This window comes from Sander vitreus, chromosome 18 (genome assembly GCF_031162955.1).
Source record: "Sander vitreus isolate 19-12246 chromosome 18, sanVit1, whole genome shotgun sequence".
NCBI classification, from domain to species: Eukaryota; Metazoa; Chordata; class Actinopteri; order Perciformes; family Percidae; genus Sander; species Sander vitreus.
The window spans coordinates 10131100-10273940 of NC_135872.1; the positions used below are offsets into that span (position 1 = coordinate 10131100).

The window sequence follows — 142841 nt, forward strand, 5'->3', positions numbered from 1 at the left end:
GTTTAAAACTATTTTGACTGCTATATCCTGAAGTTTTAATTGTGTTCCCTCTAGGCTGGAGCTGACATTTCCATGATTGGTCAGTTTGGTGTGGGTTTCTACTCCGCCTACCTTACTGCCGAGAAGGTGGTTGTCATCACCAAACACAATGATGATGAGCAGTACGTGTGGGAGTCCTCTGCCGGAGGTTCTTTCACAGTCAAGGTCGACAGCGGTACGTGTCCTGGCAGTTACACAATCAAAGCGCTTGATTGGCAACATTTGCATAATCTAAAATGTTTGCAAATAAGCTGTGCTATACACCTGGCACATTGTTTGCATCATTTGCTAGTTGCTGACACTGACATCGGGCCCTATGCACACTTGTTTTGGCGTGACGTTATTTATCTAGTTCCATAAGTTAACTTTTGGCATTCGGTAATTGCAGAAGTGTTATTTACAGTGACATTACGATACTTAAAATTTTGCATCTGACACCATTATCGCTTAACGTTAGATTTACTTTGTATGGTTGTACAATTCTGTTCACAGGCGAGCCCATTGGTCGTGGAACCAAGATCATCCTGCACCTGAAGGATGACCAGACAGAGTACATTGAGGAGAAGAGGATCAAGGAAATTGTCAAGAAGCACTCTCAGTTCATTGGCTACCCCATCACCCTGTTTGTAAGTATTACATTTTGACTTTATTTCAATCTAGTTAAAACTGTTTTGCCTATCAGTGAAGTTAAACTTTTTGATTCACAGGTGGAGAAGGAGCGTGACAAGGAGATCAGTGATGATGAGGCAGAGGAGGAAAAGGCAGAGAAGGAGGAGAAAGAGGAGGGTGAGGACAAGCCAAAGATTGAGGACGTGGGCTCAGATGATGAGGAGGACTCCAAAGACAAGGACAAGAAGAAGAAAAAGAAGATCAAGGAGAAGTACATTGACGAGGAGGAGCTGAACAAGACCAAGCCCATCTGGACTAGGAACCCCGATGACATCACAAATGAGGAGTATGGAGAGTTCTACAAGAGTCTGACCAACGACTGGGAGGATCACCTGGCTGTCAAGGTAAATGCTACAATACAATTTCAGCTGTTGACTGAGTCATATGTGCCAGCACTGTGGCTGAAAATAAGTCAAACTAAGGTGAATTTTCCTCTTTTATAGCACTTCTCTGTGGAGGGCCAGCTGGAGTTCCGGGCCCTGCTCTTTGTTCCCCGCCGTGCACCTTTTGATCTCTTTGAGAACAAGAAAAAGAAGAATAACATCAAGCTGTACGTTAGGCGAGTCTTTATCATGGACAACTGTGAAGAGCTCATCCCAGAGTACCTGAGTAAGTTCACTTGGCTTTTTTTCCATCTCGGACAATAAAGTGTGTTCTACATCACTGCACTGACTCTTACCTCCCCTACACAAAGCTGTTTTGCTGGAGGGGATACAAAGGCTGAATGAATGCTCAGATGGTTCCGATAAGCCATGTTTTGTGTTAATCTCCAGACTTTGTCCGTGGTGTGGTCGACTCCGAGGACCTGCCTCTCAACATCTCCCGAGAAATGCTGCAGCAGAGCAAGATCCTCAAAGTCATTCGCAAGAACATCGTCAAGAAGTGTCTGGAGCTCTTTGCTGAACTGGCTGAGGACAAGGAGAACTACAAGAAGTTATACGAAGGTTTCTCCAAGAACATCAAGGTAAAATAAATGTTAAGTGCTACATTGATTTATTTTTTTATCTCCTTTTTCATGAAGTTAATGGAAGTTCCTCTTTCATAATGCACTCCTCGTCTTCAGTGCACCTCCATGGATTCATAAGGTTTACCTTTTTTAATCTAGCTTTACCCTCTAGCTTTCTGAGGCATTCTAGTCATAGCGTTATTGGCCAGACATCTTAAAGGCACTACATAGCTGGCGCAACTAGTTGTAGTATATTCTCAACTAGTTCATAATCTCATGGAGTTGTGCTAAGTGTACATAACTCTTGGTACAGTCACTTAATGCTGTAGTCATGATTAGTAACTTGTAACCAGATTGTGTTGTACTAGAAGTGTATTCATTTGAAAAAGATGGTGTTTGTATTTACAATGCAACATGATCAGTTAATCAGGATATCTAATAACTCAAGTCTAAAATTTTGCTGGGTAATCAATCTTGCATTGTGATAAAGGCTACTGGTGTGTGAAATTGTTTTTGAATGGACATGTAATCACAATTTATCTGTAGCTGGGCATCCATGAGGACTCTCAAAACCGCAAGAAGCTGTCTGAGCTGCTGCGCTACCACAGCTCCCAGTCTGGAGATGAGACAACCTCCCTCACGGAGTACCTGACTCGCATGAAGGAGAACCAGAAGTCAATCTACTACATTACTGGTGAGTTTGTCTCTGAGGAAAAGCTGTTTTTAAATCTGATACCATACTTGTTTTTGTTTTCTTTTAGACAATTGCACTGCACCCAGCAACATAAGTAAAACTAGTATTAAATTGCCTTTCACTCACTTGACTTCTCGTAGGTGAGAGCAAGGATCAGGTGGCCAACTCAGCCTTCGTCGAGCGCGTCCGCAAGCGTGGCTTCGAGGTCCTGTACATGACGGAGCCCATTGACGAGTACTGTGTCCAGCAGTTGAAGGAGTTTGATGGCAAGAGCCTGGTCTCAGTCACCAAGGAGGGTCTGGAGCTGCCAGAGGATGAAGAAGAGAAGAAAAAGATGGAGGAGGATAAGGCTAATTTTGAGAACCTCTGCAAGCTCATGAAAGAGATCCTTGACAAGAAAGTAGAGAAGGTCAGTAATCCTAATGAGACGATATTAATGTTGACCAAAATTTGCCTTCATTTAGGTTATGACTTCACAACTACAGTTGACAGTGTTTTGTTTGGCAACAGGTGCCCTAACTGGTCCTAACTTGTATTCTGGTGAGTTCAATACAGCTGTAAGGAGGTCCCTCAAGTATTTTTGTCCTGAATGAGTTTTTGATTGACAAATGTGTTTTGACGAGTGATCGGTTCCAAATGACTGTGAAAATGTAAAGCAAGAACTTTTTTTTTATTTTTTTAAAGTAAGTAACTTTTGAGTGTGATCTAACATGCCTGTTTTTGTTTTTTTTACCATTTGGTTGAACAGATTGTGAAACTAGAACCATTTGGTATAAATATTTTACTGGTCCCAATGTGTATGTATGATTGTTTTAGACATTAAGATGTGGTGGAATTGGCCATGCTGGTGTGTTAAGCATTTATTTCTAACATGACTGTTCTGCATGGTTTTGATTAACTTGAATTTTAGACTGGGTCAGCCTGCTGTCAAGATACCTAATTGCATGTTGAGTCTAAATGTCCTCTGATCGGCTGTCTCTACCAGGTGACCGTGTCCAACAGACTGGTGTCTTCACCCTGCTGTATTGTGACGAGTACTTATGGCTGGACGGCCAACATGGAGAGGATCATGAAGGCCCAGGCACTCAGGGACAACTCCACCATGGGCTACATGATGGCCAAGAAACACCTGGAGATCAACCCTGACCACCCCATCGTGCAGACTCTGCGGCAGAAGGCAGATGCTGACAAGAACGACAAGGCTGTGAAGGATCTAGTCATCCTGCTGTTCGAAACTGCCCTGCTGTCCTCAGGCTTCTCCCTGGATGACCCACAGACCCACTCCAACCGAATCTACAGAATGATCAAACTCGGACTGGGTAAGGACACAGAGCGGATCAATATCGGTAGCTTTTACATGCACGTTACTTGAATTGATATCAAATGACATAATTCTCGTACTTGTAGGTATCGACGACGACGATGTCCCCACAGAGGAGGCTACTTCTACAGCCGTCCCAGACGAGATCCCTCCCCTAGAAGGCGACGGTGAAGATGATGCTTCACGTATGGAAGAAGTTGATTAAACCAACCCACCCCCCCCAGATTTCTAACACTTTAGCCTCACTTTTCAATTGTTCATCCTTAAAACTGCAGTTACTGCAAAACAAATAGTCATTCATGTTATGTGGTTGGACCAGTGTTGCTCTTGCGTCCAGAGCATTACTCTGAAGACCTTTAAGAAAAGCGGTTTTGGTTTTTGCTGTATAAGTTCATGGTGACAACACGTGTTTTAATGAGTACCCTGTTGCACTGAGTTTTAAATGTTGGAGTGGTAAATGTGTGAACATGGGAATGGTACATTCCATTATCAGATTAGGTCTGGTGGGTTTGGGAAGGTTCTGCTCATGTGCAATACTGCACGCTGCATGGAGAGGACTGTATGATTCCTTTGCCTGAGTCCGGGCTTGTCTGTATTCCAAGTCTTGTTTTGCAAAAAAATTAAAGATGTAATACCTATGTTTTGTCTTGGATTGTATGTATTCTATGAAAGGGACTTTTACACCCTTTTTGAAATGACATCCACAACAAATTTGAGATTTTTAAAAAGAGCTGTTTAAATATTGACTAACATTTGGGATGTTGACTTGAAACTTGCATGTTTGGGACTGTTCTTCCAGGTGACCACTAGGCGGGGACATGCTCCACAAGTTTCATATCAAAGTTGGCTTAAAAAAAGGCTTTACATAAATTTGATGTGTAATGTAAATTTGTATCAAGTGGATTATAAAATAACTAAAGGTTTGGACTAAAGCAAATAGCCAGGATTTACAAATTCAGACTTACTTTATAGTACATACCTTTTTAAACTAACATGGAACTGGTTCACAGCAAAGGTAAAACGGCAAGTTGAATGTAGTCAACACCTCCCTGGTCACATCCGCCTAAACTTTGTTTCCAGTGTTTTACTCAAGTTGACAGAATGCAATCCACACCAAAGCTGTGAGGGGGGGGAAAATGGAAGTCCCCTTTACATAGCCTAAAATCTCAAAGTACTTTACAATCTACCCTTGGTTGGTGTAAGGGGAAACTCCTTGAAATAACTTAAATGGTTATAATTCCTATGGCAGTCTGGTGCTAATACTTTGACCTATCATTAGGTCCTGCAGTGGGTAACGGGCTGTGCTCTTAAGTCTGAGGTGAAATTCTCTAACCCTGACCTAATGTACCTTTTTCTTTGAAACCTACTCTTGCCCAAACAAAAAGCAGATGCTTGTGTTCCCACTGGCTTGACAGGCAGTTTAAAAAATTAGATTAAAATGTTTGACATTAGAAATTAGGTGTCATGCAAACATGTTATACAAATCTTATCTTTTATCAGGGAATGTAGAAATGCTTGTTCAGTCACAAATGTGTTGTCAGCTTTAACATGCAAAACAAATCCAAGCGTTACCAGCAACGTGACTAAAGCACGTGGGCAGAATCACATTGTAAAATACCGCCATAAACTGAATCTGCGAGTTTCTTGAAAGTGTGAGGCATCATCAGCTGACCTCTTTGGGGGAAATGTAAAGTATGTCGTCTTCCTGGAAGTCGTGTGTTTCGTACGAGTCTGAGGGGGCGGCAGCAGCAGCTTTTCTGCTCTCATCAGTAAAAACTGTGTGGGTGTCTGTCCCTCCAGAGCTCACACTCACTCCAGTCAAAGTAATAGTGGGGAACTTCAGCTGTGTCATTCAGAAACATGCTGAAAACTATGTTTTTGTGAAACCTCTAATGCCTCCTGAACTTGACCACCTTCTTAATTTGCTGTATCTATGAATAATTTGCATAATAGAAGAGAATGTAAGTTATATCTGTGTATGTATCCATGAAGTTTAAAAACACATATTGACCTGAAACACTGACCTTTTTAAGAATAATGCACTGATACAGTCTTGGTAGTTACATAGCAATGTTGGTTAGATACGGGATGCTGGTCTCTGGAACCAAAAGGTTACACCATAAAAATGAATAGTGATGATCCTTCTGAAACCAAACTGTTATCCTCTAATTATGTAATTAATTGTTGTGCATTTATCCTATTTTGGGTCTTGAGAATATTGAAATTGTTATTTGCAGCAAATTGAAATTTGGTAGTAACTGAGAAGATTGTGTTTATTTAGAATACCATAAAAGTAAAATGCAAATTAGACATACAGGAAATAATCTGATTGGTGACTTAAAAGAGCTATCTATGTCTGTAAGATCTGTCTGGTTACGCTGTGGCAAAATTCCTGGTTAGGTTCATCAAGAGTCAGTGCAGGTTTCCCTCATGAAGTTAACATGTGCATCTGGTCTGACTTGTTTCAACAAAATACTTCCTGTGGAAACATTTGACTCCTGTGTGTAAATCTGCTCACAACCCACAAATGCTGAGTGTGTTACTTTGGGCGGGGGGGGTTATTGTGACCTTTGTATCACTGTCACCTCTCTATATTGTGTGTCTGGTTTGCAGAAATGCCAACAAATCTGCTTAAAATGTGTTGATGTCCTAAAAGAGAGGTTCAGTCACACAGACTTGTCTCTATTATATGTCTCTGCATTATTTTATAGTATATACCTTAGTGTGTAAGTGACTGAAGACCTGCAGATAACATGAGATAATAAGAAGGTGTAGCTTTGCTTACTGTATATGTGGCAACCACACCATCCTGCAGGCCTGTGTGCAAAAGAGGCGTGATTAAGTTTCCATGACATTTACAGTGCTGAAATAACACAATTACTACTCATAATCTGAAACAACTTTGTTGCACACATCAGGCATAGCATTACTTCTCATATTTGACAGCACTTGGTAAATACCACAGACAGGAACAGGATTAACACCCCCGCTGAGTAGGAAGGAAGCAAGATGAAGAAAAAAACAATCATGAAGTATAAAATGCAGCAAACCATGAACACGATAACCTAGAGTCCCACATGGTCACAGTGTTTGTGTTACACATGTACAGTAAAGCATTGTGTGGTGGTGGCCTGAAGGTTAGAAAGGTGTCCTTGTGGTTCCAATTCTGTGTGTATAAAACTATTTAAAGGAGAAGGTGGTGTCCTTCTTCGATGGTGTCCCTTTTATCTGGTTAGAGAGACGCATGTTCTGTCCTCGGGCCCCAGACAAGATAGCCAATGACTCCATGTTATCTTGTGGGGGCAAGTAGTGTTATGGTTTCTTACTATGCAAATAGTTTAATTTAACAAACAGAGGAAGAAAAGAAGAGTTGTTGTTATAGTTATTTTTTCCTCTAACAACCCCAAACAGATTAAGTTAATTTTGGACTAAACCAGGCTAGCTGTTTCCCATCTCCAGTCTTTGTGCTAAGCTAAGTTAGCTAGCAGCAGCCCCATATTTAGCGTACACAGTGTTGGGGAGTAACGGAATACATGTACCGGCGTTACGTATTCAGAATACAAATTATGAGTAACTGTATTACGTTACAGTTACAATTTAAATAGTTGGTATTTAGAATACAGTTATATTGTTGAAATCAATGGATTACATGACTATACTTCTCTATTTCACGAGTTTATTCACTCTCTGAATAGGTTAAGACAACTGCATGCATTTCCCAGAAGCCCCAATATGAAAACGAAAAAATTACCTATTTGCGTGATCGCTGATAGAAGTAGAGATGGAGCCGGAACCGGCACAACAGAGCCAGGGCAGGAAAGCGTTTCTATCTTGGAAATTCAAACAGCATTTCACATTAAAGAATGAGAAGGGAGAACGAAATATAACTGTGCAGTGCAACCTCTGCTTGCCAGCAACCAACCTCCTTTCGGCGTCCAAATTACTCCACCTCCAACCTGAAGAAGCACCTTAAAGTAATTTTTTTTTTTTTTTTAATTAGCCAAGGGTAGTTGTCTGCTGTAGTTTTACTGGTAACCTTGCTATTTTATAGTTGACGTGCGACTTTACATTCTCCTATGTGCTGATTTACTATCCCCAGAGCCGTTGAAAGACCGACTAGCCCAGTTTGACATGCTAGCTAACGCTAAAATTAGCTCGTGGTAGCAAGACTGCAGTTAGATTTTTGTAGTATGCCGTTCAGGACTACAAATACAAAAATCTATCTGCTTGTTCAGGTACACATTCAGCCAGTTGGAACAGAAGAACACACCAGAATAGACCTGTTTAGTAAGATGTATGTGATGGCCGTATTCCTACACTTATAAAATGGAATTCAATGTGGAAGTAATCCAAGTATTCAGAATACGTTACAAATTACATTTGTAGGCATGTATTCTGTAACGGAATACGTTTTGAAAGTATCCTTCCCAACACCGAGCGTACAAACAAAGTGTTATCAATCTTCTCATATAAATCTCAGCAAAGAAGGCCAATACGTGTATTAACCAAAATGTCTAACTTTTCCTTTGCCCTTAACAAAGCCATGAATCCTCCTCCAGTCTAGCTTCTCTGCTCCGAGTCATGCCGGGCATTGTCAAAACAGTCAGAACCTCATGCTGGCTAATAAAAACCCTCACCCCTGCAGTCAGAACGAGAGCCCAGAGTGACTGGTTGTTGGAGGCTGGAACCTGAGGTCCGCGGCCTCTCTCAGCCCTCCATATCTCATTTGTCATTTGCATTATTGAAAAGAGGAGAGGACTGGAGACACTCATGTTGTGAAATGAGAGATGCGGGGAAATTCCCCCATCGAGCAGCTGTGAGATTAATAAACCAGGGGAAAATGTTTTCTCGCACTTCACAGTCAAACACGATCTTCAGTGTGAAGTTCAGTGAATCATAATAGTGGTCGGGTTTATGAATCAGTGTAGCATGCAAAGAGCAGCTTTGTTTCGAAAAAAACATATGCTGTTTTTTTTTTTCTTGATAAGACTGGAGAGAGCGGAAGAAATATGGAGAGACGGCAGAGAGGAATACTTACAACTACTAAAACCTATTTGCAGATGACACCCAACTCTATACAGTTGTTCACTTTCTTGACTGGAGCCCCCGTTACTCCCTTGAACACTGCATCAATTTATGGATAACCCAACATTTCCTCCAACTGAGATTCTAGTTATTGATCCAAAAGAGCAAAGAGAGAAACATAGAATTTACTACACCATCTCAGCACATTACAGCTCCAACAAGAAAGCTGGGTGTTATGATCTTTCCAGCCAGACTACTGCAATGATCTTCCTAAAAAGTCAGTAAATTAATTACAGCCAAAACCTTTTACTACCGTTACTACTACTGTGCTGCCATTTTTAGGCACATTAGCACTGTCTGTTGGTCCATCCTACTGTGGTCCAGACCAACATTACATCCATCCATAACATTTTGTACATACTTTCATTGTCCCTAGAGGATGAATCCCAGTGACTTTGGAAGTAGTGCCACAATCAGGTCAAATTTTCAATTTGTCCGATACTGTGGTTTATCTAACAGTTTTTGTTTTGTTTAAAGTATACTTCTGCTAAATCTTTGAATTAAGTTTTGAAGTATTATTTTGGTTATTATATCATTTTGTTATTTTACTAGCTTCTTTATGGATGCATTTTAAAGTTCAACCGGTTTTATTGTGTGCTCTTTCATTTCTTTGTTTACAGTCATTATTCCTAATGTAAAGCACTTTGAATAGCAGTTTGTGTATGAAATAAGGTTTATTATCATTATTATTAGTATTGTATTACCTGCAAAGCAAACAGCACTGACCACGAGGCAAATCCTGTAGCACAAGCAATGTGAAACCTTAAAATCAAACCTCTTCACTTCATTGTGTTAATTTAATTGAATATGTTTTATTATTAATCCAGTTACCAGAGGAAATAGTAGAATGATAAAAACAAGTTACCAGTAACACTGCTGTTCCCTTGTATGCATTCTTTTCTGCAAACTCCCCCCTGGGCGTACATTATCTTCACATCCTTGTGACGGCCATGAGCATCATCATCAATTCAGTATTCTTCCAAACATTCACATGTAACGGTGAAAACACATGAAGCAGTCCTTATACAAAAGTACACAACAGACGAGTTGGAAATAAACAATGACTAAGAGATATATTTACAAGACTTTTTAGTCCAAAGTTTAATTAAGTAAATCTGTGTTGAGAAGAAACAAAAACTTTTTTGTTTTCCTAAAATAATGGCGTGCAAAAAGTATCCACAGCAGCATCTGGTTCACTGATGTCGGCGTAAAATAATATAATTTGTAAGTAGTGCACTATTTAATAAGCAAACTGTTATTTTCCACCCTCTATTACACATGGTAGCCATTTTAATATACCTTGAATTAAACAGTATTGTGTGCAGGCTATGTTGACAGCTTTACAAGATGAACTCCCACGACACATAAGGCCCCCTGCTCTCTAACATAGAGGACTGTGAGATAAGCATCTGGCTATGGACCTTTTTCACAGCAGACATTTTGACTTGTCATAGAAGGAAAAGCACAGCTGAAATTGATAACCTCAACGATGGCTCAATTCCATCAAGTGTCCCAGTAAGCTATTTCAGTGAGTCAGCATGCACCATACCAGGGCCTCTCCTAAGTGGAACGCAGCCATCATTAATGGTTTTGAATACACCTGTGCTTTTCCTACAATGACATGTCAACATGTCTGCCGTGAAAAAGGTCTATTGTGCCTGAAAGATGACTCAACAGATAGAAAGTGTAGGGATAAAGTTAAGTAAGGGGCAATGTCATTAATGCTTTAAAATGAATGCTTAGCCATACAGCTCACATACATTTTTCAGGGTCACAGTAACCTGTAATTGGCTGCACAAGCCACGTATGGTGGTTTAGGAAAAATATTCTACTTTTTAATTGCGAAAGAGGTAAAGAGGCAGTTTGCAAAGTTTAGGGTTTGGGACTTGTGTATAAGACAATCTTACAGGCACTCAAAACTAATGTGACTGCTGACCTGACAAATCACATGGACCCCCTGGGGGCATCTTGGTGTAAGAGTCAAAACTGCAAAATCCCTTTCTGTACCATTGCAGAAGAAGAAAACTAAAAACCAACGGAAAAGAACAGTAAAAAAAACTATAAGATACACACAAATAGACAAAAATCACCACAGAAAACGTGGTCTCAGTTCCCAGTTTAGCGTGACTTCGGAGTGCTACACCTTCTGTGGGAGCGGCTGCGCTGACCGCCGGCCAGACTTCATGCGGCTACGTGCATACACCCGCAAGAAAAGTGCCAAGAAAACTACCCCAACACCAAATCCACCTACTAAGGTGACGGCGTGACCGTAGAGGAAACAAGAGAGGAGAATGGCGAAGGCCTGTCGCAGGGTCATAATGATGGTGAAGACTGCAGCACCAAACTGGTTGATGGTGTAGAAGATGAAGAGCTGGCCGCATGCAGAGCACACAGACAGCAAAAGGGAGTGTAAGGCGAATTCGGAGTGGCGTGTCATGAAGGCCAGCGAGTCGAAGAAGGCCCCCTGCTCCAGCAGTGAGCCGACAGTGAAGAGGCAGGAGAACAGGTTTACCCCGAACATCATCTGCACCGACGACATCTTGTACTTGAACAGGTTGTCCTGCCAGTTGGAGGTGAAGCTGTCGAAGGCGATGTAGCCGACGAGGATGATGACCCCGCTGAAGGTGGTGACGGTGGACGGGTGCTTGCTGGGCGTGCTGGACAGCAGGAACATGCTGACACCCACTGAGATCAGCACGGCGGTAAAGTACTCCCAGTATTCGTAGCTCTTGTGGGAGACGATCTTACCCATGAGCATGACAGGGATTACCTTGGAGGCCTTGGCCAGGACTTGAGTAGGGAAGCTGATGTACTTGAGGGCCTCGTACTGGCACCAGCTGCTCATGATGTTGGAGAGCGAGGCGAAGGAGTACTTAAACATGGGTGCTCCATGACGAGGCTGCTTGAACAGGATGCACCAAAGGCCCGACACCGTCAGAGCCAGGATACGGTTCATGAAGACCAAGAACTGAGAGTCCTTGAATTTCTCACCCTCCTCTTCTGGAGTCGTGGCTCCGTACGAACGTGTCATCACCCTCTCCTGCAGGACTCCCCATGTCAGGTACGATACCTAAGAATTAAAAAAAATTACTTTACTTTTTCAAGAGTAGATTTATAGACCTGTTTTTTTATATATATATTTAGCAGTTAAGCTTTGATGTTGATTCTTGACTTTTGAGCTTAGATTATTTTGTAACATAATATTGTTAAAAACAGTTGCATTGGGTGGTTCAGCTTCCTTTTGGGCATTATTCTCATTATTTATGTCACTATGTACTTGATCCCTTCCTAACGCAACAACACTGTCATCAACGTCTCTTCATCCTGTTAGTCGTGTAACTACCAGGACCTATCCCTCTGAACCATTGTACCAGCACCTCCCTTTATACAAGCTCCCGTAAGCATCTTTTAATTAGCGAATGAGCTGAGAGCAAAGCAAACTGTAAAACAAACAAAACAACCCTCCCACAGCTACACAATCAGACAAAAATACATATCATATTATCCATCTAATCCCTTTAGTATACACACAGCTCAAGGACTGTATTTCCTAGGAGGATCCTTACCTGAAGTCCAACAGCACAAAAGATTAATTTGATGACCTGTCTGACTGATGAGCCCGAATCACCCTCTTTCCTGGGTGCAACCGACACGTCATCCAACAGACCTGTTTTGGCCTCACTACCAAACACGCAGGTCTTTATGATAGGGAAGCAAAACCCACTACCTGAAAGAAAACATACATTAAAAACTCATGAAGGAATTTGTTTTCGAGGTAGATCAGGAAGGAACTACAAAAACAAGTTTGAGGTCTTTAACTGGCATGCATCTTGGCATTACATGTCAGAATCTTACAAGTCCAAACCTGTTTCTAAGTAATTGGTGCGCTTGAAGTAGCTAATGAGGAAGTAGCCAGGGATGATAATAGTGAAGTATCCCAGCATGTTGACGATGAAGCGCAAGGGCCAGACATCTTGCCAGCCTTCCAGTAGTAATGACTCATCAGCAGCCACAATGGAAGTGAAGAGAAGCAACACAAGTGCAGGCCAAACCCTACAAGGCAATACAACATGGTATATCAGGCTACATTTTGAAGTACATAACAGAAAAAAACTACTCAAAACTTAGCAAACTCAGGTTAATTTCTCTTTGTAATATACAGTTAAGATTATCAATACATCAAGACAATCCATCACTATCATAATGACAATGCTGATGATGTTGATAAATGGTTGACAATATGAAAATGCTTACACTATTGTTATGTCTGTTTACTACGACGTTCTTAAGCTCATCTGAACTCATAATGAAAAGCATAAACTAAAGTAGCCAATACAAAGGTTTTAAAGTTAATTTGTTAGCATGTCGGCTCTATTTCCTGATACCTTCTTCCTCCCATAAAAAGGGCATTTATTCAAATATCACAGTTGAAAACAATACATGACAATAATACAATAAAAATGTCTGCAGTCCAAACAGGTGTAGGCTAAAGCTACAGCTAACATCAAACGGAAAAAAGACAGAAACTTACAGTATTCTGCACCTTCATGCATTTATATTTTTGTTAAATGAATTATTTTTAACTTTTTAAACGTACTAAGTGAGCTACATGTTTTCAATTCCTCACTGTTCCATAAATGTAACCCTTTCAATGAAATGCATGCATGCTCCCATTTGTTTTGTAAATTCCTCTCAAATCATATTGACTTTCTCTCGTGTTATCGTGCTTCTAAACAGAGGTGTTGAAGCAGAAGCAGCTGAAAGGTGCCTCCCTGAACAGACATTTTGCAATCAGATCAATAATGACGGCAAGAGTTAAACTGCTACTCCAGCAATTATGTAATTATGTAGTACTTCCTGTACTACCCTGTCTTCATGCACAACGTATGCCAGCCAAAGGGACAGTATGAAAGGTACGGAATCACGTAAACAAAACATAACCTGTTAAACTAATCAGGAAGAATTGAGATGAGATTCATCACCCACCCACACAAGCAACACCGATAACTCAAGCACAGCGGTGATGAAACCCTAGTTTCCTATGAAAAAGGTGTGCTCCTTGCTGTCGTGGCACTGAGTGTGCAATCCCATTTAAAGTGAGGCCGGGTCTCCTCCCAGGGACTCACACAGAGCCTCTTTGTGTGGGACTCTGCTGTGGCCTGGCCAGCCAGTAGTCCACTCACTGCAGAGAGAGACCTGGGCTCTGAACAAGCAACTTATTACATGGAGGAATGCATTTCATTGCACTGGCTAGGCGGCCAACCCACATGCTGCTACACCACAGGCACAAAGAGAGAGAGAGAGAGAGATCACTAGGGAAAATGTACCTGAGGAGAGTAGGAGTGCCTGTGTCTTGTACGAGTACATGACAGCAGATAACATGGAGGGAAAGCACAGCATTCCATGGTTAAAAAAGAGAATAAGATGACCCAATCCCACATAAGTAATATTATTACCTATGCCGGGGGGTGTGGTCTGGATAAATTAGCAAACACATCAGTGTGGAAGGAAAAACCCGAAATCCTGACCGGTGTTGCACCACCTTCTATGACCCATCTGATTCAATGACCTGTACCGGACTTTCAGCCATATTTCTGCTTCACAGCTATCAAATTGTGTGACTCCCGAGTCTCCGTATCCAATATCTTACAGGGTAACCGGTACATACAGGGCCATTTTGACCCTACGGGGACACCATTTCTGTTGACATATCAAAACACAGTAAGAAATAGCTAAAGTATAATGAAAACATGTGTATGGAAATATAAAGCTAACTTAGGATAGCTTCTATTCGTATCACCGGTTCATGTACACAAACCGTTCAGTTTCACTTAGCCAGCAGGTTGTTTGCAGACTTCAAAAACACATTGACAGTCAATGTAATTATGAATTACGAAAGTTAACGATTAATTGACTTCATTGCCACACTGACAAGTACACAAGTCAACAGTTAGCCGAGCTTGTCCACATATCTAAAACTCATCTTTAGCATGACATATTTTCTAACGGTACCTCCATGAAAAAGATGGCATTTTCCCACACTCTGTGGCCCGACACCTGGCGCAGCACATACGCCGACAGACTCAAACGTCTCCGACGCAACAGAGCATCAAGCCGCACGGATCCGGCAGGTAACAGTATTTTAATTATTATGTTAATTGTCTTCTTTCGGACTAGTCGCCTTTAGCTCTGATGTCTTCTACTTATCTTCAATGGCCGATGTGTTCACTTGAGTAGGAAAGGCCCCCACCTCTTTGCTCAAAACCAACAGAGGATGCCGGAGACTGAGAACAGCGCCCACCCGGCGGCCCTGCCCCCTTTCGGTGTGGAGGAGTAACTGCAAGGCAAGAAAGCACATTTCATTCACAAAGGTGCTGTACATTATGTATTTATAAATCGAAGAGGAAATACAGCATAGAGAGAAGAGAAATAAATAGTAGCCCATACTTTTAAATGATGACAGAAATAAGGACACTTAGTTTGCAGTAAAGCAAAGGTAAACATTCCAGAAACACTTGTCGTATAAAGAGCAACTTTATTGTGAGACCAACACGTTTCATTCAAGAAGTTTTCTCCATGCACCTTGAAAGTAGTTGAAGCTGTACCAGACACTCCCCAACAGTACATTAAGTAGTTAAAATGAGTTACACCTCAAGCAGCTGCAACATTACAATGCACACATTAAGTGTGACACATTAAATAATAAAAGAATGACATAATACACATAAGAATTCAACAGAATAAAAGTGGCCATTCTGCATTATGAGTATTATAACTTTTAAAACGTAGCTGATGCAGTACTTGTACTTGTAATAGAGTTGATTTTACACTGTAGTATTTCTACTTTTATTCAAATACGTAAAACTAGCTTATATAACTTTTTCACAACACCTTTCTGTTTTTAACAAAGCCCATGGCAACACCAGCATGACCTACAATACACTGTATAAAACACAGATAGCTTCAGGCCATAGTCTAAATAGGGAAGTACGTATGGTTTCATAACTCTCTGTCCTAGCTGTTTAGAAGCCATCATAATAAATTCTGTTCGTGCACAAGAATCAGAGGAAAGATTATTGAAAATGATTGGCTAAAGATTAAGTTAAGTGTAATTACTGTTGATAATTATTCCGGCTAATATCCCTACTTGACAGTTTCCATCTTATTATTCTAAACCTTATTAAACCTGCTTTGCTGTTGGTATGTGCTTATACTGTAAGAGATGGAGCAAAGTGGAATTTCCCGCCACTCCACAGTCATTGTATTATAGGAGACATGAGGAAGAAGCTAACCCTAACCCACTTACAGGAAAACAAAATATATACCTTACAAAGGCAGCTGACAGGAAACAAAGAACAGAACTTGGTGTTTTCATGAGAGCCTTGTCATGAAGTGAACTTATTTTTACTGTATACATTTATAATAGGATGCATTTGCTGTAAACAAAACACAGTAGTGATTTACTATATATGCATAGTTAAAATAAAAAGCAAAGAACAAAAACCTACAGATTTATACAGGTTAGCTAAAAAGGGCTCATTAAATGACCTAACCTCTCCTTTTACTAAAATGGCAATATACAAGTCATATTGCTTCTTCTGTCTCTGTTTGCAAGTCTTTTTGACAAACCTGGATTTACCAGTGTAGAGCAGATGGTGGATAATGTTAATTTGGGTGTGTACAGATATCACACATATCACTGATGCTCTTAAAACAGGTTAAAATGCCCCAAAAATTCCCTTTACCCAGAAAAGAGTACAATATGCAGTGAGTTTTTTTTCTTAATTTTATTACAAAATAAACACACTGCTTGTATTAACTAGACAGGGCAGTGCAATTACACACCAACGTACAGGAACAGTTTACTGCAAATTAAGGATAAGATGAGATAAATAGAGAAAACTGCTTCACAGCATGAAAGCAAACCTAAAAAACCAAAAAGATGAAGCTGCATTTTATTTTCTTATATATTACATTTTATTTGGGCTACACGTTTTGTAACAAATAGCAGGGATGTGATTAGTTTGTCTTTGTAGGATTGCAGGTCTCTTTGTGACACATACATACAGTTTTACATTTAATAAATGCAACATATTCAATTTTAGTTCTGCCTCTGATTGCATTCCTTCAAAAGTCGCTGTGGAAATAAAATGCAATGATAGCACTGATTAAGTTTGAGAAACTGTGAAACAAAGCAATTTGCATGTTCAATTTCTAGTCATTAAAACTAGGTTAATGTGATAAAGAGGTAGAATTTTTTATAGACATTGAACATTTTTATAGAAAGTTTGGCACTCACATTGAGGTGGCTTTTGTTGCAACCCCTCCAGAGGCATGTGAAAAGAAGTAGAATAATTTAACCAATGACTCACAAACATAGATCTTTTTCAGTGTTCGATTAAGCAAAATCACTTTTTGTCAGAGGGAAGTAAGATATGGTACGCATAGTTGTCTAGATAATGGTTAAATACAGATCAATTCAGAATGTTCTACAAATAGAGGCACTATTTACTGAAAACTTCAGTTAAATGCAGCTTTTTTGTTGTTGTTTTTTCAATCAAAAGGTTCCAGCCACAGTGAAGCTTCAGACAATTCCAAGATTGTCTGTTAAGAGTCAGCTTAAAACTTCACACTGACCACCGACCTCCCGGAGATCTGGATGTCATCAAAAGGAAATAGAGCCAGAATCTGAAAGACAAGGATCCAAAAAGTCACACTTTACTGATGCATTCTCCAATTGTTCATTGCAGTCCCTACCAGATGATAGGGAAAACAAAAACATCCGACACCCATGAAAAGACCAAAACAACGTTTTAGTCCAACAAATGTTTTAGTCCATCTTTCATGAATTCTCTACCCTGTCTGGTGCACTCAGTCCTAAGCCCATTTCCTTCTCCTGAATCCATAAATCTTTAAATTACATCTTTAGTGACAGATATATAGTTACACTTTCTAAAAAAACTCAGTAGTTTCCTGAAACAGCAGGGCACTTGATGTGAGTATTAATTAAAATACAACGGTGTATGTAGGATTGAGAATAAACTACAGTGCTCATCTTCATTGTAATGAAGAAACTAACTTACATCATCATTGCCGTCGGCCAGATCCAGCGCCGTTTCATCCTCCATGTTTCGTAGCATTGTGTCAGCGCCAGACTGGCAGAGGAGGTTGGCGATGGTGGCGTCCTGTCTCCCCACTGCGAGATGCAGTGGTGTGCAGCCGTTAAACATGGCAGCATCCACATTGGCTCCCCTGCTGAGCAGCAGCTTTACGGATATGACATCATGCAGCTCCACGGCGAGATGAAGAGCTGTTTTCCCACTGGTTCCTTCCTGCACACGGTGTTCATGGAAAATAGTTATGATCAATTCCAAAGCTACACAAATTGGACAATACCATCAAAGAAGGTCAAGATTTTTTCTGTTTGTGAGTACGCACATACATATATATCTTTAAATTTTGCAAGCTCAGAAGAAAAGGATTCAGTAAGTCACATAATAATAATAATAATAATAATAATATAATAATAACCAGATGTGAGGCACAGTGGTATGTTTGGCCTGTGATTTAAACTGAGAGGAATGTCTGGGGTAGTTTCGGGACCGACCAGCCATGTTCCCTTCCATCAATAGAAAGTTAAGAGTGGCTGGCCAGCCCAGCCTAATCATATCTCAGATCTAATTATGTCTCCATGAATCCTGCAGGAAGCCCTGAGCTCAGCCCATATCACTATCAGCATTACACAGTTGCAGCAGATTTATAGTCAAGAACACAACATAAGGCCAGCCACAGTAATCACAGTTTGAAAGGGATAAGTGTGATTATAAATACTGGCGCATTGCTGGATCATATGATGCAGGGAAAGCCTACCAAGAGACTAGTTACACAAACTGTAATGTTTTCTCATCATCTTCTTTACTCTTTTTCTTCAAAACGTATCGAGAGAGAAAATGTATGATATGTAGCTTAAATCTTATGAGTGGCAAGCCAGAGTCAGTCACGCTTATTTAAAAGGGTAATTTTACACTGAATTACTAGTACGTAGAAACAAAAATCTTCTATCTATATCTATTCTGTGAGATGACAGATTCAGTGTGGATTGACCCTTTAAGTAGAACCTTGTTATTAAAAACTATAATAATCCATATGATGCGTTAAAGTAAGGAGCCATTTCACAGACTAACCTGTATATTTAGGTCTGCTCCCTTTTTCACCAGAAGCTTCATAATCTGATATTGCCTGTTCAGTGCAGCCAAGTGAAGACAGGCCAGACCTGCAAGTACACACCTTGTTTGAAATGTGGAACATTGGGTTCATACTGAGGTCAAAAGAGATTGAAATATTAAATTTAAAAAAGTAAGTTTTTCCAAATAATTAAATCATACTGAGACCGTTAAGTCATACTGTAGATCAACTACAAGTTGTTTTGCAAACCAGCCACATCTGTGCTACCCTTGCAACAGTTATAATTTCTAAACAAAGCTGTGAGACCAGTATATTTTTTATATATATATATATATATATATATATATATATATATATAAAAATACCCCATTTAATTTGTCCCAAACTGTTGAAGCTAGACAGTTTACAAAAGTGAATTTGGCAGATGCGTTTCAAAATTGATTACTTTAATGCTATATTGGTTGAGTACATGGCAACCAAGTTAATTATTTCTATATTACAAGTCTTGGCCTAAACCCAACAAAAGGCCATGTTACATTTGGACACACTAAAAAATCTGAGTTGCATAATGTGGGAAGTTCAAATTCAGCTACCCACGGACCAATAACCACACAGATGATACACATAGCTCAGTCACATAGAAATGGCCTGAAATAACAGCAATACATTGTTGGCTGATAAGGCCCTGCAGCAATTAGTCTCTTTTTCCTCACCTCTCCAGTTCTGGGTCTCGAGGACCGGTGCCAGCTTGCTTGGGGAAACCTCTCTGGTCATCTCAGTGGCGCACTCTATCTGCCCATGCTGGCAGGCCACATGGAGTGCGGTGTTCCCCTCCTGGTCCTGTAGCCCCAGACTGGAACCTTTCTCCACCAGGCCCTTTACCACATCTATCAGGTTCAGGTAGGTGGCCAAGTGCAAAGGGCTCTGAGGATCACCAAAGATGATCATGTGCAATGTGTTCAAAACTGCATGTCTCTGGTTAAATGAAATACCATTTAGTCATCATAACCAATGCATGCCAAATTTTGTTTTTTTTACCAATTAGTCCATTACTTGATTGAGTGATTAATTGGCAAAATCTTTAATAATCTAAAACTACTTTATCAAGCAAGATATTTACTATCTTCTCACGGTATATGCAAGGATTTGCCGTTTTCTTCTGATTTATAGCATTGTAACGTTAATATTTATGGATTGTGAACCATTTGAAGATGTTTTTCACCATTTTCTGACATTTAAATCAAAAGAAGATAAATACATTTTTGTAGCCATTGTCCTTTAACCCTGCCACTTCATTCACTGCATTTCCCAGAGTGCTTTTGAACAACCCAGAGAGAACAGGCCTGTACCTGTTGTCATTCAACTGTTGTTATAGGTATGAATAAAGACACTAACAGATAACTATTCCAGCTGACAAAGTGAGAGTTGCACCTTCTGTCCAAAAATAAACAAAGTGATTGTGGTCGCACTGCAGTCTGATCCAATGATGCTACTGTAGGTGTAGAATTTGAGGTATATATGATGTCTTGATTTTTCATAATCATTTATTGTAAGAAAGACTGAATTGCATCTGTATGCAAATGTCTGAAAGGGGATTTTCTTTTAAAAACCTGAAGGGGTAAAGAAGAATTCTTCTTGGCAATATTTTCTAATGTGAGGTCTTAGAATGACTACTGAGAAGAAATTAGGCAACCAAAATGGCTCAGGCTGAGTCACTGCATGAAGTGCTGAGTCTTAACTTCAGAGGTTTCCTTTTGACAGTTCTGTCATTTTGTCTTCATTTTGGTTTCTACACTAGCAAGACTTTTGGTCTGACATCTTGAAGGACTGGAACAACTCCTCCACCCACATCCAGACAAGGATACACTCCACAGCTCCCTGTGGTTCCATTTCTACAGGAGGTAGAGGAGGGGAGTTTCCATTCAAAGTCCCTTATGAGCTAACACTGGAACCACCCACAGTGAGAGAGGACGGCTGCAAATAAAGAGGAACAACAGCTCTCTGGAAGTACTGAGATATAAATAATGCCACTGTTTCCACAATCAAGATACTGACTATGAGGAAGTCACTTTGGATAAAAAAATTCCAGTAGAAGCTGCAGTATGCTTGTGTAGTGGAAAAAGCCATGTTGCACTTACCTGGTATAAATTGTTTTGGATGTCCAGGACTTCTTTTGGGAATAGCTGTATCAACTGTTGGGAAATAAATGTGTCTTCATGGATGATTGCTAAGTGCAGGATTCTACAGAAAGAGCAAAGAAAAATAAACATCTTTATCCATCATGCTTGCAAAAACATGCAATCTTACTTACGCTTATTTTACATTGAGCAATAGACCCACAAAAGCAGTAGTAGAGTACTAGTGAAAAAAAGTTGTTTCAAATGTTGCCTCACAATTTCTCTTAGTATTCATCACAAGAGACTACCTTGAAAAGTTAGACCTAGTGGGCTTTAGTGGTTGGGGTATTGAGCAATACAAGAGTTTTTAGTGAACACATAGCATAGCGAGCTGTTAAAGGGTCATGTTAAAAAACCCTTTTAGGCGCCCGGATTGCTCAGTTGGTAGAGCGGGCGCCCATATACAGAGGTTTACTCTTCGATGCAGTGGGCCCGGGTTCGACTCCAACCTGCGGCCCTTTGCTGCATGCCTCTCTCTCCTCTTTCATGTCTTCAGCTGTCATGTTGTCAGCATAAAGGCCTACAAATGCCCCCCCCCCCCCAAAAAAAAATTAAAAATAAAAGAAAACTCTTAGGTTGTTGCATCCTTGTAGGCTTTAGTTGACAAAACAAAACACACTAACCTCAAAACCTGAGTGGGAAGTTGTAGCAAACATATGTGTGCAAAAAGCAGGAAATGGCACAGAGCATTAGTGCTTAATTTAGACTGAACTAGAACAACACATAACAGATTCAAATCAAAGTTTAGCTTCAAGTTGCTTGTGAAATGTCAGGCTGAAAGCTGAAACTGTTTTTTTGTCACAAAGCAGCATTAGGATGTTATTTTTGAAAGCATATAGTGTACTGTAAAAATGTATGTTACTGCAGTTACTGTGCTCTCTGTCATTTAACTATTCAGAGATAGACAGTGTGGAATCAAATGTTGCCACCAATAGACAAACCGTTTTATTTTATATCTATGGTTTCCACAATGTCACTGTACAGATATTTCATTCAGTAAAATATTACACTAGACGTTTGAACGGTTTACTTTAGTGTTTATTGTGATAATGTTGTTTGTTAACATTTAAGTCTGCATTCTAGAAAAACTTAAATGCAACTATATAAATCACTTAATCATCAGCAAATTAATAACAAATGTATTGTCTAACTGATTTAACACATACCTCTCTGCAATTATGGTGCAATGGGCGATATATTACTTGTGCCTTTTAACTGGTTGATCAATAAATCCTACTTTAATATCTTGCATAATGTTTTGTTTGCATTGTTTTACACCCAGAGACAATTATTTGTTGCTGTTTTTAAATGAATATAAAAAATTTTAAAAAAAAATACAATAATATAAGACTGCATATATCCTCGTTTAAATTTGTAAGGTTAATTTATTTATACAAGTGGAATTAAGTCAACTACTGTTAAATCAATCAAAATGTGTTCGAAAAGATTTTATTGGGACACAAAACACATTGGTTGGAATCAAAGGGTAAGTCAAAATATGAAACAATCATAATATGTTGTTTAATCTTAAAATACTATCAAGATTTAGACGATTCTACAATTTTCTGGCAATTATAGCGAGTATACCACAACAACATCACCAATTCTTTGTTACTGGTTAAGAAACCTCGCTCTGACATAATGAAATATTTTCTAAAAGAGCTACTGGTTATATAGTGTACAGTAGCTATGTGTTAATAAATACGTAAAATAACGTAAAAACCAAGCGGCAATCTCCGGTGTTGAAAAAATAAATTGACGCAGAAGAGAAAAAATGATGCTCGAAAAATGATGCTCGAAAAATGGGTCAATCCCCACTGACCCCCATGTTAAAATGCCCAAGTTGACAGCAGAAATAAACCTGTTTATAGCCTGGTACAAAAAACTGTTTTGGTCTCTATAGCTAAGTTACCCCTTCATGACAACTGTACGGGGCGTGAATTATTTTATACCGCACCTATTTAAATTATATTAAGGCTTGAGGTTTTGCATAATTAAGGTTGTGCTGCTTTGAGTGACAGGTGGCTGCCATCACAGGAAGCAAGCATAGACTGTAGGGTTCATTCGGCCCGCCTCAGCTCCGTGATGATGACGGCTGGAGCCATCGGAAGCCGCCCACTTCAAGATTCGTTTTGGCTCTTCAGAAACCTATGGGTGACGTCATGGAGACTACCTTCCTATTTTATATGGTCTATGGTAAAAACGCAAAAAGCCAATGTTTGGTTTGTTAGTTCTGGGCTACTGTAGTAACGAGGTGGTGCAACATGGCGGACTCTGTATAAGAGGACTGTTGTGTGTGTGTGTGTGTGTGTGTGTGTGTATGTATATATATATATATATATATATATAACATCTTGCGCATGACGGATCGTGCAGGCAGCACAGATCGGGTACCGACAAGGACCTGCTCCCTATGTAGCTATAAAGTGCTCATTCTACGAAAACATAGTGATTATTAGTTTCATTCAGGTGATTATAAACTAATGAAAACATAGTTGTGAATATTATATTCCATTGCTGCCAATAGATCCCCCTAAATCCTACACACTGCTCCTTTAAAGTCTTTGAGTTATTGACCGTTTTTCAGACAAAACAAGCAATTTGAATTTGACTTTGGCCTCTGGGAAAATGTGATGAGCATTTTTCACTATAGACCAAACAGTTAATCAATTAAACAAGAAAAATATTCATCCTTAGTTGCATCTCTAAATATAACTGAACCAATGTGCGTAGTACTACTACTACATAGAAACTACTTTTTTCAAAACACACAAAACAAATACATGTAGGCTATAGGTGATTTTATACAAATTTTAAACCGTATATATTTTAAACCATAAAAAAAGCTGAACTGAAGGAAAGCCTAATTAAAATATCTGTGTTAAATGGAAAGTAATCCATCACTAAATTATACCAACACTGGTATAAGTATACTGATGTTTCTCATGAGAATGTATCACAATATGTAGCTGAATCAGTTTAATGTCATCACTGACTGATTTAATAGTCTGCGGACTAATAATGTGTCTGCCCTACCAACTATTCAACCCTGTGAGCAAACCTCTCATAGTGTGAAAAGAACTTCCTGGTTTGAGTAGGACTTGAATGAACACGATTTTTTTTTAAACCACGGGGGAAAAAGTCATGTTTGCATGATTCTCTCAGTCTAAGGAGCACAGTATGGTGTGTTTCAGGTGTTTTTCCCCTCCCAGGTATCTATAGTTAGGGTGTGAGAATGAAACCATGTGGCCCTAACAACCAGCAAGCGGAAATGAAAAGAGGTCAGAGACACAACAACACTTCTACAATGCTGGGACTACATCAATCGCTGGATTAGACTAGAGGCTGCAGGAGTCATTAGTAGGCCTACTTTCACGTCAAAACAGACTGATGACTTTGCATCACAAGATGAGTGGGTCACAAAAGAAACATGGCCTGATAAGGCTGTGTGTGGAGGTTTGCATTGTGTGCAAAAAGCAGCAGTTTCATTTACTCAAACCGAGAAAGAACAGCAGCAAACAGCCAGTGTAGTGACATGTAACCAAGTGACATTTATAGATGTCAACTGTGATAAAAGAAAAAGAAAAGAAAAGACAGCAGCTGCCGAATTGTGGGATCCACCTATAAAAACATGCACACACTGTCCTATCCTGATCAACAAGTTTCTTGGATCAAAAGCCGACTGTCCACACTGCTGCTTCACACATGTTCTTTGTCTGTGGTGCATGGGGAAGTCCAGGCTTATCCGTTTCACTTCTGTTTTCTCACTGAAACGCCTCACAAGAGTCCGTCCACATTCATGACAAGGATAAAGTTCACTATGAAATTCCCCTCAAACCAGTATCACAGGAAGAACTGTGTCTCAAATTCAATGTAATTTACAGACTTCATTAACTTCCATTTATGGGTGTTTTAAGTAATCTCCAGTGGGAAAAAAAGAATGTATGAGCTGCTTGCACCACTAGTAGAGCTGAAACAACAGAATTTAATTTAGGGCAATTTTTCAAGCAACAATGTGTGGATCTGCTGTTCTGTTTTATATAGGCCTAATTGTAAACCGAATATCTTTCAGTTTTGGACTGTTGGTCAGACAAAACAAGACATTTAAAGTTGTCCTCTTGGACTTTGGAAACTAGTGGCCATTTCACTATTTTCTGACATTTTATTGATAAAACTGATTAATCAATGATTAAAATAATGATTAGGCCTAGTTGCAGCCCTAACCACTAGAGCTACTGATGTTTAAAGAAAGCAACAGACAGTGGCAATTAATTACAACATAGGCTAATTATGCTCATACAGAAGGGGGTGGAACATTTGAAAATTATTTTTTGAGAGCTGATAAAAAAGATTAAAGAGTAAATTGCCTCTCTTTTCAACTTTGTTATTTCTGGGATACTGCAGACTGTTTAATGAAAGTTTTAGCAGACATTATTGGAGAAAAGTTTGTCAAAAACTCTGAGAGAAACATAGTTATTGCAAGGCACCATGATTAAACTTCATCCCGCAGTATGCAACAGGGGGGCCATTAAGCAAAGAGCAAGGTAAGCTCAGAAAATATTTGCTTTTACATGAGAAACTGGGAAAATAAACACAAACATACGTGTCTCCATCTTCAGTTATGGTTGTGAGCAAGTTCTCCTGCTCAGAGAGTTCAGAGCTCTGTGCTTGCTCCTCCTGGGCACTGGAAAGCGTGCAGCCCCCAACTATCTCTGACAAACTCTCCACCGTGATGGACGAGGAGCCATAGGCTGAGTCCAGGCGCTCCTCCCCAGTGGAAATCTTGTCCCTTGGCCCGCTGAAGTCGGCGCTCGGCTCCCGGGGCTCCTCTGACTTCAGTATGGAACGATACGAGTCAATGCCCGAATCTGTGCGGTTATCCTCCAGCAAGTCATCTTTCCTACAGTCGTCGCTCGCCATGATGGTGGTGGCCTCGCTGGGTTTCCCCCTCCCTCCTTCCTCTAGGATTTAAAGGCTACTAGCGGGTGTTGTCGCCGCTCGGTGATGTGACCGGACTCCGAGGATACTGACACCTAAGAAAACCACCGCACCTTTGTGAAACCAGAGGAATGAGCCGCTTCGTTTCATGCCCCTAACCGATAATGCATTGCCTTACAGCAACAGGCCTCCACTTTTGATCAATTATTGTTTTTTTTAAAGTTTCAAACTGTTGTACGTTCATTCCAAACGTGAACAGGGTTAGAAACAAGCGAAAAGAGGCGAAACGGCCGCCCGTCGTCTAGCTAGATATCCGGTAACAATATGAGCTCCAGGCGGACAGCATATGAGCAATGAAAGGCGATAAGCTGACATGTGAAAGGCGAAGCTGTTTTTGTCACGCGGGGGAATCCCCAATGCGCGTGAGCAAACACACACACACACACACACACACACACACACACACACACACACACACACACACACACACACACACACTTGAACTGGAAAAGGTGTCAAGGTCCAACAATAAGCGGAAGTAGTAGTAGAGTTGCAATTTTCAAAATAAAACTATTTAAAAATACCACGATCTATTAAGTTACTAGCTCTGTGTTTAAAGGGGTGATAGCATGATTATATAGGGTATTTTACACTGTTCCTTAAGGTCTCCTAATAGGGGATGTAACATTGGTTGGGCTGAAAATTGCCCGAATGCTATTTTATTAGGTCCTTAACTACCCTGTGAATATTTGGAACAAGAGCTTTTCTTCCAAATATGGTATGCTCATGAATATTTAGATGACAAGCGCACTGATTGGTTTGAGCGAACCTCATAGAAACACATTGGAGACGAGACAACAGGTCTCATATTTCAGACACTTCAAAGGGAGACATTGTTTGTCGGGCTATTTCGTCATTAAATTCACTTCTGAGACTTTTTTTAAGCGAGAAATCAACTATATAAAGCTCACATATGGGCCGTTTTACGAAAATTGATGGCTAATTGCAAATTTAGTAAGACGTGTCAGACTTTAGGAGCTCCACACAGTCTGACGAGAAAGCGGCAACCTCCATACCCAGTTAAAGTCACCGTTTCTCGGTTACTGGACGATTGTTGCTACACTTTCGGCATAACGTTCGTATATATTTACAGTTTGAATTTCGTCACGCCACTTATGTAACATCTACCCCAAGGTCTTATAAAGCTAACAATGGTGTCTGATTTGAATTTAATGAATTTTTGTGAACATTAGGGGTTTCGTTAGCTGCGACTGTCCCTCCAATCCTATGTTTACAGATCGCGGCTAGTTAGCTTCACTTTCGGCATAATTAAAGTATATTTACAGTTTGAATTTTGATCACGCCACTTATATAACATCTACCCCAAGGTCTTATAAAGCTAACTATGGTGTCCGATTTCAATTTAATGCATTTTTGTGAACATTAAGGATTTCATTAGCTGCTACTGTCCCTTCAATCCTATGAATTGCGGCTAGCTGCAGGCCCTGGAGCTCCATCAGGGCCTCTGCATTTTGTAGTCCAGTAACCCAGAACCGGTGACTTTGTGCGGGTATGGAGCGCCGCGGGCTTCCCTTCGTGACGGAGATCCAGCTAGCTCACAGCGAGCCGGAGTCTATGAAGTAGGACACGCCGGGCAGCGAGGCAGCACCGGCCGCTGTCACGTAGCCTGCTGAGCTCCTGCTGAACTGCGACACACAGTCGGACAAAATTTGCAATTAGCCATCAATTTTCGTAAAACGGCCCATATTTAGACCTCTACATAGTTGATTTCTCGCATAAAAAAGTCTCAGAAGTGAATTTAGTAATTCAATAGCGGACCTCTGGAGATCTGCCTGACCTAGCTAGATTCAGAAGACTAAGCTGACCTCAGGTTAGTGGTGTAGCCTATGCAAATGTTGGGGCGTGACAAAGACTAGGAGTTGGGATGCTTACGTCAGCTTCCAGCTTTGTTGAGATTCACCCGTTTTCAGCGGCAGTTTCAAAATGTGAGATTTGCAAAGGATAGGGGTATCAATGGGATTTTGAGCTTCTATGTATGTCCTATTTACCCACCGAACTGTCGTTATTCAACTATGACAAGGTAAAATCGGTTTTGCATTCTATCAACCCTTTAATAATAATAAATAATAACTTGGACTTATATAGCGCCTTTCATGGTAACCAAGGTCGCTTAACAAATGGGGGTGGGTCAAAGGACCTGTTTAAAAAAACATACAAGTAAAACATTATACTTAAATCACAACTGATCATTTTGCAATACATTTTTGGCAGCCATTGATTTTCATTCATTTCCTAAAGATAAGATAGAACTTTATTTATCCTGAGTGAATATTTTTGTGCAGCAGTTGCTGTATAAAACAGGAAAGAGTGCAAATATAAAATATCAATAAGGTGCAAATCCAAAATATACACAATGCCAACAAATATAAACATATACTATATAATTACAAGACATACAATTTAACAGTCAACTGATTAAATAAAATGTGAAAAATAAAAAAATCATGAACTCATGACCTCAGCATTTGGCTTCAGTCCTGCCTGAGTTGTGTAATCCATCACAGTAAACATCAAGCCTATTAACATTTGTCAGGTTATTATGAGGTTGTTATGAGGTCATGCAATGCATACTTCTAAAATCAGTCTGTGCCATTAAACTTAACATGGAACGTGAGATTTTCCTTTAGTTGTTATTTTTACATAGCTTAGACAAAGTTGTTTTTAATGCTTAATAGCTAAATGCTCAACCTGTACGGCCAGGCCATGCAAGTATTATAACTTGAGACTTCTTGTTGCTGTCAAGTCTCCAGTCTGACACAGCCATGTTCAAGTCCTCTTTTTTGTGACTTCAGTCTAATTATTTAAGTCCAAGTATGAAGTCTTATTAATTTGCTCACCAAAATAACACACCAAATAGTTTCTCCCTTAAGCTTCCTTCCCTTCAGTAAACTGTATTCTTCAACAACACACAAGGTTTATTTTTTAAAGTCATAACCGGAAGTCCTAATCTTTACTATAGCAGGCTTGTCACTGGTTGCAGCATGAAACCCCAAACACTTTATTATACAAGGGATTTTAGGCTTTTTTTGAGAAGCTGCAAAACCTGAACAAGCAGGTTAACATAAAGCTTGTCCAATTTAATTTGACAGTGACACTGAATGGTCATTAGTGCTGCAATGTGTGGTATGAGCCTGGTCTAGGAGCAACTGCAATGTCTATCTGCACTTTGACATACAGTACAGCCTTTACAATATGCATTGTTGTTTTACAAACTTGTGCGGGAGCTCCAGTATCTTTCCATTGATACATTTAAACAATAACTTGATTTATCTCAATCAAGACGGGACAAAATGCTCCTATTTGTCCCGTATTTCCTGTCTTGGGCAGAGGCTTGTATACAGGAAAATATGTGAGCAGGGTATAAAATTGCAATTTTTGACCTCCCAAAAGTTCAGGAATAACCCAGTTATCATTTCTTGTTTCCTTTTCCGACATGAAAATGCTTGTTGTAGTAATTTGGCCATTAGAGGGCTCACTTACATACTGCTGTTGGCCAGATTCAACATAAATATAGTCTATAAAACAATACTGTCAGAGAGAAACCTTTACTGCTGCCAAGAGCCACCATCTGTTTTCAAGTCATCTACTGTTGTGTTTATTTATTCCATTTTATGCCAGCAGTCCAGTCCAATGTCCATACTGTGGGCTATGATAAACAGGGACTCGTGAATTCGTCGAATTGTAAGGTAAAGGGTTGCTGTGTAAATAGTGCTGTCTACAAAGGAGAAACAGAAATGGCAGGAATGTAAAATATTCTTTTAATCTTCATCTTGTTTTTTCTTCTATTTACATAAAAAAGGCAAATTTTGTAATCTTAAAGATATGTCAGTAGACTGCTAACAATCTTCAAGAGGATAAAATTTAAGCATTTAAAATGACAGTCAGTACTGAATATAGTAAGATTAATCAGTGTTTATGTGATTAAACAGCAGAACAAAGTGCTCTACAAAGAATGACAAAGATGAAATATTATCTACAGATGACAAAATATATCACTATAAGAAAAACATACACTACTTCATGAGCCACTCATACTTTGACAAATCTTCAGTATTTGGACCACTGTTTGGTTCTGACTCTACAGTTTGCATCTATATCAACAAAACAGTGCCTTGAAAGGGACATCAGGCTCGAACATTTTACTATCTCACTGTAAACTATTATGTGCTTATAATTATGTATCAATAATTTATCTTAATGAGCATCACTAAATGGTTGCAGGCCTAATGTACTAATGCATTATATTGTGTTTCCCTGTGGGCTATATGTGTATGTGATGTTCATGTGTGAGTTTACTGTGGTGGTTGAATATTATGTTTTAATACAGTATACAGTGGGTATAGAAAAGAATCACCCCCCTTTAAAATAATCACATTTTGTTGCTCTGCAGCCTGAAATGAAGACAGACACAGTTTTTGTTTCATTCAGCTGTATTTACTCAGTGCAACTTATAACATCCAAGCGAAAGATATAACACCAACATGTCAGAAAAAAATAAAAAAAACATAATCACCCCCTTGTTTCAGTATTTTGTTGAACCACCTTTTGCTTTAATTACAGCCTTTAGTCTGTTGGGATATGTCTCCACTAACTTTGCACATCTAGACGTTGCAATATTTGACCACTCTTCTTTGCAGAACTGCTCAAGTTCAGTTAAATTTGATGGTGACCGTTTGTGGACTGCTGTCTTCAAGTCATTCCACAGATTTTCAATGGGGTTTAAGTCTGGGCTATGACTAGGCCATGCAAGGACACTCACCTTTTTCTCCTACAACCACTGTGTGGTCAGTTTTGCTGTGTGCTTTGGGTCATTGTCATTTGTGGAGAATTTGTGATATTGTTGTCACATGCACACAATGACCACTCTTTGTCATGAATTCCTGCAACTGCTTCAGAGTTGCTGTAGGCCTCTTGGTAGCCTCTCTGACCAGTTTCCTCCTGGCTCTTTCATCCAGTTTGGAGCGACGTCCTGACCCAGGGAGGGTCTGTGTTGTACCAAATACCTTCCACTTCTTAATAATAGACTTCACTGTGCTTCTAGGCACTGATAAAGCCTTTGACATTTTTTGTATCCATCTCCTGACTTGTGCCTGTCCACAACTTTGTCCCAGAGATCTTTTGACAATGCATTGCCACCCTGTTGATTGTTTTCTTCAGTTGCACTATAAGGACTAAAATGCTTCAGGAAAAGCTTGTTTCATGCTGAGCTAATCAAAATGACCACAGCTGATCACAGTTGAAAGTCAATTGGCTTTGTGTGCTATTGATTAACTACACCTGGTTGGGTTTACAAGTCATTTTTAGGAGGGGGGTGATTCTTTTTCCAACTCAGTGATTCTGTTTTTTAATTTGTAATTTTTTTTTTGTTGACAAGTTGGTATTATATGTTTCACTTGGATGTTATAAGTTGTAATTACATAATTAACATTAATTACACACATAATTCTGCAGTAACCAACCATTTTATTTTATTTGTTGCAGTAATATTTTTTTAAATGGATATTATTATCATAATTGGTCCATACTGAGAAGGTCATGCAGCTAATTGGACGCAGGGGGTGGGCTCCTCTCTGCAGCACCGCCTCTGTGTTGTGATTACTCCAACAGGGATGTGTGTGTTATTTATATTGTGGTGTTGGGGTGGCTGCTCACACGTGCAGCTGCCTGTCCTCTTTGTCCTGCTTCACAGCTTCACTGGCTGCCATGGGCACTGCCTACAGGGATTGGAGCTGAGTGCTGCCTTTTCTTTTTTCTTTTTCTTACATTGCATCCCTTGCAGCAGTCCTTACCAGCACCTAGTCGTTGCATCGCGAGAGGAGTCTCAGCCTATTTTGCGCGGCTTCCGAGGCACAATAACCGGATTCCCATAGGCGATACCCAGCGACGTCTGCCCACCTGGAAGATGCTGGGATGATGCATGTTTTGAGTGTATCTGGTTGGGCTCCGTCCGGCCGGGTTTCTTTTGGATGGTGCACAGAGGTGTTTTCGGTGTTTTTATGTTTCACCCTGATTTGGAAACCCCCTATCCCATCAGGAGATCCATGACCCGTTTTACGTACCGTTGTCATCATGTCCCCAGCATCGGCTGCAACGGGCAGTGAAAGCAGCACCACCACCGTCCCCGAAGAGGAGTCGGACAGCCCCCGAGAGGAGGTGAGGACACAGTGTTTGCAATGTGAAGGCCAATTTCTTTACCCAAATGAATGGGGGGCAAATTCACACTTTAATTAGTGTGACATATATCAGAGTGGAATCCCAATAATCTCACTATAATCATCATCATCTTTTGGAGATTAGGGTTTCATTGGGGCCAGTGCACGCAACACTGGTGAATTAGTTGTATTAATAGGCCTACAGTTGTATTGATGGCCTAATATGCAGTAATTTATGAACCTGTGCGTCCAAGCGCGCACCCGAAAGTGTGAACGTGCATGGATGTACTCCTGTTTGTCTCGCATTCCCCTCCAGACAAGTTTCCAAAATGGGGTTCGGGGACCTCTTGTGGGTCCAAGCAAGGGTCAAAACGGGTCCTGAGGAAACTGAAAGTGTAATAGCCTATCATTCACTGTCACTGTTACAATGAGAGAATACAAGAATGGCAGTTTTCTTCAAATGTTTCCACACAGTTATTTTCCGAAAAGAAAACTCCTAAGGCCATGGTTTTTCAAGCTGCCAGCGTCTGTTTTACATTATAATCCTATGGAGTAAACTGTGCTTAAAAAAAAAAAAGTCCTGAGTGCTTTTTTAAATGCCACCGCCAACATTTTTTTTCTGCAGCTCAGAGCGTCTTTTTGAATTTGAAAAAAGTTCAACATTTCTGGAAAAAAAACGCCCTACGTCGAGCGCTTTTTTTGACAATTGACCAATGACAAGCGGAGTAGCAAGACCTTTCGTTTCCATAACAACAAGAAAAAATGGAGAAGGTGCCGATAGACTTGTGCTAGTGTCGGAGCACAGTGAGTTATATGATATGACCAGGTGCTCCCTGTTCAGGGAATGCTGGTTGGTGGAACTAGCTTTGTTTTACTGTATCTAACGTCAGTAACATTAGTAGTAGCGCCGCTCCCTCTCTCTGTTTATTCTCTAGATCGCTCGACCACTTTGTTTTATCCATAGACACTGAAAGAAATGGACACAGTTACGCCATAGACTGCGACGGAGACCAGTGAAGTCACTTTTCCGGTGAGGGCTGAGCGTGCTGCGCACCCTCAAACTGAGCTTGAAGACGTAGATGTGACGTGAGCAACCTGTCTGAAAGTTGTAAGTCTTCTGGTAGCTGTGCCAAGACAAATCTGTTCGTGGATAAATGTTACTTCATATGAATTCACTTACCAAGTATTTCCAATCCATCAAAACGTTGCTGAAATATTTGGTTCCAATGCTTTCACGCCCTCCCGATTGCCTGCGAGCTTCTCCTGACTGTACGGTAATTTATCTACTATGCGACAGAAAGTCGCATGGTTATGACATAATCGTAATTAATTAATTTACTTATTATTTAATTAATTACAAAAACTGCTGCTACGGAGCCATAACATGACATACAAGGTAATGGAGCATTTTATACATTGATGTGTTTCTTTAGAAATAAACAATGAACAAATAGAGTCTTTAAACGCTTCAGATGTAAAGTTATTCACTGTCAAAGTGACGCCAAAATGAATGGCAGTCAATGGAGGTACGCTTTCCAGATGCTTGCTTAACCCCCTTGGTTTTATCTAGCACCGCTACACATAGCACTCTTGGATACTGTAGCAGTAGCTGTTGTTATAGCAACAAAAGATGCTCTTGGCTGCTTTTTGCAACCGAAATACTGCCAGCTTGTTTTAACTACAAAAGCGCCCTATTCAACTTTTAAAAAAAAAGACACCAAGTTTGATCATGGCCTAACAGCAACACTATTGATGTAGGTTTGTTACTTTGAAGACAAAGAAATCTATTGAGCTAAACTGTCTGTGAGGACAGACGTGAAACGACAAGAGCCTAATAACCAACCATAATCTGTTGCTGTCAACATCCCTAGATTGTATTGACACCATCAAAACAGACAGACTCACAACTAAATGTTTCCTGCATGGGGAAACAGGGATTCAATTCATTAGGGATCCTTTACTCCCCCTTCAGACACACATGTTGGATGAGTTACATATCCATTACACAAGAGGGTTTTTATATAACTCGTATTATGTCAAGAAAAAGTGTCCATGATTGTGAGAGGCACTTAGTTAAAGGCACCACAGTGGTCTCATGAATTGTGAAGCTTCTCCAGTCTTGAAGGTTCTTACTGAAACATTTGTTTTTAAATATTATTGATACCATTTCATTACAGGTTGTTTTATGGATTGTATCCCTCCTGTAGAAACAACAACTTTCATTCTAACCTAAGGCTCTTTTATTTTAGAAATGTAATGTTAAAGCATCCATATAATGTAAAGTGTATTAGTCAAAGCCAACGGACATTACTGTAAACCACAAAGTTAAATTGGGATATAAACATGCAAAAGTAATAGTTGTTTTCTCTGTGTTTAGTTGTACATGTCTTATCTAATACAAGACACAACACAATTGCAAACAAATCACAAAAAATATATAAACAAATAATGTAATAGAGCCTCCAGCTGATTGAACCTCAGAGGCTTTTTACACAATTTTACACCATAATTGTGTCAAATACAAATCTGTATTGGTACAGTTTAGAAGCAGCTTTTAAATCCAACAGAGCTCATTAAAATTACACTTATTTTGAAAACAATTTCCATTGCAACTTCTTAAATATTTATTTTTCTGCCTCAATAAAGCTATAGTGCGTAGTTTCTGTCACTCCCATGAGGAATTCTAAGTAATGACACCACTGTTGTTGCATCCACATGACACAAGCCTTCCCAAATCGCGCATGCGCCCCCACCCACCCCTCCTCCATGCAGTTGCTAGTAGCCAAGGAGGACACGTAGGATTAAAAAAAACATGATGGACTCTTCAGAAGAGGTAATTATCTTCACTTGAGTTTCTGTGTGCAAAAGTCACCAGATGACAACAATTTCTAAACACAGCCATGCTGAGAAATACAGAGAAGCTGATAGTCTTAGTCTTAGTCTTAGTCTTAGCTTTGTATCAACTCATTTGGCAATGTTTTGTTTTTGTGTATTTTGTGTTTGTACGTATGTGTGGTTGTGTTGCTGCCTGTCTTGGCCAGGACACTCTTGAAAAAGAGATTTTTAATCTCAAAGATTCTTTTCCTGGTTAAATAAAGGTAAAAAAAAAGAAAGAAATTAAAATAAAAAAGGTGGAGGGAGGAAGAGAGAGAATGAATACAGTCCATCTAAAATTTCCTGAAGCCTGTACTCATCTCTGATGTAATTCTTTAAGTCAAGGGTGACTTAAAGGGTTTGAGCTACATTTTAATTTACATATCTACAAATTTTGATATATGATTGCTGTTTCAAGATTATATTTGCTTTCATTTAACGACACGTTTTTAATCAAATACTGTCATATACAGGAATAACTGGTTTCCATACAAATGTTTCCTTTTACACAACTGTTCATCATTCCTACTGCTTAAACAGAGGCTGTAAAGTGTAACGTGAGCCACAAAGTATGTCATGTTGTATTGATTATAGCTGTCGAGCATGTACAGAATGCTAGTGAGTACATACTCCTTCTGCAGTAGGTTAATCTCAATGGGGAATTTCAATGTTAATCCCTTTTACCCCGTGAGGTGTAGCCTTGGGTTAACAAGGGACTTGGGGACCATGTGGCCAAGGTGGGGAAGATGATTATGGAGAAAAAACATCTATTATTTATGCTCGTCTGTCACTCGAAGAGCTGACATATTGAAGTCAATACATCAATGCAGTGATGCTGGTTGTTGTGGTCGCACGTATGCAGGAGCTGACCTATGTAAGAGATGGAGAGGATAACCTTTGTCTTTTAACTGAATCAGTGCTGCTACAGTACAAGTGTTTTATGTCTATACACAGTCGGCTCTGCCCTAGTGCAATATCTGCAAATTCTTTGCATTAATTTTGTTTCATTCGTCCTTCCTGGGGCTTTTGAATATCTGCCAGGTTTGTGTGGCAGCATTCCCAAAAGGCTTGACTAGCTCTTGATGCAGGCACTGGGGTTTGCTGTGCCCCGTGGTAATAAAGGATGGCACCAGCTTTATGCTGTCAGAGTCAAACGACTGCTTTATGTCTGTCTGGCTTGACATTAAATGTGGAATCTACCCCTCCAGAATATTTCTTCTCTTTTACTTATTTTCTATTCTTTAATATCATATTTATATGAACACACCCACCATGGCCATGTGCACACCCACACACCAGTCTAACAGAAGCTCACAATGCTCCTTACTGACATCAAGGCATACTACTTAACATTGTACTTTTGCAATAATCATTCATCAGTCATTTTTCTTAAAATTATGAGTGGGTGAGTCTTTTGATTATAACAAGCGAAGACCAAGGCATGAAAAATTGCTTCACGGCTCATGCATAAACTATGCCAAAGCACTTACAACGTAGAATATTTTCTTAAATATTTTATACGCATGAGCCTATACTTTTTAACTGGTTCTAACTTCATACTGAACATATATTTAGGTTACACTTAAATATATACACTAGGTTACGTGTTCCTAATTGCTTTTGAGTTTTTTTTACAGTTATATTTTGAGAAATTGTTATAGCAATACACACAGATGTACCATTTACTTCTAGGAAAGAATCTATACAGAATATATTGACAGTATTGTTCCAGTGACTTATTGCTGTTTTCTCATCTTCTTTGTAGCAGCGGCCCCATAAACAGTCCCTGACAAAATCTTTGTGTCAGGAAACTCACTGGAAATGCCTGCTGCTGTCCCTGCTGATGTACGGCTGCGTCGGGGTGATGGCCTGGTGCCAAGTGACCAAGGTCACACGCCTCTCCTTCGACAGCGCCTACAAGGGGAGGTCTATGATGTACCATGACAGTCCCTGCTCCAACGGCTACATCTACATCCCTTTGGCCTTCCTGGTCATGCTCTACGTGGTCTACCTGGTGGAGTGTTGGCACTGCTACACCAAGAATGAGCTGCAATACAAGGTGGATGTGGACAGTGTGGCAGAGCGCATCCAGCGAATGCAGCAGGCTACGCCCTGCATCTGGTGGAAGGCCATTAGCTACCATTATATCAGGAGGACGCGGCAGGTGACGCGCTACCGTAACGGAGATGCCTACACCACCACGCAGGTCTACCACGAGCGAGTCAACACCCACGTGGCTGAGGCAGAGTTTGACTATGGGAACTGTGGGGTTAAGGACATTGCGAAGCAACTGCTGGGCCTGGAGGACTTCCCCATCACCAGGCTGAGGTTCACTAAGTGCTTTAGCTTTGCCAATGTGGAGTCGGAGAACTCCTACCTGACTCAGCGGGCCAGGTTCTTCACAGAGAATGAGGGCCTGGATGACTACATGGAGGCCCGTGAGGGGATGCACCTGAAGAATGTAGACTTTAAGGAGTATATGATTGCCTTTTCTGACCCTAATCACCTTCCCTGGTACGCAGCCAACTCCACTTTCTGGGTGGCAGCCGCTTTCACCTTCTCCTGGCCACTGCGGGTGCTGACAGAGTACCGCACGGCCTGTGTACACTACCATGTAGAGAAGCTGTTTGGCTTTGACTATGTGCCAGTAACACCATCTGAGGAGCGGCCGCAATGCAGACACATCCCACGAGTCAACACAATTGACAGCACGGAGCTGGAGTGGCACATCCGCTCTAACCAGCAGCTGGTGCCCAGCTACTCAGAGGCAGTTCTCATGGACCTGTCCCAGCTCTCAGGGAGCTGTAACAACTACTCCGTATGTGGAAGCTATGGTAGCTACAGGCAGAACTGTGAACGCTGCCACCGTGCCATCAGCAGCTCCTCCATCTTCTCTCGCAGCGCGCTAAGCATCTGCAACACGGGGAGCCCCCGCATCCCCTTCAGCGCCAGCCGCTTTTCGCTGGGCCGGTTGTACGGCTCCAGGCGGAGCTGCATGTGGAGGAGCAGCGGGAGCCTGAATGAGCGGTCCTGCCCCACAGAGAGCACGAGCTGTCTGTCAGGCCCGCAGGCCAGTGAGGAGAACCCTCCAGCCTACCAGGACGCTCTGTACCTCCCAGTGCTCATTGTACATCGCAATGAAGGCTGCCTCAACCACGACCACCGCTCCCTGCACAGAAACGGCTCCTGTGTGGAGACTTCTCTATGACCCACGGCTGCCAGACTGAGCAAGACATGTAATGATACAGAAACAGAGTGGGAAACCTCTTCACACCAGGGCTGAGCTAACAAGGACTTCTGCGTCTCCCTTTTACAACAGAGGTTACAAGTCACCTGCAGGTAACCACAAACACAGATTTGTTCACGTTTCTAAAGATACTGTAGCCTCAAACAAAAAGGAAAAAGGAAAAGTCCTTACAGTACAGTCAATAAGTCAGGGAAAGACAGACTTGATGCTATTGTTTAGACTGTTTAAAATACAGTGTGGCTTTAAATGACAAATTGCCAAAGTGTAATGTACTGTCCTACAGCGTCCATAAGAGAGTCAAATCCCACTGTAAATGCCATATTTGGAGATCTTAGTTACAGACAAGGACATGAGTAACACTTTCTAGTATTTGAAGCCTAAAATAGGGTTTGACTCAGCAATAGCCTGAGAAATTGCCAAGAAATGAAAGGGATATGACAATTATTGGTCACATGAATGAGGAAATATTGAGGAAATCTTACTCACACATCATGTGAGTCAAATGGATGAATTATGAGGGAAATGCATTTTGCAAATTGCAGACTAAATATTTTTGCTGAAACAAAATACATGTCTAATGGCTGTTACAAAGTAAAGTTAACCTAGGCCTGAATCTAAAATCTAAACATCTGCATGTGAAACTCTTTGATACTGGCTGATTTAAATCTGTTCATTCAAAGTCAATGCTCATGGAAATCCATTTCAAATGGAATACATTTCCATAGTATAAAAATATATGTCTGATGCAGTGGCTGAAATGTCAAGTTAGCTGAAATCGGCTTGGCTACGATGACATTATACTTCCTAGCTTGCTAAATATAGCAGCACAGTCAATGAATAATTTAGCACAGGAGGGCTGAAGGACACAAAAACTTCAAACTGAATCAACACGTCTTCTGTTTTCTATAATGGCCAATTACATGGTAATAACCCTCACCATAATATTAATAGATCAGTGTCAACTCAGTTAGTTTAAAATCTCAAAGATGCATTTGATTTCATTTTTGGCAATATTTTTAGTCAGCCTACCTCCTTATTTAAGTGCCTAGCGATCAACTGTTACTAACGAACATAAGCTATCATAAGTCTGTCATCATCTCATCTCAACATCTTCCCATTAAAACAAGTTGAATTTACACTCCTAATAGCACATTGTCTACAGTGCGTAGGATACATTTATATTGTTTAAAATACACAAGGTTTTAAGAAGCGGGCCCTAAATGTTTTCAGATGATTTTCCTCAGCTCTCGTATACTGCTGCTGACGCATATGAGAGAGACAGCCAGAGAGCTGGCCATCAAAGACGCTAGAAATAGGCAGAGGCCTGGATTCACTACTGATAGTGTCAGATTTAATAATATGACAGGATTACTTTAAAGAAGGAAAAAAAAGTACTCTCAAATGAGTGCATGCAGTGTTTTAAGGCTCGATTATACTCCGGACCGGATTTGTACACAGATAGCTGCGGACCCCATGGGTGTCTAGTATGTCTGTTTATACTCTCCGTTTGGAGGATGTGTTCCACACATGTGCAGTAGATTGATGCAGTGAAAGATAAACTGGCATGGGCAGATCATTCTCCACCATTAAGACCATGAATATTAAATGTCAGAATCTTGCCTGTGGTCGGACACTTTCTGTGACTTCCTGTTACAACTTGTCTTCACAATAATGAGCCTGTAAAATTGTGACCAATTAGCCACACTCATTACATTCCATGTTAAGGTTGTAGTTGCGGACTATCTTTATAGCAATACTAGACTGACAACAGTCAAAGGAAGTGAAGCATGATATAAACCGATTCTATCAAACCTTGCGTTTAATTCAACATACAGTTTAGCATGAACGCATTATGTAAACTGTTTTTAAACTGGTATCACAACTCACAGGTCATCTATGCAAGGCCCTAGAACTCAGGATAGTATACAGGGCAAAGATTATGCTACAACAACATCCCAAAACCTGATCATCATTCCTTTTTCTGAACTGAGCTATTAAAATGCTTCTGCAAGGACTAGCTGCATAATAACCAAATCATTTTTAAATGAGGGGTTTGCAAACACATGATGTTGAACAAAAGTGACATAACATTACTAATGTTCCCATTCCAGATAACAAAGGTGCAGAAGCAGGTCAGATACAACAGAGAATCTCAGAATCAAAGATTTCTGCTCCTCTCCAGGATTTTGGTTGCACCAGCTATTCATAAATAAGTTCTTAGTACTAGCTGGATAGTTTTAAACTAGCGATGTACTAAATCAGGCTGAACCATTAGAACTTGAGAAAAGTCTTAGCATGTAAAGACCTTTGTATTGTGCAACATTGGTAACATAGCTTCCATATGTTACACAACCTGTTATTTTGTCATTTAGTTATTGACATAACATTTTGTAAATTGAGGTATATTGCCTTATTTTACAAAACATAACTACATATTATTAATACATCATTAAACAGCATTTCAATCAAGTGTCGTCTGCTGACCATATTCCATATTACCTCTGTTACTCTTCAATATAAATAGATCATGAATTAACAAATTAGTTTAGTGCAGTTACACCTGGCAGATAGTTGGTGAAAATATTTATTAACAACTAATCTTTCTCCTTAAGAACTAGTTTGTGTGGTGCAACCCATTTTAATTTAGTGATGTGTAAATCTCAGTAATCTCACTCAGTAAACACTTACACAGGCAAGTTTGAACAGCTGGGGCAACCTACTCCAGGTCCTGGTGTTCATAATGTATTTAGATCGCTCATATAATGTTCAAGAAATTGTTTATATATAGAAATTTCAGGAAATACACTTATTTGCGTCCTTGCAGAAAGTTAAATGACAAAATCAATACCACTCTGATGTCTGAAATATGAAGCTCCCACCAGCAGCAGGTTAGCTTAGCTTAGCACAAAGACTGGAAACAGAGGGAAAACAGCTAGCCTGGCTGTGTCAGAATAAAATCCACCTCTCAGCACCTCTAAAGCTCACTATTTAACGTGTTTTATCTGGTTTGTTTATTCTGTACAAAAACTGAAACGACAAGTTGTTATTTTACAGAGGGTAAAATCAACATGAAAGTAGTATTGATTTCCTCATCTAACTTTCAGCAAGAAACCAAATTAGCATATTTTCCCAAAATGTCAAACTATTCCTTTAATGGTAATGTGTGGTGTACTACGCAACCTTTTTGAGCAACATAAACAGCATTTTAGCGGGAAAACCAAACAAGACACAGGGATTGAAATTCATTAATTTCAATTTCATGAATTTATATCCTAGCATGCATTGGTCAGAAGGCAGGGAATTATGAACCATGTACTGTGGGGTAAAGTGTAGAACCATAAGGAAACCACAAGGAAGAGCATGCAACTCCACAAGGGATTGAACATGTAAAATCTACAGTATATATGATTTTGGATTTTAGTCACTGTTTTATACTGAAGTTATCACATTCTCTCATTCATGATTAGCCAACAAGCCTGTCAGATGGCTTCACTGTGATCCATACATAGTCATGTGTAGACAAATGTGTTTACCAGTGCAATGTTTACAGTGACAAAAAAACACATTCAAAACTGACTGGAAGGTTCATAACTAGACATTTTTTCTCCATAGACGACTGTTAGCATAAAAGCTTTTGTCATATAAAGCACTGAACCCTTTATCATGTGTATTAAGTAGTTTAGGTTGTTATGATATGTACTCTTTCACTCAAGAATGCTCTGGGGGTTCGTCTTTTTATATTTCAATGACTGTGGATTTTCAAAACTGTAAAGGCAGAAAGGATTTGTACTGTACATAAAATAGAGACGAAAGGTTAGAATGACCGTCTGTGGATCTTGTGCTTTGCCAAATGTGTCGCGCACACTTAAAGGTAACTGAAGCAGGGACATTTTTGATGTGCAGATGTTAAATGGTAAGTTTGTTAAGTTACAAATGGCAATACAATCCACTGTAAAAATGTTCATGCAACACAGCCAATTTTCAATGTTTGTTTCCCTTTAAACCAATTTTTACATTGTTCAATCATATTTGATCCAACTTTATTTAACTGAAAAGTTTGTCAAAATGAAAAATGGTTGGGTGATTGTTGATAGTGATTACTGATCTAAAGAATATCAGTATTCTATTTTATGTAGATTTCTCTATGTGCTAGTCCACCATCTACATATAGAATAGCTTTGCCTCTCTTCATATGATTCTAGGAAACAATTAGTAATTTTAAGATTAATTACAGTAAAGATGTTTTGCTCACAAGCAAATGTGTTACTACTATATTATTAGTCAGTAGATATAGGTTTAAAAAACAACAACACAAGTCTGTTTGTATTCCAACACCACCACAACGTTGCCTTGATGTTACATATGGACTGAATACCAAATCTGTGTATAAAAATGGAAGAAAAGGTTCCTCAATAAACTGAAATGCTCACAAAAATGTTTCAAAAATTACTTTATGACAGTTGTTGCCACATCCCAGAAAAGTTCAGCATGTGATGCTTTGTGTATTGTAAACTGGATTTATGGTCTATGTCTTAACATGTGCTGATGACACATTTAATCACTGTTTTTTTTGCTTATTAGTTTTTACATGTTTGTTTATAGTTATAGTACAGGCTGCAACAAGGGAAGAGATACTAGAGACATACTGATGTGAAATCACATAATTTACATTGTGCCAATTAGCTACCATATTATCAATAGGACTATATATTTTGTGCTTTTTGGTGCGATGAAATTTTGTTTAAAATCAGCTAATTCAGTTTGAGATGCAGTCATGCTCCGTGGCTAAATGAATACGGGAAAGCAAGAATCAATTAATAATAAAGGTGGGTTTGTATTTCAAAAAGAAGCTGTTGACATTTACTTGGTTTAACTCTCTTGATCATGTCTCTTTTGTTCTAAACTCTGGTTGGTCAAAACCACCTGGTTGATGAAGGAAACGCTCTGCTTGTCAACCTCCGTCAGACGGATATCACATTCTGTTACGCTGGTGTTGTGCGACATCGCTTCCTCCAGAGCTTTACCTCCATCCTACACACACAGAGGTAGAGAGAGATAGAGACAAACACTTTTGGCACTGATGCATTTCCATGTTGAACACATCACAGGATGCTGTTCTGAAAAGGTCTAAAGACAGTCTTGATAACCTTGAAAAATCACCCAGGGGCAACGTTTGCTGTCTGAAATAGCCCACACTTTCTAAACTGCTTATTGTGAGTGTCATCTGTGTTTTATTATGTCTGAAACAGGCATTTCTATTTTTGTGAACAGTAGACCAAGGTCATAGATATTGATGGTACTGCATGTTGCTTTTCTGCAATGTGGGTGATTTTTGATCCTCCGCAGTGTATTTCCAGTCACGTATACTGTACGGTGAAATCTTCAAGAGGAGAGAGAATGAGAAGGGGAAAATCTGACCTACCTCTCACAGGGAAACAACACTAACTTACTAAGCTTTCCATTATTGCATGTTTTCCACACGTCTATGATTAATTGAAAAGCCATATACTTTCAAGCTATTCTGTTACCTTCAGTGTACTATGTCTATACAGGCACTAGCATGCTTTGGGAAAAAAAGCCAGTGTTTCAAAATAACCCAGTGTTTTAAAGTGCTTCCCCTGATAACATTTTACACAACTTGATGTGCACATTCTTATGGTAAAAGAAACACATTTTAAAGGATAACTTGCAATGTTTTGTTCAAATGTTTTGCTTTTGTCTCCTCTTTTTAGGAAAAAAAATGCATTTCTTTATCCATGCTGTATCTTGACAACTATTGGATGTGTAGGACTCTTTTCATTGTCAAGTAATCTAGTATTATCCAGTATTTCAACTGCTTGTTTTGTCCGACCAACAGTCCAAAACCACCCCAAACATTACGTTTATCATAATAAAAGACTGAGAAATCAGCAAATAGTCACATTTTGCAAGATGGAATCAGTTAAGTTTTGGTATTTTTTGCTTAAAATTACTTTAACGATTGATTGTCAAAGTTGTTGCTAATCAATTCCATCTATTGAACAAACAATTCTTTAGTAGACTGATCATTTTGATGCATTGCCATAGCATTTGGCACACATACATGATCTCCAGAGCATGAGGTTGACTTTGGTGAAGTGCAGTTGAAGTTAAACAAAATACATACATAAAGACATTTGTGCCAAATTAAGTTTGACAAGCTGAGTCACCTATCCTCAAATTGCCACTGTACAGAGTTTGAACCCTTGTGTTGTAGGTGACAGCACGGCCATTTCTCTGGCACCACCCTCTGTAACACTTTATATTTAATGCCCCACTGGTAGTAAGGATCTAAGATTAGTAATTTACTTACCACACCTAGGTTGTTGCAGGAGAGATTGATGCTCTTCAGGGTGTTACTCTGAACTAGAACTTTAGACAGTGCAACTGCAGTAGGCCCAGTTACCTCATTGCCTCCCAGATGCAGGTGAAGCAGGGTGTTGTTCTTCAGCAAGGCTTTGCCAATAGCCTGCCCCCCGTCATCTCTCAAACGGTTGAGACGCAGGTTGAGTGACAAAAGGGTGGAGTTCTCGGACAATGAGTGAGCTATAGCTTTGGCTCCCAGGCCTCTAATTTCGTTGTCACACATGTTCAGGATCTCCAGTTTACTCCTGTTGAGCAGCTTTCCGATGGCTCTGGCTCCTTTGTCTCCGATCAGGTTGTGGGAGAAGTCAAGCTCCCTCAGGGACGGGTGGTCCAAAAGGTATTTCACCAGCAGTCGGCACTTTTCATCCTCAATGTGGCTTTGATGGAGCTTTAGAAGCTGTAGAAACACAGAATTATGAAGATTAGCAAGATTTTTTGGTGAGTTGCACAAAAAACTGAATAACTAAGAGCACAGATACGACGCCATAGGGCACAGGACTTGAAAAGAACTGCCTATTACTTAATGAACTTGCCACGTTTAAATGCTATTTACATGGCAGCAACACAGAACAATGAGGGACTATGCTTTATATGATTTAAAATAAAGTACATCAAAGAATATCAATACAATTTGATTAATGAATAAGTCAATTGACAAAAAATAATTGCCAACAATTTTGATAATTAAGTAGCTGCTTAAATTGGGGATTTGCTGCTTCTCTGTTTTTATCATTATAACTTAAATATCTGTTGGTCAGGCACAACAAGCAGTTGGAATTATCACCTGGGAAATTGTAATGTGCATTTTTCTTTATTTTAAATATGATATATACCACTCTGATGTTTGTTTAGTCTATGATATATATAGAGTAAACGATTAAGTGAAAATATTGTTTACTATATTTTCATTTAATCGTTTAGTCTATATATCATTCATTCATTCATTAATCACGTATTTGCAGGCATAATAACAACAACAATCTCTTGTACAGTTCCTACATCATGCACATAAATCAAAGCAGAAATATGCCATGTTCTCATGCAGTAATAAATGATGTAACAAAACCTTTGTGTCAAATAGTGACTTATTTAGGTTTCAGCCAGAGGCTTAGTAGTCTTTTTCTTTGATGTAAACAGAGCATGAATACTTGGGTAGTGACGTCTGTATAATGTCTGTAAATGATGCTTTGTAACTGACAAGTGCTGAATTACAACAAACAAACATGCTACAGAGAATCGGGCTGCGTACTTTGCAAGGAGCTTCAAAAGGCATCATGACATAAACCAACGAGGAGGAATCAATATTCACCTTCAAAGTCTTACAGGACTTAAGGGCCTTGGCAAGGGACTCACAATCTCTGGTGGTCATCTCAAACATCTTCCATTCGAAGTTCATACCACATTGTTTGACCCTGTACACTAAATGGAGCTCTTCCAGTTTTGTCAGCTTGTCAAGGAGGATGTTAAAGTCAAAGTGGTCCAAAGATGGTCTGTCGTACTCATTGTCACTTGCCAACTCTAAGCCAAATTCCTCCTCCTCCTCATTCTGGGGCTCCTTGATAGGTGGCAGGAGTTGGGAGATGTCCAGCCTCTTGACGTAGTTCTTACAAAGAGGTACCATCACTAGAACTGTCTTGGGCTCTGTAACTTCTGGGATGAAAAGCTCAATAATGGTCTCCATGTGCCTCTCAAAGAACATTCGTTTCCAGCTGTGGCCATAATGAGAGACGTCACAAAGGTCCCACCGCTGCTCGCAGCACCTCTTCCAATAGACACCATCGCTGATCAAGTTGGCTGTGACATGCAGGGGCAGGGAGGTAGACAGGTTCTCCTGCACAAAATCTTTCTGGATGGGTGTAAGCTCTTCAAATATTGGCTTTCCTGGAAAGGGGGTAAGTTTGCATATATCTCTATTTATAAGTAAATGTGTAAAAGTGTGTATAATAATGGTACTGAAAACAAGAGCATACCCTCAAAGTTTCTCTCGATACTTTGCAGACAGAGTTTTGATAAACAAGGCACTATATTCAGAGACCAGTCTGGATCTTCAGCAATAATCTTCCTCATCTTTCTGAAGTCTTCAGCTGGGTTGAGGTTGGCTCCAGGAGAATATGGGGACTTACGCATTGTTGCAGGTTTTTGTATACTATCCTCTGCCTTAAAAGAAGAACCATTAAATTACACATTCAAAGTTGCGCATCCCAGCAATTGTAGATAGAGTCTTGCTTATTTTCTGGTGTTGATAGTTTGTTTAATGACATTTAGCGCCTGAATAAATTGTTACTTGACTCTATTATAATTATCTATGGGCATTGGCTAACGACAACATGCTGCCACATTATGCTGCCAGCAAAAACTGTATCTAAAGTAAGTTAACGTAAGTTAATGTTAGCAGAGCCTCATTCTAGCTCCTAATGTTAGCCGAAGCGCTGTGGAGATAGCTAGCTAGGTCTGGCAATGTGAGACTAACGTTAGCTAAACTGCGACTAACTTTGCTTACTTTTACGGCTATCTAGGGAATCGTTGAAAAACCTTGTTAAACGTGGTAAACGTATGATTAACGTTAGCTAGTTACGTTACATACACACAACTCAATGTAACCATGAATCAACGTTAACGTTTAACTTTAACGTTACCTGCAGTGCGCTGGTCTGAGCTTCAACGGTCTCCTAGGTAACAGAACGCTCTTAGCTTACTTCTTTAACCAAGGAAATATTGAGCACGCACTGCAGCCCTGCAAGTTACCTTACGGCAAGAACGGTTAACTTCGATAAACATGCTGTAACTAGCTAACGCTTTTAGCATTTACAGTGTTTGCCACTGCTTTAAGAATACATCAGATAATGGAACTTTTGAAAACACAGCGGTGAGAAATAGTCAGTTTCCTTGTCGGAATCAACTGTATCTCTATATGTATATATTTTACTATTAGAAAAGCAGAATATCCGACCGTCATGGAATGCAACACACTCCGTTAATTATTTAATTAAAAAACATTGAAATGAGTGCTACTTGAGTGAGTGTGTTTTAGGAGCAGTCTATGGTTTTAGGTCTGTGTGACATCAGTGTTGGCTGTGTGCTGGAACTTCTGCAGTGCTCAGCCTGATCATGCTGTGAGGAGCATTTGGATTCTACTAAGCTGGCAGATGGACCACGGATATGGACCATGGGCCTTTTGGATATGAGCATACTGGAGTGAATCCATGTTCCTACAAACAACAACACAAAGAAGGTGCCCAGCTACAGTGTAGGGGGACGTAGAAATTGTGTTATTAAATAACACAGTAAAGAAGTGAAAAGTAGGCCTACAGTAAATATGGTTTTGCTCATTCCCCATTAAATCTAATGTTAAGCAATATTGAGATAAATGTAAATTCTGCTTCCTTTTAAGATGACAGACAAAAAGTATATAACACACAAGTCAAGACTGGTTAGTAGGATGTGCATGCATGAAAATATCTATAAGCTATATATAGCTAGCTACACTACATTGATGAGTTGGTTTCTTTAGTGCAAGATGCCCCACAAAAGATTGCTAACAGGACATTGTATGGATGTGGGAGGATGCAACGTACATTTTTATCATAAATGAATCTGCCGATTATATTCTAGATTTTAACTTCCATTTTAACTTTCCAGAACCCAAGTATGAAGTATTTAAATAGCTTGTTTTGTCTGACCAACAGTCCAAAATCCAAAGATATTTGGTTTACTGTAATATGACAAAGAAAAACATAACATCTGCACATTTTGAGAAACTGGAACCGGTGAATTTGTGGCATGTTTGCTTGAAAACATGACTGAAACAATAGTTGGAGATTATTTTTCTGTCTATCATCCAATCCTTTTTTCAGATCAAGCTACTTTAATCAATTATGTAATTATCTGGGTAACATTTTTTACATGACCACACATGGATGGAGGCAGGTACATGATGCAGCTAAAACTGACTGTGTTTCCCATGTGGAGGGCAGAGAGAGAGAGAGAAAGAGAGAGAGAGAGAGAGAGAGAGAGAGAGAGAGAGAGAGAGAGAGAGAGAGAGGGAGAGATGGCTGTTACTGACTTCATAAGGTTGCTGCAAGAGTCGGATGGAGGGTTGAACTACGTAGAGGCTCTTACTGTAGCCCAGAGGCAGGCCATCACTGTCGTCCTCATGTAATACGGCCTGACAGACACACGCTTCCCTCGTACTCCAACTAATGGACTGGCATGACATCAGACATCCACAGCACAGGAGGCAAACTCCCTCTGTGAGCTGCTGTTCTGGTGCACTCTGGGTAGAGTTAGTTTGGAATGAATCAGGGTGTTGGGTGTCCCTAAATCTGCACCAAACAAGAAGTGTACATGTTCGCTGAAATTCATTGTCTGGGCATGAGGCTGCATGATCCAGCTGTCATTTCCTGAAATGTCCTAAAAAGTAGCCGATACTTGTATGTGAAAGGATAAATTAATGGGAGGTTTGCTGGAGAAGACGAATGAATGTCATTGTGTACTGATTATATGCAGGACCATAGCCAGAATTATATAAATACTGAGGTCATGAGTCCAAATCCCTGCAATAGTCACCTTTCCAGAAGTCTTTATTTTTCACATTTTAGCTACATTTTCTGTAAATTATATTTTAATTGTTTTGGGTGAGAACTTTATTTAGTTGGCCTAAAAGTAGTCAAATTTAAAAAATATATTATAAAATAGTGGAATCAGCCTAAAAAATACCCACCATGTGCACGTTTTATAATTACATATTATAATCTCTGAATTCTCAGAAAAAATACTGAGGACATGACCTCCGTGTCTTCAATAGCTACAGCCCTGATTATATGCATTATACTATATGTGTTATAGTCAGTTAATGTTAGTTAAACATTCAAAAAGATGTGATTTTTTTTTTTTACAAGCAAGCATATAATTCAACATAATGGAGGATTAAGTTTCCAACTATAATCTATAAGGAACGATAGTTTACTTAGTTTTAAATTTGATATATCCAGAAAGTCTAATTAAGATCAAGGTATCTTGTACAAGAGATATGATTAAATCTATACAACATCAAAACAAGAACATTCACAGTCACACAACTGTCATCACACACATATACACTAATTATAACATTCACAAGTATAAACAATATCAATAATTATAATTTTAAAGTTATTTTGCAGTTAATTCCAATAGTAAAGTACAGTTCTGAAAACCAGTCCTCTGTAATTCTGTTTAACCCAGGTAAAGTTAAGTAGAGCGACTCTTTCAAATAAACAGGCCTTTTTCACAGCAGACATTTTGGCTTGTCATAGGTGTTACTATTAACATGAACAATGGCTCCATTCTATTCCCAGTAAGCCAGTGTGACAGTGAGCCAGCATGAACACTGTCAAGGCTTAAACACAACCAACTAAACTCTCACTCTCACTATTTTCTTCATCGCACCAAATTACATAATTCTTAAAGAACATTGGAAATAAAAAGCTTAGGATGTTTACATGGTCACGTATGACACCAGAAATTCAGCGTACTCCTTAATAGAATGCCATTAAATAACCTGACAGGACACTGGCTCATACATCTTAATAAGTGCAGTGTATTTCATATGGATATTGGAGTATTGAATACATGCAGTGATTATTTATGGCACAATTAAAGCCCGTAGTCCTCTGGTGCAGCACAAGAGGAGGATTTACAGACAAACGCAGCACCAACACTTTCATCTATCTACAGTAAGAAGAGACAGTGCTTCATCTCACTGTGGAGGCCGGTGCCATCACACTTCCATTTGCTTTCACAGCCCAAGGAACTGTTGCATTAGTTGCTAGGTAACACAACATGTGTGTAGTTACCTAAATATGAAAGATTTTTGCAAATTGAAGATTCTTTCCAAGATGTAAAACCTATTTTGAAATGTGATGCCCACTAGTGACTGCTGACATACAGACCTAAATGTGTTATATTAATGAAGTTACTGTTGATCTCATGAGTTTTATTTTCCAAATAGCAACAATACCGATAATTTATAAGGCTAATATATAGCATCAGATTATTGGCATGAATGACAACCCTTTTTGAATGTGATACCCTTTGCTGTATTTCACATGAAACTTCATTTTGTCTTGCACACTGACTGAAGAAAATAACCTTACTTAAAAAATATAACAAGCTTACAACACAGCTTTTGCTTACTGGCAAAGTAAACTTACTGAACATTTCTCACATTATCTTATGAGTAAAAAAGCATTCAGTTGTTTGTTTATGCAAGTCAGGACCAGCAGCATATGAGGTAAACTCTGGAGTGTTGCCAGTGGGAGTGATTAATGCTTGGCCCAGGAGCCTTTCAGCAAAGCAGCGTGTGCCAGGCGAGGCAACTCCCAGATGGGCATGTGGATGAACAGAAAGCAGGGCATCACTGAAATACATGAAATAACAACAATGAAAAACCTCTTTGGTGGTTCATTGAGTTTGGCCATGTTTCTTACTATAAAAAATTATAGAATCATCACATTAATATTCATCTTTCTTAAACAATTGGTCTTTTTTTATAGTTTTCTAACATTAAACTTGGCAGGTTGTTCCTACTGTAGATGAAAGGAAATCCTGCAATAAAGGATTAAAGCACCACACCAATATTTTTGCATCTTTAAGTACACACCCCATTACAATATCCAGTACTAATAATAGCTATAGTTTACAATATAACTATTTATGTGGTGTTCACTGTGATGGATCTTGAGCAAGTTTCAAGTGTACAAGTTCATTTTTATTTAAAATGAAATAATACCAATCACTGACTGAAAGCTACGAAAACACATTCAAGCCATGAAAAATGTTCTGCAGTAATAATGTATGATACAAAAGTCTACAGCCATACTAGCATGTCTGTGAGGCTGTACTTCTGCAGAGTGGTGCTTTGAGCTAAATGCTAGTTCAGTGTGTTAGCATAACAGAAAATGCTAATTCACATTAAAACAAACAGCTGAGGCTGATGTCAGTTGTGCTGGTGTTTGGTCAGAAACTAAAAAGTACTGGACAAATTAAAAAGTTACGTTTTTTAATCTAATAGATATTGAAACAGTTCACAGGACAAGAGAAAACGTAGACCTGCTGGTGGCGCTACACCAAAAGTCAGAGGTTCCTCTGAGTACCACAGACCGAAATAGCTATTCATAAAGTCACGCCGCTAATACGGCTAAAAACAAAAGACCCGGTATGCTGCTTTCACTCCCAGCAGAGGTCTGTTGTCTGTCTGCCCTTCTCTGTCTCTCTGACAAAAGGTCAGGTCCTATTGAATCTATTTGTAGCAGATGGGACTTCTGATTTCATCGGGTTTATTAGTTCCATAGAACCATAAACACAATGAATCAATGCTTGGACAAAGTCAACATGTGGCTGTAAAAAATACATATGAAGAAACTTTATTCCTTTTGTTAAAAATAAAGACAAAAAGACAACTGATCATTTTACCAAAAAAACAAACAAAAAAAAACAAAAAAAAACACAAACCTTAGCTGAATCTGGTTAATGGACTCATGATGAGACCAAACTTTGCGTACTATCCGGGAACAATCCAGGGAAATACGACCAACACCCAAAAGCCAGATTCATGTTACAGCCCACAGGAGAAAAGGGCTAATCATCAAACTCATCAACACTTTCATCAGAGAAACCACTGAAGGGCGGACTGGAATCCAAGTGGATGCTACTGTCTGTGTCCAGAGAGACCACAGAGCTCAGGCTACTATCTATGGACACCATACTGCCGTCGCTATCGCTGCTCCTGCTGCTGTCGTCATCGTGGATCACCATCACCTGAGCAGAGTCCGCTGCAGGGAAACCCAGAAAAAGAAAACCATGAGAGATTTTCTTTGCAGACATTTGAAGGAGCAGCATCTTCCCTCAGTTCGTCTCTCAACACTTTTAATACCGACTTCCCTACCCTGTCTGCGGCTCTCAGCCCCAAACCCATTTGATCCCACTGAAGACGTAACTCTTGGGTCACAAAAATGTAGTTTCATTTTTTTTTAAAGGCTGAACACTGTAGTAGGAGTAAATAGTATATAGTATTTGTTGGGGACTATTTTTTAGCTGCGGATGAATACACATTTGGTGCTCTAGTGAGTATTTACAGCAGCACTATGAATGAGGGATCTACTCAAAATAAGCCCTTTCGGCTAGACAGGCAGTACTTCAATCAATTAATGGTTGGTTTGGGACTTTTAATGGAATTTGTTTACCATAAGAAAAATATAGCATATTTATCATGGCTACGCTTTTTTAATCTTTAAGGGGAGAACATATGTGATGTCCCAAACCCTCAGTGATTTTTTGTACTATAACAAACAAATACAATTTTATGTTTTGAGAGTCAGGAATATCTGTGTGTGTGACAACATTGTTTGCTATTTCTGATTAGACAGCATATTGCAGCTTGAGAAAACAAAATGGGTTTTTCCCTGCCCAAAAAAATGTCAGGGTAGTCCAGACCCAACAAGTCTAGCAACCAAATGCGTATTTATGCGTATTTGTGAAGCATTTTGTAACTGTGGTTGTGAAAGGTAAACTGGGAATAAAGTTTTCTTACCCAATTACTTACAATTCAAACATTGTGTATCTGTATTCTGGTCAGTAACCTTAAATATATTCGCTAAGTGGGTCACGTACATTTTATTTTCCTCCTTTGTTGATCGGGAGAATGCAGGCTCAGTTTCAGCACCATCACAACTAATATTCATAGTAGCAGTATTTCAATGCTACATACTGCTTTTTAGCTTTTTATGGTGGATTACATTTTATTTTAACTGTCATTTCACGTTTCTAAAATAATATCACACAAACAGAAAAAAAATAGACATGAATCAGCTTCATTGTACTGCCACCTTGCGTTTGAAATTTCCACTGTACTCTGGACCAACCACCAACAAGCATATTTTGAAATAGTCTATTAAGTACAGGATGAAGCAGTGAGTGTAAATACTCTCTGAACACCTTAAAAAACACATTTCTTTTAGAGCCTGTGAGCAGCTTCGCCACACCGGGACACTTGAGTGGTTACTGCTGAAGGCGAGAGGAACATTATTCACTGAGCTCACCCAGACATGTCAAGGCTCTCCGCTCATTTGATCTGATGAATGTGGAACGACACACCATTGCTAGTAAGTACAGTGTCAGTCAGATATTAATGCTATATGGGTCATCCGTGTGGCAATTTGTGCATGAGTGTGATCCCGACTGAGTAAGCTACACCACTGTCACATACAGTGGGTACGGAAAGTATTCAGACCCCTTTACATTTTTCACTCTTTGTTTCATTGCAGCCATTTGCTAAAATCAAAAAAGTTAATTTTATTTCTCATTAATGTACACTCAGCACCCCATCTTGACAGAAAAAAACAGAAATGTAGAAATTTTTGCAAATTTATTAAAAAAGAAAAACTGAAATATCACATGGTCATAAGTATTCAGACCCTTTGCTGTGACACTCATATTTAACTCACATGCTGTCCATTTCTTCTGATCCTCCTTGAGATGGTTCTACTCCTTCACTGGAGTCCTGCTGTGTTTAATTAAACTGATTGGACTTGATTAGGAAAGGCACACACCTGTCTATATAAGACCTTACAGCTCACAGTGCATGTCAGAGCAAATGAGAATCATGAGGTCGAAGGAACTGCCCAAGGAGCTCAGAGACAGAATTGTGGCAAGGCACAGATCTGGCCAAGGTTACAAAAGGAGTTCTGCAGCACTCAAGGTTCCTAAGAGCACAGTGGCCTCCATAATCTTTAAATGGAAGAAGTTTGGGACGACCAGAACTCTTCCTAGACCTGGCCGTCCAGCCAAACTGAGCAATCGTGGGAGAAGAGCCTTGGTGAGAGAGGTAAAGAAGAACCCAAAGATCACTGTGGCTGAGCTCCAGAGATGCAGCAGGGAGATGGGAGAAAGTTGCACAAAGTCAACTATCACTGCAGCCCTCCACCAGTCGGGGCTTTATGGCAGAGTGGCCCGACGGAAGCCTCTCCTCAGTGCAAGACATATGAAAGCCCACATAGAGTTTGCCAAAAAACACATGAAGGACTCCCAGACTATGAGAAATAAGATTCTCTGGTCTGATGAGACCAAGATTGAACTTTTTGACGTTAATTCTAAGCGGTATGTGTGGAGAAAACCAGGCACCGCTCATCACCTGCCCAATACCATCCTAACAGTGAAACATGGTGGTGGCAGCATCATGCTATGGGGGTGTTTTTCAGCTGCAGGGACAGGACGACTGGTTGCAATTGAAGGAAAGATGAATGCGGCCAAGAAAACCTCATCCAGAGTGCTCAGGACCTCAGACTGGGCCGAAGGTTCACCTTCCAACAAGACAATGACCCTAAGCACACAGCTAAAATAACAAAGGAGTGGCTTCGGAACAACTCTGTGACCATTCTTGACTGGCCCAGCCAGAGCCCTGACCTAAACCCAATTGAGCATCTCTGGAGAGACCTGAAAATGGCTGTTCACCATCCAACCTGACGGATTTCTACATTTCAGTTTTTTTTCTTTCAAGATGGGGTGCTGAGTGTACATTAATGAGAAATAAAATGAACTTTTTTTTATTTTAGCAAATGGCTGCAATGAAACGGAGTGAAAAATTTAAAGGGGTCTGAATACTTTCCGTACCCACTGTACTGTAGTTTGATGTGTGTTCTCTAATATAATTTGAGTGAGATGAAGTGAATCACAGTGGAACAAAAACTCCTAAGAAACACAATGTCCAGATAACTGCTGCAGGCATAGGGCTAGGAAGGACATATTGTAATAACTAGCAAAGCATTATCTTGATATCAGTATGTTAACATTTCTAGTTTAATATTCAAATAGTGCTGGTCTGATTGAGTCAATGTTTCAGTATTCTTTCAAATTAAAAGCATGTTATGCCAAATATTTAAAACATCCAAGTGGGACATATTCTGGTCCAATTTCACTTGATATACTTACCTTAGACTGTTCGTTCGTGCCCTGTTGATATTTAAAGTTTTTTTTTTTTTTTATTATTCTCTAACTGTATTAACTGTAGGACACTGTTGCCACTGTTGAAGATAACGCACCTCTCACCTTTCCTTTCAGTAATGAGGGTCTGCCGCCTCGACTTCATGTCCAGGCTCAGGTTTTCCACCATGCTGTCGATGCAGTTGTCCAGGGCCAGACAGCGGGTCTGGGACTGGATGGACCGTCGGCAGATGGGACACTCGTCTTTCTTTTTGCGCCACTGCTTGATGCAGTGACTGCAGAAGCTGTGAGCGCAGTTCAAGATGACTGCCTGTAGACGATATCAATACAGATAAAAAAAAAAAGAGTTAAGTGTGAAATCTTCTGAAGCACCTCAAAGAGAAAACAAATGTAAATTACAGTTTCATATAGTTTCATCACCGTGTCATAATTGCTGTATTAAGTTTTTGTAAGCTGTCGAACCAGAGTCAAAGATTTGTCGATAGAAATAAAATACAGCAGATGAGAAGAGTTCGAATGACATGAATTCCAAGATAATGCTAAACTGACTCTTGACACTACTGTACCTCAATGAAGAGCTCGGAGCAGATGATGCACTGAAGCTCGTTCTCCAGAACTTCAGTCACTTGTGTAACTACTTCCTCTTTTTGGGCCCTCGCCTTTTCTTTCTCCTCCTGCAAAAATAAATGAATAGAGCTTTTCTGATGCAATGCCAAACAATGCAAAAAGCCTGCTTAAACTACTTTGAATATTGTCATACCTTTGTCACTTCCAGTTCTTTGTTTTTGGCCAAGAGAATCTCTTCAAAGCCTTCCCGAGAAAGGGCAAGTTCGTCTATTACCTTCTTTTGCTAAGGATGTTAAAAACAGTTTGATAAATTACTACTTTTCAATTGAATGCATACAAGAGTACTCTAAAAGAAAACATTTTAACATGTTTATAACACACAACACATTTTGACACTATGTCTGATTGTATTAAGGCAGTTACACACTAACCAGACGGCCGACCGTTGGCAGAAAAGGCAGTTGGTCTGATCAGTCTCCCCGAGTTGGTTAAAAAAGTGCCTTGGAACACACCAAAGCGACGAAACGTAATATGTCTCCATAACAGCAGGCGGCGCTAATCTGTATTGTCGCCCAAAAATGAAAACCGGCAGCTGATTGGACGAACGCGTCACATGGATCTGGCTGCTGCGTCCGGATTTTGGATTTTTCAAACGGCCATTACTAGTGAATCATTCAGATAACGATCTCATATTGTACTAAAATAGTTCACCGAAACGTGTTTCTGAAAACATTTTAAGTGAGAAATAGGCCATGTAGTTGCTGAATCTGTCTTCATTTTCAGATCGACAAAGGTCAGTTTAAAAGATTTTCGTCAGATTTTGAGAGGCTTAGTCACGCTCATCCCGCTTGCCATTTCCGGGTGAGTCCCGACTGCCCTGTCTCAGACTGAGCATGTCAGGTCGGCGAAAATGAAGTTCCGACAGCTCCTCCAACGGACGACGGCACGGAACACACCGAACAGACTCGAGTCACTGACCTCGCCGGACTGTCCAACGGCCGATTATCGGCCCGGTGTGTAGCTGCCTTTAGTGATGTAACAATAAATAAAAGCTCCAGTTGTATGCCACATACCTCTTGCAAGGCTTCTTCCAGCTGTTTCTTCAAAAGCTCCTCTTGTTGCTGTGTTTTCTGTGCCTAAAAACATAAAAAAGTGACATTTTCATCAATGACTGTATTTTGTCTCTAGCAGTCATTCATGCAGAACCTGTTAAAAAAGAAAAGACGACAGTGCTACGGTTACTAGTGTGCAATAGACAAACAGGATGCATACCTAGCAAACGTTTTAAGAAAGGCAGTACTTTCGATTCTGCACATCGGAAGCAATTGTTGGTAATGCATATTTATGTATGAAAGAAATTACTGAAATACCTCTCACCTCTAGCTGCCTCTTAGTTTCACTAAAAGACTTCTCTAACGTCTCCATCCGGTGCATCTTGGCTCTGAGCGTCTCAAGCTGACCCCGCAGCTCCCTGACATGCTCCTCTCTGAGCGGGTCAGCCTGCCGGGGCTCTCCCCCCAGCGAGGCTACCTGCCTCTGGGTGTCATCCACCTGCTCCCTCAGCATCAGGATGTTCTGGCTGTACCTGCAAACATAAATAAATGAGAAAAAAAAAAACCTTAAGGAAGATCAAACTTTCTAACATTTTCTTTTTAAAGATTATGATGGACATATCTTTCAGAAAACCTGATGCAAATGTAATGATAATACACGAGAGGCAGAAACTGGGGCTTACATCTGCAAGTTGTCCAGGTCACACAGACTGCTGGAGCCATCTGAGGGCCGGTCTACTTCCTGGACGTGTCTGCTGGGTCCAGTTTCCTCTGGCTGGGTGTGACTGAGCCTCTGCTGCCGTTTCACTGGTGACAGAGGGCAGGGCTTTGCAAATGACTTGTCTGCAGAGGAGCAGCGGTAGAGCTTGGGCTTTGAGGTAGACGGCTCAACTTCTTCCACAGTCAACTTCCTTTTGGGCTTCTTGGCAACATGGGCTGCTTTAGCAACCTCTCTGTGTCCCTTTGCCAAGTAAAGTTTAATGTCTTTGAGGGGCCGCTGGACGAGCATGTAGTCAAACTCCACTTCGGTTCCAATTACAGGAACACCGAGTTGTATGGAGTCTCCGAGCCTCAGCTGATGGGCTTCTTCAGCAGGTATGCGGTTTCCATTCACCCAAACACCGTTGAGACTCTGAGGGGAAAAAAGCAACACTTACTTTATCAGCTGCAGTTAAATATATAATAATCATAATATAAATTCTATGTTTAGTTTTGATTGACACTGTTAGATAGGTTTTCATTTGACTATATGTTTATCATTGAGGTTGTTGTTTTCTTTATACACTGCAGTCATTTATCCATCCATCCATCTTCCCAGCTCCAGCAGGGGACCCGCAACTTCCCTTTCCCGAGCCACATTAACCAGCTCCGACTGGGGGATCCCGAGGCGTTCCCAGGCCAGGTTGGAGATATAATCCCTCCACCTAGTCCTGGGTCTTCCCCGAGGCCTCCTCCCAGCTGGACGTGCCTGGAACACCTCCCTAGGGAGGCGCCCAGGGGGCATCCTTACCAATGCAGTCATTTCATTTAAGCTAAACATATCAAGACTGCAATATTTCTATATTTATGTTTTTGTCTGTTGCAGTACTTTGCTTTATTGTTAATATTCCTTTTAATATGTTTATCTATGCACCAATAACCAAGGCACATTCGTTGTAAGTGTTACTTAATTGGTAATGCATCATATTCTGTTGAACAGAATCAATCAACAGCGATCAATAAAACATAAATCATAATAAATAATGTAATATTACGTTCTTGTCGGTCACTGTCCACTTGCCATCTTCCCTTTGCTTAAATGTACAGTGCAGTCTGGAGATCATCAGAGGACAACTTGGAGACAACAACTGGTGGGTTACATCCACACCACGTCCTATAGTCATCTGGACAGTCAAAAACAAACAGGTCAAACAGACAGTTAGCCATCTGTGCAGTTCATTAAAACATAGAGACACACTTCGATAACGACAAGCTAAAGTAAACAGAAAATGAACCATGAATGATGAATAGACTTTACGTGAAAAATCGTAAACTTAAGCAAGTTTTAGGGTTAATGTAAGACAAATATAGCTAGTTAGCTAGCTAGCATTAGCAAACTGCACCTCAGTGTTTTCGAACAAGCGAAGCCAGTCTGAATTTCTTCCAACTCTCATCAAACACAAAACCTCTGAGTCTGAACTGTCATCTTCCTCAGCTGCAGACGAATCTGTCGTTACAGTATCCATCTTATCTCATTCTGTCAGAGGCTAATACGACCTGAAAAACATCTGTTACTCCTCCATGGCTAACGTTTTGCTACGGTGTCAAACTGAAGATTGACAGGGCGAAACCGGAAACAGTTTGGTTTGTTTTCAAAATAAAGGCGTTACATGAGTTGTTCTGATCATAAAAATAAACGAATTGCATTCTGTTGCCGTCCACTCAAGCGACCCCGCGTCCTAAAACGCGCGCACCCCGAGTTTCGGGCGGGACTTCCTTTCTCTTGCGGATGCGATATTAGGGTGAGCAGGCAGAAAGGGCTTGGTCGGGGTGTCACTGGTGTATCCCTATCCGTGCGGCTCTGGACAGCAAATAACCGGGTTGACAACGCTGCAGCCGCTGCCGAACCCTCGTAGATGAACCTCATCATGCTGCCCTGAGAGCTCCGCGAGTATCCGCCTCGCCAACATGTCTGATGCCAACAAGACTATTCAGAAATGGCACGCCAGTTTTAGGAAAGGCACAGACTTTGACTCGTGGGGACAATTAGTGGAGGCTATAGATGAGTACCAAATGTAAGTTGCATTCAACATATGTGCATCCTGCCTCTCCACACAGCATGGTTTATCTTCCTAGGCGACATGCTTTTTCCCCCCTTTCCCTTTAATCCTTAAATGTGCAGGGAGATAACAGCATGTAGGAGACAGTGGGTGCATGGTGCTTCATAAGAAGTTCTAGCCTCTGAGCTGTCAGTCAGCTCCTCGCGCCAGTAAACAAACCCTACCCATCCATGACGTGATGTGGCAGTTGTTGTGCAGAGGCAGCAGAGTCTGTCTGTGTGTGTCTGTGTGTGTGTGTGTGTGTGTGTCTGTGTGTGTGTGTGTGTGTGTGTGTGTGTGTGTGTGTGTGTGTGTGTGTGTGTGAGAGTGAGTGTTGCACCCCAGGTTCATTCACCACCAGTTTGAGTTGAGGGAGAGTGCTTTCATAAAGCCTGTCATGGGAAAATCATCCAGAGCTGCATGCAGTGTGTTTCATTATGTGTCATGCCGTGCAGAAATGGGGCCAATATTCCCTCAGACTTGAGAAATAGTCAGCCACACCCTCTCATTCTTATGGGAGGGTTTTCATCTATTTAGTGAGGAATGCTTCCTGATTTCAGACAATATAGAGTCTGTATACATTTTTAAAGATGTGATCAGATTTGTCAACTTATTAATGTATTATATGAAATTGCACTATTAATGTTAAATCTAGATCCAGACACCTTTTTTTTTGGCCGGAAGGGGGCGCAAAAATATGCATCATTTAGCCACCTTAGAAGTGTTTGAAGTTTTTCAGCAAAGCATTAACGCACTTCTGGGTTGTTATTTAGTTTGGCGAGACAACTACAAAAAGAGGTCCAGTCAACAAATTCATCAGACTTCACAGAGGAGCAGAAGGTAATTATCACATCTCTCTTTAACTTCTGGACAGAGGAGTCAAGTATTCTGCATAAACTAACACGTTTTTGTTTTTTTTCTTCATTTCTTAGAAAACTTTAGGAAAGATTGCAACATGCCTGGAGATGAGAAGTGCCAGTTTGCAGGTTTGTGTCATTGTTTTTCGTTCTGTATGAAATATGTAGGATAGCTGGAATTTTAGAAATAGTCAAGTCAATTTATTTATAGAGCAGATCCTAAAAACAAGTGTTGACTGACCATTGTTGAAAATCGAAAACACATACACATAATTATGAGAATGAATAAGTTAAATAGTGAAGTCATTAGTCCAAACCTTCCTCATTGCTGATTTGCACATCACGCAGCTCTTCTCCAGTACACCAGACTTCATTCAAGTTTTTGGCTATTCAGCCTTCAACCACCCTGATAAAGGCAGATAGGTGAAAATCTTAAGTGCAGTGTCCTTCACTTAAATACACAAACGGTAGAGTATTAAATATGTCTGCTCTTCTGTAGTGCACACAGTCAAAAGAAGACTTCAAGTTAGAAGAGCTGAAGAAACTGGAAATCAGTAAGTGTAGCGACTGGGAGTTAAGTGTACTTGTTAATCCTCCTGTCCTGACTGGGTATTCTGATCTTCCTCCTTTTGTCAACAGTAATTCTAAATATTCTGACCTACAACAAAGAATTTCCCTTTGATGTACAGCCAGTGCCCTTAAGGTAAATATCCACCACTAAACATCTCATGTTATTGAGTTTGTATTTTACAGATAATCCTGCGTGAGCATTGAAGTTATCTAATGTGTAGATGAAGTGATTAAACCTGCCGTTCCTCTCTGTCAGGAAAATCCTGGCTCCAGGTGAAGAGGAGAACCTGGAGCTGGAGGAGGAGGAGGAGGATGCTGCAGCAGGAGCAGGATCTACAGAAGCGTTCCCCCCAAGAGCCCCCGGTACTGTGCACCCGTCTATAACTAGTTAGTTTGAATGCTGTTCAGCAGCATTCCAGCTATTGTTATTCTGCTCTTTATTATTAGTGGGAATTCTGTTCAGCAGCATTCCAACTATTGTTATTCTGTTCTTTATTATTCTTATTCCGTCTTCCGTACGTTTTTCGGTCGTCTCTAACTTCTGCATACTTTCAGCTATAAAAACCATTCAACTATTAAAATGTTCAGCTTTTTCAGCACGTGTGCTCTTCTTCAACTTTTGTTCTACTATTTATACTTTTTAAAACAATTTATAACATTTTGTTCCGCACAATTTATAAATCAAAACGTAGGTATTTTTGTCTAGTTTCAGCCAATGTGTTGTGTTATGACTTGTACTCTTGGCTCGGTGAGCTTCCAAATGACAAGAGTTCCACATCTTCCTCCATTCGCTGCCCTATTTAACGTTCTCCACATTTCTGAGCAAAACGCAGAGTGAACCACTTTTTTAAATTGCTGATATGCCCACATTTTTAAGTTTATCAACATAAATTTTACATGAATACGTTCAGAAAGGCCTTGTGATGGTCACGATTACATCATTTGACTGATACCCCTTATCGTTTTAGCAGTCTGAGCCTTTATTTGAGAGCTTGCTCTCAGTGTCTTTGAATAGCTGCAGTGTGGCACAGGTGACAGTTTCAGCAGGTGACACGCTCATTAACCTGATTAAAGATGAAAGAGATCTCATTACAGACATCAAAGGGTGTTTAGAAACATGGTCACAGGTCATTAGTAGCCATGACAACACTTTCACAGACAGTCAACTTGAATACTACAGGCATTAATATGAACATTAGTCTATATCCTTTGCGTTCCACTACTGTCTGTCTGTCATTCTGTCTATCTGTCTCCCTCCCTTTGTCTGTGTCTGTGTCTGTCTGTGTCTATCTGTGTCTGTGTCTATCTGTGTCTGTGTCTATCTGTGTCTATTTGTGTCTATCTGTGTCTGTCTGTGTCTGTCTGTGTCTCTTTCTCTCTCTCTCCCTCCCTCTCTCTCCCTCCCTCTCCCTCCTTCTCTCTCTCCCTCCCTCCCTCTCTACCTCCAGGGTCATTTGTGATTTCATCCATGTATATATCCCGCTTCTTTTCAGGCAATATATTCACCTCTCAGCTCTTTAGGGTCATGCTTGTTTGTTCTACGCAATGGATATGTCTGATAATAATACAAAGTATTTATACTTTCAGCCTTTTTAGTCAATTTATTGGAACTTCCATTTGACGGTATTACAGTTCAGCTTCCAGCTTTTATAGAAATGTTTTTCGACTGTTAGCTTATTAAGGTAATGCAGTTCAGCTTCCAACTGACACTTTTACATTTCAAATTCCAAGTTTTTCAGCAGTGCAGTGCAAACCATTTGAGATTAAAATTTTGATTTCTGCATTTTAATACATGTTTCTCATAGCATTTGTAAGTCTTCCATACTTAATAGATACATTCAGAACTCACAATGTTTTACATCGATGGCATCGTTGAATTTTTAAAGGAAATTCATACTTATTAAAACGATTTAAACTTTTTCAACTATTATCACGTCTTTAACTTCTTCTTACGTATTAAAGCTATTCATCCAGTTTAGCTTTAGCAATTCAGCTATTCAGCATTCCCACACATTTTCTGCAGGAAATGCATTTTCTAGTTAACTAGTTTGTTGTGTCATGTTGTCCTGTTTCGGAGGGCTGTTTGACTGTGTGTCTTTTTGTTTCTTTCTGTCGGTTCTATGCATGGCTTCATCGCTCATTCCTGCCTGCTTCATTTGCAGCTTCGCAAGGTACGGCTTTTATCAATGAACACCTGAATTTGTTCTCCCCTGTGTGACCGATGGGATTTTATCACAGCCTTTCAGTGGTAATACACGGCTTGTTGCTGAATTGACAAAAGTGTAAATAAAGAAGCGTACCATTCACAGTTAATTTTAAGAATCCAATGCTTCTTTTTGACTGTGGAGTAAATGTATGTAGATTTAGATACCTTTAGACTCTTGGCCTCTTAGACTTTTTAATAAGACAGTCTCTGTTCCACTAGCTTTGGCCAAACAATTTCTTTTAGTGATCTTTCTGAAAAGCAGAAACATGAACGTTCTGTTCGTATTCTAAGTAAAATGCATATCTACTACTGTGCTAGAAAAGTAAAATATAAAGATTTTTTTTTTTATAGAAATAGTTTTTATACAGTTATACCTACATTCAAACTGTTATTTCCAAGGTCAATAATGAACCTTCAAAATCACTATTATTCTGTATAGTGCAGCAACCACAACTCTAATGAGGTTTGGATGCTGCACAAATGCCTCAAACACTCAAAAGGTACAGCTTTTTAACAGTAGAAGAAAGGTGCCCTAATCAGTTATTGTTTTGTTTTTGATCAAAGGACTATGTGTAATCTGAAAGGTGTCCCTTGTAGTGACAAAGCCACACAGAATGATCACCTGACTCTGCTGTTCCACTCAGCTCTACGCAGAGTTCAGCATCTTTCAGCTTGCTTGGTTTCATTCCTACAGCTTTACTGTTTTGGATCGTTCTCCCCGCTCTCATCAACCTTGTTTCGAGTCGCAGCAGGCAGCTGTTTTCAGATTAAAAAAAAAAAAAAAAAGCAGACAGACAAAGTTAGCAACTAGCTGGTGAACATAGTTGAGCATTTAGCAGCTAAAGAGACATATGTTTTCTTCAGGAGTTGGTAGAGACCAAAAACAGAACTATAAGTAGTGGGAATATTAGACTTACATTCATCAGTTTTACAATTACAGAAACACAACTACCGGTACTTATGCTGCACTGTGTCCGCTGGATGTGTAAATAAGCAACTGTTTACTAACATTACTTTTTGAGGTGGTTATAGGTCAGTGTTGTTGTAAGTGGCCAAAAATGAATGCATCTTAAATATATGGTCCGAAACCCCCCATTATCATGTTTAAGCTTTCCAGAAAGACTAATGAAAGAAAACCCCTCTATGGGAGAAGAAGCTAACCATGGAGTGTTTTCATGTTTAATATTTAAATGGTTACTTAACACTGAAGCCTGTAATCTGATGGTAAAACGTATGCATCTGAAAATGTTGTTTGCTATTGGCTATTCTTTGGTCCCCGGTGATGTCACCACCTATTGTTATGGCAACTGTTAATGTAACCTTTGTCCTCTGCAGGTACCTTGTTACCACGGTTACCGTCAGAGCCTGGGATGACACTACTTACGCTAAAGATCGAAAAAATTGGGTTGAAGGATGCAGGGCAGTGCATCGATCCGTACATGACCATTAGTGTCAAAGGTAACGAGCTGCTCCCCTACTCTAAAGTGCCTCTGGATCGTTCACGTTTCTGTGAAAGTGCTGCTGAAGTGCATCACCTTGAAGTCTTGGAAATCTGCCAAAACCAAGAGCGCATTCTGTGTTTCTCTGCCTGTAGATTTGAACGGCGTCGATGTGAACCCAATGCAGGACACACCTGTGGCCTCCAGGAAGGAAGATACCTACATTCACTTTAGTGTGGACGTGGAGATCCAGAGACATGTGGAGAAATTACCAAAAGGTAATACCTGACGGTTTACCCAAAGTGACATACTATAATAATATAACTATAATATTTAATTCCTTCTTTACTAACATCAAAAAATGACTTACACAATTGAAATTATTATTCTGCATGCATGAATTTTAAATATGCCTATGAAATACATCCAGAAATAAATAAATGAGGCAATAAATATATAAATAAATGTAAATATAAATATATAAATGAGTCAATATAGTTCAATAAATAAATAGGTTTTACTTTTATTCATTTTAGGGGACTTTTGTTGATATGCATTTATGTATTACATTTTTGGTTTTGGTCTGTTGACAGTAAGAAAAATACATAAAAAGGCCAATCATTGGGATGTAGACATGCCAGTGTGCAGACAGTTTGGAGGTAATTATTTAGTATTGTATGTTAACCCTTCTATTCATTTAGTTAAACCTGCTATACATTCTTCCAGGAGCAGCTATCTTCTTTGAATTCAAGCACTACAAACCTAAAAAGAGGTTTACCAGCACTAAATGTTTTGCCTTCATGGAAATGGACGAGATCAAACCCGGCCCTATCGTCATCGAACTGTAAGTCGACTGATAATCAAATGGTTTGAGGGATTCCTTTGTGTCTTGAAACATGAAGTATATACTGTATCTTCTTGGATTTCAGGTACAAGAAGCCCACAGACTTCAAGAGGAAGAAACTGCAGCTTCTAACAAAGAAACAACTCTATCTCCATCTTCATCAGACATTACACAAGGACAGCTAAGTCTAGCAGTACGCCCTGAACTTTGAACCAACTCTTTTTAATCTCTCTCTCACTTCCACATCCAGCAAAATGTGGTGTTCCACCTCGTAACATCCAGCAATACTAAATCACGGTTGTAGTCCTTTTTTTTTTTTTTTTCTCCATTAGTTTATAAAGAAAGTGAAGGGAGTCAGACATTTGTCACATCAACTCAGGCTTTTGTATTTTTTGATTGTATGGTTGTCAAGTGCATATCCCTTCTGTTGCAGGAAACCCTGCTCCAAAAACTCAAAATGTATTCAGTTTGACTAGTTGGGAGATACAGGGCTTTCATATTACAGCAGGGTTATGTTAAACCAGATAAAGCATCATCTAAACTCTTCTTTATCTCACTGATTTTGGGAAACGGGACACAACGTGAGTTATAACAGGTGCTTAATAATTTTGTGCTGTTGGATTTTAGACTCTGAAGTGAAATAGTTGCCAAACTCTGTGGACATGTTGGTGAAGTCATGGCAAAGTTTGCAAAGCCACTCCCTGAATAAATAACACGTAAACTGCATCACTTTTGGTTCCATCAAGCCACCAAGAGATTGGTCATAAATTCTGTCATAGTCCACAATGGTCTGTGTGCCATAACTATAGACTTTTATGGGGTTTAATTATTATCAATTAAATCGATGAATTTAAAAAAGCTATTACAAAGTGGTGGTTATAAAAATGAAAAAAGATTAAATCCCCCCAATTAATAATTCAGTTGTATTTATTGCTTAAATTATCAATTATTGAATAGTAAAATTGGATCACAAGAATAATTTTAAAAAGGCTAATAAATGCCGATCCTATACAGCACCATCTCACAATTTGTTTGTTTTCTACTTTAACATTTACAGTTTCCATTGTGTGCTTTCTTTAATATTAACTGACCTTTCAGGTTTAGATTACATATAGTCATTTATTGTTAATATAAAAATATTGATAGGTGCAGCTTTAATTTAAAGCAGCAGACAGTCTGATTGGCCAGCTCTTGTGTGTCTATCGAATCAGAGCTATTCTGCTGTTGTGTGGGTTGGATGTCCTTCAACTTTTAGGTGGCATGAGTCTTTACATTAAAGCTATAGATTATTATAATTATATAATGTCCAAAATTGTCCTGGTGGCACACTATGGATTGTTGTTTAGTCACATACAGTAATGAATTCAGCAGTGGCATTTATGTTAAATGGTGCAATTCTAGGTTAAATATACAGTATGATCTATGAAGCACTGAAATACTTTGACCATTTTCAGAGTATTAATTTTTTCAGGTTGTTGGCTTCGTCAGAATATATAACAAATATGATTTCTATACTCAAATATTTGTATTAGCATTTAAATGTCCCCGTAATTCTGACAGTCGCCACATTTCAGTTCAGTGTTCATGCTTCAGTATGTATTGGATTTAGTTGAATACGTTTTTTATAAATGTATAAAGAGTTAAGTGGATGCAGCATTGGTTCGCGTGAGTCTGTATTGAGTGTAAGCATCTGGTTGCGGTCCAGATGTTTAACACCAGTTTTTTTTTCTAAGCAAGCAGAAATACAGAGTTTGGATGTTTATCACCTGCCAGGAAGTGTCTTTTTAAAATCTAGTGTTACTTTGCAGATCAGATGTTTTATGTATACAGTTATATTTGAATTAAGTCTAGAGGATGCATCTTTATTGAACAGGAATGCTCTTGGACTAACTTTTTAAGATTCACTTAAGCCCACTACTTACCCTGTTATAAAGGGAGTTTTTAAATGAAAAGTTGCATGTAACTTTTGTTTTGCATTCTGACTTTGCAGATGATCGTCTTCACTAAAACATCTTCATTGTAATATTTGATTTTAGATTTTATTTTTGTAATGTCACAATATTCAGTACTGTAAATAAAAATTAACTAAGATACACTAACTGATGACTATACAGCAACACAGTGCATGTATGAAGCGCTACAATGTGGTAGGACTGAGACCTGTGGAGTGTTTTAGTTTTGTTGACAGACTTAAGGGGAATTGTATCAAATGTTTACATTGCTTTTAATTTCTAATAAACTACAAATGAAGCAGTTTGGTGGATACTTTCATCCAGAGCATCAGACAGTGAACAGACTGCGTTTTAGCATGTGTGATTTATGCAAATATTAAAGCAACACTAGGTAACTGTTCCTGCTTCGGTCCCCCTACAGGTTGGAAGCTGAATTGTCCGTTACATCACATTGTCTGGTTCATTCGAACTACAGATCCGCTACCCAATCTGGCAAACTTGCATAATGTAATGTAATGGACAATTCCGCTTCCAACCTGTAGGGGGACCGAAGCAGGAACAGTTACCTAGTGTTGCTTTAAGCCCCTAAATGTTACTAACATTAAAGCCGGTCTTATTAGAAATTCTTTGCTAACATGTTATATTGCGCTATCAATAAGACTTAAGACAATCCTCTTCAAAAAGAGCTATTACTAGTTTTGCATGCAAGCTTTCCAAGTAACTTATTCCTTTCCAAATCTGACCTGTTGAAGTTTATAGAGCCTGTGTAAAATACAGCCACTATAAGGGAACTGTAACCAGTTAGTAACATAACACCGACAGCTTTTACATTCTTTATTATTAAAAGTTCTACCAACATAGTAAAATAACTTATACATCTGGCCATCAAATTACACATTTGCCTTTGGGAAATTATGGTATTCCAGAAATGCTAGAAGCTAAACTCCCTCCTTTTTCAAAATAATTTCCACAGGAAATGACATTTAAAAAATTGCCCCTTAAAAATCATTGCTATGTATATTTTTTTAAAAGAACAAAAATGAAAATCCTCGGCATATAATGAATTATTATTGCACAATAAGCGTTTTAAAATAGTGGCAACCCTCTCAACTCATTGATTTCGGACACATAATTATTGATACTTTAATTTAAGGACCATTTTTTTTTTTTTTTTTTTTTTTAACAAACACCATTGCAGCTTTTATTTTAGAACTGAGAAAATAATCATGACCTATGTTTGGACTGGATCTGGGTTGTTAACTTGATGGGTTCTGGGTAAATTCAAGTCCCCTGCCATAGCTGGTGGCGTCTTTAAGGCTTGACCATCGCTGGCCTCGCTGAGTCCTGAGGGGTCTCCTGCTTCACATGCAGGTCCAGTCCAGGGCCGGTTTGAGAGTTCTGGAGAGCATCGGGTGGAGAGTGACCATATACATCACCATGTGACGGATGGGGAGGGACGCCTTGAGGCAGGTGCATTGGTGGGCTGGTGTGGTCACGCGGTCCTGGGTAACGCATTTCAGGAGGGACGGGGGGACGTGGTCCCATAGGTCCACGGACACCTGGTCAGAATAATTGAAAGGGGAAATATTCCTTTATTTAGCACATCAAAATAACTTGTACACCGTAACCAATCCATTAAATAAAAAACGTGCAAGGAAGACAACCCGAGTGTCTTCCTTTAACAGAGTATGATTACAGTTTAATATGAAACAAAATGTATACGTCAAATGTATATGTACAGTAGACAGGCTCAAAAACATCAGTATGTACGGGGTCTGCAGTGGTACGTACTGTTTTCAGGAAATAGCTATAGCCTTGCACTCGCAACAAAAGCTTCTATGCCAGTAAAATTAACACAGATAGATAGAAATATAGATAGATCTATCATCATCAGTCAGTCTAAAACTTAATACTTTGGAAGAACGAGGCATTAATCACTTTACTCACACTCAAAACCAGCACATCCTGTTAGTGTGCCCTACACTTTTAGGGGTCCAGGCCCAAGTACATACCAACATAACACTCAAACATAACACCTCATCGGCACAAAGTGATGATGTGTGGAAAATAAAAACAAAGGGCAGAACGTACCATGTGGCGGAGGCATCGGTCCGAAGTGATGAGGTGGAGGGGGACGGAAGTGTGGTGGTGGGGGACCCCGAGGATCAATGACATGTCCAGGGCCTGGCCTGGGGTGAAACGCATGTCCGTTGGCGGGACGAGGTCCAAACTCTCCTCCCATTGGTCCAGGAAGTGGCATACCTGGGTGCCCGTTGGCTGGTAGTGGAGGCCCGTGATGATGAGGAGGACCATGAGGACCCGGGGGGAGGTGGTAGAGGCCAGGTCGTGGAGGTCTGTAAGGCCCAGGAGGTGGCAGGCGGCCGTGGGGTCCAGGGGGGAGGAGCTGCTCATGGGGTCCAGGGCCGAGGGGAGGTCCTTGGACCATGGAGCCTGGTGAGTCCCTGATTGGAGACACAAGGAAGGATCCAGGTCCCTGAAAAAGACCGACGAGAGTTGTGTGCTTTTTAAATGCAGTCACGTGAACTTTAGTTGGTCCTGTAAGCGAGTACATATGGACTACAATTTTAGTCATGCAGTGAAAACATCCAAAAACCACACAATTTACAAAAAGTGCATTTAGCCAGGGCTCAAATCACATGACAAGTAACCTCGCACCATGATTATTTGGATGAAAAACCACACCACTTGCACACAAAAACCTCTGACACACTGGATGAAAAGAATCTCTGCTTCTCTCAGTGCTGTGAGAACAGGTGAAACCACACACTCAGTCCCAAAAGTTAGGTCAGCCCCAGTGAAGCAAAATGCCTTCAATCTCTGCCCAAATCCAGCTTTAGGGAAGAGGGCGGCGTGCTTGCATACGCCTTCACACCTGTACTGGCCAGCCTCTATACTCACTGGCTCCGGGCTGTCTGTGGAGGCCTCAGCCTGTGCCTCTGCTTTTATCTGTGGATCTACTGCTTGTGTCTGTTTCAGAGCAAGGACACACACAACGTAACAGTCATGTAGGTAGGAGCTCTAGGCCTTCAGATGGAATGAGGGAAGGTACCGTGTACAAACGAGTCTGATCTGATTAGAAAAAGACTTACCGATCCATCCATGTTCGCAGGTGATGAGCTGCGGGGGCCCATCATGTCTGAAAGAAGAGAAACAGCACAGTGTTGGAAGAAGGTTAAAAGCAAAGGGGAAATATTTAAAATACAGAGACTGCAGAAGACATACCCATCCCAGCGATGTGTTTGTTTTCAGGGTAACGACCATGTGGGTCTGACGGAGGTCGAGGACCTGAGGGGAGAAGACAAGAAGATGCAATGATGAATGAAATCCCTCAAGACTGCCTGTGGCACTTTTTCCACACTAAGAAACAGTCAAAGAGGAAACTAATTGTTAAAGGGCAAAGATTGGCCATCTCTGCTCCATGAGGACAACAGTCAGAGGAACAAAGCATTCTGGATGACTTTAAAGCCCCTGAAAACTTTCAAATTGGTTGCAAATTAAATTATATGTAATTTGTGACTTAATAAGCCACAATCAAAGATAAAATTTGGAGAAGAACATCCTTCTGTATTTTTTATTCAGAGTTTAACAAAAACTGCTTAAGCTGCTTCATCAGGACTGTTTGGGTTTACTGACTGAGAAAATGTGTTTTTAGGGACTTTAAAAAACAAAAAGCTGAAGCAGGTTTCAACAGCAACACAAGAAATACTGCACAAAAGGAAATTACTAAAAGAAATAAAACAAAAGCAGGAAAAAGGGAGTTGAAGACAGAGGTACCAGCATGTAACACACACTGGTAAGAAATAAGAGCAAGAACTCAAGAAGGGGAAAGATCTGAAAAGAATAATCAAGTCAGGTGTGTGAGAGGAGAAAGATATAAAGGACAAAATGTTGCAGCGGAGGGATGACGTCCGACTGTGGCGAGGAACAAAGAAGGTGAAGTAATCCACTGGGACTCACCATACGGGTCAATTCTTCGCCCCACTGGGGCAGAAGGAGGGCGCCTGGGACCCTCTATCATTATTGGAGGGGATGGTGCACCCCCACTCACAGGAGAGGGCCCATATGAATCACCTGTTATGATCAAACCATTTACCAAAGTAAAGAAACAGCTGACAAGTCACTACAATATATGCAAAGGCGAGGTCCTCGTTCCAGGCTCTCTGAGAGTCAAGTACAGTGAAATGCAGGGTTTCTCCCAGAAAAGTTGTTTAGCCTGGTGGCAAGAGTCTTTTTTTGTGATGACGGCCCAGTTGGGGCCAGTCACAGACTGACGGCAGCATTAATGTAGGGCCCAATAGTTTCTGTGATAACAGAATCCAGAAGTTTTAAAAAGCTATGAGACAGAATCCGTAGGGCCCTACATTAAGTCAGTGCTAAACTAACTGGAGAATCAAAAATATGACTACGTTTCCAACCGAGCCGCCCCACTGTAACTGTAGTTTAAAAAAAAAAAAAAGAGTCTTAAAAATACATTATAAAATAATTCCCAGTGGCTTATGCTAGGTGGGGGGCAATTTACAAGGTTTCTGCAGGTTTCGCCAAGTCAAATTTAAGACTTTTGAAGACCTTTGAAAGACCATTATGAATAAGTAAGACCTATTTAACGACATTAAAGTACAACGAAATGCACAATCACAATGTACTTGCTAAGTAAATAAACTTATTCAAATTGAATAAAAGCGACAGAGTAATAATAATAATCTGTACATATACAGCAAATTATATTTGGACTATCGAAAGAAAGAACTACAACACCACGGAATAAAAAAAAAAAGCTTTTCAATGAACATTAGAGGTAACGTTACATTGACGTAGGAAAATTAAGAACCGTTTAAAATGATTTGAGACCTAGAACAATACTTCAGCTAATTTAAGACTTTGTAAGGCCTAAAATTTAGATTTTGAAATTTTAGACTTTTTTTACACCCCGCGGAAACCCTGACTAATAGACCTGGTGGGCCACTAGGCTTGCAATACACTGGGGGAAACCCTGAAATGAGACATCCTCCTTCTCATTTACATGCAGGGTTTTATTAGAAAACAGCATCCTCTTCTCCAAGCTCTGAAGGATGAGACCTGACCTAATGGAAATAAAACAATGGGAAAGGTTGTGCGGCCTGTTTACCTTGTCGAGGGCCTGCAGGTTGTCCAGAGTTCGGTCTGAAGAGAGGAGCGCGGCGTTCATTAAGCTGGGAGGTAAGTACAGCCAGCCTGTTGATGGGTAAAAGAACAAACAAAAACCTTTGCTTAGATGCAAATAAGCTCCACTGGTAGGCTGACATCGTCAAGTTGCTCCTTTTGTCCAAACAACAGTCCAGAACGAAACCATACTTCATTTACAATGATGTAGCACAGTGTTTTTCAACTTTTTTTTGAGCCACGGAACATTTTTTTACATAAAAAAATAAAAAAATCGCACGGCACACCACAAACCAAAAATGTTACAAAATGATACATTGTAGCCTAATATGATCAGAATCTGCATTTTTCCTTTTTAAAAATGTATCCATGGCTGTTGCAGGCTTACATCGATGATCTCGGCCCTACTGCTTACATCCTGCCACTGCCACCAGGGGGCAGTAATGCTATTGTCTTAAATCAACAAGGTCATTATTGCGCTATACTGCTACCTACTGACACAGAACAGTATTTCATTTATCTGCCAGTCATCACATTGCAGGCACAGATGAGCAACAATGGCAAATTATTTGAAGTAACTCAATAAAAGAATTTGTGATATAAATTCGAGATGATTTGATAATTTCCCACGGCACACAGGACGATCTCTCACGGCACACTAGTGTGCCGCGGCACAGTGGTTGAAAATCACTGATGTAGCAAATCCTCACATTTGAGCAGCTGGAGCCAGTGAATGTCATGAAAAATGACTAAAAACAAATTAAAAAAAATATTTTCTGTGGATCAATAGAATAGTTTAAAACTATTATTACTTCGTGGCCAGGATAGCTCAGTCGGTAGAGCGGGCGCACGTATACAGAGGTTTATGCCTCGACGCAGAAGGTCCAGGGTTTGAGTCCGACCTGGGACGATTTCCTGCATGTCTTCCCCCCTCTCTCTCCCCCTTTCATTGCTTTCCTATCATTAAAGACGGAAATGCCCAAAAAATAATCTTAAAAAAGAAAAGAAAAACTATTATTACTTTGCCAACACTTACTTTTCACGGAGCTTTGATGATTCAAGCTTCTCTTGGTTCAGAGCTCGCTCTGCATTACGAGCATTTACCTAAAAACATCATAGAGAATTAGTGTGCAACTGGAATAGTAACGCCTCAGCTTATTACTCAATCTTAAACGGGTTTAAACATCCATTTATAGCATATTGGCATATGTGACTAAATTGTGGCACTTTGTGCAGCGTACCCAGTTTGAATGAGTTTTGTTTTCCTGTTCTTTGACCTAAAACAGAAAGAAAGAAGGAAAGATATTCGGTCAGGTTTCAGTAAGATCTCTCTCTGTACTTGCCCATTTAAAAATGAATACCTACCTGCTCTTTATAGACTTCTTCTGTCTTCTTCATCTGCTCCTCCATTTCATTAATGCGTCGCCGCAAGACTTTAACCTGCTCCTCGGCCTCCACAGCTTTTCCTCCGACCTCAGACAGCTGACTCTCTTTGCTGCGTCGCTCCAACTCTTCCTTAGTTAATTTCCTGTGAAGCCACAGAAACACCCCTCTTCAAACAACCGCAACACGTGGTTCCTACACATCTTTTTTAATTCAAAGACGCCTGCTTTTATTCATGAGATGCTTGACTGGATTATGCTACAACAGCGTAGCTTAATCACAATTATCATTCTGAAAATCTACAGCGTGTAACAGCAGCTAATAAAAAAAAATAAAAACGCTGATTCACTGTTACGGCTTTACTTACTGCTGCAAAGCATTTTCCTTCTGCTGGTACATTTCAACCATGATTTCGTTTTTCTGCTGGAGGATCTTGAGCTGGTTTTCAACATGGCTCTTATCGCTTTTAAGGGTTGCAATTGCATGCTCCAGCTCCTGGTGTTGTTCTGTTGCAATATACAATGGTAGGTTTAGAGAGGCGGGAAGAAAGTCATATACAATGGCGACGCATTTATGGATTTTCTTCTCTCCAAAAATCACATTCTCGAAAGAAACATGACCGACATACCTTCCAGTGACTTCCTCGTCTTTTCTTCATTCAGCAGTTTAGTCATGAAGCGATCACGCTCTTCTTCGACCACAGTGAGAGTGGTCTGGACCTGGAAACAGACCAAGTACATTAAAACATTTTAAAGCAGGTTAACAATTTGAAATATTGGCTGTAACATTTTATCTTCCACTCATAACTACGGTGAGCTTTAATAGTTATTTTGACATCTTACCCGTGAAACATCCATCATCTGTTTGATCCTGTTCTTTATAGCTGTCTTCTTGTCCGAAAAAGACACTGAAAGGCCAGTAACCACTTAGTATGAAGCTGAACACATCATCATTTATATTGTGACAACAAATACACTACCGGTCAAAAGTTTGGGGTCACTTAGAAATTTCCATTCCATTCCATTATAGACAGAATACCAGCTGAGATCAGTTGCATTGTTTTTTTAACCCAGGGCAGCAGTTTTCAGATTACATTCTGTGTTTACATAATTGCAAAAGGGTTCTCCAATGTTTTCTCAGTTAGCCTTTTCAAATGATATCAGATTAGTAAACAGAATGTGCTTTTGGAACATTGGATGAATGGTTGCTGATAATGGCCAATGTAGATATTGCATTAAAGATCAGCCACTTCTTTCTACAACAGTCGAGAACCCTTTTGCAATTATGTAAGCATATAATGTAATCTGAAAACTGCTGCCCTGGTTAAAAAAACAATGCAACTGATCTCAGCTGGTATTGTCTGTCTGTAATGGAGTGGAATGGACATTTCTAAGTGACCCCAAACTTTTGACCGGTAGTGTATGTGGAGGTTTAAAAACCTCTGAATCTCTTTGCAAGTGTATTATTGTTTTTACTTAAGTAGTAAACAGAGATGGACTAACCAGGTGCTACTTCACCATTGGCTAAAACTTTGGTGTCACCTTTTTGTAAATCACAAGCGTCTAGGTCTGCCAGAAGTTCGGACAGCACCTATCGGGAGACATTTGTGCGTGGGGTAAGTTGATGCAAGTTAAGGACCAATATGTACAGCGGATAACCACGAGAAATACAGTAGTCACAGTTGTTTAAAAATAAATAAATCCTGACCTCCACGTTGTGATCTTTGAGCACCACCGAGTCCTCCAGCTCTTTCTGGGACTTCTGATAGACTTTAATCTGCTCGTTCAGATCCTTGTGTTTGTCCTCCCAGCTCTTAATGGTTGTCTTAAGCTGTAAAAAAATAAAAATAAAAAGTCAGTAGAGTACCTCAGAAAAACAGTCTTTATCTAAAATGATCCCATTTTAATTAACTAACTAAATCTGATTTAAATACCCATCAATTTAGACCTGTCATGTAAGACAACAGTCTTACCATTTTATTTTCTTCCTTTAGTGCTGAATAATCTTTCTCAAGACATTTGTGCTGAACTTTGCGGGCATCTTCACGAATCTTGGCCTCGTCCAGGAGAACAGTAGTCTGTGGCAAACACACGCAGTTGATTGGAGAAGCTGAAACCACAAGCTTCATATGATTTTTGCAATGTGCAGAAGATTACGTGTACCTTAGCGAGGGCGTCCTGAATACTTTTCCTGCTTAGCTGTAGCTTCTGGTTTGACTTCTCCAATTTCTCAATCTGTTAAAGGGAACCGTTAAGCATCATGAATCTGAACACATCATCATTTATATTGTGACAACAAATACACTACCGGTCAAAAGTTTGGGGTCACTTAGAAATTTCCATTCCATTCCATTATAGACAGAATACCAGCTGAGATCAGTTGCATTGTTTTTTTTAACCCAGGGCAGCAGTTTTCAGATTACATTCTGTGTTTACATAATTGCAAAAGGGTTCTCCAATGTTTTCTCAGTTAGCCTTTTCAAATGATATCAGATTAGTAAACAGAATGTGCTTTTGGAACATTGGATGAATGGTTGCTGATAATGGCCAATGTAGATATTGCATTAAAGATCAGCCACTTCTTTCTACAACAGTCGAGAACCCTTTTGCAATTATGTAAGCATATAATGTAATCTGAAAACTGCTGCCCTGGTTAAAAAAACAATGCAACTGATCTCAGCTGGTATTCTGTCTGTAATGGAGGGGAATGGACATTTCTAAGTGACCCCAAACTTTTGACCGGTAGTGTATGTGGAGGTTTAAAAACCTCTGAATCTCTTTGCAAGTGTATTATTGTTTTTACTTAAGTAGTAAACAGAGATGGACTAACCAGGTGCTACTTCACCATTGGCTAAAACTTTGGTGTCACCTTTTTGTAAATCACAAGCGTCTAGGTCTGCCAGAAGTTCGGACAGCACCTATCGGGAGACATTTGTGCGTGGGGTAAGTTGATGCAAGTTAAGGACCAATATGTACAGCGGATAACCACGAGAAATACAGTAGTCACAGTTGTTTAAAAATAAATAAATCCTGACCTCCACGTTGTGATCTTTGAGCACCACCGAGTCCTCCAGCTCTTTCTGGGACTTCTGATAGACTTTAATCTGCTCGTTCAGATCCTTGTGTTTGTCCTCCCAGCTCTTAATGGTTGTCTTAAGCTGTAAAAATAAAAATAAAAAGTCAGTAGAGTACCTCAGAAAAACAGTCTTTATCTAAAATGATCCCATTTTAATTAACTAACTAAATCTGATTTAAATACCCATCAATTTAGACCTGTCATGTAAGACAACAGTCTTACCATTTTATTTTCTTCCTTTAGTGCTGAATAATCTTTCTCAAGACATTTGTGCTGAACTTTGCGGGCATCTTCACGAATCTTGGCCTCGTCCAGGAGAACAGTAGTCTGTGGCAAACACACGCAGTTGATTGGAGAAGCTGAAACCACAAGCTTCATATGATTTTGCAATGTGCAGAAGATTACGTGTACCTTAGCGAGGGCGTCCTGAATACTTTTCCTGCTTAGCTGTAGCTTCTGGTTTGACTTCTCCAATTTCTCAATCTGTTAAAGGGAACCGTTAAGCATCATGAATCTGAGACGACAGCTTAAAAAAAATAAAAAATAAAAAATAAATAAATAAATAAATAAGAGGAAGGAAACAATAAACAATTACCCTGGTGCCATTTTGAAGAGAGTTTGCCTTCTCGTCTTCAAGTAGTTTTGCATATTTGTTCTTTTCCTCAGCCATGTGTTCATTCCGTGTTTCTGCCTCCAAAACTTTACTCTGCAAAAAGGTTAATGAGAGAAATGTCACTGATAGTCCTTAAAAAATGAGAAGCCATTTTACTTGCTGTCTAAATGATAAACAACACCCATAAGCCATAGAGCAGGTACACTCTCCCCCCCCCCCCCCCCAAACAGTCAACACAGTACGTTATACACAAAGACAGTTCAGTAAGACAGGAAGTATCCATGGTTCCTTAGTGCTTACCTCCAGGTTTTGCATCCTTTTCATTGTAGAACTAACTGTTTCTTTTGACTGTTTTTCGTTTTCTTTTAGGTGTTCAGTCTTCAAAAAAGAAGAAAAAAGTTCCAGAAATAAAATATCTTATTTATGCAATTTTATTTTTTCTAAAGTAGCTCATAGAAGCGAGATCACATTTTATTTGTTGCTCACCTGTTTCTGGAGTTCCGACATTTTGGCGAGAGCATCGTTCTTTTCTTTTTTGAGCACCAGAATTTGCTCTGTCAGCTTTTTTTCATCCACTGTAATCACAAAAGTGGAACAAAAAGTAGAAAATCAGTTAGATGTTACACCTCTGCATTTTGTAATGTTAGTACAGACTTACCGAGGTATTCTCTTTTCTTTACCTAAAATTTTTCAGAAAACAATAAGTAAAGATCAGTTTGATATCTGAACAACACAGTTTGGAATAATTGTCAAAGCAGGATCATCATGTATATGTAGTAATGTAGCTCTACCAAAGCGTGTGTAAATGACCAGTAGTGATCCAGAAAAAAAACAACAAAAAAAACAAACAATTTCAGGACATTTCAAGATATTTCCATGCAGTGTGCATCTTCGGAGACAGAACCTAATTTATTCTCAGCTCATACAATTCTAATATCTTTTTTGATGTTGGTAAAACTCGACACATAATTGGAGCAAATATGAGAGCAGCAAAATCACAAAACATACCGCCAACACAGTCCTCCAGAAGAAGAGGGTGAAGGTGACTACTCCAACCAAAGCAGTGATGACAACAGCTTGCCAAGGACAACCAAACAAAGTTTCTCCTGGCTTCCACTCTTCTGGCAGTAATGAAATCACCTGATGGCACACAAACACAACCACAATATGGAGGAATGATCAGGGGCACGATCAGGAATAATAATAAAAAAAGCTGGTTAAACATAAATCTTGAGGATAAGAGGTCTATGTCTCAATAAATGAGAGGGGAAATACCCTTGTTACATTTCTTACTGTGTTTCAAATGTGAATAATATGACAAGACTAAAAATAGAGACAGAAGGCAAGTCAATATTTGTCAAAGCACAGCGAGACCCTCAGCAAGCCTACAGTAGGTTAAGCCTTAAAGTAACTTCCAATATTTACATATTAGACTGAGACACTGTATTCATTAACCAAAATGTTGAAAGGAAATTAGATTAGTGATCTGTTACTCTATTCACACCACTGAGAAGAAAGCTTATCAAGATATCAGGGCATTACCATACAATAATAATAAAACCAAGCAGTGTCCTAATGCAACAACCAAAAATTATTGGACCAATAAGTAATTTGTACTATTCATTATTGAGAGCAATATAAAGGGTTGCTCTTACAGGGCTTCATTCACCTGCTACTTCCAAATCCAGACACATACAATTTACAACTAAAAGCCAAGTGTGGTTCATTTTACAGTTAATCAATCATTATACAATAGTTGTTTGCAGCCAAAAAGCCAACGTATTTATGAACAGTATTAGTAGCCAAAATGGAGCATAATTTTACCCCTTTATTAACGTCTAGTTATACAAAGAAGAACTCTGCATATTGCTCCAATCACAAAGAGACCTTTGAACTGAGCATTTGGCAGCATGTGGGAAAATTGTGTTTGTTGCAGCAGTACACCATACATAAATGCAGATAAGTAAAGAAAGTAACAGAAATAAATAAGAGGTAACGTTAAAGGAACTGAAATTGAATAAAAACTAAAGAACCTATAAACTATGCAGAGCATATGGAGACAGATGACGTGATTAAGTGAGTGATGGGATTAATAGCAGCAGCATAGATATAATAGGGAAAAGTATGACGAGGTAGAGCAATATATGAAAGACCCATATCTAAGTTAAAGATAAACTGCATACGTTTTGGTAAGTAAGTTCAGGAGTCAGTGTGCATTAGCCATAGGCTCATTAACACGTCAGCAGGCCATGATAGCATAATCAATACTTGACATTGGAGACAAACTAAACTCATATGTTCACTTACATGTTGCAGCTCCTTTAGAAAAAGCATGTAAACCTGATCCGGCTCCATTACAGGTCTAGGTATCGTTAAAGTATCACTCTCCATGCTAGTATTTGAAACAATAACGGAACTAGCACAAGAAATGGTATGCTATGCTAGTTTGACAGATATTAGCTTGCCAGCACGTCAACGTTATCTATCTTCAAAGCTGGGCTAGAGGTGCAAATATGGATTAAAATTAAAGTACAAAAAGCGATTAGGAACATAAATTAATTTGACAGCATAGAGTCCATCGTAGTGCTGTCTTCTATGATAATTATCTGGCCATTTATGTCAAAATAAGGCCCGCCGGTTGTGCTAGTAGCCAGCTTAGCACCGGCTGTGTTGAACTTCAGCCTACACCGCAACAGTCAACAAGACAGGGGGGAGGGCCATGGGACGTTCAGGAAAAATAGGACATTTGATGTTTCCCCTGATCCACATGTCCCAATAGTCACGCTGTAAGCACGGACACCTCATACTTAAATTGATCTGTGTGCTGTCTTCAGACCAGAAAAAGCGACCCGGCGATTCGCCGCAGGGTTGTGAAGCGGTGGGAGTGTCACTAAAATGGCCAATTTGTGTGGCATCCTGCTGTGTTCATTACTCCCTAATGTAGCACAAGTAGACTTTATATTTCACAATTATTGCTTTCTGTCAGATCGTTTATAAATCTCGACATTTTCGACCGCACATGAAAGAAGCTTCATTAAAAGGAAAAGACAAGAGACGGCAGGGACAGTGCTTTGTGCTGGATCTTGTGCAGGAAACAGTCAGCTGTTGTAGAAACTCCTGGTCAGATATTGTAAGTGCTTGTGTTTCGTTTTTTACCCTCGTATTGTTTTTTTGTGATCAACTTTTTTATTGGCACCTTCAGATATACAAAACTAATCTTGTGGCAGCGACAGAGGCAGTGAGGTTTAACGGACTAAGTAATTATTGCACAAATACCCCACCACAACGTTATTATTATTTAGCTTTTTTTTTCCTTTTGTTTAATCAAATCATATTGTTTCCTCATTGCTCGGTAGCAACGGTGGATGGGAACAACTGGTTTAGGTGATGGTTGAAGGTGCAGACTCAGAGTAAAGAGACAATGTATTAAAAAATGAATGCTGAAGCTAGTGTATACAGTAGGTTACAATTCTTAGACTCACCTCAATAGTCCACCCTTGCAATTTTACTCTTCATCATCGAAAGGATGCAGCCCATGTAAACAATCCCAGTTGAAAATAATCCCACTTCTTCTTTTTCTTCTTCTTCGTCGTCCTGAATTTCAGACACTAGTTCCATGGGGTCCAAAGATCCTAGTAACAAAATGTACCTGTTAGTCAGTTTATGTGTTACGGACAGACAAAGTGAAAAAATCTTCCATTACGGCTTGTCATCACATGCATTCAAAATAGGTAAAATATCTTGTGATTACCAAACAATTCTCCCCAAACCAGGTGAATCAAAGACAGAACCAAACAAGACTCATCTATGAGTTTAACATAATACAATTCCAGTTCAGTGGACTGATTTGCTGACCCCAAGAATTAACCTTCAAACCTAATTGTGCTATATTTTATTGTAACCCAAGTCCAAAGTGCTAAAAACAGGTTTACATGTTCTGATTATGACACAAATAGTGAATGAATGGGAATAGGAATCTCAAATCTAAGGCGAGGGCCTTGATAAAGCCTAAAAAGTACTCTTAAATTCTAAAGAAACACCTCCACAATGGAAGCCAAGTAAGCAACTATTGTTTCTAGGTTTAAGCAACTTGCATGCTAGGGGAAAAAAACCTTTTTATAGACACAAAACTGATCAATTAACTTAATAAAATAAAATAAAAAGGATTAATTAATTATGTCGTATAGATTACCAACCTGAGGGTGGGTGCTCAACCTCGACACCAAGTCCCACGTCTAAGGGATTTTCCAGGCTGGCTTGAGGGACCTTCTGCATCTCGTCTGATGCACTGAAGCTCAGCTGATTGTCTTTGTTTTTATTAAAGTGTCCGCCATCCTCGTCCACACTGACGTGCGGTCCACTGTGCACCTCATCCAAAACTATCTGCTCTTCTTTAGTCTCTGCTGGCCTTTCCTCATGATCGGTTACTGTGAGGTTGTCATCACTCTCAGCCTCAGGAATGCTGTCAACCTTGTCTTCTTCAACAACGTGTGGCGTGTCATCTTTTACATTTAATTTGTGTTCATCTACAACAAAAACATTGGAAAAAAACAAACTATGAGAGATTAGTCAAGGAGGTAATTTCACAGGTTTGTCCAAACAGTTCTGGATAGAAAGAAACTGTAGTCCTGGTAGGAGATTTTAGTTTTTTCTGTGAGGTGTGGACTTGTGTGCTAAAAACTCAGGTTTCCATCAAACATATTTGACAACAGGTGTGGTCTATGGCTTTGTTAAGAGTGTGATATTTGCTTAGTAGGATGTCAAGTGAGCCCTGAGGACTAAGGACTAAAGACTCACAGACTTAATTGATCTCAGGTGCTAAGTGAGTGAGTGTGTGAGGCCACATGGGCTCAGATAGGTATAAATGGGATTGGGACAGCACTTCATGAGATCACGTTACCTTGGTGATGTTTAATAACAAAGATGTTGCTGACACTTGCCGGTTTGGGAATTTTCATTTTAAGTTTGTCGTTTTCCACACGGCCAAGGAACAGGAGACGGCTGCCTGATTCCAAATTTTTTCAAACTCGTTTTACTAGCTGGACAACAGGTTGGTCTGTGTTCCGTGGTCGTGTGTCGTCCTGTTGTTTACCTTTGCAATTTCCGGATTTCCCTATGGTCTCCGCGGTAAACGTCACAACGCTTTGAACTGTGGGTAATTCCCTTTGGTGAAGTCTGCATCGATTCAGACTCACGGAAAGGGCTCGGTAAGTGTGTACTCAAACCCTCACGCCCTTTGAAATTGGGACAACCCTAAGCCCTTACGAATTTCAGGTGAGAAGTCAGCCAAAGCACACTGAGGATACAGCTGGATCAAATAGCTCATACTAGCTACCAAACTGAGAGTCCAGTTATTCGACTTTGCAGAGTCCACACAGGGCTGAAAAATCCTGCAAGCTCAATACAGTTGGATGGATTATGAAAAACAACCAGGACAAGTTAAAAAGGGTGAAGTAGCAATCATCTTCTCTAGCTGTATGGCAAAGCACGAATATGTTTTTTTCTTTTTCAGCAGTAGCTGCAATTCTGTAAATTCTCAGGGAAGTGAAATTCTATCACAAATGGTCACTTGAGACCATGCCCGGATTATCCATAAGGGCACTTGGGCCAGTGCCCAGGGGCACCAACCATTCACAACCAGTGGGGGTGCACCACATGACACAAGCTTTAACAATATTTTCTGTAAATTGTTATATTATTCACCTGAAATTGTTGAAAGACCATACATTATTCGTTTATGAACACTAATTTCAGAATAATATAATAATAAATTATAAATAAATCCATATTACATGACCACTATCACTCCCCTCCCCAATCTGTCAGTTAAGTTGGTCCACGAGTGCGCAAATGTATCATTTGGGGGATGGGGGGTTAACAATAATCAAAAGTGGCCAGTTTAACCCCCCAAAAATGTTATAATGATGAATTTAAAATATTAACAGTTATAAAAAATTAGAAGTGGTTGGCTTTCTTGATTCAATGTAATTGGAAAGCCCCCACCTCTGGGTTGCGCCCAACCCTTCTCCCTTCTCCGTGTTTTCCTAGCACACAGCACGGCGTGTGCGCTTCATGAGTTTATTCGGTATGCAGAGAAGTGTAAAAGACCGGTCCACAGTCTGCGCTTCTTTTCCTAGAACTCATATTTTTGAGGTATAGTGCCCAGGGGCACCACATTGTCTTACTACGGGCCTGCTTGAGACAAATTCTAGCGATAGGTGTTAACTGCAATCGCCTTGTAACTGGATGAAGACACAATCTGGATATACATGTGGAAACAAGATACTTGTATGAACGGTGCCTGAAAGGATAATTCCGAGCTGCATATCTGCTGTGCTACAGTATCAAACTCTGCGTTCACTTTATCTGTGGATCATAAGCGGATGCAGTTTACCGTACTTGTGTGTGAAAGGCCTAAATCAGAGGTTAAAACAGAATATGCAATGGTAAAACCTGACTGATAAATCCTACAACCCTACACCAGATATTCAAATTAAAATAATAAAAAAACAAACCTACCCTGGTCAATATCTGATGCTTTTTCTACTGCCAAAGGCGTGCTGTCACTGGCTGTTGAATACTTCTGCCGTAGGCTGAATGCAAGCTCCTGGAAGTCATCCAGTATTTCAGCCTCCTCATCCAAACTACTCGTGTCCATATGTTGGTCATAACTGTGCTTTGTGTCTCGGCTATCCAGCATCTTCTCAATCTGATCCAGGATGGTGTTCTCAGAGGCTTCCAGGATGCCCTCCAGTGCACTTTCCACATCTTGCATGGTACCTGTGTTTGAGAGACGGGTAGCCTGCAATTCTGTGTCCAAGTCAGAGAACATGGCCTCCACTTTGAAGAGATTCCTGAGACCCAAAAGCTTTTGGATCCGCTCCATGTTCTCCTCTGTGAAGTGGTCTCTTAGCAGAGTCAGTCTCATCACGCTGTCGCTGTATTCTGGCTCTGGAGTTGACACTGAGGGCAGAGCTGTTTCAGGTGAGGGTTTGTCAGAGTCTGTGTTGTCCGATTGTGAGAAAGAAAGTGCATTTTCATCTTCAAGTGCATTTTCATCTTCAAGTGCATTTTCATCTTCAAGTAATTCTTCTTTCTCCTCCTCTATCTCTTTCTCGTCTTCATCTTTCCAATCTTCTGTAAGCTGTTCCTTAATAATCTCCCGTTCCTCCACAGATAATTCTGGTTGACTGTTATTACTCTGTAAATCATTCTTTAAATGGTCATTTATATGATTAGGTAGGCTGTCATCTACCGTCTTTTCATGATCTTTCGCATCTAAATTAATTGATTGCATCTCTTCAGTGAATGAGTCCGGATGTGTTTCAGTTTCGGTATCGGCTAATTCTTGATCCGTCCCTGTTACGTCTTCTTTCAATTCATTGTCTAAATCCTCACTGTGCTCCATTGCATCACTACTGTTATTATCATTATTGATCTCTACATCTTTGGACCTTTCCTCCTCTTCCTCTTCCTGCTCAAAGGGTTCATCTGTTGTTTTAATAACTGAGTTTTGAGCCTCCGGAATGGCAGAAGTTTCATCTTGTGATACCGGATCCACTGATATTGCACTTGCTTCGGTTTGATGGTGTATTGGCTCATCCATTGGTTTTAAAGTTTCCTCCCAAGCGGTCTCAGGTCCGATCACTTCTCCCTCACTCATCATCATCATCATCATCATCATCATCATCATCATCATCATCATCATCCAAGGCAGGCTCTATGTTCTCCGGCTCTTTTGGTAATTCTACGGATAGTGGTTCTTCTTCTACGGCTTTCTTTCCGTCCTCAAAACTCGGAGGGTTTTTTGAAGCAGCTTCTTCTTCTACCTCATCCTCGTCATCCTCGTCTTCCTCTGAACTCAAATCTTGTGCGGTCCTCTCTCCCCCGGAGACAACTGAAAAGACAGCATCTCCAAATGATGTCCACATGTTCTTCTCCTCTGCAGCCTTATCATCGTGTGTTGATGGAAGACTATCTTGTTTTTTGAGGGAATCAGAGAAAGACAGCAATGGAGTTTCTGCTGCTTTAACATGAATGTCTTCTGCCGGATGATTCTCCACATATTCGCTTTCCTCCTCGTCATATGGGGTAACGTTCTTTGTGAATTCTTCATCGCTAGTGACCGCATCAAAAGTTGTTCCAAGGGTAGTTTTTAACACAGGGATTTGCACTCCTTCAGAAATCGAGACTGGTTCGTTTTCTGGAACAACATCATTGTTGTCCTCCACTGCGTTTTTCTCAACTTCTGCGTCCTCTGCAGCTCTTTCAGTAGCATCAGGTGTAGCTGCTGTATCGGTCTCTACTTCTTTTGTAGAAGGTGATTCAGTTGCCACGTCAAGTTCAGGTAAAGAGGCACTTTCATCATCTGGGACTTTATCAAGCTCCTCAGAGGTATAATGATGCTCAGTTTGTTTTTCATTGTCAGTTGCCTCATCTGCTGATGGCTGCGTTTCTTTCTGCACGCCCTCTGCCACTTGGATTTGGTCAGATGTTCCCTTATTTTCACCATCATTCTCCTCCAGTGAAGAGTCTAACAGTAAATCTATGTCGTAATTGTCAAACTTATCAAATCCAGTGTCAAAACAGACAAAATCTGTTTCCTGAAAAGAAGTCAATAAATTATTACATACAATTATGCATAATGTTATGTTGATAGTTCCAAAGTTCCATTGTATTTTTAATTGAATTTGGACTTGTCTAATTAATTTAGTAAGTCAGCAACATATTTTCATACCTCTGCTGGAACTTCAATTTCTTTGTCCGTATAAAGGTGGTTAACTGCAAGAATGTCATTTGGGAAATAGCCAAAGTGACTTCCAACCTATTGAAAAATACAAAAAGAGAACATGTTGAGGAGTACAACTAGATAGCAAAACCTAGATGTTCTCCACTTCTGATTAAATATTAACCAGAGAATACGTACACTTCCGGCCCACATGTCAGTCCTTCTACCTGACAGTTTGTAGTATACATAGATAGTTTCAGATTTTTTGACCGACAGGAACCGACAGTCTGGTCCAGAGAAATCTTTTATAGCTTTTCCCCGACACAGAAGCACTGTGAAAGAAATACATAAATAATTAGAATTGTTTTAAAAAGGTAAGCGGCGTTATCAATGTTATTTTTCACATAGCGCGCTTGCAAAGAATGCAAAATGTTGGCATACTCTTTTCCAAGATGCATACAGACAAAAAGCAATTATACATTCTTTTTTTTAATCAACTCATAATACCAAATGTCTATAACTAATGATTATTTTTTTTATTATCAATTACTCTGTCTGTTATTTTCTCGCCTTTGGTTAATGGAGGAAAAATGCTTATTACAAAGTCCAAGTTAACAAATTCAAATGTCTTTGAATTGTTTTGTTCATCCAACAGTCCCAAAACCCAAAGATACATGGTTTATTGTGATAGAAGACAAACACAATCAGCCACATAACCACATTTTGAAAGCTGGAACCAATTCATTTGGGACATTGTTCTGGCTTAAAAAATACTTACAACTGATTTATTGTTTATCAAAATTAATGCCAAGTTCTTTTCTGTCAATCTATTTCTTGTTTTGGCTCTACAATGTTGTATTTTCACAAAACATGCAACACAAAATTAGACTAAAACTGACAACTAAAAGGGATGGCAAATAAGCAAAGAGTTTAGATCTGCATTGTCTGTATGACATGCCACTGTCATGGTTATAGTCGACTTTAGCCTCAGACGTTGGTTTAAAACATTCAAGCAGAGTAACTGATCATATTATGACTTTGTTTGTTTTATGTTAATGTGTCTAATCTTTACTGTTTTATTATTCAAAACTAGCTTATCCTTTTGATAAGTCGCCAATAAAACAATTTCTTATTACCTACACCAGCCTTTTTGTTGTTGTTGTTGTTGTGGTGTTGGTATTTTCAGGTTAACATTTTCTATAACAGCAACAACAACAGCTGCTATAACGGTCCCTGAGGCTTGTATATGATGGCGTACATCTAGTTAGCAATGCAAACTGGGATATAAAGACAACCTGGGTTAACATAACGTTAATTTAAATTCTTATTTCACCTAAAGCTAACGCTAAATTTAAATAATTTGCTGGTTAAACTACGCAATCTAGAGTAACGTTAGTCTGTGTTTATAACATTAGCTACAAGGAGAGAAGTACGACCAATGCCTATGTGACTTAACAATAGAGTTAGCCAACATTAGCAGAGATTTTGCCCAAAGCCGGCCGGTGGCTAATTAGCTAGCTGCTAACATTAGCCACCACTAACCACCAAGCTGGGCAGGCCGGAGCTACCAGGCAACCGGCCAACACTACGGGCTACGTCTGAACAAAACACCCCCCCCCCCCCAAGATAATACCAACAGTTAAGATTAGCATGCGCTGATTTCAACAAGCAGCACACGTCTGCACAGCATCGGAACTACTACAGGTGGTAATCCAGGTCACAAATATCGACTGGCAACAGGTCTAGAGATAAGGCGTAGTTTATGGCTAGCTGTAACGTTAGTATCGGGATGTGGGAAGATACATCCCTGAAGTCCTGATGAGCTAGTAGTTACAACAATCAAACTTACTGCTGCACTCCTCATCTGCGCATCTCTTAAAGTCGGAGAACCTTTTTTCCAAGGCTGCAGTTGAAATAAAATTAAATAAAAGTAGTAAAAGGCCCTGTCGGTAGAAGTGTTTTGCTGCCATGCTGGCAGTTTCTGTGGACTGGCTTAACTCTGCTGCTGGAGCATGAAGCACTGCGAGCTGAAGGAGCCGACACGTCAGCAGATCAGATCCGGCTGGGTGTAGGCACGGATAGGTTTACAGGATATAAGGTTTGGATTTGGCTGCTTCATGTGACTGTGGGAAACAACCTCAAACAGATGCAGTGGAAGTAGAGAAATCAGCCTCATCATTGTGCAGTTCCTTCTGGAATCATCCAATAGGCCTAGCTAAATCAGCAAAGACATCTACAATATGCACAAAAAGATTCAAGAGATTGAAAGCAAGGAATATGTACTCAGAGGATTATGACCAGTGTATTTTAATTTCAGATAATCTTCCCCAGAGGCCTCTTTAATCAAATATAGTGTAGCATATATATATAGATAGATAGATAGATAGATAGATAGATAGATAGATAGATAGATAAAGTATTCTGTAATGCCAATGGGAAATTGCTGCGTTAGCCAGTTTACACATAAAACCAAAAACAAACAGCATGAGGACACTCAGAGAGGTAAATAAGAAAACATTATGAAACATAAATAACAAAAATTTAGAAATTACGGCCTTTGGTTAAACATCCCTTCAGCTCATGTTAGGCATGGATGTATTAAGGGATTTTTTTTTAACTTTATTATACAATAGTATACAAACAATTAAGGCACAATGTGTGTTTGTACATTTGTCAAAAACGTGTTTACAGCTTTGAGGTAGACAATATATACAAAAAAACATAAATAAAGAAAATAAGATACTAGGGGTCTTTTTAGTCCAGTAGGGAATGTAAGTCCAACAAATAAGAGTCTCTTGGCGTTTTCCTTTGTCATGTATTGTAGAGATGTAGCAAAAAGCTTAAGCTCGTTCTTCCAACCGTTGATGTGGGTTTTTGACCTTTAAAGCACCCATATTATGCTCATTTTCAGGTTCATAATTGTATTTTAAGGTTATACCAGAATAGGTTTACATGGTTTAATTTTCAAAAAACACGATCGATTTTGAAGAGCTTACCCGGAGACTGAAGGCAGGATACATTCAGAAACCGTATCTCACTCAAAACAGCATGGATGGATTTTTTTCAAAGTTTGTATGTGTGTGGAAGCACCAGAGACACAAAAGAACACCCCAAATCCCAGAAAAAGTGTTTTGTTTTCATAATATGGGCACTTTAAATACTTGCACCTATGAATAAAATGTTTACAATGCTCAATCAAGTTATTTATAAAAAATTCTAGATTCTTATCCTTTAAAAATACTCCAGCTTTAATTGACATTTCGTTTAATGGGTGTAGCAGTACACCTTTAGATTGTAGCCAGCATTGAAAAGACAGCCACAAGTCATTAATCGGTTCACACTGAAAGAAAATATGTTCAACCGTCTCAATATCACTCTCACAGAAAACACAGGAGTTACTTTCCCAACTCAATTTTACATATAGGAAGTGATTCGATGGATAAATATAATTTAATATTTTAAATGTCACTTCTTTGGCTTTTGGTGAGAGAGGATAGGATAAGGATAGTTTCCTAATCTTTCATGCCTCTTCACCACTATAGTCTCGGAGAATATATTTTCTTTTTAGTTGAAAGGGATAATAAGATAACAAACTTGTTAGTGAACTGTTTGCTGTTCAAACTGACACCATCAACACAAAGAGGCATCATCTTTGACATAACATTTGCATGAACCAAAAGTTGTTGAGTCATTGATTTAAAGGGAATTGGAATGGCTTTTATCACTTTAGTGTATTCTCTAAACGAACAATGAAGACTACATTTGTCACAGAATTCTGTATGGCTTAAAAATTCACCAGATCCATCTATTAATTGAGACACAGTCCAAATTCCTTTTTCATTAAGGGAATGTTAGGTTGGTAGAAGAAAGACAAAAAACAAAAAGCAAGCGAAGAAGAAGCTCTTTGCTACGCCTTTTCCGGCCACAGTAGCCAATACGCGTGTAGCTTTTCTCTCCACTTCCTCAGCTACTTGTACTGTTGGGTGGATAGTTACAACATGTGGAAGTCACATTAATTGACAATACAAGACACCGCATCATATTAATTTATCAAAAATAACAACAGAGATTCAAACTCTGAATAAGTAACATTACTGTGCTTTGGATTTGAATGCACCGATGCAGGTTAGCTTAGTTGTTAATTTAGCATTGGCACGTTGTTTACCTTCAGAAACATGGGAACGGAATGGTAACGCTACTGCTCATCAGGTAGGGACTGAGCCAGCTTTGTTTTACAAGAGAATAAGCTTGCCTCTTCTGACTAAAGAGAGCTCACCTTTATATACTTATTTACTTTGTTAGTGGTGATGTTTATTAAAAACGATGCTGACGAGAAAGCTAAACAGCTAGGTGATTTAGCCTCAAATTACATAACATATATTCTCATACAACTGTAGAATAAAGTTATGCCGCGTTCTATTTACCTCGGAACTCGGATTTTCCGAGGTCAAAGTCGGAAACACGCCCCCTGACCTCAGATTTACGAGCTCGGAACTCGGACAACCTCGCAGTAGCCCGAGTTCAAAATCCAACATGGCTGCCCCCTGTATCAAAAGTTGTGAAAAGCTGCAGTAACATAAAGTTATAAGCACTTCTGTCTTATTTGTGTCACTAAATCAGTCGTTCACACAGGCATGTTCAACTTCTATCTGTGGACATGTTACGCTGTTGGCATGCACAAGAAACGGCGTAATGCGTTGTTATCAACTGGTATTGCTAACAATAGCTAACCGGGCTAGAGCTAATGAAAACAATGAAAATCCGACTTTTGGAACGCGTTCAACTCGGGTATGACGTCATTCCTAGCTCCGGCTTCCGAGGTAAATAGAACGCGGCATTAAGTTAAGTCTAAAAGATCAAATAACAATACTAGCACTGGTGTATTAGTGTTCATCTGTAATGACTAACGTTACCTGTCTACTATCACACCTTAATTACATAGCAGTTAGCTCCAGAGCTGAAACGATTAGTTGATAGACAGGAAATTAATCAACAGCAATTTTATAATCCTATAATTGTTTAAATCATTAAGCAAAAATGCCAATGCATGGTCCAGCTTTTTGCATGTGAGACATTGCTGCTTTTACATGTCTTACATTATAATAAAAATAAATACATTTGGGATTTAGATTGTTGGTCAGGCCAAAAAAAAAAGCAATTTGATATTGTGATAGCCATTTTTCAGTTTTCTGATGTTTTGTAGGACAAACAGTGCATTGGGGAATCCAGAAAATAATCAGAAGATTAATCAATAGTTACAATAATCATTTAGACATGACTTATGACACTAAGCAATCTTTATGTCTTGTAAGGAAGTTGCTTGCTCACACAATTTTTTGTCTCCCTCCAGGTGGACGTCATACACTGAGCGTCAGCGCAAGAGATAAAAGGCAGCTGTCATATTTGAGTTTAACTGCTGTGCTGATTATGGATGATTTGCAAAGAGAGCTGGTGCCTCTTGAAGACTTGGATGATGACAGCGATTCCTCGGATGGCAACTCTTCAAAAGGATCGAAAAAAGTCAAAGCTCCCTCTGGTTAATCCCATGTGTGCAGGTGAGTTGTTATGTTTCCAATATAGACTCCAATAGACCTACACTAATATATCTTCCGGTTTGATATATCGGCCAATATTAACTTTTTGCAGATGTATCGGGGTATATGCTGACTGATAAAAAACAGAAACGTTTAAGATAAGTTGTATAAGATGTCTCATTACATAAATTGTTACCAGAAACTGAAAAATCTTCCACAATGTAGTGCAATTAAGTTACAATTTGTAGAATCTTTATGGAAAATGTTTCTGTTATGTGTTGATGTAAAACAATTACAATTGGTTAATGTGTCATTATGTCCACTCTCGAATATAAATATTGGTATAAACCTCTAAAATCCAGTAACTGACTGTCGAGCTGTGGAACCTTGATAATGTTTATGACGCATACATGCATGTCATCAAATAATAACTGTTTTTTTTTGTTTTTGTTTTTTTATCTTAAGAGACTCCAAAGGAAACTGGGTTTCACCAGAGTACCAGAGTCTGTCTGGAGCAGATCAGAGAAGCCCTGCTGCATCACAGATGGCAAGAGGCAGCAGAATATATGGCATGTTACCCACAAATGTTAGAAGACCCAACCAATGGCACAGGTCAGCCGTATAAGGAGGTAGGTTTGGTTTTATCCGCATTAGTATGTTTTTGTGTCATGCAGACAGTGCCCAGCCAAGGACATACATTACAACACATAATTCTAAAGTACAGCATGAACAGACAACAATTTGACTCCTCTCCCTAGTTTCCACAACAGCCCAGTTTCTAAAAACACAACTTCATTCTTTTACAGTCATCCAAACAAAATTGGCAAAGAGTGCAAACATTTAAACAGTGTATTCATAAATAAATTATCAGTTATCGTTCTTGATATTGACATTTTTTTTTGCAATTTCCACCCCAGCTTATTTGGAGAATCAGCACCGAGATCCTTCACCATCACCCCAACTCAAAGATGGAGGACTATAACAACATCTATGAACGAATGAAACACTCAGGAGTTAGACATTACCTAATGGTATGTTAGCTGGTTGACCTGACTACACAGTGCACAGTTGTTGTTTTTTTAACATTACTGAAAGACATTTGAGACTTGTTCCTCTGCGTGTATAGATCTGTCTGGAACATTCATTCCACCTGCTGCTTAATGGTCACATCGAAGATGCAAAGCGTCAGCTGTCTGTCGCTGAAAGTTGGAGGCATGGGAAGGAGTCAGCAGCTCAGTACCAGAGGATTAAACTGATCCACGCCTACAGGAGTTTACTGGATTATATCATCTGGTGTGACAAAAAGTTCACACACTCCAATACTGGTAAGGTGATAAGTTTAACGCATCTATTATTTACTGGTCTCAGTTATGCAGACATGCTGCAAGCTCTTGTGTGATGTCACACTGCCACCTACAGGTCAGAGCCAGTAACTACTCAGGTAGAAAAAGGAGCTAAAGAGGTGATTACGTTGTAGGAGGGAAACCTATTTGTGTGTACAATCTTTCCAACGAATACCATCTGGTGCAATTTTCATGTTTTAAAAATGTCTTTATTGTTTGCGTAAACTGTTCCTACTGTTTCAGAGTATCCCGACTCTGGTGACAACCAAGACATGCACAACTACTTCAGACAGGCCTCTGTGAATCTGAAGGAGATTTTGAAAAATCCTGGCATCTGGGATCCCTTCATACTGAGTTACGTTGAGGTAAGAACTTATTCCCAACATCCCAATGTAACTTCAGAAATATATATTTTAATATCACACGATGAAACAGAATGAATCGGCAACAATCTTAATAATCGATTAATAGTTTGTCATTTTTTGAAGCAAAAATGTCAAAACTTCACAGTCCTTGAGTAGACCTACTATGCATTTTTTGATACCATCAGTCTGCTTCATGCTCTTGATTTAAGAAATAAACTTTTGTCTTGTTCTTGTCAGGTTTACTATCGTTCAATTTCAGGCCCAGTTCAAGTGAAATGTCCCTACTTCTTGTGTAACGGTTTTATTTTGGCAGATGCTGGAGTTCTATGAAGATCACGAGGAGGCTTTGAAAGTCCTTAATGATTACGCATATGACAGCACTTTTCCACCCAATCCCAACGCACATGTCTACCTGTACCAGTACTTAAAGAGGCACGATACTTCGGAGAGGAAACTGATGAAAGTATTGAAGGTATAACTGTATGTTTAAAGCACTGTATTTATACTGATTTATACTGATATTATAAAGAGATATATGAAACTGTAATGATCCCTGTGAAACAGTGTACAAGTTACGATATTAACTTAGCTAAACTAGAACTTGTTAGATTTACAGTTCAGCACACAGAAATACAGTGTCTAATGCATCCTCATAACTTTACTTCCCTATGCTGTAGATCCTCCATGTCCTAGTCCCAAGCCATGAGTTGATGTTGGAGTACAGCTCCCTCCTGCTTCAGTCAGGTAAAAGCAGATTTGATCTTAAATTAAATGTCTGACCATTATACACAGAATTAAAATGGAATCAAATTCATGAGAAGAAAAGTTGAATTTAAGTTATTTTTTACCAAAGTGATGCCTAACTGGAAACATTATGAAGCTTATTGTTTTGATATAAGATATAGGGTTTTGGAAAAGATGTCTTAATTTGACTAGTTTTTAATTAAAACATGTTCCCCTTTGTTATAGCCATGTCTCCGAATGATGATTTCTCTGTTTTCCGTAATATCCATTATTGATTTGTTTTCTAGAGAAAAGAAGTGACATCCAGAAAGCTTTAGGAGTCGTTTTGGAAATGTTGGACTTTCCCTGCTGGAGGAGCAACCTGGACGCGTGGGAGCGTTTGAAGTCCATTATTCAAAAACTACAGTTACAGTATGTATCAAAGTGTTCAGAAAATTGGAAGCTCTATTTTTGATTGAACTTTACAGAGAGTGCAGGTTACTTTCTATACGTTACTTATTGTTGCTGAAGCTAGCTGTTCTGTATATTTCTGTCTCAAAACAGAGAAGACTGGAAGGATATTGTCTCTGGACAAATGGCTGCAAGAAAAGACTGGTGGCCTGCGCTGCACTTCACAAGCTTCCACGCCAGTAAAGATTCTGAGGAGAACCCAGAGCTCATGGAAGTGAAGGCACCACTGACAAAAATCCTTTGCCCGGGTAAGTAGGCGCACATGTGCATAAGCTGTCTTCTGGAAGTATTGTTAACTTGTTAACTTTAACTTGTTGTTAGTGTTAACATTTCTGTAGACGTTATGTCAATCCTGAATGTTACCTGTAATTATAGAGGCAAAGACTTTCAGACACAACGTTGGAGTTTGTGCTAACAGTATTTATTTTCAATGTTTGAGTCTGAGATCTGATCACAGTTATAGACCGAGACACCTGTTAATGAAGCACATGGACCTCAATATCCTGTTAAAGCCTCAATTTATAGTACAGGACTTATGACGGTGGTGACTGCTAGTGGTAGAATCAAAAAAGGCCCTGTAGCAGACATCAGTGCATCTGAATCATTTGAAAGCCCTATACATCACTTACATATTCCACACACAGGAGTTTTGATGTAACAGTAATCTTTTTTTTAACAAGATGTAAAATTAGCTTTTTAAGCCCTAACTTTTGGCAGGAAACTTGACTTTGCATTTTGAGATAGAAGTTGGCATTTAATGGTTTAAGGAAACCCTGAAGTTACGTGTAAAAAGAACACTCCATGTTTCTCATGTGCACTGGGAACTATTTTAAATGACAAGATGTTCTTAGCAAATACTTTACCAATGACATGTGGTTCATTATCTATAAAGAAGTTGGTGATTTAATCAGCTTGTCCTTAAGAGAAAACAGGAATGCCTTGGTTTGGGAAAATATGGATTTGTTAGTGATGTAGTGAGATCTGTAACCGGGGCTAATAGCAGCATCCGTTCTCTGTAGCACCACTGTGGGCACTCAGTTAGTCTAAAAACAGTTGCATTCAAAATAAAAATTACTGCAGATCTTTATGTATCAATGTCTTTCTTCTTACAGACCTAATGCTCAAGTACACAGCCTCACAGGTAACCAGCGGAGAGTGAAGTTGAGAGAAGAACTCAAAGAGAAAATCAAATTGTGTCTTCGCGATTCACAATCAAGAACAGAGCTGTGATGCTGTCGGGCTAAACAACTGAAAACACCCGGCAAAAGCGTCCTGATGAAGAGCACGTTTTTTTTTTTTTTACATGAAGTTTATTTTGACAACATTTCTTTTGTGTGAAAAAAAATATATTTTTAAAAGGTTCACTGACAAAAATGAACCTCCATATTTTCTTGTTCCTTCGGACCCTATCTTATACCCGGCGCAGCGCAAAGCCCGACGCAAGTGTCTTTGCTAGTTTAAGACCGACGCAGTTGTCAATTTCTCGCCCAGCGCCCATGTCGTATAAATAGCAAATGCACCTGCACCCATCTGTGCGCCCATGGGCGTGCTGGTCTTACAGGGAGGTGTGGTCAGGTGCATTCTTGATGTATCGCTATTTTGAGGCAGCGGAAAGTGATTGCGCCATTGACCAACAAAACCCTGGTCTAAAGTCAATAACGCAGCACTTCATTGTTATTTTAAAAGCGCATCAGGAAAATGGGCGCGCACACTGTGCTTGTTACACACAGGGATGCGCAGCTGCACACAAACATGCAAAAGATTAAAAACAAAAATATTACAATGTGAAATAGCATTATGGAGTTTTGGTGGAATAGTGCTTGTGCCATATATGATCTGCTCGCGCACTTTCACTTAACGCACGAGCAGATCAGTTTCTTCTCCTGAAAATCTCTCCTTCCTGCTTAGCAAATCCGCCATCATAATAGCAATGCGCCAAGGTACAAACGCGCCTGGCTTTTAAAGGGAATGGGAGATGACACTCTGATTGGTTTATGGCATGTTACGCCCAAAACACACCTATGAATTAATAAAGACACTAAGTACAACCCTTTTGAACCATGCGCACGCCGTTTAACTAGCAAAAGTGGATTCATACACGCCCTAAACGCACCTTAGATCGTTAAAATAGGGCCCGTTTGTGTTAGGTAATCATGCCTACAGTTTGTTTTTTTCCATTATCAAGGCACAGGCTACATTGCCCACTATGTGGAGCTCTTGTTCTATACTTCTGCAGTGAGTATCTGGAGGGTATGAACATCTAATTTTGGCAGAGTGTAGCTCTGAATGTCAGTTCTCATGTTGGTTTCTGTAAACATTTTAATGGAAGCAGAGTCTCATTCTGACCTGAGCTGACCTATGACTGCTGTACAGTACAGAAGGGCTTTAAGGTCACAAGTGTGTGTGCACCACACACAGCCTGAGGGATTTTCTCTGTCAAGTCTATCCAGTCAATTGTCATGTGGGAACATAGCTTTCAGTAACAACACAGCATACGTTTAAGTAAGTGGGACAGACCATTGACAGGTGGTTTCTGGTTAATAGCGTCAGAATGAGTCCTTATCCCTTCAATGTGAGACATGCCTTCAGTAAAAGATCATAATTGACTTGTGGTTAGCTTGTATATGTGCTTGTATTTTGCACACACGCAGTATATGCAGCGCTGTCAATTTTGATTTTCACAAAGAGGCTTGTATATTTTGAAGCCATCTATGTATAAAAAAAAAGGAGATTTTTGTATGGTTTTGATGACAAGATCCTGGCCTTCAAACGTTGAGCTTACTCTCCTTTAGACTGGATCATGAAATAAAGTCTTGCATTCAGCAGCAGGCCAATTTAATAAGCCAAAGTGTTTGTAATGATTCTGTTTCGGCTTGCCACAATGTTGGCCATGCAGCAACTCAGTGAGCTGTACTGCATGTGTTATGTGTGTGTTGCTTTGCAGTCATTACATAAACCAAAGCACTTGCCATACCATAGGAGCAGCTGCAGAAGGAATCTGGGAATACATAACACACGTTTCAAAACTCATGGAGCAGTAAAGAGGATGGAGGTCAGAGCTGGTCACTGCTTTGGATTGTGTCCTGGTTGTGACCTTTTTAAAGATTGTTTTCCCCCGGGGCTTTGAATTTTTTAATCATCTACACAGATGCTCACAGTTGAGGCAATCATTGCACTGTTCTTTGTCATGGAGCAGCTCCGTTGGGGGTTTAGTTTCTTCCTCAAGGGTACCTTGACAGTTTGGAGCAAATGTTTTGTACAGAGATTCAAAGTGGAGACTACTTTGTCTCTCTGTCTCTGTCTCTGGAACTATTGTATTCTTACCCACTCAAAGGTGCCTACACAAAGGAGCTTCTGCAGGGAGCAATTGTAGTTTGCTGTTCTTCACCATCTCACCTCTTCCATCACTAGAGGTTTTAAGTTTGAATTACACACTTCTTGTCATCTTTTCACACTCAAATCTGTCTTTGTCTGAGCAACAAAAAGTGTCCCTATTGCAACCATCGGCTTATTGTTGCATCCTGAGGCAGCAGCAGGAGTCTGGGGCAGGGTGACCTGCATGGCTGCTAACTAGTCTGCAGCGTGTACTTGGTTAAGACACTGAGGTCATAGAGAGCAATATGGATCAAATCCTCAGTTGAAGTTTATGTAATTTTATGTCGTGATATATTGATACAAGTCAAGATATAGTACATTTTCTGAAAAAAATCAATTAAGAATTTAGTTTGTGGAAAAAAATAACCAGACAGGAAAGTCTGTTTTTAATTTGTACCTGAAGAATCAAGGTGCTTAATTACATTTATATTTGATGTAACCTTTATTTATCCTGTTCACACTTGTTTTTACTGCAACAGTTTGGGAGATGGCAGATGGAGGGAGTGATACACATCCACTGGTGCTACTGGCCACTAAACTTGGTCAGTCTAAGAGGAAAGGTTATGATTTATGTTCATCTGGTTATGCACCCCAAGGATGTTGGGACATACTGTACTGTAAAATCTATCAGGAAAAAAAGAAAATTCTTTCTCCTTGGGCTCATCTGACGACTCTAACAGGCCCTTTATACCTCCTCTAGCTCAGGGAGAAATTTACTGACGTCTTCGGCCTAACCCCACTGTGAACTGACAGGCATAATAATTGTTGTGTAATTAATCACCAGGTTGCAGACTGAATCTATTTTCTGCCGAGAAAAAATAAACTACTCAAATCATGTCGGGAGAGATGTTTTAATTTTATGCCTGGCGTAGAGAAGTCCCTGGATCTTGCTTTGTTGTGTGAGGCTGACATTAATTGAGTTTTTCCTTCTCGTACAGTCTCACTCACTCCTATACCACACACACACACACACACACACACACACACACAGAAACACACACAAGTTGGTGACTCAGGGTCTTGCTTGGTTGGTCTGCTGGGCTGTGAGGATTTGTAACCTAAAATCCAGACTTGGACAGTGACAGTGTAACATCTTAGTAACTCTGCAAGACACTTGAAGTATGGTTTTAGAGTGGAGGGAAAAGAGGACGAAAGCGTGATAATTCAACCGTGCAATTTGGACTTAACATACTGATGTGTTCACCAGTGCCGCACGCTACAAGGACAAAGATAAAACAGAAAAAAAACATGAAGTCTGAATCATCTTCAAAATGCAACAGAAGATCAAACTACAAAAATGAAAGGGAAATAAAACAATCAAACTCATGAATGAAGTCAGCTTTAAATCTTATCATAATTAGGCTACATTTGCTTTGGTGCAAAAATAGCCACAATAATGGGTGTATTCCAAACCTATGATGGCCCTTCTGAACAGCACGATTAAAAAAAAAAAAAGGCTTTCGACACACTCGTCATACTGGCAGATGCTAAGACAAAAAAATGCTTGAGGGTAGTCAAGTCTTGGGGAACTTCAGGGAGAGGAAAAAAAGCACAAAAAATTTGTTCCAAAAATATCCTCCCCATTCTGTCTGTAAAGTTGAAAGTGACAACTGCAATACCTTTGTTCTTGGAGTGCAGCGGCAAAAATAGCTTTCAATAATGTATTAGGAGAATAAAGACTGTGAGCTGATTCCTGGGGAGACGGCGCTCAGCTCTGTGTATGTGCTAAGACCAGGAGCTTTCTCGGCTGTGCACCGACTGTGAGGATAGATCAGGCTGGTGAACGCAAACTGATCCTCTTTACTTCTAAGAGTGCTCTATTTATCCAGGGAGGAATACAATCTTGGCCTCTGAATAAACAGCTCACCCTTCTACATATATGTATGTCTGATCTCATATCTTCACTGGGGACTGGACAATCACTGATAATGACTTAGGACCAGAAATGTTGCTCATGCACACAGTTGCATGGACAAACCCCCCTACCCCCTCTGAACTAAAGACGAGCAGTGGAGAACCGCAATGTAATGACTGAAATGCAAAGTGCCCTGACCGACAGAGCATTCACCTGAGGCTATGGAGGTTTAATTTTGTTGCATGCCTGAGTGTGATAAGTGGCCATCCGAATGTTGTGACTTTCCTTCAAGCTCTGTGGAGACCAGCCAACTGGAGCACAAGTGGGGAGAACCCTCAATGATCTGAAATCTGAAGAAAGAATCACAACAGAATTCCAGGCAGGCATCAATTATTAAGAAAAGCAAGACAGCAGTGACACAATCTATAGATTATACTCTTTTTTTTGTTGGTTTGCCTGCAAGTATTTTGGCTGGTTTGACATGGAATGAAATATCACATCTAGGAGGTGAATATTTTAACAAAGGAAAGTGACACTCCTACATGAGTTTTAAGGTGAGCTTTTGCCATCCTGGCTTCCAGGTTATCAAACAGTCATCAGCAAACTCTGTGGAGTGTTTTAAATATTAGAGCTGCTCTGATCTTATTTTTTTAAATATATTTGTAATGATTATCTTTGATGTAATATTTAATCAAAACAGTTTTTTTGTTCTCAAATTCTTCCATTGGTAACCATGAACCACGATGTAACCCAGGTTTTGCCACATAAATTAAATGAAGTATTTGTTATATAATTGAGTCATTATAGCCCTCTCCTGCAGGGGGCACTCCAGCCACCTGCAACCTACTGTGTGCATTTGATGTAAGGTCTTTATCTCAGCCTTAAAAGGGTTTTATTTGAACTGTTGAGTCTCTGAAAGATAAAATTTGCTTTTATTCATGTGGGCTGTATCTTTTGTGAGGATTCACATGATGTCACCCTTTAATTCATGCCCTTTTCTTGCACTGAAAGCGTGTTTTGACTACACAGCGGAAGATAATGACTCTAGTTCTAGTAAACATGTAATCTTAGATTTTCACTTCTTATTCTGTAGACCCCTTTTTTCAAATATAAAAAAGCATAATGGATATTTATACATTTGAGAGGTGATATCATTCATTCACCCACCCACACACTCACTTATCGAACCTGCAGTCTGCAAATGAGTTTCACACTTTGTTCAATCCTCTGAAACTCTACAGGTGTAATACCATGTAGGATGATTCTTTGAAACGTTTTTTTCTGAAACCAACCTGTTAACTATGTACACCGCACTGACTCATGGAAGCGTATATGTGCCCACTGACTCATGTTGTCCCTATTTAACTGTAATTCTGTGTAAGTACAGTGAGCAATGAACAAACAATGAGCTAGACCTGACCCCAAAGAAGCCTTGTTTGTCTTCATGGTGGGGGGTTGTGTGGTTGGAAAATACAACAAAGCCTGGTGTAGTTTGAATGAATTTGGGAGCGGGAGAGTCTGTCTGTCTTTGCATTTCTGCCTTTACTCATCCTTCTCTCAATCCACACTTCCTCTAACCCCCTGAATGTCTGGATGGTGGTTAGTGGAGATAATGTGGTTGAACCTTTTAATATTGTGTTACTTTGACATCAGCTAAAATTCGTCATGTGGATATATATATTGCCTTAAGGGTGACAGGTTATTAAATGCATTAGTGAAAAAGCTTTTAACCCTTTATAAGCAAACTGTGGAGATAATGGATTAAAGTGTATCAGACTTGACATTATATTGGTATTTGGACCCATATTCTTAGTCACGCTAACGGTATGGCTCTAGGGATGGCAATGTTGGTCTGTCTACTACAGTCTACTGTCTAACAATTACTGGATGGATTTCCATAAACACTACATTCACAGTCCCTGGAGGATATATCTTAATGACTTTAGTGATCCTCTTGTGAATCCTCTCAAGTGCCACCATGAGGTTCACATCTGTGGTTTTGAGAGGAATATCTCAACAATTATTGGATGATTTCTCATGAAATGTGTTTCAGACATTCATGTTTCCCTCGGGATGACTCTTAATGAATTTGGTGAGCCACTGTTTTTTTCATCTAGCGTCGTCATGAAATCAAAATTTCCATTTGTCGACTACTTTCCCCCATCAGCCTCCGCTGTACTTTGTGTTTAGTGCTAATTAGCAAATGTTAGCATGTTTACGCACAAAACTACGATGGTGAACATTACACCTGGTAAACATCAGCACGGTAGTATTGTCGTTGTGAACATTTAGCATCTAGCTCAAAGAACTGATTATATCCATGTCCTTATCTTAAAAGGATATGTTTGGTGATATTCTACTCTTTTATATTTAAGAAACATTCAGTAATTTTCTACCACAGCTGCTTACTGTAAGTTTCAGCAGATTTTACTCAAACAAGTGTAAATAGTGATAGTATAGAAGTCAAACACAGAGCTAATCAATATAAGCTTTGCTGAATCGGCCTGCTAGTAAATGTTCATTGCCTGACCTCACTCAAAACTGTGTGCTTCTTCTTTTGTATTCAAAAAGCTGTGATGGTGTATTACAGGCTGACATTTCGCCACTGGCCTTCTTTCTATGCTGGCCTTTAAATTTGCTGTTTGTGTGTCTTTGTCCTGTGTTTAACTGTGTGTTAGGTCAGATTAACAAATGGTAAGGCCGGTGGCAGGCTGAATAACAGCATTAAACCAGCGGACAATGGGAGTGTGGGACTAAGCCCATTCACAACCTGTCTGACAGCTTGTTTCGTTGATGTCATCCTCTGACTCAGGCCGTTACCACCGCCGCTGTCACCCTGGACGCTTGGATGCATGACATCACCAAATGACACACATCACTCTCCACTACTGCCTCTCTGCTTTAATTTCTCTTCTCTCTCTCCCCCTCTCTCTCTCTCTCTCTCTCTCTCTCTCTCTCTCTCTCTCTCTAGTCATCTGCATACTCATCAGCTTTCCTGCATTGTCGGCTTCCACTTTGTCAGTCCGTGAACAAGGAGGAGAAGAGCATGAAAGGACATAATTAGTTTTCCAAGGGGACCCCAAACAAAGGGAGAGAACAAAGATTGTAGGATCACGGGAGGTGCTCACGGAGGATTTTAGTTAATAGAGTACAATATTTTTTCCAAGTAGTTACTGATGTTAACTGCAGACGGAAGAATAACAAAAATATGGTGAATATCACCATTCATTGTTTCAGTAAGAAGAACAGTGAATGATTTACAGCATGTTAACATCTAAAATAGGCACCAATGTTTTGGGATCAGGTAATATGATCAACACATCGTCGCTGTTCATTAAAAACAAATTATGTGATTTGGACTTTTTTTTTTGAAAAAATTTATGGGTTGAGGCAATTTTTCTACTAAAACCCCATTGGATGATCTGAAAAATGCACCGTCTCAGAGCTGAAAACAGCGCTGGTTTTCTTAGCTCGTGAAAAGCTGATGTTTTGGAGATACATGTTTTTTGCAGGACAGTGACATCATACAGTTTATAAGGTTTTCAGTTATGATCTGTTCCCATTCACACACCAGGAAACTGAGAAACGAATAAAAACATTTTAAGCTCTCAAGCAAATCTCACAGTCTTCACCAGCAGATAGTGGTGGTTTTCTTGGTCATTTTTAACTATATATTCTAACCGGCTGAAGCATTCTAGTCATGGGATGTCTGGATCTTAAAGCAACACTATGTAACTTTTAGCTGCAGCTGTAGTTCCAATGAGACAACCTGTAGGGGGACCGAAGCGGGGAAAGTTACATAGTGTTGCTTTAAATTAGCCCCTGCGCCGACGAACAGTGTCGGAGAAACACAGATTTTCAACGTAAAACAGTTTTTTGCCCCAGTGTTTTTACCAGATTAAAGCTATTGTGCTGACTTTCTGTCACCTCCATGCGGAATTCTAAGTAATGACAACAACACTGTCAGCGCATCCACATGATACAAGCCTTCCATGATCACGCACCACCCCCACCCCTCCTCCTCCACGCAGTTGCTATTAGCCAAGGAGGACATGGAGGATTAAAAAAACATGATGGACTCTTCAGAAGCGGTAACTATCTTCACTTGAGTTTCTGCACGTGAAAGTCACTGGACGCCACAATCTTCTGAACATAGACATACTGAGAACTACAGAGAGAGTTGTGTGGAGCTGATAGTCTTAATTAGCTTTGTAGCTAATTTTTGTAGCACTTTTTTTGTAGCACTTTTTAATATTACTGAACGTCCGTTACATTCCAGCCATTTGGCAATGGCTGGAATGTAACGGACGTTCAGTAATATTAAAAAGTTACGCACTAAAGCTTTAAATCACCGGGTCCGTTTGTTTTGGAAAGGAGAAAACCTCTGCAAATAATTTGGCTAGATAATTTGTATACTATTGGGTAGAGTACTGCATCATACCATATTAGTCTTGCACGGAGCTGCTGTAAAATACTTGTGCGAGAGAAAACTCAGATTTGACAGATAGTCTAGCTAGCTGTCTGGATTTACCCTGCAGAGATCTGAGGATCAGTTAACCATAGTCGTCATAAATCCACCGGAGTTTAAAATTCCAACACAAAGAAAGCAGAAGGAAACGGACATGGGCGACAATACATGCATCCGGCGGAATTTCCTGTGGCACCGGCGCAATCCCGGAAGTGGAACGTCAAGGATATAGATTATACCATATAGACATATCATATGTTTTTTTTAATGTAAAAAGTAACTAGTAACTATAAGTAGTGGAGTTAAAAGTAGCCTACAGTATTTTCCTCAGAAATGTAGTGGAGTAGAAGTATAAAGTAGCATAAAATGGAAATGCTCAATTACAAGTATCTCAAAATTGTACTTAAGTACAGTACCTGAGTAAATGTACATAGTTACTTTCCACCACTGCCAGCAGATGAAGTTTTCTCTGTTGTCATTGAGATGGCTCCGTTGTCATCATGTGACCTAAATATGGAACTTTTGGTCATGTATGTAAACAGGTGGTTGTATATGGGAGGAGGAATTGTGACTCCTGTCTCAGTTCAAATATGGCCTTTGAAAGTGATGGTGTTGTGTTTCGCTCTTGTCTACGCTTGTTCGGTTATCACTTTCATCACATCCTGTTTGCATAACAGGGGACATAACTGACACCATAATATAATTTAGGCAAATAGGGTGAACCTGCAGTATCCCGTCACAGCCAGTGTCATTTAAGGTAATATGACGGGTTTATTTTCACACAATCTTTACAAGTGCACACTACTCGTCGTACTGGTCCAGCGTATGTAAAGCAGCTGTCATGATACGAGTCTGATATTATTATGCTGAGCTATTTTACACACTGTTGACTAAAGGAGGAAATTACAATGCATGCAAATTCATTTTCACATGTAGCAGGAGAATAGCAAAAGGTGAGCCTTTAATTACCATCGTTAGTGCTAGTTTAATATTTGTTTACTATTCACTGAATAAGTGATCACATCTAAATTATTTTTCAATAGCCGATTCACAAAAGGTTTTAAATTTGCTATTCTTTTTTCTTCTGAAAGCATCCTCTGTGATACAGGAAGTGAAGCGTTTTATAATTCTGACAGCTGCAACAACTTGTGTAGAATAATGTAGGGAGACTAAGGAATTAGCATAAACAGTATTAGACACATAATCACATATTCTCATTTAAACAAAGCCAAATAACTGTGTCCTGTAATTCCTGACTTGCTATATCTCTCATTAATTAGTCCAGAGCATTCCATTGCTAAAGCATGGAGGCAGCAGCCAACAGAGGCTAAACCCCAGCCCCCCGTGGGACAGCCATGCAGAGCTAAAATGCCCTGGCTCGCACACAGCCATGCAGCAGGTCACCCCCTGTCCTAGAAACAGTTGCTATTTAGGCTTGATTAGCAACGGGTGCGGAGAGAGTCATTGTTATTTATATTGTGTAATCCCTGTGTTTGCTTCAAAAGGTTGAGAGCAGCGAGTATTTCTGATAAATTGTGCCACTCGAGGGTCACGGCTGAAAAGTTTGGTTTATAACCTCGAAGAAGACGTTTCATAAACAGGCAATTTCTATGGGCGATGGGTATAAATATCCAAAGACATCATCTAATACCCTCAGTCGAGTAAATCCATCCATGTGTATGATATGCTTCCATTCTGGGATAAGGTCAAAATTAAATTGGGCTCCCACTGCAGGGAGAATGACAATATTTGCTATAATTGAGATCATTATCTCAGATTTCATCAGAGCACGAGGTAAACCAAAATTGCAAGAGCACAAACTGTCACAGTACGTACATATCAAGCACTACCAAGATTAGTGACGCATCATCACTGACTTTATACACTTTAGTGAGAGCGAATGTTTAAAATGTTTGATCGTTAACTAAACAATATTTGGTAGTTGCTAAGTGACCGTGAGGATGACTCAACCTTCCTCAGGCAAAGGGACATGCCAACTTCAATGAATAATACTGAGCAGACTGGCCCAACTCAGAAGAAAATAGGGTTGTTATGAGTTCAGTGATGTAGCTGTTATTGTTAGCTGTAAACTATACTTCTCCCGGTAATCTGTCACAGCCGCTGGCCTGCTCGCACAGGCAACACTTGAAGGAGACATTTGTCCTTTTAGAAGATTACTTTTTATTTTCACTGCCTACAATCATCAGCTAATTTCAGTAGTTCTCAGCCTTCAGTTGGAACTCCCCTGAGGGTTGTGAGATGGTTTTGGAGTAGGTGGGTATCACATGGTGAAATGTCTTAAAAATGTATTACTATTAATAATGTTTCTTTCTTAACACATTGATGTAGTAATACATTGATGTCCGATCTTATTTATTTGTTTTTCTGGGATTTCAGAAAGCTCTTGGTTTGTTTTGAGGTGTTGTTTAGCTTGTTTATAGGATGTAATCTTTTTCATAATTTGTGTTAGAAATGTTATTCCTGATTTTTTTTTAATCATTCAATCATCAGACGCGGTGAATATATTTCTCTTATTGTTATTGTTATCGTGTTGTGACGACCTGAGGCCAAGTGTCAGTTGAAGTGTATCCTTGAAAATAGTTCAAGAGTGAGTTGATATGGATACTGAAACAATATTGAAACAGTGGAAGTTGCAGTTGAAGTGGCAGTAGTAGAAACACAATTACTGAAAGAAGTTGAAATGGCAGTGCTGAAGGAAGTGGAAGTGTCGATTTAAGTGTGATTGTTGAGTGAAGTATCATTTGAAGTGAAAGTAATGTTAAAATGTGAAAAGTGAAATCCTGAGAGGAAGTAATGGATGTGTATGAACCTAAAGGAGGGTTTAGGGGGATGGGTCAAACAAACACAGGACTTTCACACCAGGAGACCGGTGTTCGTGTGAAACCAAAAGTCTTTTTTGTAAATTACATGGGTTACGCGAGTCATGTTTCTTTTGTAGCTGGCTAACGGCACGGCACCATGTGAATAGATGATAACGGCCTTCTGAACCTACTAGTATGTGTAACCGGGCCCTTCTAACCAATATCTATGAGGCTGATAACCACTGATAATGCAATTTTAATGGAGAGTGATAACATTCAAAATGAGTGGTTGTTTTTGTTTAATTCTGATTTTGTGGCATATTTTGTGTTCTGGTTTATATTGTTTGTCTGTAACTCACTGTTTTACTTTTGAAAAAAAGTAATCTGAATGAGGCTTTCCTTGTTAAATAAAGGTTAACATGTTTGTATTATTGCCTTATTAATGTCATTTAAATGTTAAATAGTAGTTGTTCCTTAATGCCCTGTAGTCCAGTATCTGAACACGCAACACAACATGAAAAGTAAGCTCTCTCTTGCTTTAAACATTTTTGGACTTCAGACACATTTTAACATGATTAAATCTAATTTCATACAGTATGTCGGTGTAATGGTGACTAATAATGATTTCTCTGTGTGGAGATGAATGCTATGATGTGTTTGCCAATTTACATGTTGGGTACAGTCACTGATGTTATCTGATCTTTTTATTACAGAGTATTTATTATTACAGAGTATTTTAGGGAGTTTTCACACCATGCAATGTTTCAAACCTAAAATACCTTCTGAAACTCATGTTTGTTACATGCTGTTAGACAGGAAAAACACTTTTTATCCAATAAATCAAAAACTAAACAAAGACGTGCAGTCATGGTGTGACAGTATTTCAGAGGGAGGAACCATAATGCATCGACAGACTGGGCTGACAGTTTTTTTGGGGGGCTCTGAAAACAGTTTGTACAATGATAGCCATACAGCCCGAGCATTAATGATGAACAGAATGTTATTTTTGGAAAGCTGTGTCAGTCCTCTGTTAAGGTCCTTCTAATTCAATTAAGTTGCCTAATGGAGCTAATGAAAATGATTTAAAATGGCAGTAAGAGCAGCCCAGCACGTTTCAATAGGTTAGACACGTTTGAAGCTGTGTTGTGTTGTGTTACAGACTAACAGACTGGAAGCTGATAAATATGCAGAAAGTAAAGGAGCATAGGTCGACAGGCTGTTGAATCTTTGGCAGTGTCCCTCCTTGCCATCGCTGGACATGTTGCTTTTCAAGCTGTTGAGTCTGCAGTAGGACCATCTGTGCCATTCCCTCTTAGAAACCATCAGTAGCAACATTTGTCCATTTCTTAAATCCACAGCATTGAATAAAGAATGAAGTTAATGGCCAGATGGGATGAGATACTGGGAGTGAGGGGGAGTCTTTTGCATATTAAAAACTAAAAACAGCAATTAGTAAATTGGCTAATTAGAAAGTCAAACACTGTCTCCAGGGTATTTGCTAAATGGATGTCTGTATGACAACTGGTTTCCAAGGCTACATAAAGTTGAGATCTTCCTGTGCTGCTCAAATGTGACATTGAGTCTGCACCTCGCTGGAGACAGGAAGTGGTTTGGGTGTTTCATCTGGGTCAGCGAATACCGCACCACGATCAGTCATATTTTCCATGCCGAGCAACAAAAAACCCACTTGACTGTGTTTTACATCAAAGTTTGACATTATCTCATACATAATGTGTGTGATCTCTAAACAGATACACAAAGCCGCACTCTGTCATATTTTCCATGGGCTGACATTAATAAAAGGAAGATAGTCAGCTCAATGCGGTTCAAGATCTCGCAAAAGGGAGAAAATGGTTTCTCATCCTATCGAGCATTCAAAATGAAATAAAGAAAATTACTTATACTTATATAACATCTGTAAACCTTTCAATCAGCAGCAATCAGTTTAACATCCACCTGCTCCCAGTTTCCTGAGACAACAGAATTCAGATATTACTGGTATTAATGTAACTTTGGCATCTTTTCATTTCAAAGCAAACAGCACTGTAAGGAAATGAGCATACAAAACTTACAGGATAATACATTACCTCACTGACATTTGAAAGGAGAACATATCTATAACAAAAACATAAATTATATGTAGCCATGAGTTTTAAAGCATGTTGTTCGCTTTAGCCCTTTATAAGCAACCCTGTCTTCGAGAAATAATACCAATCATTTTCAACGGAAAACACGTACAATGCTTTCACAGTCTATGGTACAATGTCACTCGGAGCAATTGAACCTTTATGCTGAAGTGACTTGAAGCACGAAACACTCTATTCTGAGTGTTCTGTTCACTTTATTAATACTAAAGCCAAACACTGATGTCCCTAACCTCCCTAACCCCCCCCCCCCCCTAACCACATGCTTTTTTATGCCCACCATCTCCCCCAAATCTTGTCCAAACACTTAGCCTGCTGCACACAAATATAGCACTTCCTACTCTATTCCACAATTTTGCCAATGAACATAATTCAGGCAGCAATTGCATTTACCTCAAAACATATTCAGAGAAGCAAATTAGTGGTATGTAATCGTCATTTCTAGGAGACGGGGTTGACCTAATGCTGTTTTGGTTCAGAAATCTTGTCATCCACGGTTAAATTAGCACTGAGTGCTTCTAGGAACCGGCATGACTTCCAGGTAACCTTAATTGTTCCTGATCATCATCAGTAATGTGTCATCGTGATAACCACAAACTCCAGATAATTTTTTTTGTGTGAAAGTGGATGATTTCACCTCTTTGGGCTTAATCTTCAACAATACATAAACTGGTCATATGTTTGTGTGTAATATTTTCAGCTAAAAATGAACTTCAGCTGTCAGATACTGTAAATGCAGTGAAAAGTACAATATTTCACTCTGAAATGTAGCGGAGTAGAAGAATAAGTTTTGTTTTCTATTGTTCTTCAAAAGGATCAATTGTGTTTTGAATAACATGAAGTAACACTGACATTTTAAATAATTTAAAACACACAAAACTAAGACCAGTCTATTGAAAATATATGGTTTGTGGTCCTTAATGAAAAAGCCCACCAAACCTTTGAGTCTCCTCAAAAGGCAGGGGGTGCTTGTTCATTTACCCTTCATCACAAATGAAACAGGAGTAGCTGGGAGTCCAATCTGAATCGGCTTTGATCAGCTGTGTCCATTATAAATAACTGTACAGAATGCTAATAATAGATGCAATAATACATGCCCTGCATTGTTTCAGGTTGCCAGAGAGGATAAATAGAGAGCTCAGATTATATTTGGGGTTTGAAGCCAGCGAGACCCTTTCACCACAACATGGGTCCTCCTGTCATATGGGACTGTGCAGTCAGCCAACTTGGCACTTGCTTAATAGCACTCCTGCCAAAGCATTATTACCACCAATAATGGTACCTCCCTATCTCACATACAGGTCACCTTTGTTGTCTTACACCAGCAAGATCTTCATGTTGATCTTTTTGATCTTTCATTATGTTACAATACAGTTATAGTAACAGCAGGTTGGGCACTTTACTCTTTCAAAGAGCCATTGTGTACCTCTCAGAGCTTTAAAAAGAAAGGTCAATTGATGTTTTAAATGGATAAAAATGGGTGAGGACATGAAGCAACACACTTCTGCAGTCTTGTCTGCCTTAAAGATATAATATGTAACTTTTTCACATTAAAATGTCTAAAAACGACTAGACCTATGTTATGTATTTTGTTGGGTTACGTACTTACATTACCCCAAATGTTTTCAACAATGTTCAAATCTGTAATTTTATTGCAGGCCACGGTCCCTCCGTTGCCCGTCAATGGTGTCATATTCCTTTTGCGCATGCTAACCCTAACTGGGTGAAGGATTTTAGTCATCAGGATCTTAAGTTATCAGAATCAGTTATCTGCTTTATTCAGTATTTTTACCAGTTGAAATCATCGGGTCCATTTGTTTTGGAGAGAAGGACACCTTTGCGGATAATTCGGCTCCTGGTAAAAACCTCCTAACGTCTGGATCTTAAGTTATCAGAGAAACAAGCTTGGTTAAGCTTCTCCGCCGACACGCCGAACAGCGTTGGATAAACACTGATTTTTCAGAGACCTCTGCCCAGCTCCCGGTAAAAACCTCCTGACCAATGAAAACTAAAGGAATATTGACCGGGATAAACGGCATTATGATGGCATTGCAGTTTACCTCCCGTTTAGTTAACTGGTTTTATTGGGAATAATAAGAACTGGTTTTGTCATACAGGTTTGGGTAACATTTAAGTTAAGCGGTTTGTTTATAAAGGCGCAGAGCTAGCAGGCTTTCAGATGATTCATTTGAAAAAGCTGACCACAGTAGATGAGTGAGAAAATATAAAAACACAGGAACTAAACAGATAAAGGACATAGAGATATTTCAGTGATGACAGTAACACACATCTTTGTAGGCCTATTGTAGACAGGTATGTTGTAATTTGTAATTTCATTTAATTTATATTACCTCTTCCAGGGAGGTCCCAGCTGTTGGCCTGTTTAGTTATCTATTTGAAAGCATATCTCAAAAACAAAACAGATTTGAATGAAATGTGGTGGAAGGGTTGCTCGTTGACCAAGGAACAAGGGATACATTGTATTTCACTTATCATAGCAGGAAAAGCACAAGTGTTACTAATAACATTAACAATGGCTCCATTCTATTCAAATGCCCCAGTAAGCCATGACAGTGTGACAGCATGCACAATACAGGACCCTGAACCTGAAGCAGCTAAATGGAATTCAGCCATGGTTAGTTATATTTACACCTGTGCTTTTCTCAATGTGACATGTCAAAATGTCTTCAGTGTCATGTGATTTATGTTGTTAAAAGCGCACCTGTACCAACTGACATCGATCATTTAATGGGAAGTATCATTAACTTTCATAGATACTTAATAAGAACAGCTCTGTCCATACAGCTTCATTTTTTTTTTTTACCAATGTGTTGAAATTCTGAAAATTAATTTACACACCTGCTTTTTCCATGATCTTTACATTGTTAGTGTCAACATTATGTATAAGTGTCCTACACATCATTGAACACATTATTTACATGTCTAATTTCCTTTTACTTTAATTTCGTCTGCCACTGCAACACACAGCAGCTCTATTATATTCTTCAATTATATTCTTATGACAGAGATCTAGTTTACCGTACATAAAGAGTTTACAAGCAGCACGTGAAGGCACCGTGTCTTCTTCCTCAAGCCTCCTGGAGAGACTTTTGATTGGCTGCCAGTGACATCATCCCTGCTTGTTCAAGGCAGTTCAAGCGACATCCCCCTCCCCTCCTCTCCCCTCCCAGCCACAGAAGCAGACATCTCGACCAAATCCCTCCCATCACTGGGCCGGTCCTCACTGTACAAAAGGATTAAAATGTAATATTAATGAAGCCGCGCATTGGCTCACACACCCGTCAATCCCGCTGCGCAACTTCTGTAGGCTGGCAGACTTCCTTCAATAATATTTCTGGGGGAGCAGGGTAAAAGTAGGCTACTAAAAATGTTGGCGATCCACAACACTGGGATGGACTGAATGGAGGCAACGTTGTCAGGAAGCGGAGATAATAAATCCGTCTACAGTGCACCGCGACACACACCGGTAAGAAGAAATACAAGGCAAGTTTGGGAATTAGTGTCCGAGGCACAAGTTGTTGAAATACACAGTCGTAGAGATTTCATTCTATAATTAATGAACAGGAATATGAAATTGCTGCAACCATTTCGGGCTGGTTAGTGGTTTATTATTGGTATATTATTTTCTAAATGACATTAATTAAGTGTTATATTACAGCTGTTATCTTGATTAGCCTACATCCCACCATTGCGACAAAGTTACAGTTCCTACCTTTAAAATGCAACCATCGTTTTTATTTTATTTTATTTTTTTTTATTTAATACGGCGGTGTGAAATTGAAATTCCTCCAGTGTTCAGCTCATGTGATCAGTTCGTCTCGTCCTGAAAGCCATATCACATTCTCGGCACGTTCTCATGCCGGTTTCTTCAATGAATTTGGCCATGAATGATTTCTGCTTTTGCTGAACCTGCACCGTGCTTAAAAGGACGGCAATGGCTGGGACAGGCAGTGCTCGGCGGGTGTCTTTACATAATATGCCGGGATGACATGCTTTTTTGCTCAGGCTGGTGATCAAAAGGAATTGCCACCCTTCTTCTCTTTTTTTTTTTTTTACCCCGACTTTTCCAGTTGGGGGAGAGACCAAACTGCGGCGTAGCGCTGATGCAGTATTTTATCTTTTTTTTTCTCTCTTAGTATAAAAGCTTTGGATCAGACAGACCAGCATTGTGATGAAAAATTCAACATCACACAGAGACACACACAAGTACAGTATCTGGAGGATGATTCATATTAATTACACTCAAAGGGATTCAGTTACACCAGACTCTGTGATGATTTCACTGTTTATTATTAGTGGTCAGTCTGTCAGCCTTAATTTTCCCACCAAGTTGGGTGTTGCCCTGCAGGTGTTGACACTACTAATATTTGGCTTCAGCGGCTGTTTAAGTTTGCAAAGTTTGCATGTTGATCAAACAAACAGGAGGTTGACCTGTGTGCACTCTTGCTCCTTCATTCACAGCGTTGATCTGAATCAGTGGATGCAGGATTCATTGAACCAAAGTGGTTTTAGCAAAGATTGTCTTCCTCGCCTCATGTTTTGACTCATCTCTGTCCCCACAGAGCGGCTTGTTGACTTCTACGTAAACGTCCAGCCCTCGGCCTCCCCATGCCTCCATCTCCTCTTGACGACAGAATTGTGGTGGCGCTGCCAAGGCCGATTCGACCTCAGGAACTCCAACTGCGCCTGGACACCAGCTACCTGGACTCCATATCCACCACCAGCAGCAGCAACAAGACAGTCATCAGCACCACTGTGGTGAAGATCCGGGCGACGGCCAATCTTGTAACGTATATGCCCTCATCCAAGGGCTCCACGCGCTCGTTGTCGTGTGGATGCAGCAGTGCCAGCTGCTGCTCAGTGACTACCTATGAGAAGGACAGCCAGAGCCTCAACCACAGCCAGGTGAGCGCCAGCAGCCCCAACCTCAGCTATGCCGGGCCTCCCACCACGATGGTCAGCAACCATGAAGCATTAAGCGCCCCCAGTCTCACCCCGGGTACCCCGAAGGCCCTGTCAGCCGTGAGGGTCATCCATCCCAATGAGCTGGCCAGACGGATGACCTGCTGCCCCATGGGACACCCCATGGGGCCCGTACCAGTCATCATCGACTGCCGGCCCTTCATGGAGTACAACAAGAGCCACATCCGGGGGGCCGTGCACATCAACTGCTCTGACAAAATCAGCCGGCGGCGGCTGCAACAGGGCAAGATCACTGTGCTGGACCTCATCTCCTGCCGCGAGGGCAAGGACTCTTATAAGGGCATCTTCTCCAAAGAGATTGTGGTTTATGATGAGAGCACCATGGACCCCAACCGCCTGACATTCTCACAGCCACTGCATGTGGTGCTGGAGTCACTGAGGAGGGAGGGCAAGGACCCTATCATTCTCAAAGGTAACACCTAAGTGGGTGGGAGGGACCGGGGTGGGGTGGGGAAGAGGGGGAATAGAAAGCACAATTTTATAGGCTTTAGTTTGACTAGTTTGAGAGTAAATCAGTCATTTGAAAGAAATGTCCAATTTAGAAGTGGTAGAAGGTTAGCGGCAATTTAAACTGATATGAAACTAATTTGGTAGCATGTTAATGTTTAGCTTGTGTGTGTGTGTGTGTGTGTGTGTGTGTGTGTGTGTGTGTAAAGCCTGTTAAACTTTGACCTTTATTGTTTTGGTCAGCTGATGTTGCCTGTAAATACACTGGTTGTAGTTTTATCATGTGAGCTTTGTACAGTACTACAGCAGTTACCTCATACAACAGCTTATACATGGTCTGTCTAAATCCCCCTCATACATAAACATATGCATGCGCTCTTCACCAGCTTTCTATATGACACTCATTAAGCATTTTGCAGGAAGTGAGAAGCAGCCGTTAGTAAATAAGGCAGCCTATTGAGATAGCAGTCCCTGGGTCTCTGCCATGTTTTTTTTAATCTTTGGTGTGTGTGTGCGTGTGTGTGTGCATTTGAAGCTGGAGCAGTATGTTGGGTCGGGGGCTGGGCTGTGAGTGTTTCCTGAATGCCTCCGAGTCAACGTCTAGCCGTAAGATCACAGCACCTTGACCTCTTCTTCTTCTCTTCTTCGTCTGGTCCTCCTGTGTGCTTTGATGGACGAGGCTCCTCTCCAGTCTCTCATCCGGCATTGGTGTCTGTGTGATGCTCGCCTCAGTGGGAGGAACAGGAAGACTGTCTTGCTCTTTCTTCCCCTGGTTTAATTCTTGCAAAAAGCAAGACATCCTCTCTGCTGAGGGAATCAAATGGCTCAGCCTGACTTTTATCTACAAGTCCTTTTTAATCAGGAATGGCCAGTATCTTCCAAGTGTCCCCATTTACATGTTTTATTGTAGCCTATATAATCAAATACTTTGGATGTATACATTTGTAAGGCTGAAAGAGTCTTGGCTACATTATAACTAATTATTATTATTATTACTACAAGCAGTAATAATAGTGACATATTTGGAACATGCTTGTATGAATGCAGCTGAATAATTTACTCCATTATATGCTCAGTTATTGGCATAGTCTTAGTCATGATTTATTGTAATACGGTTGTATTGGCGTGACACTCTGCTGAACTGGAAACACAAAATCTTCCGTCCCAGCCCTGCTGCAACTAAGAGCAGTAATAGGTTACATTTAATCTGTCAGAACTGCCATAAACAACATGTCAGTAGTGTCGGAAGGTTTAGGGTTAGCATTGGAAACAGCAGGTCTGGTGTGAGAGACCTTTGCAAGACAGTCATTTCTAAACAGTAACTGAGCCTGTGGTTTATGAAAGTGATAGACAGTTTTCATGTTTTCCTCTTTGAGTTTAGTCAGATGTTAATGACAGACGGTCACACTCAACAGATTTTCATCTCACAGCAATGTGCTGCTTCTGGAAATTCTGTTATTCTCAGTTTACTTTGAAATGTCTTATTTATCTGCTAGACTAGCTAAGTCTAGTCTAGCTAAGACTTTGGACCAAAGTACAGTTTAGAAATAGCAACTTCACTGTGTGGCTACCCAAAATGCATTGTTTTGTTGCAGCAGTCTTAATGCTCTCGATCAACCGCATTTTCGGTAAAAAAAAAAAAAAAAAAAAAAAAAAAAAAAGCTCTGATAAACGCCCTGCAATGCACTACAAAGCGATTAGCTGTTGAACATAGTGGAGCATTTAGCAGCTAAAGAGCAGATTATTTCCCTCAGGAGTTGGTGGAGACCAAAGCAGAGATAAAAGAGAGTGACATACTGTATATTGGACGTTGTTCTACAAATAAATGCTAATGTTACTCTGTCTGCTACAAAAAACAACATTCAAGGTTATAAATAATTTCTACAAACCGATTCTGCATATGAATGCAGAATCTGTAGGCTTTGGTTGCATGCAGCAACAGTCTGTGTGGAGAGCAAATCGGCCGAATTGCAATCCCGAAACCCATCGGCTATCGTCTGATGATGATTTAGCTTTTTAAAATGTGTTTATCTGTATTCATATGCAGATATCTGTTTATAGAGATGTCGTCTCTGAACTCCTACTCCATTCTTGCATCTTAATTTGCTTATCGTACCCGGTGCACAGAAGACAGAGAAGTCTTGGCCACACCGGCTACACTGGAATCCCCGAAATGTTGTCCGTAGCCCCCAGAGGCTAAATCACCATCAGACTGATAACCAATTGGGTGATATTATGTAAATGTTTAATGCCTCTAAGTGCCAAAAATCTATTAATGCTGCTTTAAATAAAGTGAAAATGCTCCAATTAGCAATAAAGATGAAGAAAAATACAGTCTAGTGAAATGTGGTTATCAGAAATCTCATTTAACTTATTTAATCTGTGGCATTCTGAACAAAAGTGTATGTGTGAACAACATATTGTATTGTAAGAAAGATACAGTATGATATTACGAAACATTGTAGATGTTTAATTCAGACGAGGGTTTTTAAATGGCTCTAAAATGGTCTTCATTAATACTGCTCTGTCTTCAGATAAATATCTATATCAGTGGAAATTCCCCCCTTACGTCTTGTTGACTTTGTTGTTAGAGGGCCAGTAAACTTCCCTTTCTTTTATTTGCAATAGTGTAATTATTACCAGCTTTTTTGTTTTATGGTGAACCCACCTGCCCGGTCACCAGGGGGGAAGTTGTGTGATGACCTCACATGGCATGATGTCAACTCTTGCAATGTGAACAATACATGAACTGAGACCGTGTGTGTGTGTGTGTGAGACACTTTTCACCCCTCCCCACAACTCTTGTGCTGAAGGAAAACTTTGGCCGATGGCATCACTGGCAACAGGTGCAAACCAGTTATTTGGAGAAATGAGAGTGAGTGAGTGAGAAGTATATAGCCATTTTAACATTTAGTACATCTATTTACCTGCAGATTAATGAGGGGGATTTCACATGAGGTTTAGCTGATGGAACCTGTTTTAGTTGCTATTTTTGGCCATTTCTCTCCTTCTTAAAAATAGCTGTTGCAAATGGAAACACCGCCAATCCCTTCATATTAGTTTAACATCCAAATGTCAACATTTCAATTACAACTCAATGCAACAGTGTAGTCTGGTAATTGGAGATTTCTGTCATGTCAAGTGTGTCAAAGCACGTTAAAGCCAATTGTCGCTACTTTTATCAGACATGTATGCAAAGCTTACTTGCCCTATTCAGTCGAAACAAGTGCCATGTGGCGCACAGAAGCATGAGTGCATGTATTTTTAGCATGGAGGCCTCCAGTGAGAATTGAACCCTTAACCCTGGCAGTGTAAGCTTCATGCTCTATCCAAGGAGACCAACAAGGTCCACTTTACAATTACGAAAAAAAAAGAAAGAAAATAAAGTAAATATGAAAATGTCGTTTGGCAGTTTCATTCATTTTATGCTAAAAAATAATAAATAATTTCCTTCTCGCTCTGTCAACCAAACAGCGCTGTATTCAACTTGAGCTTACATCACAATCTTTCTGTCTGTGTTCACAGGAGGCCTTAGCTGTTTCAGGCAGAGTCACGAGAACCTGTGTGAGCACTCGCTGCACCTTCACGAGGGCATGGACACTGGTGCTGCTGCTGGCCTGACGGGGTCGCTACCTCACTCCCTGCCCTCCACCCCGGACATAGAGAATGCAGAGCTGACACCAATCCTGCCCTTCCTATATCTGGGGAACGAGCACGATGCTCAGGACATCCACCTGCTGCAGCGCTACAACATTGGCTACATCCTAAATGTGACCACCCACCTGCCGCTCTTCCACTACGACACGGGCCTCTTCATCTACAAGCGCCTGCCCGCTACAGACAGCAACAAACAGAACCTGCGCCAGTACTTCGAGGAGGCGTTTGAATTCATCGGTATGAAAACTTTCAATGTTTTCACTGCAGACGTGTAAGCCTAGCACAATATTTCCCCAACTTGTTGTCTTGTGACACTTTAAGATAATGTCTGTAATGACCAGACCTAGATAGACACCTGGTCACAAAGGAAGTTTTAATATCTCATCATGTGTGATAACTGAACTTCCCCTAAGGGAACAAAGCATTTATTATAAAATGGTTTCCATGTTTCTCTCTGCAGAGGAAGCACATCAAGCAGGTATGGGCCTTTTGATCCACTGCCAGGCAGGCGTGTCTCGTTCAGCCACCATCGTGATCGCCTACCTGATGAAGCACACCTGGATGACCATGACAGACGCCTACAAGTTTGTCAAAACCAGGAGGCCCATCATCTCCCCGAACCTCAACTTCATGGGCCAGCTGTTGGAGTTCGAGGAGGACCTTAACAACGGAATAACGCCACGAATCCTTACACCAAAGCTGATTGGTGTGGAAACCGTCGTCTAAACGAACCCACACGACTCAACGCTCACACTTGTACTCACTCTCACTGCTTTTTCAAGAGCGACTCGCTCTATGAGCCGGTTTGGAGTGTGACAGCCACTGTATTCTTCTTAAATCTCCTAATGCTCATCTCAGTCTCTGGAATGCCAAAGCTCTGGGTCAGTGGTGGTGAGAAATGCCAAAAATCCCTACTGTTTGGACCTGGCCAAAGTCCCAGAGGAGAAGACGAGTTAGAGATAGAGATAGGGAGGGGAAGCGGTCAGTGGGAAGCTTTCCATTTGCGATTGCAGAGGAGCAAACATAAAGGAAAAGAAAATCGGTTTGGAAAAGATATTCTATGTGCTTAGGGGCAATTACTGACAAGAGAACTTCTTAAAGCTCACACTGTGGCACACAGTTTCTGTTTGCAAACTCAGGCGTGGTCGGCTATGGCAGTGCCTGTCAAAAAAATAAATAAAGATGAAGACTTGTTTGGTGTGTTAATGTTGTTGTTCTATTTTTATACAGGGGTTTATGGGGGTGACCATGACGAGCCCACAGCGGCTTACTGTGCAATAATTTCAGAGTGGAATGCAACTGAGACATTGACCTTATGTGTATATATCGGTAATGATGATGAAACATTTCCAGCTCTTTGCTGAAATACGATTTTGATGTTAATGTAATTACTGTTGTTCAGTTCTATACGTTTATGTTTATGGTGCATACAGTTATGCTGTAACATTTGGCGCAGACGTGTACAAGAGAAAAAAATGGGCTTTTTTTTTAGTGCAGCTTGTGGGTTTATGTAAGTCATCAGAACCACAACTTCATATTCTGTAGGTTTGCTTCAGTATCTTCGTTTTGCCATTCCTACATCCACATATGCATATTTTAGCAATATATATATATATATATATATATATATATTACCAGACAGCCATAAGAGTTTTTTTTATGCATGGCTGCTGGCAGAGGAAACAACACTTTGAAATCATGAGTGAATATTGTAAAACAGGGCTACTGGTGATGTTTAATGTAACAGAACAGAGGAATTTCACTGCCTGCTTCTATTGTCTCCTCTGTTCTTTTTGCTCCCATTCATCCATGAGCCAGCTCAGTTGTAACAAACTCTACTGAGTAGCTATTTGTATGTGTCAATGTCGTACATTTTGAGCTATGATTCAGTCCATTGTAAGGTAGCAGTTGAGGTACAGACTTCAAACAAACATTCAATTCCCCCCTGTGGGTCGCAGTGTGGTGTGGAGGTGGTGGTACAGTAGAGCAGTGTGACTCCTGTCTAATCTTTTGCAACTCCCTGTCGCTGACACTAAGCTACAGTTAAGTGAGCTCTCCTGCCTTGCATAGGCAAGCGCTGCTGTCACGTGCTGTTCTAGTGCCTCTATCAATGCCTTAATTCATGTGTCACAACTGGGCCTGTGCATGGTACACCATCACGTGCAGACAGATGCAGAACAACCGAGGTCACATTTTAACACCCAGACAAAAGCTACCTGCTCCTCTTGGTCTCTGTGTAACATGCAGATTTCTTTCTGCTATTCCTGATTAATATGCAGAATTTCAGAAAATTGCATTCAGGAGCCTTGAGGTAAAAATGCACGTTATGTAACTCTGAGCTCGTGGTGGCATTTGAGGGAGAGTCTGAACACCACCGTGAATTGTAAATCAACTCCGCACTAAATAGTGTAGTTAAGAGAATATGCACGCACACAAAGTTTACCCTCATCCTGCTACACCTGAATATACTCACCTTTGACTCATGTGGACAGATATGAAGAGAAAGGCTAAAAAAAATACTCAACTTTGCAAGTACTACTTTGCCTTCATTCTGATCCAAACTGCAAATGTTTGCATTGTTGCTGAACAGAATCAAAATTTAGCATTTCAGCCTGGTCAGTTTTTACACATTTGATGGCTTAAGTGGAAATTATAAAAAGGGAAACTTCTTAAAGAAACCAGGTTGGATGCATGCATTTTCAACCACCTGTCTTAACACTTAGCACACAGTATAAAGACCTTGTCTTGTTGAGATGACTGTGTGCATGCCTATATAAAAAGTGAGCATTTAAACACTGATCTAAATTTTAAGGACTCAGAAAAAATAGCCTTGTTTTAGCTTGAATCACACATTGTTGATCTAATTGGTTTTGATTTGATGAACCCCAAGGGACGTTAAAGTTCTCAACACAAGAAAAAGCATGTAGTCCTTCAACTAAAGTTTAAAAATGGAATTCAGACCAAAAAACAAGCAGCTTCATCCAGTATTTTACCAAGTTTCTGTTCTGTTTATGATCACTGTACTGGTTTCTGTTCAGCGCTCCATTGTTTGCATGGAAACAAAGGCATAAAATGAAGCACAGGGCTAACAATATCACTGTTTTATTTATTTTGCAATACACCCTCTGTGAACCATTTTATCTTCAAAAGTACATCTGAACACAGACATTTGGAGAATGATCACGTGTGTCACTGTCAGCAAGATGAAGGAGAATGCAAGAAGTTTTCATAGCGTAGTGAATACAAACACACTCTGTAAGGCTTTACAACATCAACGTTCACAACAATAATCTTAAAAATCCCTCATGTGAAAATCCATGCTATGCAAATGAAATTGTAACAGGTTGTTTCTTTACCCGACGATCATGAAATAGTTTTGTGAGGTCTCTGCGGACATTTTGAGCATGAATAACCGTTTGCAGCCTCAGATTGAAGTGAGTTTTTTACTTGTGACTTATCGACAAAGACATTCTAAAAAAACAAAAAACAAAACGTTTGTGTGGTGACATGTCCCCACTTTGTATTTTTGTTGCTGTTGTCATTGGCGTCTACTGGTGCTCCACAATATATTTGAATATGATAAAAAGGTATGTAATAACCATTTACCACACGTTTGTAGCTTGTGCATTTATATTCAGTAATTACCATTTGCAAAAAAAGAAAAAGAAAAAGAGAGAGCATAGCATCTGAGCCAATGTTGTATAAGAATAACTAACCTTTTCGTCCCATTTACTGGTTCCTAAAACCGCAGCGGCACATGGCTTTTGTATGTAATGATCTATCTGACTGAACAATGTAACCGTCTGTACTGTACATTACTCTCTGGTTGGAAAACGAAGCATGCTGTGTGCTCCTTGTCTGTGAGGGACACTCGCAGACATTATGGTGCTGTCCGTCTTTCCCACACTGCTCTTTCTACATAGCCTGATTGACAGCTCCAAGAGGCATCTGGGTCTGTTCCCTTTTATTTGGAAACACGGTTCTGTATTAGAACAATATCAAACTATCATATTTGATGTGCACTCTTTACGACTAGACTTGTTTAAGAGTCTCTGTTTTGGGCTCACAGGCTCCAGTGGAAACGAGCTTTGCTCTACAATTCTCTGTATTTTTCTTTGTGTCTATAGTCAACGGTCAAGTATATACAGTATATAAATATATATGTATATATATATATATATATCTATTTTCTTTGTATGCATATATTCATTACTATTTTTGCACTGACCTAAGGACAGATGGATTTATTTTTTTCCACAAAGGGTGCTATTATAACGGAGGCCTTCTCCCACACCTTTTTGCATGACTTGCTCAGATTCCTCAACTCGTCTGTTATCTCTTCTACTCTTCTCCTACTCTCCTCCTACTACTCCTTGAACTGTTGAAATTGAAGCACTGTAATTTTGTAATCCCTACTTGTGAGCTTTGAAATAAACAGGGAGGCTTCAAGTTTGGTTTGGCGTCCTGGAGGTTTGTTTTCTCCCCGTTTCTTTCTGACACACGGTGAAGAGGTTTTACTTGGTATAAACGTAAAATGTTTCATGTTGTATTTTAAATGTTTAAAGCTGCGATAATCAATATTTTAACATTAACAATGAATCAAATGTGAATCAATGTTTTGCTAACAAGTTCACCATATCAACTTGAAAGGTGATGATATGTCAGTGGTGTGTTCACAACCTATTTCAGCTGCCTCTAAGTGGCTAAAAAATTTAAATATATAGGTTTAAATTCTAAACAAGAGACAAGGGCTGCAACTAACGATTATTGTAATTATCAAGTAATCTATTTTTTTTCAGTTAATTAATAATTTAGTCTATATAAAGTCATAAAATAGTGAAAGGTTTCAATTAGCGCGCTAAAAGTGACATCGACCAACAGCCCAAACCCCAAAGATATTTAACTTATAATGAAACAAAACAGAGAAAAGCTGAAAAACTGTTTGCCTGAGAAATAAATTAAACAATAAGTTCAGACTATCAACTAATCAGTTAAACAAGTAACTGCTTCAGCTATACAAGATTTTATTACAACATTTGTGTGAAAACATCCTGATATGAAAAAAGAAACAACGGATTGAGAGATAAAGATTTCATGTGACCAAGGCCCCACAATACAATCAAAGCCAGAAAACGACAGAAGCTCAAGGGGCTCCCTGATTATTGGGATCAATAACAACAAACACGCCTTACAGTGTGTATTTTAAGAGATAGTCTCTATCAGCCTCTTGACATTTGAGCATCCAGTGGAGTACACAGCCAGAGTTGTGAATTATCTGTGCTCCCCTCCATTGAACCATGTGTCACATAGCTGCAGGAGTTATGGTCCTATATTTATTCCCGACTTCGCAGGCGTCTAGTGCCTCATGGCTAGCGGCGAAGGGGTGTAGAGGCGCTGGCCGAGGGGTCAAGATCTCTCCATAGGAACTGGCACAAAAATAGTTTTTAGCGTTGTTTCTAATTACAAGTGATGAGTGCCCCGCCTCATTAATCCTTTCCTATCAGCACTGGGCAGGCACGCAGCACAAGAATAGCCCTGATCTTTGTGCTGCTGCACGCCGCTCTCCAGCGAGCACTGCATGGACGTATTAGGAAAAGCGGGCCTGAGAGGAGGACCTACCTTTCACACACACACACACACACACACACACACACACACACACACACACACACACACACACACACACACACACACACACACACACACACAAGTCAGAGGAGGCGGTGAAATAAAGCAGAGTGTATCTCTGAGCCTGCTTTAAGAATTGCTGCACTGGTTACCATCAAAGCTGCTCCCTTTGTCACAGGAAGATGCACTCGCACGTCATCCCACCAAGGCTCCACTAAACGAAACCACAGCAGCACTTTGCACTTACAACTCATGCATACAATAATGCTTCTCATGTCTACTTTACGATAACATATGCCAAAGGACCATACAGATTTAGGTTAATGAGGAAAATGGGAACACAAATAAAAGCATGAAAGAATGCAGAGGACAAGGGCTCAGTCAGTTTCACTCATAGCGTAATTGATAGTACTAAATCATATGAGTTATATGATTTGTTTGGCTATATTTCAGCATATTAATGTTTTGATATCAATGTATGTTTTCTTTGTATCTGTTGATCATTTCATGATGTGATAGAATAATGTTGACTTCCCATGTACAACCTTGGGGTCGGGAGTCGGGACCACCAAAAGAGACCCATGATAAATGATTAAAGGGATAAGAAAGTATTAAAAATATTTCACAAAAATATTTATCTTTGCATTATCCATTTCTCATCTTCTTTCACATAAAAAAATCCAGAAAGGAAAATTCAATCTTTGGCTCAAGTCACATGTCCAAACTCATAACCTGTGTCGAGGGTTTACAAGATGACATTTCCTCATTTTAAGATGTCACAAGCTGGAAAGGCTGGAAACCACTGGTCTATATAGAATACCGGGTGTAATCAATACAGATTCTTAGAATCTCCACTGGTTGCCGGCAACCTCACGGTGACAACAAGACTCCGGGAAGTCTGACACACGTGTCGTTTTTCCATTTTGGTTTTTGTACGGATTAAACAAACGACATATATAACGTGTTAATTAGGGAGCTGGTAGCTGGATTTTGCTTCCTTTGGACAGAGCCAGGCTATCTGTTTCCCCCTTTTCACAGTCTTTATGCTAAGCTAAGCTAACCAGCTTCATATTTACCGTTCAAGAGTGATATCAATCTTCTCCTTTAATCCCTGTCTGAAGAACGTTTCTTTTATGTGTCTAATCAAAGTGTATACCTGTGATGTAGATGAGTCAGGGTAAGCTGTAGACTGTGTGGACTTTGTGTACTTTTGGTCTGTTTCTGGTGGACTCCACCTCTTAGCGCCTATTAAAGTAAATCTTAATGCTACAGGCAGCTTACAAAAGTTTGGGGAATGCTCTTTTCTCCTCAACATGAACAATGTCCCTGTGCACAAAGCCAGGATTCATAAAGAAATGGTTTTGAAGTTGGTGTGGAAGAGCTTGGACTGTCCTGCACAGCACTCTGACCTCAACTCCATCAAGCACCTCTGGGATGAACTGGAACACTGGAACGACTGTGAGGCCTTATTGCCCAACATCGGTGCCCGACCTCACTGATGCTCTGGTGTAAAATCCCTGTAGCCAGGTTTCGCAATCTTGTGGAAAGCCTTTAAAAGAAGAGCGTTTTAGCAGGGTTTTTAATCCCACAGTTTGGAAATAAGATATTCAACAATCACATTTGGGGGTTATGTTTGGGTGTCCACGTACCTTTGGCCATATATTCCTGTGATGTAGATTAGTAAAATGAGCTGTATCTACTCTCCAACTCAATGTGATGTATTCTCACTGTAAATGAGTTCAGGCCTGTGATTCTCTGCAGTCAGCGCTTAGTTGGTGAGTATGAATTATCCTCCTGCATCACAGAGAGAGAGAAACAAGCAGAGCAGTGAGGGATGGAGTGAGATAGATGGAAAGAGAGTAGAAAAGGTCATGGCCTGTTTCACACAACACACCAAGGAGATTACAGGAGGTCTCTAGGCATGACACGGGCACCATGGTGATGTCTCTGCAAATAAGAAAATAAAAATATGCCACCTACAGAGAAGCTGAGGACGGGGAAGGACACAGAGCTCACAGAGAAAAAGAGGACATAAATGAAGAAACATTTTATTCTGCAAGATCAAAATGATATCAAATGCCTGCTCTGCACAGAGACAAGATAAAAACATCTGGAGCTGCTGAGTCCAGAAGCTAGCAGAGTTAGCGCAGCTGCGGTTTCTTATCCCTCGTGGCACATGTTGGACTTTTGAAGTGTCATGTCATGTTACATATTAGCCACACATTGACCACTGCGCAAGAGACATGCCAGGGCTCAGCGTGGTGACACCAAGCCATATGTCGTATATGTCTGCGTGGAGCTCCTCCTCCACCAGATTCACTTTATTTATTCACAGTAGTGTAATAGCTCTAATTTGCCTTTAATGATTTATATACAGTGATGGTATAATGTATTAATGGACCTTAATGGGAAAAACATACAGTAAGCTTTGATTCAAATAGCAGCTTAGCCATAGTGCATAGCTGTATCATTAAGTAAGATACACTTAAATCCAATTACACACCCAATACATTCAGATATGACTAAGAAATGTAAGCATCATGCAACCTCTGAGTTCATGATGAGGGATATTTATGTCAGCCTAATGACCTAATGGCCTTCCGTCATGCCTTTCTTTTTCTGGCTTGTACATGTATAGAAAAGCAAAGGGGGAATTAACAACATTAACAATGACTCAGTTCCCCTAAGTGGAATGCAGCCATCATTGATGTTATTAAATACACCTGTGCTTTTCCTGCTATGACACGTCAAAATGCCATCTGCAGTATAATAAAACAATCCAGACTCCGCCTATTAAAACCATGTAAGGAAAGAAGGACAGCTGTGCAAAAAGCACATATGTGAACCTCGAGTTGGGATTGTTTTGGTAAAATTTAAGAATCAAGAACAAACATTCATGTATTACTTTTAAGCCAACAGGGATGAGAAGTCCTAAATGTTTCCTGGATGGAATGATCTGCGAAGACCATGTGATACAGCTAGTGAATGGATGTTGACTTGGGGTTGTTTTGTCAAACATCTACAGTGGTTGTAGAAATGATGCCTGCGATCTCATAACAGGAAGGTCTAACTGCCAGGAGTAAAAATCTGCTGAGAAAATAATGAGTCCTTTATTTATTTACCTTCAAAGTAGTCACATTTAAATATAGTATATTGAGTTTAAATTGATCATTGAAATCTGTTTAGACTTTTTCTTTTCAGTACAACCTCTAAGAGTGAACATTTTGAAATATTGATACTGCACGTCAAGCATTAACAATATCGCGGCTGCTGCTGCACAAAGCTTAGCGAGTCCGTGAATTTGAAGACACACCAGTGAATCTGGGTGATGTGATGGTGATGTCTTATTTCCACACTGCTACTCTTGTCTATCTTCTGCTCCTGATACGCTCTTGTAATTGCTTTTAACTGCCTGCTCTTCTCATTCACTTCCTCATTCATTGTGGTCACCGGATAGACAAAAGCCATTTATAATTATCTGACACACACGAAGAATGCCCACACCACTAGCACAAGGGGGAAATCTCTGAAACTTTTTGAGTTGCGTAATTTTCACTAGATTACAAAATAGGAAATTATATACAAACCAGACAGAAGATAAATAAATACATTTATAAATAAATAAATTTGTCACACCCTTATTTGTATTATCCAACCTTGGACTTCCTGGTCTATATTTATGCCTTCAGTAAATGAAGCAACCTCCCTTAAATATGTAGATGATGTCACAATTGTATGTTTTTCTACACCAAAATGAAAAACGTATAACCAGAAAGGCAAGTTGTTTGTCCATTCCGTATGTAGTAAATTCACACTTTTAAATTCACGATCCTGAAGTTTTTCTCCCCTTTAGATATTCTCCCCCCCCCCCCCCAGGCAACTTCCTGTTGTGCCACTCCTTATTTAAACTAACTCTGGAACTGGAAGTTTGAACCTTCACTGTCTGTACAGTAGGTATCATGAACACTGTCTGGTCCTGCTCAGCTGCCCTCCTCTCTCCTTACCACCATAGAGAACCCCCAGCCCCCCCCCCCCCCCGCCATCCTTCCTCCTCATCTTTCCATCTACTTTTTACCCTAGGAAACCCCCCGCCACAGTCTTCATGACACATTCAACCCACTAATTATACTGCACTGTGGGGGGGCCTGGGAAACCAAAACAATAATTTAAACCCCATTTTACTAAAGCACTTATCTGCTAAGTGCTCACACAAGTAGTCAAAGCCACACACTAAATGTGAGACTCAATCATTCATCAAAAAGTTTGTGATTGTTACATATATATATATATATATATATATATATATACACACATACACATATATACATATATATATACACACATACATACATATACACGTAGCAATACATTACATTTTCCAAAGCCAGAGTCAAATCCTTTATGCTCTTTTATGCTTCCTGCAGTGGGAACATTTCAAGTTTGTGAATGGTCCACTGTTCAGAGAGCAACTGACGACAGTAAGTTCAACAGTCTGAGTATTAATAGAGTCTGACCTTTTAGACCGGCATGCACAAGTGTACATTATTACATGTATGTACGGTACAAGTGCATACACAGCCGCAATAACTCATCGTAACTCGTAGTAACTCAGCTAGTCACTTGCTATTCTGTGTGTAGACAGAAGGTGCAAAGTTGAGCTCGTATTAGTATCCTTGACTTTCTCTGCTGCGAAGGTTCCATATGCAGCGAGTGTAACTCAATAGGTACATCAATTACCTCTGTTTCCTAGGTGCCTTCACAAACAACAGCTGCAGAGTTTAATAAACTAGCCATGCAACTCAATCACAGGGGCTAAAATATCATGAAGCCTGAAAACCAGCGGGACGATGAAAGTAGGCCCATCTTGTTGTCATTGCTTCCTCTGTCTATCTTTTTGATACAAAGACCCTTTGAAACATGTGTATACAGGTGGAGAATTTATCAATACTGTCACACTTTTCATTATTTAATCACTGGCTATCCCTGTTTTCAAAATGACACACTGTAACGCGCCATGTTGCTTGGCATCGAGGCATGCTGTCGCTGTATTAAGTTGCCGCAGGCTTCATTTGTGGTTGTGGGACAGAGGTACATTTTTTCCATGGTAACTGGAACCTCATTCAAAACTCTGTCCTTGAACAGATATGAGGACTCTCTTCTTTTAGACTGAATTTGAGTCACTGGTTCAACACGTGTGCTCTTAATTTACTTTATTTATGTATTAAAAAAAAGTATAAAAACCCTGGTGGGATTTTAAGGGTGTTCTCTAAAGAGCACTAACTGTGGAATCATAAACAGAAAAGCCATCAGGAAAACAATAATTAATTAAATAATTAAAAACAATATCTAACTGTTTGTTACAGTGTGTGGTGAAGGTATGAGGAGAGCAGATTAGATCTAATTTGTACCAAAATGACTGGCACCAGACTGAAACTGTTGAACCGTCACTGAGAAAAGTGAAAAATTCAGATTTCAACATGACATCATGATTTCGCGTAAACATACACGCCAACTTTCTTAAGCCAAGTGGTGTGTTATCTGTACGCATTTTGAGCTATCCGAGTGTATGTCTACGCTGTATACAACGGACGTAAACATACACGCCACTGGGCGTGTTATCGTGTTAACATACACCCCACTTTCTAAAGCCAAGTGGCGTGTTATCTGTACGCATTTTGAGCGCCGTATACAGCGGACGGGTTGGGTTTAGTAAAAGAAGACAGCTACGGTTGGGTTTAGGAAACGTGACACGAAGGAAATGTGACACGCGGGACATGATCCCCAGTCTCCTGGGTTAGGGTTAGGGTTAGTCCTGTTAGGTTAAGTGTTTTACCAATCCACCACCCCGACCAACCTCCCTACGTGGATTTTCGCCCTTTCATACTTCTCGCTACGGCGTCAATTCACACGCAATCACAAGATAATGCAATGGAGGCCAAACGGCGTTGATAAACACGCTGAAAAGCGAGTATGCGTCTTGATAACACGCCAAAAATGGCGTACGAATTGGCATGTCATACACTTCATGAGATCAGTCTGCAGATTTAGTGCCATACTGTTTGAGTGAATCTGAGAATGAACAAAAAACTAATCTTTACAGAGGCTTCGAGAAAAAGAGACGTTGGTATGTAAAGGTTTCAGTATGCTCCAAACTATATCTATATTAGGGATCGACCGATATGGATTTTTTTAGTGCCGATGCCGATATTTTTTTTTTTCATCAGCCTTAGCCGATGACCGATATCGGCTGCAGATTCTCTTGAGCCGATATTTGGAGCCGATACTACTTTTGCTCCCTCAATTTACATCATAAAAATGTAAACCATGCCACACTGGATTTGTTTTCGGAATCTGCTCTGCCATTTCTTTAAAAATAATAAACAAAAACACAGATCAGTGTCACTTCTGCAATCATCTTACATTCATATCACCCACAATGTGCATCATATGGATGGGTGCACTGCATATGGTTAACTGTGCAAGGGTAAAATGCTTTCATCAACATCTACAACACAGCCTTGATGATGCCTTGCTTGCTGACATATTATAAGACAGATATAATCAGGTCATCACAAAATGACCTTTGTCAACACATTTAAATAATTTAAGAAAACAAACCTGAAAAGTAGCCATTGAAATAAAGTGCTTGATTTGTAATTTAAGACTGCCATGGTGCTGGAAGCCTGGAGGGGCAGTGCATGGTCTGCACGTCAACTGCAGCGTCTCCAGCAACACAGAGCTGCCTGTGGACGCCTGTCTGTAAATAATGCCGGGAAAAAACTATCGGCGAACGCAGCAGCTGTGTGTCCGCCGATGCCGATACACGTAAAAACGCAAATATCGGCCCGATAAAATCAGTCTATTACTAATCTATACTAAGTCGTCATCTGCATCGCATCTGAAGGCTAAATGGTTTATGGCTGTTCCAAATGTCCACACTCGAAGACGGGCTGAGAAGCCCGCTGTCATAGAGAGGAGGGGAGATGTGATAAGCATTCAAATATGGTGAGTTTCAGACCCTTTAATCCTTGAAGGCATTCATGGTGTTTCACTCAGTTGTACACATGAAATGTGAACAAAGTGAGAAAAATTTAAAAAAGGAAGCTCGAGAAGTTTGTCGGTTACGTAGAGCTACACAAATTGCTGGGCTGACGTTGGAAAGTTGTGGGGGGAGAGGAGTTTCAGTTTTTTTTTCTTTGGTTGAAGCATACTGACATCTTAAAGAAGCAAGGCATATTTTAGCAAACGTAATTCGAACGGGAATAATTAGTGGTTTGTTGGGGCTATTTTCAGCTGCAGATTTGGTGCACAAGTAGTGAGTATCTACAGCAGCAAATAAAAATAAACTACAGTGCCCACGTTCATTGTAATAATGGAACATGTCACCCAGTGCAACAGTGTGGCTCAATTATGTGTTTTTTAAAATAGTTTTGGACACAGCCTTAGGCTACAGGTTAGTACCTGGAGGATCAACTCATTGTTGGTTTTGGTCCTTTTATAGGCTTTGTTGGTAATCAGAAAAATATGGAGTCACTGCAGTGATCCTGGGGTGACACGTGAAGCGAGTTGAATAAATCGAATTTATATGGGAACAAATAACAACAGAGTTCTTTGATGCTAGCAGGGCTATCAGTATTCAAGTACAAGTACGAGTACAAGATGGACAGACATTTGACAATGAAGAAAATAAAAACTGGTGATGCTCATCAACAAAAGCCTATTTTGTGCTCAGGTTCACAGTCGATGTAGCAGGAGAGCCTCGGGTGTTTTTCATCTGTTTGGGCATATGCAGCATTTTCTTCATCAGTAATTCACAAGAAACGTGCGTTAAAAGAAACATGCAGTCCGTGTTGTGGGTTATGTTTTTTCCTGAAATTTATTTTGGCTCGTTTTGTAACATTGTTAGCGCTCAATAAAAATGAAATAGGTTTACGCAGGGAGAGGCGGGGTCACCGGCATCATAACAGTATGAACAACAGAAGGTATTTTGTTCCAGACTATCACCACCCTGCATAGTCAGAGCCCCTTTCACCTCGCTGTGACTAACCCCAACCCTCGTCTCGCTTTGCCAGACCTTCCTCCACAGCGCTGTGGAGGAGGGTCGAGCGAGTCCACACAGCATTCCGGGATGGGAGAAAAACGTGCTCTGGTTTATTGGCATTTCTTTAAACCAATCCCAATCATCATGGGCGGCGCTAAGCGCCTGACAGAGCCAAGGTGCTGCTGCAAAATAGCCTTGGGAAGGAACGTGTTTTGGTGGAACATTTACGTTCAAAAGTTGTTTTAGTCGTGCAACAGAAAACTGAAATTGGACAGAAAGACTAGCTAGCTGTCTGGATTTACCCTGCAGAGATCTGAAGAGCAGTTAACCATAGTCCTCAGAAATCCACCGGAGTTTAAAATTCCAACACAAAGAAAGCAGAACGTAATGGACATTCGGGCGATAAGAGCGTGATCCGGTGGAATTTCTGGCAGCACCGGAGCAATCCTGGAAGTGGAACCTCGTGGATATAGACTACAGTCGATGTAGGAGGAGAGCCTCGGTTGTTTTTCATCTGTTTGGGCATATGCATCAGTAATTCATAAGAAACATGCGTTAAAAGAAACATGCAGTCCATGTTGTGGGTTATGTTTTTTTTCCTGAAATTTATTTTAACTCGTTTATTGTTAATATTGCTCAATAAAAATGAAAGGTTTACGCAGGGAGAGGCAGGGCCACCGGCATCATAACAGTATGAACAACAGAAGGTATTTTGCTACAGACTATCACCGCCCTGCATGGTAAGAGCCCCTTTCACCTCGCTGTGACTTATCCTAACCCTCACAGCAGGAGCACAGCAAACGCTCAAGCAGTGCAAAGGGAGAGTGCAGGCCGAATGACACCCAAACAGCACATTGCACTCCACATACATGAAATACAGGCATTTGATAAAATGAAATTATGTGTTTTGATGCTGCTACAATGGAACATTTCCTTTATGATGATCATCCACGTATGTAGTGGCAAGTCTGTAAGAAACTAGTCTAATCTGGTATCTACTCCAAGAGTGACTTTGACCGTGCTTTGTTCCTTTAGGTTCTCATTTTCTTTTTCAAAATGGAAACATCAGTGAAGCTGAATCAGGACTTTTATAAATAGCACAGACTGTGATAACATAACAGAGCTTCTCTGTGGGGCTGCTGAAGCTCCCTGCAGCCTCAGGCAGACTAGTATAGAAATGGAGGAAGCTGAATGCTGCACTCTGGTGGACAAAACAATTATCTACTAGATGTAGGTAGATATTTGAGTTAAAAAGGTTATTCTACCAATCTTAATCTCATAGTGTTAGTGTAATTGTTGCATAATTATATTTCCTGTATGTTCTTCCATCAAAAATGTCCCCCACATGACCGCCTCTCAGCTCTGTCAGTACAAATGTAATTTTAAGGAAACGCAGAGTGGGGCTCAGATGACTGATTCTTTTGAAGATTTGGTAATTAGTTAGTTTGATAGTCTGACAGCTGCTGTTTGAAACACACACACACACACACACACACACACACACACACACACACACACACACACACACACACACACACACACACACACACACACTCTCTTTGGTCTCACAACTCCAGTTCTAGTAATTTCAACGTTTTATGTGGTTCATGTGTCTGCTTTATGTAATGATTAATTCCCTTTACTGTAAGATAGAACAGATTTATGGTTAGAAAAAAGTACTCTGCAAGAACTTATATTTTCAACATCTTGGAATCAGACTTAAACTATTTCATATTACTGCATTATGTATTTAATGCTGGACGAGTGACACATTGTGGCCTCATTGCACTTGCTTATAAAGTATTACAGAATTTATTATATTTTAGTTATGAGTCGTTTTCAAAGTTAAGCATTCTTTGGCATAACCACAATTATCCAAATATTAATGGCAAATATTAATTATTAAAATATTAATGGCCAGAAAATCATATAAACAGTAAACTGGCTAAGACAAACAGAACTGCTATTGTTTGAAAAACATTTTGTTCTTTGCCAGAATTGAACGGGGAACGTCACGGTTACATGGTACGGGGTATCAAACCACTCCGACACAAGAACGCCGCAGAATTCCTTTGACAGTTCTCAAGTAATGTCAGTAATAATTACATTAATGTATATGGTACACATTTCTGATTTTGAGATATATTGCAGTTTTGACTTTAAATAGTTAAAAAGCCTATCCAGTTGAAGTTGTTTGTACAGTAAGTTTCACTAAAATGCAATTTTCCTCAAGAATTGATTGATTGATGCTGATGACGATGCTGCTGTTGCTGCTATTGTTGTGCATGTGGTTGTCAAAACCACACTGGATGACTTTGGAGAAGACACAACTTGACCAGAGCACAAAGTGTGAATCATCAGTCCACCAGTCTCTCTGTATCTTCCTCTCATCTCTCTTTATTTGTATGCCACAGCAGTTCTACCAGCCATCTGCTCTGATTAATGCATGTTTATGAGATTCTGCATTAAAGCTGTCATTGTATGGATAGCCCCCCCACCCCCTCTCTCTCTCTCTCTCGTTCGTGTGTAAGTTTTTCCTCTCTCAGTCTCCTTGTTGACTTATTTTCTCCCAGAAGTGCTCCATTGATATGACAGTACAGGGTAAGACAGGCTGGGGCACGGCAAGACAGAGGGATGGGCAATAAAAGTGTCATTTTTCACCTCGTTCATAAACAGCTCGTAATCATGAGATGAGCCATTGCCTATTATGGGCTCCGTCCAGCCTGTGTCATCAGTAAACAGTGCAGGACAGCTTGCAGTGAGCGCCTGGGCTGACCCAATGAGGATGTGTTTTAACAAGCCGGCGTGGGTTGTTGGGAGTCTGGACTAGCTCGACCCACGGTAACCCAGCAGACAATGTAGTTGTTATGGTTGAGCCTGGGAACAGACTTGGGTCTAACACTTATCAAGCTGTCTTGTGAGGCACAAACTTTGGATCATGAATATTACAGAGGTTATGGGGTTATGGGACAGCTTTATTACTCTGATAAACACCATTTCTCAGGAGGGTTGAGGTGGGAGGACAAGACAGCCATATGCCTGCCTCTTTTGCTTTGTAAAACAGGCTGTTGAACTTTCACTGACTTTGACTTTTGATTCACCTTTATCATGCACTGTTCTACTCTTGACCAACGCTGCTGCTGCAAATGAGCATCTATCTTTAGCCGCTATGATTCAGCATGCAGTCTCAGATCGCGACAGCACCAAGGCCGACAGGCTGCAGGAATGGGGGAGCGGGGGTGTCTCAGATGACAGTATGGGTTTTTTGTGAAACAACATACTCCTACATAACCTGTTTTTTTCTTTTACAAGCTGATAAAAAAGTCCATATCACCTGAAGTTGCAGCATGCAGATTTTTGTCATAATGCAGGTGGCTAGCTTTAAGAGGAAGAAAGGACAGAGGGAACAAGAGAATGACAGGAGTGGAGGAAGAGCTGCTGAGACACCTCCCCTCCATATGCTCAATCTGCCTCTCCATATGCATGCAGCTCGTGTTTACTTTTTTCTACCTTCACATAGGCGGCGGTGATGCATTGTGAATTTATACACCGTTCATTAATCTCCTGCACAGAGAAAGCCAAAACAGGCCTGAGACTGAATGCGTTGCAACATCAGGTTAGAAAGGGACACAGCGCCCTCTTGTGTACAAAGGAAGCACTACAGCACAGTACTCTGTTTCTTCAGGTTCTGTGGTGCCAGGAATATGAATCAGAAATTTGGGTTTCCATCAACCAAATTGCCCAAAAATAACAAGTAAAATTAATGTGATATCAGTTCACTGCTTTCATTGCATTTTCGGTGTTTTATTCAATTTTATAGCATTTGAATTTTTTTTTAAATGGTTTCCTGACTAAACTTTGACATATACCATTCTTTGATCATCCACTCATCATCCTCTGGTCTTAACTATTAGTCAAAATAAATAATAATTTCTGCTTTTTTAACTTAAAAATGATTTATATAATTATGATATAATTTCATATAAATGAGGTTTGTTGACCATGAACTCCAAGAATTGTAAAACTGGTGGTAACAAGTTAGTATTAGTGGTTTATACTGTAAAATGGGGAAAAAAAGTTTTCGTTTTATATTTTGTGGGAAACATAACTTGCATGTCATTTTTATAACTCTTGTCTTGACACAACTTTACTTTGAGTCCCCCTATTTAGCATTCATAAGCGCAGTATGTAAATATTACTTTAAAGAAGGTGTAGGCAAATATAAAGGTTAATTTCTGTATTTGTATTTGGCACCCACAAGTTAAGTTAAACGGTATATAAACTGATAATGAATGATAATATAGTAAAACACCGTTGTAATAATATACAATATGGCTTCATAGGAAAATTTATAATTGATGACAAATACAGTACATTAATAAAGACTTAAAATCTCCTTATATCTGTGTACAACTACATCATAGTCGTACTACTGCTTATAAATGCTACATAGGGGGGACAGAACTATTTGTTTTGCTGTTTGACAGTGAGCGCGCCAAATATTTGGCCCATTCCAAATGAGATTACAAGGTTAAAGTATTAAATGAAGCAAAACAGTGAATCTAGTAATACATCAGAGAGCATTCACTGCAGTTCTGACCTGGTAGAAAGAAGCTTTTCCTCCCCTTCAGTCTACAATGACAGAGATGTATAGGACCACTGAGAAATATTTGGACAGGATGGAAAACAGGATTATGAAAGCTCCCAGGGTAATTTTATGATCAGTTCACTGCTTTCATTGAATTGTGGATGGATGTGGATACTTCTGGGTTCAGGCTACCACAGAAGACGACATAGATTACATTTAATTTGAATATAATAACTCTTAACATTCAACTATTCTGGAAAGTCAGACTCCCATAAAAAATATTTTACTGCAGGAGGGCTGCAAGGGATGAGACTCGACTTAAAAATAGTTTTGCTGTCATACTGCATCCTGAACATTGAGTAGGGGAACAAAACATGGAAAGCATTCAGATGAATAATGTTTAGATCTGCTGATTGGAAAGATTATGGCATTTCACTTCATCCTGCTTTCACTAAACAATTTAGTTTTTTGCACTTTGACCTTCACAAGTGGGATGTGTTTTTCTGGGAGTTCTAAAACAATGAGCGCAATCATCAAACAGGACAAGATGATTAAATAAATACAGATGATAACCCCTGAACAAGCTGAATGCAGCGGGACGTGACATGAAATAGGCTACAACCACCGCGTAGTAGTGGGTTTACCTGTGCATGGCTGAGTGCCCCCTACTGATAACATACTATAGTGGGTGCAACAAGTGCAGCGCAACCATGACAAAGCTTCCATCGTAGTTGGTAGCAGACCATAGTCAGCTGGAGCCAAAAAGTATTTTGAATTTGTGGCAAAGAAAATCTGAAAGAAAGACAGCAATTTATTTGACTCGACTTTCTCAATCAGAGAAAGGTTTTAAATAGATGGGTTAAAATAAATACCAGCTTTTTGTAGCTAAAAACCACATTTTCTGGGTCTTGTGTAATAGAAGTGTTCATTTATTTCAGTGGTGATTTCGGAAGACATACTGTTGTATTATTGTAGCAACTGTACTGTCAACTTCTTTAACTCTCCATGTCAGTGGGGTCCTCTGACCGACTGCTGTTTCTCTTTAAAAATGCAGTTAAGTATATGTTGTTCATGAATATTTATTATGGATGGATAGACCGATTATTGGCCCTCGCTGATTACCGGGACGCTTTTTGGCAGTTTGCAGATTATCTGCATCTGCATTTTATTTGCCTGATAACCGATAAAGTTAATTAATGAAAAAGTGCCCTAGGTTTTTGTGTTGGAGTTTGTAACATTCCAAAATGTATTCTTAATTTTGACTTAAAGATTTTTATTTTCAATGGTTCCAAATATCGGTTATCGATTTCATTAATTACTAATAATCAGTATCGGCCTTGAAAATCCCTAATATTTATATATATTTAAAATATTTATGTAAATGCTTTCCTAATCAAACCAAATAGTCTGGGCGCTGTTTAATTTGGAACAAATGGATGCAAAGAGATTTAGGTCAGTTGGACAGTTCCTCTACCATCTCAATATGTCCTAGCATTAAAGCTGTATTTATAATGTTTTTTTTAGTTACGTTAAGGTCTTAAAAAAGACTTTAAAGATGCTGACTGATCCTCCTAGATTCATGGCGTGTTCTTCAATTTGACAGGAAGAATAACATGTAAATTCAAAAGGTATACTCCTTTAAACATCAATGATTTAGGTCCACAGTGATTGGTCTGCCACTAAATGGATCTGTAAGGCTCAGACTCAACATTATGGTGAACTAGCATTGACACACACTTTCTCCAACTCTCTCAGTGCCATTAAAACTATGCTTTGTTCCTGGTGTCTCACTTGCTTTATTCTTTCATTTCATGCCTCTCCTTTTGCGTTACCCACTCCCTCTCTCTCCCTCTCTACATTTCCAGGAATCTCGGTGGGCTTGTAAACGAGCTTTAATAGAGAGGAATATAAATCTGCTAGTGACAAACTCCAGTCGTGGCAGAGCGGGAGCTGGTGTGTACATTGTGAACTGCTGCGCTGTAAAACCAGGACCTCCAAGGCTCCTATGCCCCTCTGTGATTCCCGCTGGCATTGCCGTGAGACCCCACAACCTCTCGGCCTGAACCACAACACACAGGCAAGACGCTCCGAGCTTTTTTTGAAGTCTAGACCGAAGGCGAATACTAAAAGGCCCACGCTGCCTGGAAAACTTTGGCTCAAGAGCCAGTTTCAGGAGCTTAGGCTGGCAAAGAAAATGTTTGGAAGAGTTTTACGGACAAACTTGTATTAGATTTATAACATATTCTATCTACATAGTATTTTAAATTGCTTTTTATTTTCCAGAATTTATCAAATGCTTTATCACAAGACCATCATTATCTTAAACAGGTCCAATAACAGTAAATATAGCCAGACCCAGAGGACTACAATATGGCCATGGAGGGAAGTCAGATATATACACTTAGAGTTATAATCCTTTAGATTTCAGTCCTGGTTGATTTGGCGATACTCATGATCACTGCTTGTAACAGTGCAGTTTAATACTACAGGCTAACAAAGAAAACAACTATAAAGAGAGGTAATTAAAGAATATAAATGCATTATTGTAAGGATTACAATTTTGGGTGCTTACTGCAGCGGCCCAGGTTCGACTCCGACCTGCGGCCCTTTGCTGTGTGTCATTTCCTCTCTCTCTGCCTTTTCATGTCTTCAGCTTTCCTCTCAAATAAAGGCCTAAAATGCCCCGCCCCCCCCAAAAAGGGGATTACAATTTTAAAGCAGAAAATATTGTATAGAGAATAAAGAACATAATTTGAGACCCCATCTGTTCCAGAGGCACACTGGCGTTCAGGACAATGTTTAAGTGAGGCTTGCATATAAACCTATGTATTTGGAATACATTCATTTAAATGAATACATTTAATATTTATTTCACTATCAGTCAACATATTCATAGCTCTGGTCCTTATGAGAGAAATGAGCTTGTTCATGCTTGATTTTAACCCCTTATTTTGTGTTGTGCCCCATTCTTGAAAAGGCTGTCAAGAGTTATCTAAATAATCACCTTTGTTATTTATTGGTAATGATACAGGTTAGTGACGTGGTTTGTCTTGAGTAACACCTGTTATGTATAAGTTATGTTGAGTGAATGCTTGTTGTTTATCAATGGTCATCTATGTTATGTATTGGTAATGAGGCTGCACCTTTACAGTAGAGATACAGTCAGTTTTGCCAAAAAACGCACATATTTCAATGATTAGTTGGATTGCTGTTCTGTAATAAACTACTGTATCATATCTGACACCTAAATTCTACATTTAATCCATCGCAAGTCTTCAGGGCAATAATTCACATACAATATTTCTTAATTTTCAAACAGCAGCGGATATTTAAAAAAGAAAATGCGCACTACATCTGTATTTGGAGCTGACTTGAGACTTTAAGAGGCTGATAAATGCAGTAGGGACTGAAATGGTTTATACTCGCACTTCTAGGAATAACAAAGAATGAGAAACATCTTTATTGGTGAAGTATGTTGACACAAGGAATTTGACTCCAGTTGTCAGTAGCTAATCATATAGCTATACACAGCGTCGAGAAAACAAATATACAGTAGGAATATCTGGGATCCTACAAGATCCCTCTCTCCTCTCTTTGATTGGGGCGAAAGCAGCGCAATGTCCATGATTTTATGGATGAATACATTGAACTGCGGTGCTCCTCTGGGTCCTCTATGCAGCCTTCCAACTGCTTTATTTAAGAGGAGAAAAACAGCTAATGGGACTGGACTGCTCAGTTAAAAGTGACGATAATGAGGAAAAAAAAGAGAAGTGGCAGGAAAAAGATAAATGCCAAGAGTGATCTCACCTAACTCCGAGGTGCAAAAGAAGGCCCAGAATGCAGTCTCAGATCAAAGTATTTGGTAGCTGTTGGTAAAGCTTTAAAAAAATGAGATTCTGTGTCTCTGAAATGCTTTTATAAAATCATAAGTGTGTCCATGGGGTGGCACTGCAAAGTTTGCAGCTGGACACAAGCTGTACAGAACAGTACAGTACGTTAACACTTCCTCGTCTTAAAATTGGAAGATAAGCTGACTTTTTACTCTTAAAACAACAGATAGGGCTCACTGGCTGCTGAACTGGAGGCTGCAAATGTCCTTTGGATTCCTGTTAGAATAATGGAATGATAGATTTAACAGGCCCAGTTCCCAAATTAATAATTCTGTTCCACATTGCAGACCGTATCGAATCTGTCAGATAGTTTTAACAGCTTTTCGACTCCACCTTTTTCCATTTTGCTCGAGTTGAATTTGGCTCCCTGTTTTCCATTCCGCTGCAGCTGTGTTTTGAGTCATTTACAGCTCAGCTGACATCGCTGCTCCATATAATGAATTAGAGGACAATGAATTTTTTTAGAGACGCCTTTGGGGAAATGATGGATTCAGTGGATACAACAGCTGATAAAATCCATCTTCCACTTTATATTGTATTGAAAATTTGGACATTGAGTGGAGTGGAAGATCACGTCTTCATTACTCCCTTTAGGATAATCACAGGAAAAGAAAGAGTTGAATTCCTGTACACTGAATTGTATTCTCTGGTTACCTCGACATCTAATTCATGGTGCCCCTGCTGCATTTTACACATTAAATTCATTAATTCAAACGTGATGATTTCTTACCAAAAATGTTCAAATGCATTTAGATGTATGTATAAACATTTAGGAATAAACATTTGGGAATTCACACGACACAATATAAAACCTACTGCTCATCCAAGCCAAATATTACATACAGTATGTCAGATCAAATATAATTTGAATCTTTTGTGACTTTTGCTGTATTGTTTACATTATTTAACATCCAACCAGTACTTGTTCCCAAACCACAAGTGTCAAAAAACAACTCGCAGTGACATCTACTGTATAATTATGTAAACTTTTTCTGTAATTTTCTTTGCCAAGTTGCTCACCGACGTGTGTAACATGGTCTACTTAAATAGTCCTTTGCAATAGCAAATAAAGTACATGGCGTGGTCAGTAATTCATTGATTTTAAATTACCAAAGAGAATAATCTAATGTAGGAATGACGTATCATAATATGACTATTTATGGTTGATAAATTCACCTATAAATACTATAGATTTATAATATGCTGTTAGCAAGCTCAGTGTAAAACTTCCAGGAAATATTCACCCACTGTGAAATAACTGGGTCTCCATGCTCGATCACACTGGGTGGCAGGGCTGGCACCGCACTGGAAAGCATTGCTTCTGCATAGTGTTAATGGACTCACTTAACTCCTGGGTCCTGACTGGTGTTTTCCAATGAATTAAAGTGTCAGGAGCCACAAATCATCGTCTGGGATAGGTCATGTGGGTACTGGAGGTGTGGGCTTGGTGGGCTTACCGCTCTCTCTTAATGG

The 142841-nt window shown here is 39.8% G+C and overlaps 10 protein-coding genes and 1 long non-coding RNA gene across 17 annotated transcripts in view; 6 read left to right on the top strand and 5 right to left on the bottom strand.

Annotated features, from left to right (window-relative positions):
• The window catches only part of hsp90ab1 (heat shock protein 90, alpha (cytosolic), class B member 1), a 6275-nt gene extending 1968 nt beyond the window's left edge, over window positions 1–4307 (top strand). The window contains exons 4-12 of the mRNA XM_078275289.1: window positions 55–214; window positions 532–665; window positions 747–1052; window positions 1152–1317; window positions 1482–1672; window positions 2201–2348; window positions 2489–2757; window positions 3334–3667; window positions 3756–4307. Of these exons, the coding sequence (XP_078131415.1) occupies window positions 55–214; window positions 532–665; window positions 747–1052; window positions 1152–1317; window positions 1482–1672; window positions 2201–2348; window positions 2489–2757; window positions 3334–3667; window positions 3756–3874 (1827 nt within the window). The 3' untranslated portion in view covers window positions 3875–4307. The remainder of the gene's footprint in view (window positions 1–54; window positions 215–531; window positions 666–746; window positions 1053–1151; window positions 1318–1481; window positions 1673–2200; window positions 2349–2488; window positions 2758–3333; window positions 3668–3755) is intronic.
• A 5234-nt stretch (window positions 4308–9541) lies between these two features.
• On the bottom strand, window positions 9542–15017 carry slc35b2 (solute carrier family 35 member B2). Of its 3 annotated transcripts, none has more exons than XM_078274743.1 (4): window positions 14767–15017; window positions 12620–12807; window positions 12321–12481; window positions 9542–11824 (listed from the first exon to the last, which is right to left on the bottom strand). In XM_078274743.1, exons 1-4 carry the CDS (start codon window positions 14823–14825, stop codon window positions 10892–10894), a joined length of 1341 nt encoding a protein of 446 aa, XP_078130869.1. In that variant the 5' UTR covers window positions 14826–15017; the 3' UTR covers window positions 9542–10891. The 3 variants fall into 3 exon arrangements, with proteins under 3 accessions (XP_078130869.1, XP_078130870.1, XP_078130871.1); XM_078274744.1 differs by lacking the exon at window positions 14767–15017 and adding an exon at window positions 14211–14730; XM_078274745.1 differs by lacking the exon at window positions 14767–15017 and adding an exon at window positions 13741–14185.
• Window positions 15018–16692: 1675 nt separating this feature from the next.
• On the bottom strand, window positions 16693–26446 carry nfkbie (nuclear factor of kappa light polypeptide gene enhancer in B-cells inhibitor, epsilon). The gene is made up of 6 exons (XM_078274321.1): window positions 25720–26446; window positions 21078–21180; window positions 19653–19863; window positions 18939–19027; window positions 17838–18086; window positions 16693–17442 (listed from the first exon to the last, which is right to left on the bottom strand). Exons 1-6 carry the CDS (start codon window positions 26034–26036, stop codon window positions 17374–17376), a joined length of 1038 nt encoding a protein of 345 aa, XP_078130447.1. The 5' UTR covers window positions 26037–26446; the 3' UTR covers window positions 16693–17373.
• Window positions 26447–31866: 5420 nt separating this feature from the next.
• tmem151ba (transmembrane protein 151Ba) lies at window positions 31867–38369 on the top strand. Its single transcript, XM_078274892.1, has 2 exons — window positions 31867–32288; window positions 36927–38369. The coding sequence occupies exons 1-2, from the start codon at window positions 32205–32207 to the stop codon at window positions 38367–38369; spliced, it is 1527 nt and encodes a 508-aa protein (XP_078131018.1). The 5' UTR covers window positions 31867–32204.
• A 3310-nt stretch (window positions 38370–41679) lies between these two features.
• On the bottom strand, window positions 41680–47544 carry drc5 (dynein regulatory complex subunit 5). Its single transcript, XM_078275308.1, has 5 exons — window positions 47429–47544; window positions 46763–46949; window positions 46102–46673; window positions 44740–45189; window positions 41680–43439 (listed from the first exon to the last, which is right to left on the bottom strand). Exons 2-5 carry the CDS (start codon window positions 46917–46919, stop codon window positions 43278–43280), a joined length of 1341 nt encoding a protein of 446 aa, XP_078131434.1. The 5' UTR covers window positions 46920–46949; window positions 47429–47544; the 3' UTR covers window positions 41680–43277.
• A 4831-nt stretch (window positions 47545–52375) lies between these two features.
• Window positions 52376–59712, bottom strand: rnf8 (ring finger protein 8, E3 ubiquitin protein ligase). Of its 2 annotated transcripts, none has more exons than XM_078275038.1 (9): window positions 59491–59712; window positions 59143–59271; window positions 58072–58520; window positions 57714–57921; window positions 57410–57472; window positions 56530–56619; window positions 56336–56443; window positions 55875–56079; window positions 52376–52603 (listed from the first exon to the last, which is right to left on the bottom strand). In XM_078275038.1, the coding sequence occupies exons 1-9, from the start codon at window positions 59611–59613 to the stop codon at window positions 52410–52412; spliced, it is 1569 nt and encodes a 522-aa protein (XP_078131164.1). In that variant the 5' UTR covers window positions 59614–59712; the 3' UTR covers window positions 52376–52409. The 2 variants fall into 2 exon arrangements, with proteins under 2 accessions (XP_078131164.1, XP_078131165.1); XM_078275039.1 differs by having other exon boundaries at window positions 52472–52603; window positions 55868–56079.
• A 153-nt stretch (window positions 59713–59865) lies between these two features.
• aida (axin interactor, dorsalization associated) lies at window positions 59866–68356 on the top strand. Of its 2 annotated transcripts, XM_078274348.1 has the most exons (11): window positions 59866–60162; window positions 60960–61026; window positions 61119–61172; window positions 61543–61597; window positions 61683–61746; window positions 61870–61976; window positions 63776–63784; window positions 65155–65277; window positions 65414–65536; window positions 65985–66102; window positions 66188–68356. In XM_078274348.1, exons 1-11 carry the CDS (start codon window positions 60056–60058, stop codon window positions 66285–66287), a joined length of 927 nt encoding a protein of 308 aa, XP_078130474.1. In that variant the 5' UTR covers window positions 59866–60055; the 3' UTR covers window positions 66288–68356. The 2 variants fall into 2 exon arrangements, with proteins under 2 accessions (XP_078130474.1, XP_078130475.1); XM_078274349.1 differs by lacking the exon at window positions 63776–63784.
• A 517-nt stretch (window positions 68357–68873) lies between these two features.
• On the bottom strand, window positions 68874–89058 carry mia3 (MIA SH3 domain ER export factor 3). Its single transcript, XM_078274350.1, is given in 30 exon segments — window positions 68874–69613; window positions 70146–70548; window positions 70974–71042; window positions 71165–71211; window positions 71298–71360; window positions 72033–72146; window positions 73201–73286; window positions 74251–74318; window positions 74456–74491; window positions 74580–74742; window positions 74965–75103; window positions 75226–75316; window positions 75440–75504; window positions 77427–77514; window positions 77632–77754; window positions 77895–77999; window positions 78084–78155; window positions 78268–78378; window positions 78586–78663; window positions 78772–78860; window positions 78944–78965; window positions 79294–79425; window positions 81768–81779; window positions 81781–81917; window positions 82482–82811; window positions 84805–85943; window positions 85945–86888; window positions 87023–87109; window positions 87212–87345; window positions 88863–89058. Coding segments are annotated over 30 exon segments (5316 nt in total). The 5' UTR covers window positions 88984–89058; the 3' UTR covers window positions 68874–69365.
• A 2518-nt stretch (window positions 89059–91576) lies between these two features.
• Window positions 91577–99660, top strand: taf1a (TATA box binding protein (TBP)-associated factor, RNA polymerase I, A). The gene is given in 12 exon segments (XM_078274347.1): window positions 91577–91833; window positions 92364–92527; window positions 92529–92568; window positions 93013–93176; window positions 93465–93578; window positions 93674–93872; window positions 94134–94255; window positions 94569–94727; window positions 94933–94999; window positions 95287–95410; window positions 95543–95697; window positions 96562–99660. Coding segments are annotated over 12 exon segments (1431 nt in total). The 5' UTR covers window positions 91577–91757; the 3' UTR covers window positions 96609–99660.
• A 1349-nt stretch (window positions 99661–101009) lies between these two features.
• On the top strand, window positions 101010–108393 carry LOC144533159 (uncharacterized). Its single transcript, XR_013503402.1, has 2 exons — window positions 101010–105904; window positions 106428–108393. It is a non-coding gene; the product is annotated as an uncharacterized LOC144533159 (long non-coding RNA).
• A 4951-nt stretch (window positions 108394–113344) lies between these two features.
• On the top strand, window positions 113345–120040 carry dusp10 (dual specificity phosphatase 10). Of its 3 annotated transcripts, none has more exons than XM_078274371.1 (4): window positions 113345–113617; window positions 114697–115529; window positions 119090–119492; window positions 119682–119979. In XM_078274371.1, the coding sequence occupies exons 2-4, from the start codon at window positions 114743–114745 to the stop codon at window positions 119884–119886; spliced, it is 1395 nt and encodes a 464-aa protein (XP_078130497.1). In that variant the 5' UTR covers window positions 113345–113617; window positions 114697–114742; the 3' UTR covers window positions 119887–119979. The 3 variants fall into 3 exon arrangements, with proteins under 3 accessions (XP_078130497.1, XP_078130495.1, XP_078130496.1); XM_078274369.1 differs by having other exon boundaries at window positions 113347–113617; window positions 119090–119458; window positions 119682–120040; XM_078274370.1 differs by having other exon boundaries at window positions 113347–113600; window positions 119090–119458; window positions 119682–120040.
• Window positions 120041–142841: the final 22801 nt, after the last annotated feature.

Coding starts and splice junctions, on each gene's coding strand:
- drc5 (XM_078275308.1), bottom strand. CDS start 46,919: ATGCGTAAGTCCCCATATTCTCCTGGAGCCAACCTCAACCCAGCTGAA. Junction 45,190..46,101: donor AGTCCTGTAAGACTTTGAAG/GTGAATATTGAT, acceptor GTGTTTCTACAG/CTTCTAAAGCTCCATCAAAG. Junction 43,440..44,739: donor CCTGCAACAACCTAGGTGTG/GTAAGTAAATTA, acceptor CTGTGTGTGTAG/GATGGAGGTAAAGCTCTGGA.
- rnf8 (XM_078275038.1), bottom strand. CDS start 59,613: ATGGATACTGTAACGACAGATTCGTCTGCAGCTGAGGAAGATGACAGT. Junction 58,521..59,142: donor GGACAGTGACCGACAAGAAC/GTAATATTACAT, acceptor TTTTCCCCTCAG/AGTCTCAACGGTGTTTGGGT. Junction 56,080..56,335: donor GCTCCGAGCTCTTCATTGAG/GTACAGTAGTGT, acceptor TATCGTCTACAG/GCAGTCATCTTGAACTGCGC.
- aida (XM_078274348.1), top strand. CDS start 60,056: ATGTCTGATGCCAACAAGACTATTCAGAAATGGCACGCCAGTTTTAGG. Junction 65,278..65,413: donor CATGACCATTAGTGTCAAAG/GTAACGAGCTGC, acceptor CTCTGCCTGTAG/ATTTGAACGGCGTCGATGTG. Junction 66,103..66,187: donor GGCCCTATCGTCATCGAACT/GTAAGTCGACTG, acceptor CTTGGATTTCAG/GTACAAGAAGCCCACAGACT.
- tmem151ba (XM_078274892.1), top strand. CDS start 32,205: ATGTCCCCAGCATCGGCTGCAACGGGCAGTGAAAGCAGCACCACCACC. Junction 32,289..36,926: donor CGGACAGCCCCCGAGAGGAG/GTGAGGACACAG, acceptor TCTTCTTTGTAG/CAGCGGCCCCATAAACAGTC.
- dusp10 (XM_078274369.1), top strand. CDS start 114,743: ATGCCTCCATCTCCTCTTGACGACAGAATTGTGGTGGCGCTGCCAAGG. Junction 115,530..119,089: donor GGACCCTATCATTCTCAAAG/GTAACACCTAAG, acceptor CTGTGTTCACAG/GAGGCCTTAGCTGTTTCAGG. Junction 119,459..119,681: donor GGAGGCGTTTGAATTCATCG/GTATGAAAACTT, acceptor TTCTCTCTGCAG/AGGAAGCACATCAAGCAGGT.
- nfkbie (XM_078274321.1), bottom strand. CDS start 26,036: ATGGCGAGCGACGACTGTAGGAAAGATGACTTGCTGGAGGATAACCGC. Junction 19,028..19,652: donor CGAGACCCAGAACTGGAGAG/GTGAGGAAAAAG, acceptor GTGTACTTGCAG/GTCTGGCCTGTCTTCACTTG. Junction 17,443..17,837: donor TGGCCGACGGCAATGATGAT/GTAAGTTAGTTT, acceptor CTTGTCTTTCAG/ATTCTGGCTCTATTTCCTTT.
- slc35b2 (XM_078274743.1), bottom strand. CDS start 14,825: ATGTGCTGCGCCAGGTGTCGGGCCACAGAGTGTGGGAAAATGCCATCT. Junction 12,482..12,619: donor CACCAATTACTTAGAAACAG/GTTTGGACTTGT, acceptor GTTTTCTTTCAG/GTAGTGGGTTTTGCTTCCCT. Junction 11,825..12,320: donor TTTGTGCTGTTGGACTTCAG/GTAAGGATCCTC, acceptor TTTAATTCTTAG/GTATCGTACCTGACATGGGG.